Here is a 111,464-nt window from a genome sequence, read left to right as displayed (position 1 = left end):
TTCTTGTTAGCAAACGTGTCCATCTCAGCCAGAAACCTGAACAGGAAAGCAAGCCCAGCCAACCTTCATAGGTATCATTTTACTGCAGAGACATGGTGGGAGGTGCTCCAGAAGTCCACTGTGAGCTCAGAATGCAACAGGCACCCTGTGTGTAAGCACCTAATACATGGCATCACACATTTATGTAAAATCATACATATAGAGTTAAAAATTAAAGCCACATATAATATGAGAGATTAGCCAAGAAAACAGTGATGATGGAAAAAGTATGAATAATGAGACGGATGTAGGCACTCAGAATGATTAGGTTGAAGGGTTACTGGGATTTCTGTGCATGTAAACAAGTCAGATACATTTTCCCTTCTTTTTGTATCTATCTCAGCCTTTGGTTCTGCTATGACCATGATGGAGTGCTGCATCAGATCATGGCACACAAACATTCAAATTTCAAAGAGGACTTAAAGAAAAAAAAATAATTAGAAAATCCAGAAAGTTTAAAACAGGAGCATCTAAAATAACTAAAAGATGAGAAAACGGCCCTACAGAGAAGCATCAATGAAATCCAGCATATTTAGTTCATAAAGGTACTCAGTTACATCCCTTGGGATTATAAATACATTGAGGCTCTACAGATAAAGCAGTATCAAGACAAACGAGTGGAAGCTGAAGCTGAGCAAATAAGATTTGAAATCAATTCAAACTCCAGGTGTAGGAGACAAGACTGCTCAGAGTATTTCATTGGACCTACGGATCTGTCATTTAACTTTTGGATGGTAGACTGTGTGCATTAAATATCAAGGAGTTGCACTTATATCGAGAGTTGATTATGTTAATATGGCAATTTCCAAACTTGCTGAGTTTTGAAATCTGGGTTAAAAATCTGGGTTTTGATATTCACTGGGATGTTGTCAGACTATAATTTTAAGATACAGCATTTTCCTTTGTTCAGAGCAACAAGGGAAGGTGGGAATATGAGGTTTTAGATTGGAAGAGCCACTGAGATTATCAAGTTGAGAAGCTCGATTCCAGTCTTTTTCATCACAAGGAAAGTGGGAAGTTGGTTATTCCTTTATTTCACATGCAAAAATACCTAATAGGTAGAGAATAATTTTAAAAAAAACAGGGATGAGAGGAGACAAAACCATCATAGGGTTCCACTCCAGCCTCCATCTATAGCACAAACAAAACTCAAACAGGAACCTAGCTGACAACCAATAAAGCTTCATTCATGCTCCTTTTGTTCACCAGTCACAGTCCTCTCTGCTTTCTCTATTTCTTCTTTCACCCAACACAGCATTTCTGAGCTCCTCTGAAGCGTCACACAGCATGTGAGAAAGCCTCTTGCAATACCTCAGTCTTGCCGTCAGGCCCACAAGAAGAGGCAACTCAGCAGAGACCTTCCCCTGAACTGCCTGTTTCTGCAGGTGGCATGGGCGGACACCATTCCTGAGACAGAAATGTGCTGTTGTGCTTCCCACCGCAAGCTCCACATTTGCACCTCCAGCATCTGCTCGCACAAACCTGCATCGCCTTTTTCCAAAATTACATCAGTTTGTACAAGTCAGGATGCAGGAACCAGGCTTTGTACTGGCGATTTTCTGCCAGCAATAGCTGAAAGACTAAAGACACTTATTTTCCTGGGCTGGCAGAGTTCCTCTATTGATTTACCTTATCTTACTCAACTCCCTTTGACTTCTCTTAATTTGATTTCACTGATATTTAATTAAGCTACTTAAAACACTATCACTAACTGCTGAAAACTTATGTATGAGATAGTACCTGAAAGCGTATCAGATAAGGGGGATCTCAGGTGGGTATGAAATGGCTTTGACTGTCCAATGCACTGGCTAAAGATTAGCAAAATACTATGGGAACAGAAAACTGTTTCCAGAGATGTGTCTGACTGCTGTTTTACAGTCCCCTGCAGGAGCATAGAAAAGATAGTAAACTTTAATCCAGTTTCTAAATTGTATTAAAAAAAAAAGAAAACTTAATATGGGCTAAAAAAAAAAAAAAAAAAGACAACCGTTTGCATCCAGATTTAATAAAAAGACTAGAAAAAAAAAACCTGGAGGGTGATTCTGGCTTCATGGTGAAGCAAAGCTAGAAACAAGTCTAGATACAACATTGCAGAAACAGGCATGAAAATCAGGTATTATGAATATTGCAGAGGAATGTATAAATAAAATATAACCAATGAGAATCTGTAAGTAGATCAGATTCTTGTTTCCAAGCAAATGAACTTGAAAGGGACGATGTTTAATAAGTAAGGTTTCCCTAGATAATGAGAGACACTATGAAATTGCAGTAAGAGGAGAGAAAAAGGGCAGGAGCCCGGGAAGCCAAGTGCAGCCGAGCAAGGAGCAGCAATTAAAAAATGCTGCTACAGAATGCCAGAGCATTTAAATAAATCAGAAGATTGCAGGGGGTGAGGGAGGGAAATCCTGGTAATTCTCCAAAAGCGATTTAAATCCATAAAAAAAAAAAATGGCATGTGTGAAAGAAGTTTTTGACCAGTGTAATCACGAAGTTGAAGGAACCACACAATAGCATTTCACCAAGCTACAAAAAAAACAAAGACTCATGTAATTACCCACTTTCTGGAGATGAACAGATGGCAGTAGTAACAGAAATGAAACAGGCAATAGCTGAAATGAAAGCACAGAAAGTTGACACAAACTCTACCAAACCGTAGAGACTGGCACAAACCTGACAAACAAGCTTGTACGCAAACACAGGTCACAAATCAAACAGGGGCAGAGACAATACACTGAGGAGAAAGAGGGAGGCAAACGGCATGGAAAATAAACCAGCATTCAGTCAACAGCAAATGTACACGGTGCAAAGAGGATATAAGAAAACCAGTGATGTTGTGTAGAAAACTTAATGGAACAACCTTACACAGAGAATCATCATGCCAAGGGTTTCAGAAACAAACTCACCTGCCAGTGACTTCACGATTTCTCACATAAGACATTAACGAAACGCAAAAATAAGAAGGTTTGCCAGCCCCAAGTAAAAAACAGGACAGCAGCAAATGAACAGGAAATCAGAAGCTGAAGAGAGAAGATGAATGGTTTTTTTCCATGTAAAAGTCTGTACTAAATAGTGCAAATTAAAACTGTGCAATAAGATGAGACTGGGATCCTTATTATAAACAACAGTTATGAAAAGGTAAACAGACTGAAATTTCACAGAGGGTGGAAAAGTGACAGCTTCCAACTAAAAGAAAGTGCATGTATTAACCTGCTTGCACTAAACTTAAGACACACAAACAAATGTAAAATAGAATAGAAAAAGGATGGTTATGAGTCAGTCACAAGTTAGAAGCGAGACATTTGTTTATCGCTGACCCTGAAGAAGAAAAAATGCTACTGCAGATACCCGTCCTTAGCATTACAAGTGCAATAATCATTAGGATTTTAAACTATCCGATATTTTCTCAAAGACCTCCAAGTACGCTCACCACCTGAGACAACAGTTGGAGCAAGCTTCTACAGGATACTGCCTCAGCACGCTCCAACTCCAATGGTGATAGGAGCTGGAAGCCAGCTACCACATCCTGAAAAATAAAGTGGTGGATGAGAAGGCAACGGGCGTCCAGCACGAGACCAGCCAGGCGGAGCAGAAGTACCACTCCAGCAAGAGGCAGTGAGCTGCTGGATTGCGCACCAGCTTCGTTCACCACAGATGGTAAAGAAATACTTGGAAAGAACAAACTTAAAACCAACGTCTGCTTGATAAAAGTCTAGCCAGAGTGTTTAAAAGTAGGTAAAAGAAAAAAAAAACACTAGCAGAAAAGGAGCGTAGCCAGTGAGGAGAAGGCTTTTTTTTCCACTTAGTTGATTAGTGGGTTGTGGGAATTTGGGGGTGTATTTGTTTTGTTTTGAACAAAAAATACCCCGATCAAAACAGGTACTTCACTAAAGGGACTGAAAGATAGCTAGATAACTGCTGAGAGAGAGTGGCCTGGCTATGTGAAAACGCATAAACTGAACAAGAACATTCAACTCACAATCAAATGGAAAGTGCCAGCTGTGCCGCTTAATTGAGAATTTTAAAGGCAGGCATTAGAAGAAAACAGGAAAATAAAACAGAGGAATCCAAGCGCTCGTATTCGTCATTCTGTCAGGCTGATCCCACGGGGGTCTTCTCACTGCCTGCAAAGACGAGAACTGCAGAGGCAAGCTGAGCCAGCTTGAAAGCGTTACATAAAAAGTAGAGTGGATCATCGAGAACAAAAGTGTTGTCCAAAGTCAGAGCCACCACCAGAGAGGCAGCTATTTCTGAAAAGCCAGAATTGCCCAATTCAGCCAAGGACACTGGGGTAAGCGGGCATGACACCTGCAGAAGTCCAGCTAAGTGGCAAAGGGAGAATGACAACATGTAGGACTAGCAGCAGGTTTTGCTGCAAAATTCCACAGATCTACCTTCTTAGAATATGAAACAACACTCAAAATTGAGAATTTAGGGTATTGCTGGTCCCAGAAAAACCTTTACACAAGGGGTGGGGGGGTGGGGGGAGGGGGGGGGAAGAAAGAAAGGAAACCACGGCAACAGCGTTTCAGTGGAACAGTATCACAAACTGGCCGTTGTCTTGCAGTGAGTTCTGTGTATCACATCGCCACCATATCACCCTCACGCAAGGAGGAAAGCCAAATCTTCTATTAAAATCCCCCAACATGCATTTTTAAAATTGAAAGAAAAAAAAAAGTGCACTTGTGGGTTGAGAACCTCTCCCTCAGAAACATTAATGCCAAACTATTTCAACACATGCTACGAAGACAAATGTACATTACCTAAGGAGCTCGCTGGCTCCAGCATGCCTTTGGGCAGAAACAACGGTAGAACTGATCATTCAGAAGAGAGATGATTGCAAAGGTCATGACTTGCAGTGCCCAAGTCATCCAGCCCTGTTAGAAATACAAAGACTTTGTCAGCATCAATTTTTCTCACTTGGACAAGTTACTGCTGATGTGGAAGAGCTTATTTCTAATTATCCTTCAGCATAGAAAGACCGAGCGCTTCCATGAAATACCATTAGTGTGGAGAGGGCTGTGTGTCTTTCAGATTAGAGATGATTTTGTATTGACAAATAAATAACGGAGTCAGCTCACCCACCCTAACACAATGTTATTTGGTTTTAAGTTTGCCATCTCAAACAAATGTGACAGAGGAACAAGTTACGCAGTGTCCCCGTACTGGGTGCTATGATCCTACGTAAAGAAACTAGAAAAAGCTTTCGGGACTTTTTACTTGGGGAGGACAATGCATGTGCAAGAAAAAACAGGACCAGGACACTGCACTCTTGCGTCTCGTTCTTCTCTCACACAGAACAAGAGGGAACTGAAAGAGTCCATGGGATAACTGACCTGTTTGAAATGCTTTTAGCCACAAGAGATTGAGGCAATTTTGCCCTCAATTTACAATGCTCCTTTGGAAGTGTTTTCTGTCCTGGATGTGAGCGTGGGGAGGTACACGGGAAGGGAATGGGTTCCTGATTTCGGTCTGCTCTCCATCCTGCTTTTTTATGCTTAGCTGCCTATACCTCCATACCATCGTCTAAGAGTTAACTGCAACCTCCATGCCAAGTGACCAAGAGCTGGTGTAGATAATGAAGCAGAATATGACTTTCCTCTTTCAATTTCTTTGGTTTTAGCTCGTTCTGGTTAAATATTTCTTAACCTTTTGTAAAGTGGATGCACTTACAGAGCTTAAGTCAACATAAGATTGTTTAATGAGAAAATAATTCTGATCTTTTTTCCTTTCTATTCAAGCAAGCTTTCTGGTACTATATAATTTATATTTACTATCAAAATATCATCAGACAACCTTACCCTAGCCCTTGGTATTGTCCTTACTGCAAGGCAGTGTTTCAGTCAATCTTGCATAATGCATTAAAATACAGGCAGCTTGATTTTTTTCTCCCTCTCAGCTGGACCCGAAATGTGTTAAATTGATAGAAGAATGCCTGGAATGTTGTAAAGGCTCAGGCTCGACATATTGCACCTACAACCGTAGCACAGCTGAACTCCTGAACTCTATCACAGCTGCAACACCATAGAAGAATACATGAAAAAGCAGTCATACTTCCTGGAAGTTTTCAAGGTACAGATACCTTTAGGAAAATAGAGCTCAGAAGCTGGTATCCGATTTGAATCTGGGAAGCAAGAGAAATATATGTATAACTCAATAGGTCATAGGACACTACGGACTCATTTTCCACCTCTGCCTCACACCTGAACTTCACAAAACTTAAGCTTTAGCTTCTCTCCCTATAAACTGTTCAATAAGGCTAAAAGGAATTTAACATCCAGTAACTGAAATTAATCACCATTACACTGTCAGCAGTAGAATAAAAGAAAAAAAAAGATGTTATTAAAAAATGTTAGAAATATTTAGACAAAAGTCAAAGAGCCAGTTATTGAGTCTACTGGATATCAGCATATTGCTGCAGACTCCAAAGCAGCATTACAACATCCAACCCTGAGCTTAGTGATGACACTTTTAATGAGTTAATTAAATAAATGTTAAATACATGAACTCATAAATTCTTCTTTCTTACAGAACGGACACTGATTAATTAGTTGTCAATAAATGAAAGATCATCAGCTTTTATTCTATTTTATATGCCATTTTATTTCAGCTGTGATGTGTTTGCACTCCCCTGTGCTACCCACTGCATCCCCCCCAGCTGCTCTAAGCTGTTAGTAACGTTTCCAGAATGAAAACATGGAACTGTTCCTGTCTCTTCCCAAATGTCAGAACTGACAAAAATGAAACAGAGTGACATTGCCAACAGTTTTTATCTGATCCCATCATGCTTGCTGAAAATAAGCCTGCAAATAATATGCAAGGCATAACGCAGTCCTACTCCTACTGAAGTTAACCAAATTTTTCCTTCGACTGAAGTGGAAAGAGACTCTTCGTATGCCCATACACGATCCCTAACCAGAGCAGATGTCTCTGTACCTCTCATTTCTCATCTGTAACTTCAATTGGGGGGTGCAGGGGGAAGAAACAAAACAAAACAAAGAACAGGCCACGTACCCAAAAAACCCAAAATCCATACGTCACAGTTTAGTGAACGTCAGTGCTCTTTCTGGCCATGATAAGTAGTCCTCAGTTGTTTACAGGACCTTGTTAAACAGCAGAATGTATAAGTTTGTTATTTCCACGTAGCCGCATGCCTACCACATAAGTTGGGGCTGGGCATGATCCTTCCACGCAAAAACCTTGTCAGGCAGTATTTAAAGGAGCTAGGTTTTACAGAGAACTATTTCGCCAAAAAAAAATTTGATTTTTTCAAAATATTCCCCTACTTTGTATCTAGAGACTACTAAAGCAAACAGCTTTACAGTCCTTCAGGAGAACCCAGTTAGACACAGCCAAAAACCCTACAAAGAAGCAGCGATAAGTATAAACGTGATAAAGCAAAGCATTGATTTCCAGTCCAATAAACTGCTCCTTTCAACGGCATCCACCTACTTGTATTGGCTACACAAGGAGATTAAGTTCCTGTGTTTTCCTTGCCTAAAAATAGCTGATGCAGAAACTCTCTTTTCCGAGCTCCTTATCTCCAGTGTACCCATCTTACAGTAGCACTGATAAGGAATCCTTCACAAAGTAGATTGCCTTCAGTAGCTCGTAAATTAATTTCCTTTCCTAATTAACATTCAATACATTTTGCGCTAACAAAGCTTTAAGAGCTTGCTGCACTTTCATATTTCTGGCCCTGCAGTAAAAGCTTCTAAGAATCTGGTCAAGGCCTCGCTGTAAGCACAGAATCACAGTAATAGCAGTGCATATTTTGCAAGGTTATACAATTAATGACATGGTTATTGTTATAGTCAGTATCCTGACTATTGTTTATGGATAATACCGTGTCAACATTCCCTACCAACAACTCCATTAAGCAAAGCTGAGAAGGACATACAAATGCAGACTCGGAGGGAGGCATGAAAAGAGAGAGCTCCTTTCCCACACATGAAACCGCTGAAACAAGCAAGAAAAGCCACCAGCAGTAAGTCAAGTCAGCTTTCCTCCTAGCTAACATCTCACCAACACAGAAACACAGAGGCAAGTGCGTCATGAGGCCTCAGATGAATCCAGCCAGTACAGACCCATTTGATCCATCAGTGGCGTCCCATCCAAACTGGGGGGAGGAAAAGGAAAGACGGCGTATCCCCTAAATGGAGAGAAATGGGAACATTCTCTTCAGCAAATGAAAAGGAGTGACATGGACTACGACTAACAGTATAAGTTGTCTTCCATTTACCTGTTCTATCAGTATATTTCCCCAAATTTAGGGCCATTCCCCTTTGAAGATCCCATTGTCTGAATGCAGCTTCTGAGCACTCAAACTGGAAAGCGTACACCTTAGAAGTTCCTAGACAGTCCAAAGGCATGGACATTTAATTTCCCTTTGGTGACAGGTAACTAGTTCGTCAAGCGGCACCCTGAGACTACAGATGTGGCCATTGTGGCTGCCAACACCATGTGACAAAACGGTAACAGGAGAAGACAGCCCTGTGCTGACCACTGGCAAAAGACGACAAGACACAGAGGCTGGAGGCCTCAGTTCTTGCTTCGATGCAAACAATAGCATTTTATTAGACACTTTACAATAAAGATAAAATAAAAAAATCTCTGCAAAGGTCAAAGCCGTGTTCAACATGCTTGGAAAGAGAAGACAAGTGAGAGGTTCACCTTGAGTTTCCCAGATGATGGGGCAGAGCACACCCTCAGCAAGGCTGCAGATGACACAAAACTGGAAGGAGTGTCTGATACACCAGAGGGCTGTGTTGACATCTAGAGGGACCTGGACAGGCCAGAGAAACAGGATGTCAGGGACCTCGTGAATTTCAATACGGGGAAGTGCAAAGTCCTAGCACTGGGAAGGGACAACCCCATGCACCAGGACAGGCCAGGGGCTGACAGACTGGGAGGTGGCTCTGCAGAAAAGGACCTGGGAGTCCCTGTGGAGACCAAGTTGACCATGAGCCAGCAGTGTGCCCTTGTGGCAAAGGCTGACAGCCTCTTGGGCTGCATTAGGAGGCGCGTTGGTGGAGGGAGATGATTCTTCCCCTCTACTCAGCACTAGTGAGGCCACATCGGGAGTGCTGTGTCCAGTTCTGGGCTCCTCAGTACAAGAGAGGCACGGACATACTGGAGAGAGTCCAGCCAAGGGCCTTCCAGCCTCAGCCACTCTGTGATTCTGTAATTTTACCCACCACCGTTGTGATAGCAAAATGAGTAGCAGCTATCAGTATATCACAAATAACAAAAGGATTTTGATACTACTCTGCGGTGGCTCTAAGGCTGCCCATTACACTCCAATGGCATTTCTAGTTGTGGCTCACCTTACAGCAGGTGGAGATCTCAACTAGAAGTTTCACTGTAGATTTCTGTGTCTGCACGGGTGTGTACGCACATATATGCATGCATGCACATGCTTATACATGAAAACAATGCAACTGAGATATAGGAAGAGAGCACTAAACAAACAAAAACAGAAAAAAAATATTAATTATCAAGATAACACTGACAAGAGGAAAAATACTTGGTTGTTATATGTTCAAAACCAGAAAAGAAGTCCCTGTAACTTGCACTTATAACCCCGCTTTGTGCTCAGCCGGAGTTGCTAGAGGTGCACCTCGGCAAGCTCAGGGGCAGACAACGAAATCTGGACTGAGAGCTATGGCACAGGCACAGAAATACCCAAGCATTCTGCACAGTGCTAAAGCCTTAGTAAAGATGTACCTATGGGAATTTGTAACACCTAAAAAGTGACTTCACGTTGTAAAAAAGTTTGCACTGGATCAGCAGTTACCTTTTGGACTTAAGCCCTTTGTTGCAGTATGCCACCACCATACATCACTTGAGACAGAGAAAAGAGAAAAAATACCTGTTTTATAAAGCCGCGGTGGGGCTGGACTCCACCATACCCCAGGCAGGAGCTGGCCCTTGACACATCAGTGTGCTTCTTGCGTGACCCCTTTGCCTTGGCCCCGTGGGACTCGGCAAGCACCTCCCGTACTTAAGATTGAAAGCTTGCAGAAGAAAACTACTAAAATATTCACAACTCGACAGAGCCAACTTGAAACGCCCAGCACTGCAGCTGCCGTGCCAAGGCTATCAGCACTGCAGTCACTGGGAAAAAGGCGCGTTTGAGAGACAGTAGACGGTTACGATGCCTCTGATCCGGCAGATTTTTGCTACTGTGTTTCATAAAGCCTTTTCAGTAGTGTAAATTTTACTCCGTATCACTCCTTTTGGTGTTTTGTTTGTTTGTTTGTTGTTTTTTGGTTTTTTTTTTTAAATCCCATCCCCTTAATGAGCTAAATTTTTATCATGAAAGCAGGAGACTTGCTCACGCTTTAAGTTACGAGAGGTATAAAACCACAACCCAGGAGAAACTAAATTCAGCTTCAGAACTACATGGACTTGGACATTACTGAAATTAAGGTGGTAATCTGAAAAACATAAAAAAGTGCACAGCTTAATGACTGCTACACAGGGAAGACTTTTATATGGGAACATGGGGTATCTTTGGGTGCTGTTTATGCCAAGTCCACTCTTCAATAAAAAAAACCAAAACATTGCATACACATTTTGTCATCGCCACTTACAGTGAAAGTCTCACAATTTCTGCAATCGGTGCTTTTCTAACATATCCAACAGCACTTCACAGACTGAGTTTGCACTGCACAGTATTACTTAAATCTTCGCATCTCCTTGTCCACCAAAGCTTTAATCAATACTATGCCTTCAGTTACTGCTGCTCCTTCTGAAGCTCCAATGGAGCGGGGAGAAAAGGACTGGGTAAAATCCGGGTTTATTGTTTCTAGGAAAGAAGAGGTTGGACGTTGTAAAATGAGAATGAATATAGGTCAGCAGAAACAATTGCAAGCTTGCAACTCACAAAGATATTTCAGGATTCCAGCCAAAACCTCCTTTTTGATGCCATCAGCCAGAGGAGAGCGAGCCCCTGGGCTGCAATTTCCACCTCTCTCTGCTCACGTTGCTGCCCAGCCCTGATGGGACGCTCTGAAAGCTCACACACATCAAATAATATCACGTGCTTTGAAAAGTAACCATATACCTCTTTTTCCCCCCAAGCAATCAAGTTAGGCTCATGTTTTTTTATTTTTATTATACTGTTTTGCCATTTCCCTGTCCCTCTGCTGCTACCCACTTCCCTTGCCCCCCCACAGCTTAATTACTGGGAATCATTTTGATTTTATTGCTTCAAATAACAGGAATTTCAGGTCAGAACTTTCCTAGATTTACTAGAGGACATTTTAGAGATTCAAGAAGTACTTACTGCCTGTTCTTACAGGTAGGCTGAAAGATGTTGCCTGTTAAACACCTGGAAGAAAATATCAGTGTTGAGGTTATAACAAGCTGTGATTAAAACCTTCGCCTTCTCTTTGCTTTTTTTCTCATCTTGATGTTACTAGGATAATACAGTATATTTAACATACTTAACCTTCCCTATTTCGAGTGAAATCATGACACTAAAACTCATAGGTAACGATCATCAAGGACTTGGCAATAGCAGGTCAAGCGCTTTTTACAAGAACATTTGTTTACAAGACTAGCAATTGCTCAAAAAAAAAAAACCAAAACACCAAACCAAAACAAAAAAAACCCAAAACAAAACAAAAAGAGAAATATGACATGACCAGGTTGTGAAGGGCTCACAGCCCCTTCAGAAGAGGAACAGGCAGCCCAGGGGAGCATGTTCTGGCAGCAGAGCCACTTGCTTCAGAAAGAGGGTCAGAGAAAGAGAGGAACAAGTCCTGGTTGAAAGGAATTTTTTTCATAAAGTTGATCCCAGAAAAGCTGCAGGCTCTACATGGGGCCGAAACAGGTAACTGGAAGAAGAGACTTCCAGATTCTCCTCCAGGACATGATGGTAAATTTACTACTTAACTTCAGACTAATCAACTCATTACTTGTGTGTTGATAGCCACCACCTGGAAGTTGGCTAACAGTTCAGTTATTCTACCTCACAAATTTAGTGAGGTTTAATTGTTACCATTTGCAAAGCGCAGAGATAAAGGTCAGATGAAGAGGTTCACTGCCACTCAGTACACACAGATGGAGAGAAGAGATAACACATTAACTCTGTTTGCTGAAGTGGTGCAATGTAATTCAATTCTGCTACTGCAAACAAATCAAATGAAGAGTCCTGGTAAGACACACGTGCATGCACACACAATCTCCTTCAGCCCTGATGCTATTAGCTATTTGTGCAATACGGAGGTGTCATCCTGAAAACCCCGTTGGGTTCAGAGCTTTACAGATCAGTTCCATCCTTGCAGTACACACAAACGTGGGCAGCGTGTCTTGTAAACACCTTAAAATACACGCAGTGGGGAAAGCGACTGAGATTCTGCATATTTTTCTCTTCCATTGCAGTAAAGGCAGCATACAGAAGGCAGGATAAAAAAAACATCTGTACATGTGCGTACGGAAAACACAAGACAACTTTACACTTAATATATTCTTTATATTTTTTTTTTTTCCTTTTTGCTAATGTATCACCTGTTGTTCAGGCCCTGCATCACCAGATGGCACGAGAACAGTTCGCACGATGCTGTGCTGCCACCAACGACATTAGAGCAGAAGGTCCCCTGCAGAAGAAACCTACAGCACCGGGGCAGAAAACAGCCCCAGCAGCTCAGCCAGGCTGCAAAGGCAGTCAGGGCCGATGAATCACGACGACGGGAGAGAGCAGGAGCAGGTAGCTTGTATTCCCCACGCAGTTCTCACGACCTCTTCACCTCCCATACAGGGATTATCACCAGCCTCACGTAGCAGACACGGCTGCTGCGCTTCAAGCAAAGGGCACCTGGCATCCTCCCACCTCGAACCGCGCAACCTGCGAGACAGGCAGCTATTTCCTCCTCGTCAGGGTTCACTGGCTGACAAACGTACGTGACATATTCCTGCAGAATTACAGGACGGTGAAATGACAAAATGGAAAGAAAGGCTCATCTTCTACAATAATGGCACTTCAGTCGGAGGAGGCAGTGATCTATAAACGCTTTATCACCGTGAGAAATTAGTTGAGAATCCAGCCTCGGGTGTTGCGTTCTCTGTATCTTCCTGGAATAAACTTTTAAGGGATAGGAAGAAAAAGAAGAAAAAAGGCAAGAAATCTTAAAGTATTATCTTAAAGTATTTTGAGTCAATTTTCCCTGCTTACTTTCTTATTTGAGAACATTTCGTTAAAACAATGATTTTTTTATTAGGAGAGGAGAGAGAGCTGACTTGGCTTTCCCTCAGCTGTACCTTATTACTTGAGAGCAAATGCAGTCGACCTGTTTAAGTGTGCTCTTACATAAACTTGCTTTTCATTTGTTTGTTTGTTTGCTTGATTATCTGTTTTTCATGTAGGCGATATCATCTATGCAAATGAAATAATAAAAAAAAAAGAACCCACACATAGCCAGGCTGCTAACAGCTTTATTCCCTTTGCTATCTTAAAAGCTCATGCACGATCTGGAAGAATTGACCCCTAATATTAAAACTACGTTGGTCTGTAGAATTGCTTTAACACACAAAGAACTCACTTAAATCGAGATCAAGGAGGAGAGTATGATTATCTGTTCTGAACCATCGCTTAACTCAGACCAGGTGACCTCCCTGCATCATGTTTCCCCTCAAAACCCTCAGCTACAGTTGAACAAGAACACTGCTCTCCCTGTTCAAATTCCCACACCGTGAGATTACTGATCCTATGCTGATTTTATATACCATTTAACACACAATTTTAACTGGATTTTTCCAGCCAAAAGCATCTTCCTAGAAGAGCCACCCAAAGGCAATGCACTTGCACAAAGATTATGCGTTTGACAAACTGATGGTGACGTTAACCATAAAAACGTTAACCAAGAAGTTCTTTTGCCTCTTTTGTTAAGGTTGAGATGTGTAAATTCAAAAAGGCACCTTTACATGCCAAACGTCTCACCTTTGAATGGAGCTGCTGGAGACCCAGCCAAGGCAGGCACCAGAGCCTAGGGGGAACTCCACGGACCAGCCCTCAGGAGCCCACTCCAGGATCTTCACACTCCCTTGACTCTCTTGCCCAACGCTGCCTATAACAGGGGCTTTGTCATCCAGCATCTACCCTGAGGCCCAAAATTTCAGGTTTCAGGCTCTGGCTGAAATCCATACACATTGCATCAAAACAGAAAACCACTAGCATTCCAGTCACTTGAGTTACAGGAAACTCAAAAACACGGTTTAAGCAACACCTTGATTAACTTGGGTAAATTCTTCAAGGCTAACATACAGTTTCAACTTGTGTAAGTATCATATATTAGTATTAGTTCCTGCTAATCGTTATCTGAAGCTCTTGCAAATATTTCCTCAATTCTTTTTATTTAAGTGATGAGAGAGAAAAAAGGGGGAAAAAGACAGGCCATGCTAAAGAAATAGCATTCTATATGTGTTTCTGAAAGAAAAAAATAAAAAATAAAGAAAAAAAAAGGCAGATTCTTTGCTATAACAACAAAGACAGCTCACCTGAGGAGTAGCTCCATCTCCAGGAGATTCTTGTTTCTTCACACCCAGCTCCCTTCCTCCAGGCAAGGCCTTCGAGGCTCCCAGTGCTGCAGCACTAGTGCCACACGTGTCCATGCAGGTATCTGACGCTGCTACAAAAGTGGAATTGTTTTGGTGCCGTCATATACACCATAGTGCAGGAAATAATTGCTTGGAAAGCAAAAGTTTTCTAGGTAGAGTTTGTGTCGGACACCACTCTTCCATCCAAGGAAAGACTCACCCAAGCCATTAGAGGGACTCCCTGAACTCAGAGAATTCCTTTGCTGCACCCTTACTAAAAACTCTTTCATTTCAAACTCCTATTGCATGCATGCGAGTTTGTTGTCCTTTGTACTGATTCTGATCTAGTTGAAGATGTCCCTGCTTACTGCAGGGGGGTTGGACTGGATGACCTTTAAAGGCCCCTTCCAACCCAACACATTCTACGATATGCATTTTAACTGAATTCCTCCCCCTCTCCACCCCCCCCCGCCCCCCCGATAAATCACTGGTAGATGGCAACAGGACATTCTAGTTGCATAATCTAAGAGGAAGGTATTCACAAAGGCTCTGCTGAAGTTTTCTGCTACGGTCAAATTATGGAACTCAACTTCTTTAAATGCTTTTGGACTTCAAATTATTTTGGTGTCTACCTGTGTCCCCACCCCCCCACTTTTTTTTTTTTTTAAATCAAAAAAAAGTAGTGCTTATAATAGGGAAATAATACAGAAAGTGGCTCTTTGAGCTCTTTTTCATGTGTACCATAAGCTATCCCCAGGGTGTATCCAGGGATTTAGAAACTTTTATTTCTGTTCCCACTATAATTTGAATTTCTTATGTACGCTTCAGACATTTTAAACTGTTAATTTCCAAGTTTTCAGACAAATAAAAATGGCATCTGCAAGTTTACACAGCTTTCTGTGACACATTTCAGCCTTAACTTTAAGCTGTTCTAACACAACAGTTTAAAAAAAAAAACAAAACATTCTCAGTTTTAGAAGAGTGGTACACTGATTGTTCCTCACTTTTGTTTGTGAATATTAAGTATAACCAGTGATGATGCATAAACAAACTGCTACAATAAACCCAGAACCTATAAGCAGTCAAGCTTCTTGGCACAGTGGAAGCACGAATCCTCTTATAATGTCAGGAGAATGACATTTTAAACAGCATGTTCTAATCGATTTTGAAAAAAAAAATATCAAAATGCAAATTAGGACCTCTACAATGATTTTATATTGGAGAACAACTTGGGTTCGTACCTGGAAAGGCCCACTGCTTTTATAGCTATTTCCCATGGTTGTTTTTTAATTCCGAAAGACAGTTTCAGCAGGCCCTAAGGCCCTGCAGTGCATCAAGTAAAGCGCTTAATGCAAGCATTCTCATCAGTATAGTGAATGAATCACCAGTAGAATTTAAAAATAGAATTAAAAGCTACATCTTCCTTTGCCTGTGTAGCTTCAAAATGCCAACAGTTCTTGTTTCATACACAAAAGAAATACTTTTAGATTACTTTATAGTTACCTAAAGCGTTGATTATATATACACAGCACATAAAAGTACATTATCTTAGTGTAAATCAAGACTTTATGGTTTATTGCATTTGTTTACAATTCTTATGGGGGATTTTTTGGTGTAGCTTGACCTGAAACCATTAAACTTATCTACATAGTTGTTTGGTTTTTTTCCCCAAGATTTTTTTTATCACACAGTGATCAACGCTCCACATTCATTTTCTGTAGCTCTCTCAATTCCAGTTTTCCAGAGTTTGTGAGTACTGACACCACTGGAAAAGTACAAGTTCAAAAACACCTATACAAACAAACTAGACAGAATATTGCAGATAAGGCTACTTTTTTTTTACTTTTTGTTTTTATATATATATATATGTAAATTTGTTTAAACCAGGCACAGAGAACTTTGGAACACACAATACTGAAAGCCACCTATGATAATCTTTGAAGGTTAGGTGTTTGCAAATTCCACAGTCAAGCATTCGTCCCTATAGCTTTAACGATGAATACACAGACCTTTTATTTCCTCAGCACTTCAGGTGAATTGTTCCTTAAAACACAGTGGTTCTAAAACTGTACCATATTTACCGGAATAAGACTATAAGATGAGCTCATTAAGTGCCACCACATTCTCTTCACCTGCGTGCTTTACTTCACAACAGAGTTGACTGCTCGAAGGCCAGCCTCACGACAGGGAAAAAACATGCACAACCGAACTGAGGGCAGGCAACGGCAGGGCACTTCGGTACAGCATAGAGGTTCATGGCGGAGCATGACAGCAAGAAGCACTGGCCGCAACAATCAGAGAGCCCGTACTTACACACAACTTAAGGAAAACTGCATTATCAAACTGTACTTTTACGTGAAGTTCAAGCACAAGCTTTTTCCAATATTCCCAATTTGCCAGGAAGCTCTGAAGAACATAACCCCCCTCCCCTGACTTTAAAGATGTATAATTCCACACATTCAATTCCACATTAAATCACAAAATAAGCACTCGCTTTTCAGCCATCTGTGAATTTAACAAAAAACCCTCACAATTTAAGATTAGCAAATACATTTCCAATCTACAGCTTCATGTAACATTACTAATAATATGTTTTGTTAAAGAAATTCTCTCAAAACATACATACAATATCTACTGTGGGTAAAGGACACAGTGAACACACTACTTCCATTCTCCCTAACAAATACCTAGTGGTCATGTGCAGTGTTTTAATGCTGATGTTAAAAATTACATGATTGCTGTTCTTCCAGTCCTGTTTTACTTGTAACCAGGATTAGAACTTCAGAAGTGCACATACAACACGGACTGTGAAGAGTACAAATTAGTGCTTGTTCCACATAGGTGCTGCTATAGGTCCCTGCGGAGCCCTTTCAACAGTCACAAATTCATCAGGGTTGTCAAAAGCTTCATAGTGGATTAATAAATCTTGAATAGCACATTCCTCGATCTGGAAGGAAAAAAGAACGTGTGTCAGAGCTATATTTACACCAGTATCATTGTTATGAACTGTCTTTACTGAATGCATGTCTGCTACAGACCTCCTAATCGGGAAGCAGTAGTAGATGAGGCCTGCTTCAGACAACTTGAAGAAACCTCATGTTTGCAGGCCCTGCTCCTCATGGGAAACAAGCCACCCTGGTATCTGCTAGAAAGGCAACACAGCAGGGCACAAGCACTCCAGGAGGTTTGCAGTGGTGAAAAATTCCTAACACAGATCAAGGAGTTGATGAAGGGAGACACTCTGCTGCATCTCATACTTACAAACAAACAAGGACTGGTCAGGGATGAGAAGGTCAAGGGCAGCCTTGGCTGCAATGACCATGAGATAGTGGAGCTCAGCATACCGAGAGATGGAAACAAGACAAATAGCAGGATAACAACCTGGGACTTCAGAAGACTTCAGACTTCAGAGAAGACTATGATCTGTTCAGGGATCTGCTTGGAAAAAATTAATGGGATATGGCCCTGGAAAGAAGACAGGTCCAGGAGAGCTGGCTGATTTTAAGGATCACCTCCTCCAAGCTCAAGAATGGTCCATGCCGAAGAGCAAGAAGCATGGCAGGAGACCTGCATGGATGGGAAAAAAAGCTCCTGACAAAACTCAAACTAAAAGGAAGCATATAAGAGGCAGAAGCAGAGAAAGGCGACTCAGAAGGAAAACAGAGACACTGAACACACAGGAAGAGAATTAGGAAAGCCAAAGCCCATCCAGAGTCGACTCTGGCAAGGGACATGAAGAGCAACAAGAAAGGCTTCCAGAGCAGCAAAAAGACGACACGAGCTCACTGCCGAATGACAAAGGAGATGGGAAAGGCTGGGGAACTAACAGCCTTCTTCATCTTGGTCTTTAGTTGCAAAATCAGCCTTCAGCAATCCCAGGCCCCTCAGATCAGAGCTGGCGGATCTGACTGCAAGCCCACTCTCAAAAAAAAAAAAAAATCTTTGAAAGGTTGTCGCAATAAAGGTTGATCCCTGAGGACTGGAAGGAAGCAAACATCATTCCTACTTTCAAGAAGCGCAAGGAGAATCTGGGTGACTACCTACCAGTCACCCTCATCTTGATCCCTAGGAAAGTGGTACAGCTTAAGTGGACAAGCTTAAGTATGGACAATATAAATGGACAGTGAGAGAGACTGAAAACTGGCTGAACTAATGATCTCAAAGAGTTGTGATCAGTGGCTTGAAGTCTAGCTACAGGCCAGGCACTAGCACGAATACTGAGACTGAGACTAGGGCCAGTACTGCTTAACATGTTCATTAATTACCCGCACGATGGGACAGAGTGCACCCTCAGCAAAGCTGCAGACAATACGAAGTTGGAAGGAGTGGCTGATATGCCAGATGCCTGCATTGCCACTCAGACAGATGCAGACACGCTGGAGAAATGGACTAAGAGGAACCTAATGAAATTCAACAAAGAAAAATGCAAAGTCCAGCTCCTGGGAAGAATAACCCCAAGCACCAGTACACACTAGGGACCGACAAGCTGGAAAGCAGTTTAGCATAAAAGGACGTGGGGTTGTAGTGGACAAGCTGATTGAGATAGGCGATCCTTCCCCTCTACTCAGCACTACTGAGACACATTTGGAGTGCTGGGTCCACTTCTGGACTCCCCAGTACAAGAGAGACATGGACATACTGGAGACAGTCCAGTGAGGGGACACAAGAAGTGATTAAGAGCTTGGAGCATCTGATGTATGAGACGCTGCTGCTGTAGCGTGGAGAAGAGAAGGCTTAGAGAGTGTATCAAAGTGTATAAATATCTGATGTGAGACAATAAAGATGACTGAGCCATGCTCTTCTCAGTGGTAACCAGTGACAGGAGAAGAGGCAATGGGCACAGATTGAAATAAAGAAAATTGCATTTAAAGATACAACTCTTTTTTACTGTGAGAGTGGTTATACACTGGAAGTTTCCCAGGGAAGCCATGGAGAGTCTCCATCCTTGCAGATTTTCAAAAGCTGCAGGGCCATGGCTTTGAGCAACCTGCTCTAACTGACCCTGCTCTGAGCAGGGGTTTGGATTAGACAATTTCCAGAGGTTCCTTCCAACCTCAACCACTCTCTGATGCTGTGAATGCATTAATCATGGACTTAGTAGTCAATCTGACTTTAATATAGGCCTACCGTATCAAACAGCAATGTGAAGTTATTATTAAATGATATTTAATATCATTATGTAAATTATACTAAGTGTACCAATACATAATTAATCTGCTCTCTGAAACAGCTATTGGAAACTCCTTGTGTTACTTCACAGCTGCAGTAACTTAGCACTTTACCTGGATCAAAGCCAAAGGTTTTTCTCTGCTCCTAATAAGAGCAGCTTCTTGCTGGAGCTCCTCTTCTACAATAGCTGAAAACATGACAGGTGCTATCACAGGAGAGCTAGATGGTGATGCTGATAACCAAGGACTGGAAAAAAAAGAAAAAAACCAAATGACATTATGAGGCAACATCAAGAACATGGTCAGAACAACACATAGACAAAAAGCTCCAGAATCTAAGCCACTGTCAAACTTAATTATGACTCTCCAGCTGTGGAGAATCCAGAACACGGTCTTCCAGACCTGGGCTACTTCTAGAGGTGCACCTGGAGACAGGTACAATAGGAGAGTGACAGTCACAGACAGAGCATTCTCCTATGTCATATTGTGAAGTACAAATTTACAGTAGGCAATTACAAACGTGTAGGGGTTTTCCATAAGAAAGGCACTAGGATGTAATGCTGAATTTGTCTCTAAGTGTGATACTGTGACTAGAGGAGACATTAGTGCTCATTTCTGACTACCAGAACTTAATGGATTTTCAGCTTGGGTGTTAATTCTAGCACTCCCTAACATTTGAGCATTTGAATAAAGGCATTTTTTAAAAAAAAAAAAAAGTAGTGTTTTTTTTACATGTGAAATAGTCAACTGACTTCTGCACTAACAGCATTGACTATAAATGTTTGCAATTAATACGAAAAGAATATGGCTTCAAGATTTTTATAAAAAGACAACTGTCCTGTATTCAAATCAAGCGGTTCATATAAAAGAACCAGGGCTACAACAGCACTACTAAATTATTTCCTCAAGTGTAAGCCCAGAAGTTACACGCTTTCAGTACATATCCTGCAACCATCTCCCACATTCATAAGAGCATAAAACTAGAATTAACAGCATTGAAAAAAAAAATGAATCCTGAAATATCACTAGAATTCCCAACAGGAGGATATTTTATTCAGTTGCAAAATGTTAACCTCTCAAGAAAAATAAGTCACATTTAGTACATTGTATGCCTTAAGAAACAAGTATTTTTGTCAGAAAAATCCTACATCAGTAGATCAGTAGGAAGAGAGGGACCTATTCTCATTATTGAGATAAAGATATGACCTATCTTTGGCAGGTTTTGTGATTTCCGGAATGCTAAAAAACTGTTACAGCATACTATGAAATGCTAGCAGACTTTTTTGAATTATTCTGTAGCACTGTAAAAAAACCAAAGGGTGTTGGTATTTCAATAAATCAGTCTCAATTTTCTTTAAGGCTTTAGTAAGCCTCTGTAAGTGCCCACAAACTCTTGGAAAAGAGGAAAAATCTATAGAAAGCAAGGAGAATTCCAGTAACTGTTAAGTTCTCTGCCTGGAATATTTTCCCCAGAACACAATTCCAAGGACAACAAAAACCATGATTCCTACCACTAAGCAATGAGGGCAAGATGTCAAGAAATCTGAAATGCAACATCCATCATCAAAAATAGCATTTAAGTGAACCATGTCCAGCTTTTTGTCACAAAACATGATTTTGCCCACCAAACAGCCAACTACTCGAACAGAATGAACACAAATTTAACGCTCAGGGAAAAATACGTATCTGCAGCAACAGCTGCCAGGGCATAACAATGGACTTCAAAAGAGGCTTTTCACAGTGTTACTCCCTCAAAACAAAACCATCAAATACACCTTCTGCCAGGTCACATTGCTTCCGTGTTTCCACAGTTCACATCAGTCAAAATGATCATTACCCTCCATTTTCAGTAATGGTGGTCAATGTCCCGATGGAGATGGGTGACAAGTGGTGTCCCTCAGGGGTCTGTATTGGGACCACTACTTTTCTATATCTTCATCAACAACATAAACAGTGGGATCAAGTGCACCCTCAGCAAGTTTGCGGATGACACCAAGCTGTGTGGTGCTGTTGACACACCTGAGGGACAGGATGCCACCCAGAGGGACCTGGGTGGGCTTGAGAGGTGGGCCCGTGTGAACCTCATGAGGTTCAACAAGACCAACTGCAGGGTCCTGCACCTGGGTTGGGGTAACCCCCCCATATCAATACAGGCTGGGGATGAAGGGATTGAGAGCAGCCCTGCCGAGAAGGACTTGGGGGTACTGGTGGATGAAAAGCTTGACATGAGTCATCAACGTGCACTTGCAGCCCAGAAAGCCAACCATATCCTGGGCTGCATCAAAAGAAGCATGGCCAGCAGGTCGAGGGAGGCGATTCTGCCCGTCTAGGCTGCTGTGGTGAGACCCCACCTGGAGTACTGCGTCCAGCTCTGGGGTCTTCAGCACAGGAAAGACATGGACCTGTTGGAGCAAGTCCAGAGGAGGGCCACAAAAGTGATCAGAGGGATGGACCACCTCTCCTATGAGGACAGGCTGAGAGAGAGTTGGGGTTGTTCAGCCTGGAGAAGATTCCAGGGAAACCTTATTGAGGCCTTTCAGTACTTAAAGGGGGCCTACAGGAAAGACGGGGACAAACATTTTAGCAGGGCCTGGTGCAATAGGACAAAGGGTAATGGTTTTAAAGCAAAAGAGGGTAGATTTATACTAGATATAAGGAAATTTTTTTTACAATGAGGGTGGTGAAACACTGCAACAGGTTGCCCAGAGAGGTGGTAGATGCCCCATCCCTGGAAAAGTTCAAGGTCAGGCTGGACGGGGCTCTGAGAAATCTGATCTAGTTGAAGATGTCCCTGTTCGTTGCAGAGGGGTCGGACCAGATGACCTTTGAAGTCACCTCCAACCCAAACTATTCTATGATTCTATATCAGACACTGACAGGACAGACAGTGGTACACTCTATGGAGAAGAAACCAAAAAGGTGTGGAACTCTCAGAACTGGATGTTTCCGGATAACCACTATTCCAGAGCTTTGAGAGAACTGTCACATAAAGCAACAGCTCCATGGTAAAAGTGGTCAAATTTGCTGTATGATTCTCCAGACTGAGTATCTATATAGCTGCAGTGCCTTTATTTTGACCTAATTAATATGCAATGCTTTTTCCATAGGTGTTGAGAATAGTTAAAAATGGAAAAAAGATAGAAAATCAGTATCTTGTAAATATTTTTTTTCTGTTTTATCTTTGGTACAAGAAAACCCATGGCAGGTGAGAGAATCCTATTTTATTTAAGAAAGGTATCGGGTCATGCCAGGAAAGTGTGACAAACAAATATGGGAATTCTGTAAGACACTGAATCAAGTGCCACATAACCTTTTTTTCCTTTTTAAACAAGTTTCTCATACCTCTTCAACCTTGCTACTCACTTTACAGCTGGGTTAATCATTATTTTTGAGAATAAGTTCACTAAAAGAAATGTAACTAATGTAATGTTGGTAGACACAATAAGCAGCAAAGCTCAAACCACTAGAAAATATTAAGAGATGGTATTAATTTAGGAAAGGATAAGAATTAATGGTACGATTGTGGAACAAAGCCATGGTAAAGGAAATTCAGAAGTAGGAAACAAGACTGTGAAGTGAAGGCTGTAGTAGTTATAAACTGGGAGTTTTTTTCAGCTTGAAGAGAAAAAGGAGAATCCCGGGTGTACTGATCACAATAATGAATCAGAAGTGGCTAGGGGGAAAAAGAAAAAAAAGTTGTTTCCATTTGAAACAAATACTTTAGACAACCTATACCACACTGGACAAAGCTTATTTGGACAACCTTTCAGTTTTGGTCTCTCAGGTTCGAGGAAGAATAATTTCAACTGTCATAGATGCAGAGGAGAGTAACTGATTTTTCAGTCTTCCACTGATCATCTTCTGAGAGAAGATGAAAAATTCTCTCTAACCTTGCAAAGGAGAGAACTAGAGAGAATGACTGCACTTCATATAGACACTATCTGGACTGATTTCTGATATACAAGGACAGCCTCCTCCAAACACAAAACCAGATTGTTTCAATGTGCTTGAAACCCTGCAAGCATGGCAGAAGATTAGTAGGACTGAACAGGCAACTGTACATGGAATTCAAATTCAAAAAGGACACATAGAAATGGTGCAAGCAGAGACAGTCTACACCAGAGGACGATTGAAATCCTTATACTCAGTCTGAAAAATACGGACTGAGTAAATGGACAAGATGGGTGGAAAATGGGCTGGATCGAAGGGCTTCAGGGGTTGTGGGTTACCTGTACAAAGTCCAACTGGAAACCAAGTGCTACTGCTGGTACGCGGGGACTGATACTCCGATCAATCCTGTTTAGCACCTTTGGTAGAAAGGAGCGCACTCTCAGAAAGGCCACAGATGGATGGGGGGGACAGTGTAGCAGTCCATGTTCTCAATAGCAGGCTGCCATACAGAAGGCCCTCAAGAGGCTGGAGAAATGGGCAAATGAGAACTCATTAATTTCAGTGGCAAGTGGGAAGTCCTGTATTTGGAAGAGACTAGCTCCACACAGAAGTACAGGCCAGGGGTCAACTGTCTAGAAAGCAGCTCTGCAGAGAAGGATCTGCAGAGTCCTGTCTGGCAGCAAGTCAAAGATTAATCAGCACACGCCCTTGCAGCAGCAAAGGTGACCAACTGCATACTGGGCTGTATTAGAAAGACTTCTTGGAAATCTTCTTAGAGATGTACAGTGATAGAATAAGAGGCAACATACACAAGCTGCAAAATAGCAAATTCCAGTGAGATGTAAGAAAAAAAAAATCCCACTATGGGGATGATCATACACTGGAACATGTTGCACAGAAAGGTTGGGGTATCTTCATACTTGGAAGCAGTCACAACTCAACTGGACCAGGCCCTGAGCAACATGATCTAGTTTGACTTATTTTGAGCAGGAGGCTGAACTAGAGAACCTAAATTATTCTATGATTTCAACAGCAGGGGACTACTTTTCAGCTGAAGTCTAGATAAGTCAGCTTCCAGTTTTACTGCACTTAAGACAAATAATAACATAATAAAAAGCAGGAAAGAACCAGAGAAAAGGAATGAAGGAGAAGAGGAGATGAAGGCAGTTTTTCTCCTTGCTGGTTGGTTTGATCAAGAGCATGTTTGTACAACTTACTAAATGCATTTATTCTGGTGTCATCTCTCAAGTTTCTCTTTTTCCACCTGCTTTAATAATGCTCACCTTCCTGCACATGTAACACCAACCAACACCTATTCAGCCCATTTGACAGCTACACTTTTTCCCATTCACAATTCGAATTATTCACAGCACTACTATAAATTAATCCAAGTAGATTGTTATACTTAAACCTGTTTCAGTACAGATAAAAAGTTCTTTCCAGAGTAAGACTTCTAAACAAACAAACCAACCAAAAACCCCACCAGAGCTGAAATTTACTAATAGTTCCAGTGTAAGCACGCTCTAGTTACCAATTAAAAAGATAAGTTTAAATAACCTGTGTCATCTCCCTCAATTTAAATGTGGCTTTAAAATGTAGGAAGCAGTTCAGATATTTTGAAGCTGTTTGTACATACGTACATCTGTGTTTCTTGCTAGCAAGACACTCGGTCCAGATATTAAATCAAATGCAGATATTTCAACATGCTAGATTAATTCCTCAGCTGGCATCAAAATAACTGAGAGAAATGGAACAGACGGGAAACGGTAAGCTAGCATATACAGAAAAATGGAAAAAATCCTCAAAAATAGAGAACTTGGAAACCTGGAAGTCTTGAAAATTGAAGACTGATGCAGAGACATAAGTGGTTCTGCATGGAAACAAACCAGCCAAGTATCATCAGTACTGAACCAACCTGATTAAGTCAGTTGGCTGAACTTGCCATGACTCCTGCACAGCCACCAAGCTGTCCCAGCACTCAGCTCCCCACTGTTTCCTGAGGATTGGTTCATTTGAAGCCAGTTCAGGTCCAGTGCCTCCCTGATCTAATGACTGCTTTCAGAAACGGAACACAAAGCCTGGTCTCCTGCAGAACCTCTTGGGTTTTGCTGTACCAGTTGAGTCATGTACTACTTATTAGCTCATTATTAGCCCTGCCAGAACTAGGCCATTCCCACGCGAAGCCACAAAGACTTGTTTCCACTAAGACTCTTCACTGCTCCCTGGAGTAACACAGTGAAGACAACCCAGGCTGCCACAACAAAGTTAAGTCATGTCAGGCCTATGTTTTCAGCTTGGACTATGAGCTACACATGCACAGCTGCACAGCATACCTCCCAAGGCTGAGCTGTCCCTGGAAACAATGCAGCCACATCCACACAGACCAACTTTTGGGCTGATCTGCCTCTGGACTGAATCCAGTTCACATCTCCACGTTCATGACATGGTTCATCTACAGAAAATTTCTGGGTTGCATAAATTGGAAGGTGACGGTATATGGAAGACTGTTTATACAACCACCAAAAATCCCTTATCCACAGACTTAAGAAAACTGTTGTCTTACTTACTGCAGTTTATCCAAAGGAAAAAGACAAAGCAGGAACAGAAGGCATGCAAGTATCTTCAGTGTCCCATCAGTGAGTCTGACGTCAACAGATGAGGATTACTTATGCTATGCATAATTGCTACTATGCACGTGTAATTTCCTTTCCTTAAAAAGGAAGGGGTAAGGGTGTGGATAATTAATCTTCACAGAAATAGCCCTTGAATGCCACAGGCAAAAATCAGAGCCTACCATGACAGAAACTGTACAGTCCAAGAATAAAATTACCTCAAACTAGAAACTCAACTCCTAACTTCCAGATGGATGAACTAGTCACCTATGCTCTTTATACCTAATAGACAGAAATAAGCATCTTCAGACACAATTCAAAACCTGAAATAGCTCTGGAACTGCCGACTTTTCCAACTGATTATAGTCAATCTAGTCATCTATTCCCACTAGCTTAATGTATCATTTTCAGGCAGCTAACGTATTAGGCCTGGATTCATCTCAGATAATCCACTTAGAGAGCGTGCAGGCTGGTCAGATTGCACAGACTAGACAGAGCAATCCAAAAGGAAAAGAAATGACTTTATGAAGATCACAGAGCAGGTGTGACACAGTAAATAATAGCATCCAGTGAAAATTCCCTTATTGACAGCCCTTGTCATCTCCCATGTGACGAAAAGCTTTATTATTTTGCTAGCAACAAAATTAATGTTTTTCTGCAGATTTGTGCTTCATGTCCCTACATCTCCACTCACAGCAATATCTTTAGCTTTATTGCTCTGTTCCTGAAGAATACCCACCCGTCACACACATTCTCCAAATCCCTCCTACCTCTCTCCTCTAACACAATGCCCCACACAATGTTCCTATATTTCTACCTTTATTTTGTTCTTTATCTACCAATAGGATACATACTACTTCTGTCCTAGAGTAACACCAGTTCCTACACAAGCTGAGCAACCAAGAGAGAGGTCCAGCAGAACTTTCTTTTCCTTATAAAAGGGACGGTTTTTGGAGGGGGATGGAACAGGAGTTCATAAGAAAAACTGGGAGGTAATGGTTGTCAGGGCTCCCTGTGCACCAACAGGCTCTGCAAACTCTTTTCCCTCAGCTGTGTAAACTTGAGTCAGGCTGCTATAAACAGAGTTGTAAGGAGGAGCTGTGCAAATGCTCACAGGGGTTCCCCCTCTTTACTCAGAAGCTGCATTTAAGCTCAGTCCCTCAGTCAAAGGACTTTCTTGAGCTACACTGCAGCTATGCCCAAGCCCAGCCTTGCTGTTCCTGACCCTGACTTGACTTCCAGGCTTGACCTTAACCCTGCCTCATCCCAATGGACCTGTCTGCACTCACTGACTGTGTCTCACCCTGGTTTCCCTCATGGAGCCCTGTTCACCTCACTCGGGCACAGAGGGACTGTGCCCTTCCTTAGGGAGGCCACCACCTGGCCGGTCCTGCCATCACCCTTGCCTTCCCTACCACCATGGGGCAGCTGGCCTGTGCTGCTTCCAGACAGCATGTGGGAAAGTCTGCAAGATTTTCAGGCCCTCTGTCTTGTAAATGTATTTGAAATACATAGCATAGTTACTGATGATAGGGGGAAGAGATGCAGGTGGGTGGGCAACTCAGTCATACAGACCTTCAGGAATAAGGCTGAGATTTCTTTCCTCAGCTTAGACAGTTATTTTAAACCCAAGCAGAGGTTTTCTTGGAGGCAGCAAGAAGATGCGTGGCTAAAACAATTTGACCAAGGGGAAATATTGTCTAATAACTAGACATATAATTCACATGCACCTCAGAACAAGTTATTTTTGCCCTTAGAATTGTAGTCCCCCACTAATTATAGTACACAGACATAATCGATGCATCAATATTTTAGTAAGCCCTCTTAGTCCATGAAAAGTTGGACCTAAACAATTAAGTCAGTTTATAAGAAAACTCAGATCAGAAAGTGCCATAACTCTGTTGAATAAACTGATTTTATCCACTCAGTGGTTACACAGAAATACCCCTAAGCAAACTGTTTCATGCATGCTGTATCTGAATGCAAAGCAATATCTAATTTCTACAGAAGTTAGAAAATATAGATTTATCATTTTTCTACATACATACATGTACTAACGTACACACACACACACTTACATGCCCATATATATGGACACAAACACTTCGAACCTCAAACAAAATATTAGCAGTGGCATTATATTGCTTCAGTCTTTAAGGTTCCTATTCATGGGAGCATTTAATTCATAAAATCCTATTAACAGAATTCATTAGAAGAATGTTTACAGGATTTTTTTCTCTTTAATGACATTTTTATCCTTTATTATTTCACCAAAATTTAAACAGGTTATTGTGGTTCTTGTATAGTGGCTGATCAATTAGGAAAAGACTGCTCCCTCACCTTGTGGTGTTTTGGACTGATGAATCCTCAGTTCCTTTACATCCAGCTCTTTTGATACCAGTACCAGATGAATTATTCGCACCCATGCATTTTTCTTCTTCCATTACAAGATCACGGAATGACTTTGGCAAAGCAGAATGCAATGAAGATGACCTTTTAAAAAACAAAAACCCACAACACAACAACTCATTTTATACTTGCACCTTCCAGGACTTCATATTGTTCCGCAATTCATATAGCAAAGAGGGCCTTTTTCAGTTAGTAAAAATAAAAATACTATGTCACTTAGCTTTTGTATCTCACCATTATGCTGGCTCGACCCCATTCACTAGAATAAGTCACTTTGGATCAAATAAGTAAACATCAGAAAATAAATACCTATGAAAACAGAACAAGCTAGTAGTATGGAAATTTCACTAGAAGGAAAAAAACAACCCCAAACAATCCAAAACCACCCGTCCATCTATTTTCCCCCTAACCCATCCTCTTAAAAGGCAATTTTATTTTACAGACACCTTGTCTTAGACAAGCTGTACCTTTTCTAACAGTATTACTCCTTGAAAAGTATGCTCATAAATCACACAATTAGTACTTTCGTACTGTTAGTTTATCACCATGGAAGTCAAATATAGCTCATCTTCTTTCTCCAAAATATTGAATGAGTTACTCACACCTGCTGGAGGCTCTATAAATAACTTAATCCACAGTGAAGTTCATAAAACTGATATGCTTTGTTTTCTTTTACTTGCCCAAGTATAATGTGCACTGTTACTGAGCTAGAGGCTGCATGTTATCTTTCAAAAATAAACCAGTATGAATACATAGCAATTTAGCATCATAGCTATTCTGAACACTTTCTGATCCAAAAGCCTTTTTATTTACAGAATTCAAGGAAGTTACCATTAGTCTTTCCCTTACCCATCAAGACTTTGGAATTAATTCTTCATTGGTTACATTTATCTTTATTTGACAATGAGTGTCACTGCTATGCTTAGTATACGAAATATGTACTGGAAGAATAGCTCCGCTCATTATTTTCTCAAGGAAATAAGAGATGAATTATAACCACTACTGAAGTAAAACAAGCTTTCTATACCATGCTAATTGTTTATGCAGCTACCATAAGAAGGGAAGCATTTCAAGCCAAAGACTTTCAAACTACACCTATATTGCAACATAGTCAATATTGTACCTGAAATCTTACAGCAAAAGCATCTGAAAGTTATAAGTGTGATGTCTGAACCCCATGCCAGACCACTTGGGATTAAGTTTGGCACGGGGTGAGGTAGGGTAGTGTTGTTGGGGTTTTTTTGTTTGGTTTTGGGTTGGTGGTTGGGTTTTTTTTTGTTTTTTTTTTTTTTTGTTGTTGTTGTTTTTTTTTTTTTTTTTTTTTTTTTTTTTTTTTAACCACTGCATGAGCAGCACAGAAGACATAGAAAGCAGAATTGGAACCTGCAGGTGCAGGGGCTCATAGTTATTTTGCACACCCTCTATTCCTGGTACCAGCCAGCACACAAGAGTCCGGGCAAGTGTTTGACCAGAACTTCCACAAACTTACTGTATCAAGTAGGCGAACGGTTCCCTTAGGATTTTCTGTCACAGAAGTTGCTTCTGTTAGTAACAATTTCAGTAGCCTACCCATTTTCACAAAAATTCTGTACTGCAATCAGATACACTTGCAACACAGCACCAAAAACATCCCAAAACCACCCCCTCAAAAAAACCCCAAAACCAACCACCCAACCCTGAGCGATTCTCAGCTTGTGAACGTATCCAAAACAATGACCAGTGGCTTAAATGGTTCGGCTTCAACTGGTACAAATTTTCCTAACAGTAACAACTCTAAATTTCAGCTTATCCTGCCTGATACATTGCCATTTCTATCTAATTTGTAGCATTAGAAAAACTAATTTATACATCTTTTTTAAAAAGCATAATATGATTAGGTAGGTTCCTCTAGGCTGTAGCTACAAGACATCAAAGTATGAAGTTCCAAAACAACTGCTGATGTTTCAGTATAAACTGGAATACTGACAAACTGACAACCTAGACATTAAAACACACAATTGTTAGTTCTCAAGATAGACTTCAAATTTCTTTATGTCTCCACTTTTGAAAAGCCATAGGCTCTCCTGAGCTTAAAAAAAAGAAAAACAAATAAACAACACCCCCCTCCCTCAATCAAAGTAGGTCTGGAGCACTAATAAAGTTAACACCTAGCTTCTTCCACAATATACTCTCAAAGTATTACTAGTATGATTTCCTGATTTCCTCCCCCCCTTTCTAATTTCCACTTTTCTTTAAAGGAGGAAACCTAGGTTCAGTCCCCCCCAAACTATGAAACTGGAGTTTTCTTTTGGTGGAAAAGGTAAAACATTGTGTATGATAGACTCTGTCTTTTAGTCAGCCAAAAAAGAACCGGAAGGTCCCACACCCTTCTGGCAAGTGTGCTCACTGCACATCCAAGATGAATATCTTATTTCATTGGAACACAAGTTCTACAGCTTTGACTCTATTGCATGCGTGGAAAACTCAGTCTGTTGCCAAATGCACTCTAATAGTCCATTGTGAATTTACAGATATAACTTTGCAAATACAATATTAGAGCAGATGAGTAACACCATTCTATCTTGCATACAAAACAACTAGCAGGGGCAATCAAATAATTGATGCCTTCCCTAGAGTAGCTTAAAGTTTATTCAACAAATGCTCCCTTCCAGCAGCTAGGCATAATTTTAAATATCCATATACCTCCCACTGGTTCTTTGCTTGAACTCTTGAGCTACTGGCATTTTCCAGATCAGCAGCCAGAGGAACGTACAGTATCATGCGTGGTGACCACATGAGCGTTAGACTGGATTCCACCCTCCTGAAGTATATCCTGGAATTTCCACTTAAGATGGTTTGTGTAACACAGTAGAGCCCAGCTACTTTCAAAAACTGTTTAATCAGAACCTTAAGACCACAATATATTTTCTGGAGACAGTTATCTAAGTACATTCAAAAAATCAGTCCATATTTGCTTTTTAAATGCAAGGAACAGTTCATAGGCAGTTGGTAGTTTAAAATTAAATAACACCCAAGAGGTAAAGAATTATCTATCAGAGTGTAGCCTAATAGCTTGGATAGTCAAACTATTCAGATATCAGATCAAGGAAGTTATGCCCGATATTTTTATATGCCTTTTATCAGAGCTTCTCTTAATATCTTATTTTCTGTATTAAGAAGCAAAGTTATTTAACTAGAGGCATCTAGCTCACGTGCTTAAGTCAATTAGTACAAATACTTTTACAGAGTCATTTATCTTGCACTGAAAAATAGGACTTAGGGACAAAAACAACAAAAAAAAAAACAAAAACCAAACTCTTTTGAAGAACCCCAGATAATTAGATAAGCTATGCAATGTCCTCCAAAACCCGATTCAGGCTTTGTTGTACCTAAAAGTTGTCTATGAAGGGGAGATGGAAAAGACCAGGCTGGAGAAAGACAGATACCCTATACAAACATCCTTCTGCAGAGGAGTTCTCATAGCCTCCTCCCCTTGATACCCAAAGTCTGTCAGAGACAAGCATATAAAACTGCAGCTTGAAAGAGGCTAGTAAAACAAAAAAGGAAATTAACTGATGATATTTAAGACTACTGGTTGAAAATACCCATGAAATGCCTACACAGTGATCACTAACATCAGCCCAAGCCACGGCATGGAAGGTCTGGGGAAGTTCTTTTGAAGACTCCAAAGACCCACTTGTGACCGCTGATCACTGAAAGGCCCCTGACTTTGCTGGGTGTCTGCGGAAAAGGATTGACTTATGCAGGCCCTGGTCCACCTCGTTAGCAGCACCCCTGGCCAGCTGCAGCTGTCCTACCACATCAGCACGGACACCCCTTTGAGTCACCCATCGGGTAGTGCACAAGAGCAGGGCTTCCCTGGTGCTGCCATGCCAAGTCACTGATGGGGAGAAAGGCGGTGGGTTTGTAACAACGCGTAAATTAGTATGTGAATGAGCCCGTGTAATTTGTGTATGTAAGACTGTACATCACCATTGTAGATGTTAGGTTACACATTGTTTATGCATAATTATAACATTAATAGTAAAATTAAAAATCATAGATGGAATTATTTTTTTTAATGTAATAAAGGATAACATAACTCAGTATTTCCTGTGTTGGTCACCATCTGATTCAACTGTGAGTCTCTCCCAGCAAATTTTAAGCCTCAGAGCTCTAATTGCCCTGTGACTCCTGCATTAGCTAAGCCAAATAACTAATTTGCCACTTGACCTGCAGTATCAGTATCACCTGTGTAAAGCAGGTAGCGTGTTCTTTGCAGCATTTCAGAGGATCAGTGTTAAGGATTTTGAAATTCATCCACTCAGAATTCAGAAGATAAATCTTGCAAACCTTGTTTCTCCTACTGTGAAGGTCCCAATTACAGTTCAGAGGTGCAGTTCAGGCAGAGTCTGAATCCTTAAGTGCAAAGAAAACCCTATTTCCTTTTTAAGACAAAAATGTGGGCTTTTCCAAATGTTAAATCAGAGTAACTTTTGGGGGCTGTGAGAGTAAATGAGACCCTAAATTTTGGTATTAGGTGTACATGGTTGAAAACAAATTCAGAAGACAGAAATTTAAATCCTGCTTGCATAAATCAAAACAAAATAATTCAACCTTTTCTCAGGTTCACTTGAAATATTGTCTGCTGCATATTTTTAAAACCGGGTCATCTTAGGCAGTTCATTTTTGTAAATGACTACTGTAGTAACATACCTCTATAGCTTGTAAGCTGGACACTACAAATACATGGCATATAACTTTTTTTTTAAGTTACGATATACATACGATATACCCATGATATACAGATGTCTACAGAGAAGATTTCTTGCACTTATTCTCACTGACCCGTGGAGGAATCCTAGCCATCAAGGAACAGACAAGGAACTACTGGAGAGAGTCCAGCGGAGGGCTACAAAGATGATCTGTCTTATGAGGAAAGGCTGAGAGACCTGGGTCCGTTTAACCTGGAGAAGAGAAGACTGAGAGGGGATCTCATCGATGCTTATAAATATCTAAAGGGCCGGTATCAGGAGGATGGGGCCAAACCGTTTTTCAGTGGTGCCGAACAACAGGACAAGGGGCAACAGGCACAAACTGGAACACAGGAAATTCCATCTCAACATGAGGAAAGAATTCCTTACTTTGAGGGCGACAGAGCACTGGAACAGGCTGCCCAGAGAGGTTGCGGAGTCTCCTTCTCTGTAGATACTCAAAGGCCGCCAGTATGCGTTCCTCTCCAACCTGCTCTAGGTGAATCTGCTTTAGCAGGGGGGTTGGACTAGATGATCTCTAGAGGGCCCTTCCAAACCCTACGTTCTATGTTCACTGTCCAAATCACTACTTGAAGGACACATCATGCCACACTACCTTGAATTCATCAAACAACTGCAGAACAGACTGATAATGATCCTTGAATGGCCCTGTAAAATCTTGAAGCCCTTTAACCACAAGGCTGGATGTGCTGCATGGTGTCCACTAGAGAAGTAAAGTTTATTCTGGTGTCGTAACTGGAAGTAGAATTAATTATTATCTGATTTATAACGCATGATTTTGGGATGATTACAACATACTCTCTCAGTTTTTCCCATGATGAATATTTTGAACACCAGCTCTATTTTACCATTGTTATGTTCTGGGATATTACTGTTATTGCTATGGTCTTAAACTAAGATAACAGCACACCTATGTGGAATCTCAAATAAATCTAAAGGCACTTCAAACTCAAGGTGCTAATCATAATAACATCCATCTAAAAAAGAAAGATGAGGTAACAGATACATGAAATGGAGCAGAGAAGCAAGCAGTTCTAGATATTGCCTGTATCTTTTCGACGCGTAACGCCCCTCAGGAAGCAACTATGGCCAGGAAGCAGCCTACCTTTTCTTCAGCCAGCTAGTGATGTGATTGTTTTTCTCTCCATACATTCATTAAATTAGCTAACCGGCTACACATCTGCTTTGAACATACAGAAGCATAGCAGAAAGGCAAAGATTGCGGCGGATACTTAGTACTCTTACTTCTGAAAGGAGCAACCAATTAACACAAAGTATCAAAGAAAAGAGAGACAAAAGAAACAGGAGGGAGATGGCTCTAATTGTGGAACATAAACCTATCCTTTGAAAGACAGACTCCTATTTTACTTTGAAATCTATCCAGCACAAAAATAAAACAACTACAATAGCATTTAAAAGCGCTAAATTGTCTAAAAAAAGACTTCATTTAAAACAGGGTGACCATGGTGGGTATTGCAGCAAGCTTTGTTCCCACTAAGACACAAACAGGTAAGCTCTACAGAGAGGAGACTGACTCACAGAGTTCCTCTAGGGACCAGTACAGAAGCAAGCTGCAATAAAAGTCTAGACATTCTTGAACAGGAAGAGGCAGAACTGCCCAGCATGCACATAAGGTATTTACTCTGTAATAATTAAATTAATTAAATTTACATAGCTAACAACTTTTACATTTATGCCTTTATGCTTTTATCCAATAGCAACTGTAAATGTGATGAACAAAGCATGAATTGGGGCAGCACCTCATTACATTCACTGTTGTGAGCCTAGTTCATTGAACAGATGATAAACCATTTTTCTATTTCATACAGTGATATTAACTTGGAACATACATTGTGTGTAATCAGCATTAAAAGTAATTTTAAACCCATTATGCATCCTTCCAGCATAAGAATTCTAAGCGACATCTGTCACTCTCTCCATTTCCTAGCCACCTAGATAACTTTGTTATCTACAATGTCAGTCTATTTTTGCTCTACTCCAAAGTCATTCTAGCCCTTTCCCCCAGGAAGGGCTAACATTTTTCTTTATGTTTTCGACAGAGAAAAAACAGCATTCATAATGGTTTTCAATAACCTCTTCCTGACTAAGTTTCAGAGCTTGTGCTCCATGTTCTTTTTTCTATACTTCCCTTTGATACCATCTGCAAATACCACATCACACACAGGCAAGAACCAGATGGGATGCAGTCTTCTGACTCACTATAGTAAAATTTAAAGAAACTGTTAAACTGCAACCACTGCATTTCCCTGCCCCCTTTGAATTTCTAGATTACTACCAAGTGTAGATACAAATAGTTCAATGCCAGTCTTTTTAGTGAACAGAACCTAGGCCATTTTTATTTACGAAACTGCATCTAAGAGACTATTCAATGTAAAAACCCTCCAAAGAAAAAGAAGGGGTATTTGATTTATAACATACCATGCATTCCCTAGTTTTGCAACTTTTGTAGGTGGAGGTGGTGTGGTTATTAATGTAGTAGGCTCTGTGCTGCTAGTTATTGACCCATTATCCTTTGCTGCCAGGGCAATCATTTTCCTTTGCTTCTGAGAAAGCTTGATTCCATGAGATGCCATTCTGCTGTGAATTGATATTGCAAAGAGAGATGTAAGATCAGTGTCCTTTGAGATGACTCACCTTTAATCTAGCAAATTAAACTCAGAAATACTTCTTTCTTAGACCAAATTACTTTGACTAGGGTGCTAAAAGGGAAGTACAGGTGGGGGGTGGGGGGGAAGGGTTGGGTGGCTAGGGATCAAAAGGAGGCTCAATGAATATCAAGAGTGACAGAAAGAAAAGCATCATAAAACTATTCTTCACTTACACGTCTACAAATGAAAACAGGCAGAGAACGAATCAAATCGCCAAAAGAGATGGAACAGCACCAGTTGAAGACTATTTTCTAATTTTGTGGGTTTTTTAGGGACTGTCAGAAGCTTAGCTCCCTTAAACCAACAATATTAATTCATAAGAAACATATAGAACATAACATAGCCATTTTTTCTATTTGTAATAATTTGTTTTCTAAGCTATTTGGATTTTTCGGTCTTGGCTGTTTTGTTCACAACTTCTGAACCTACATAGCCAGCAACCCTTTACTAGGCTCCAGGACTACTGTCCCAGCTCTCCTTTAAAAGGATGCTACACTTCAAAGGTCATGAAAGTCATCTCCAGTTCCCTTCCATATGTCACCAGTTAAGACACGTCAGGTTTAATCCACTGCCTCCTGAAAATGTACGTTTATCTCCCTGTGTCTTTGCGATGCTTCTCCAAGAACCACGCTTGCTTCTGCCTGAGCAAAATTGTCAATATCAACACATGGGTGCTGAGGGAGGTCATAGAATGCAAGACAAGAAACAGACTTCAGGATCAACTACAGTACTTGTCCACAAGTAATTTCCAAAGTGCTAGGGACAAGAACTAATTCTTTTGGTGGGAAACAGGAAAGCTCAGCAGAGCAGGCCACTGATTTCAGATACTAGCTTACTAGCTTGCTCTTTCACGTTTCAACAGCTAAGACACCTTTTGCAGTAGTTGACCAAACATGACTACAGGAAAATACAGGGATAAATTTTCTATGCTCACAGAAAAACAATATAATGAACTGAAGTAAACAAAGCTGTTCAAAAACAAATCGGACAACTTTTTCCTGCTTGTTTTAAACTCTGAACTGCCTGAACCACTAAGTAAATTTGTAATAGCCTGGTCTATCACGCTTTTCTTTTATAGATATTGGTTTTTTACCAACCCTGAATTTGCCTTTGGCATGGTTCCACATTTCTGCATACTTTCTTCAATTTCCATGATGGTTCTGAGATCCATAGCAGGAGGGCTGGCAGGGCTAAATGAAAAATAAAAAGTTACCTTACAAGGCACTCATTTTCACTTACATTCCACAGTTCCAGCCTTCACTGAAATCCTCTAAATCATACATAAGACTGGTAACAGGATGTATAATTTATGTCTGTTTCCTCAATTATGGCAAACCTCAAATAGAATGTTTCTGACAAAACTTTTATAAATATATACATATTTAAGAGCTCACTATAAAAATACCTTCAAGACGCATTACACTATGAAATAAAAAGATGTGAACTATGATTACTTTAAAAAAAATCAGATACCTAAATCCAGGATACTGATTTAGTAGTCAACTGCTCATGCCAAGTACTACAGAGGCATCGCTCACTGCTCTTTCATGAAGGTTGAATTAGATCTTTCTTTGAAGAACAGGATTAAAATTATTCCACATGGTAAACAGAACACTCTTTGCAAAGTTTGAGCTCTGTACAAACACTAGTAATATTCTCAAACTTTAGGAATCAGTTTATTTTTCATAAATGACTTAATTTTAGACTTCCACAGAAATAAACATGAATTAAATCCAGACATTTCCAAGCTTTACATGAAACTAGAAATTAAAACCTGTGCACATAAAGACATTTGTAAACTAAGCAGTGCTACCACTAGATTCAAGGACAAGCTTTGAAATAAAACATAAGCAGCACTGCCTCTGTCTCTCCCTACATAAACCCAACTGCCATAGAGTAACTAGTGAATTAACCCCTGGGAGGTCACACCAAAGCCTGTTGTCACTGCTCCTCCACAGTAGTTCAACCAAATATGCTACAGTATTAATCCTTTAAACATTCTACACAACAGTGCTGCCTTCTTTTTCTTGACATCATATCAGCGATACTAGAAAAAGTGAAGAAAGAGTACAAGGGAAACCCATAAAGGCACAGTGACATTACAACAAAGTCCTACGGTTTTATTTGTTCCCTTTTCATGCAATCCTCTAAAAAAGGTTCAAAAAGAACTCTAAGATAGCAGATGAAGGCCAACCAGTTTGAAGGCCAAAGAGTTGGTTGTGGGATGTGTTACCCTCTCTGCCCAGACTAGGTTTGCCCAAATACATAATGAGACAAAACAGATTCCTAATGGACGCTGCTCACCAAACAATATACTTCAGAGCTGCAACTTCTAATTTCTACAGCTCTATCACCTGTAGCCACAAAGCGCAAAGCCCATTAGCCACAAACCAACAGAGCCTGGGAAAACTGTGTGAAATTATCGCTATATGATTCCCTAAACCTTTAAACTCTTCTCTATTCAACCTTTATTGACAACTGTCAGAGACAGGACACCAGGCAAGACAGAACTTCAATCTATCACAGTACTGCTCCTTTTTCATATGCAGATACTGCTACAGATAAAAATTAATAATTTTTTTATTACTGCATCAGTTAAACCTGTGGCGTTGATTTTCACAGACTGTTTAAAGGCATGCCTTAAAAATGTCAAAGTACAATGGTGGTTCTAATGGCTTCAGGCACGGTCTGATTCTACAAAAAACTGCCAAGTATTTTACAAAGTGTTAACCAAGCAGGCCTTAAAAAAAAAAATATTATCTTTTGTCCAGATAGTCCAGACTAGTAGCAGTTAAAAAAAAATAAGAAGTTATTAGCATTCACTACCAAGCGTAGAACAGTGATTCTAAGTTAGGTAGGCACCACAACTATTACTCCACCTGAAACTGGTTGCTACCCAATTGGGAGAGCTTGCAGAACTGTTTTTAGCACTGGGAATGCACTGTGGAACAGACTGCGTCAGTGCTGATGATCCCTTGTACAACTTCAACTCCTTGTTAGGCTGAGAGGGTTTCATACCCTGACTGCATGCTTTGTCCTTCATCTAAAAAAAGACAGAAAAATGCTGAATAAATATTCTTGTATTTTTTCATTTAGGAAAAAAAAAGAGTGATCCTACAAAAAACTTGAATGATGTTTAAGTGAAAAGATTTTAAAGGATACGCCAAAAATAGCAAAAACAAAGTGAATCCCATATCAGTCTGCTATTTGTACCTTTTTTTTTTCCTTCCCTCACTTCACCCCAAATCATTTAAGTCCAATTATGCATCTTGATAGTGGAAAATTCACTCAGAGATGTTAACTTCTGAAGTTTTAACACTTAACATAGGCACAATTCTCTCAAACTTATTTCTCTTTCTAGTTATGCCTCAGTTATGCTGGACCATACTTCTGTCCAACTACAGTAGTCAAAGAACAGCAGGATTTCCCTGGAGTTCTTTGGCTTCTGGTTTTGTTGTTTTGGCTTCTGAACTTCAGATTTGCTTTGCATTTTAAATGAAGTAGATGAAGACTTTACATAACTACTCTTTCAGCTTGAATTTGTCTGAACACTACAGCGTATAAAAATTCTTATTATGGTATCACATGATGAAATTACCCTTAGAAGATTTAATAAGGAATACTCATTTTTATTTGCTTTATCAGACAAACAATAACTACTTGAAGTTGTCTACTCCATTTTAAGGACAACAACTTCTCAGAAACACTCCAAAATACGAACACTGCTTTTGATGAAGTAGATAAACACAAAAAAAATGGCTAGGAATAAGGAAATCCAACCTCAGTCTTCTCTGGATGAAATCCTTTTGTGAAGTCAGGGGACTGCAAGTCTCTGGGGCTACTCACTCCTGCATAACTACCTTCAGAGTCAGATGTTAGGAGTTCTGGAAGTGATTCTACAGAGTTAGTTTTATCCAGTTTTACTGAGCCTAAGAAATAAGAAGAGAGAGTAAACTACTAAATCATAAGAGCTAGACTAAACAATGCTTAAAAAAAACCCCAAAAGTCATTCACTCGATGTGATGAATACAAAATAACCAGAAGTTTACCTAGGCCAGTACACTAGACTGTAATAAGTATAAGCAAATTTAAGACCATCTTAAATATTTTTTCAGAATAAGATTACTCCCAGTTTTCTTTCTCTGTCTCACAACATATAGTTTTAGGAAGTAACATCGACACTTTTTCATTGAAAATGAAGAATTCTACGATCTTTCCAATAAACGCTGACTAATTTTTTTTTTTTTATATATATTCCAGAAAAAAAAAACCTACAAAAAGCCCAAAACCACAGTAGCAGAAGTGTTCCACTTATTAAAACCACATGGGAAATTGTCCATTAACTTTATTTGATAAAATACATGCTTTTACAGAATCTGAACTTTGGGCACAAGCTTAATATGACACACACGCTTTCAAACAAAACTTAAGAATTCACTGTTCAAATTCAACTATGGTGTTCACTAGAAAAGAAATAATCTTTGCAAGATTCCCTTACTGAAAGACAGAAATCGCATTGCATATTAAACATTATGTTCTGGTTTTATACCTCTTTCCCACTGACCTGTAGAGGCTGGGCTCTGAATAATATCTGATAGATTGTATCCTCCAGAGCTGTCGGATCGTTTTCGTGGTTTCTTTTTTGCCTTAGTTTTTGCTCTTTTGAAAAGGGCTTCCCTATTGAAAACAAACAAACAAAAAAACTTAAGATGAATACAAGTCAAAGAAATTGAGCCTCAAAACTATCAGTGTCAATGTCAAGCGGTTATACTTCAAGCAGTAATACCTGGTCCCACCAGCTGTCACCTGCTGCTTGTTCCTGCTCTGCTTATGTACTGGCACAACTATTTAGTACACAATTTTTTGGGGGGGGGGGGGGATGGTGGTGAAAAATCCAGGAGGAAGAGAAAAATAATTCTCTCCAGTCCAGATCTAGTCTCTGGTCTACTTCATTGCACAAAGACTTCTGCTGAGACAGTGGAAGATACAGCAGCTGCACAGGCTGGCGCTGCCACCTAGGTCAGATTAAACCTGCTACACATCACAGCAGCTGACAAAAAGGAAACTACATCCAAGTCTCCACTTTTTACCCCCCCTCTTGATTTCTCCTAAATTAGTGAAGTTCAACAAACTCCACAGTTGGTCTCATTTTTCCCCAACACAAATATTGACACCAAGATAGTAGTACTTCTACAACAAAGTAAGTATATGGTTATGTTACCAGAATGTCACTTGTTCCTATCTATATTAGGAACAGTGGAATCAAATAAAAGGCATCTTTCATTTTATCAAGACTAGAACCTCAGAGTTATGTGAGTCACAGCTACAGTAACCCTATTTTCAAAAAGCTTCTTTGAGAAGCTTTCTGTGGAATAACTACACTACATACGTACTTATTCATTCCTGCATCAATACTGTAACCTCAGAACGGTTGGGGGGGTTTTGTTAGTCCTTGGACTTCCCTATCCCCTAAAGGCTACGGTCAAGTCTTTAAAAACATGAAAGGCTTGAAGTCTAATACAAAATAGTCTCCCAGTTCCCTTGAGCTATGAGTCCTTATCTGTCCTAGTTCATTTAGCATAACTTTTCTTGACAGAAGTGGTCAGAACAGCACACGCAATACGCAGGTGAGGTCTCATCTGCACACTAACATCATATTTCACTATCCATGTTGGAAGCATGTTACCAAGTCATCCCATCAAATTAACTTTTCATAGTTGTGATGTTATAGTCAATTTCTCCAGTTTAAAAAATGGTACCAAAAAAAGCAGTTGTAATTTTATTATTTGCTTATCAGAGAAAAACAGCACGACAAGACTTTACAGACTGCATTGCTCTCACCCCTATGTCTTCAGAACAAATGTTCACAGACAGAATACCAGAAGTTCACAAAACCAAACTACCTGATCTACAGTTGTTCGGATCACATTTTCTAGCACCTCTTAAACACAAGTTGCTTGTTTTGTTACGCTACAGCCAGACAGCAGCCACTTTAAACTGACAGATTAAAAACTCATACTACAAAACTTCCCATTCTGTATGACAATTCTGCTAATATTAAGAAACGTAGATCATCACAATTTTCCACACAAATCTATAGTACATTAAAGTCTGGGGTTTTTTTCTCTTTTGATTTCTCCTAGTTCAGTGAAGTTCAATGAACTCCACAGCTGGCCTCCTACACGCACAGGTACTCTCATCACATGCATAACTCCCAAATAGTACTGTGCATGCTTTTTTTGCTACCTTTACTTACATGCTATTTATAAATTGAAAAAAGTGCTCCACTGCAGTTCTGCAACATTTTAAAATACTTAAGGGAACTGAGAACAGTCTTTGAAATCTCCATTTCTCCTATTTCTTAGGAATTCAATTCTGAATCCAAACAGAGTCAGGCACCATGTAAAGGGGGATAAATGCCATATACATCTCACCTAGTTAAAAACGTTGACGAAAAATAGATACTTACTGAGAGTTTTGTTCTGTATTCATTTCTTCCCTTAAAAAGACAAAGTTCTCTCCTTCCTCAGGCTCAAAAGAACTTATATCAGGTCCATCTGGATATGGAGTAATTACTCTCCTGACCATAGCTGGAATCTGCAGTTGTAAATGCCGTTACACTAAGTTTCTCTTAAATTGTATGCTAGCAAATATATGATCTCTTGTAAAAGGACCAAAACCAACTGTCATTTGAAATACTTTTACAGATCAAGTAATTATTTAACCAGCTTATAAACTTAAATTACATCTTTAAGCAAAACAGAAGGAGAATTACTTTAAGTAACAGACTCAGAATGCATACATTTCAGCTGCCTGTAACTCATGACAAAAAAATGTTTCAAGGTTTTGCAAACATTCATCTTTTACTATTGTACGGTTGAAGACGACTGGATTATAACGTGCCTTGGTTTTCCCCTTTGCATAAAGTACAGCTTTCACATTCTTTTTCTTAGTGCTTTTAAGATCTATATGATCACCCTGAACTTTACACTGGAGAACTCCCATTTACTTTCTCCTAAGTAATAGATGCTCTTTTCCACAGGTTTTGCTTTGTTTTTTCATGCAACAACTGTTAATTACAGAACATTAATATGTTTAATTTGTATAATTACTTAATTTAAAGGCCACAATACTGTTACAGCAGTGGATAGTGAATAATGAAATATGAGCTCCAGGAGAGTCATAATAGCAGTAGCTAACCTTAGCTTTTGAGTCAGATGTTCCACATGCAGCCTGTCATCTACAGACCCTGCAGGTATGTATTTATTACCCATCCGTTCTCATTTTAAACCTAGTCAGCTTACACTCAAGTTGTACCACTTACCATTTTCCTGTAATAAACAGAAAGATCCTTTACAACTTCATCACTTAAGACATCCAGAGTCCTAAAAAAATAAATACAAATTTATTTTACCAGCTTAAAAAAAAAAATCACATTAATGAAAAATTCAAATTAACTTTTTAGATGAATATCACCTACATTATCACCTATTCATTGTGGTCACAGAGTCAGAAGGAAGAACACAAACACAAAATATAAACTAGTCAATGCCATTGTTGTAAAGCAGGATTACACCAACAACCTTTCCAGATAGCCTAACTTTTACTTGAGGCCACAGCCAACATAGACCTAGATAGTTAAGTTACCACAAACTGGTCATTACTTTACCTATTTCTGCATACATTCAAGTCTTCCTGACATGTATCTTAACACTCCAAGTCTACGTAAATTCTTCTATAAAACTCAGACACAACATTCCTTGGTATTAATTGCAAAAAATACTACCGCAACAAACTTTACTCATCAGAACTGTCTTGCCCCCTTAAGCCACTCTCCTTGCCCAAAGCTGTCATGACTAAATTCTATCTGTCTCAGATTAAAAATCTTTCTATCCAATAATGACATTTTCAGATTTTCACTAAAATGCAGATACAGTCTTAATTGTAGTAAGAATGTTGCATGTCCTTTCCAGGCTTAAGATGAAACAAACCTGAATTCAGAATAATACCTAAGATAACGTTAAAAAATTTTTACCCTCCTCTCCAAATGTTTATAAAGATGTGAAGAGGAAAATTGTTTGTATGAATGGATTCCCATAACTGTGATACAAGCAGAGCAGTTGTGTGACATAGCAATGAAGTGCTGGCATTCTGAACTAGCTCGGATGTCTAAGAAGTTCTATAGATAAAAGGAAGCATGACAAAAAGCCTAGGAGTGGACAGAGGGGACCAATAATGGAAATGAATTGGGTTTTCTTGGTTGGTTGGGTTTTTTGGGGTTTTGGGTGGGTTTAAGACTTTGCTAGAAAATAGGTTCCACCAGTGCTGATAAGGCTTGCTCTGAGAAGATGATATGTATTCTAGAAGCAACCTGAAGCCCTGTCCAAATATATCAAGAGAAGGAAGGCCAGAGCACACCTTCAACTTCTTAGAACACTAGATGAATCATTGTGGAAAGCAAAAGTAATCAATTAATTTGTTCAGCCCACACTGCAGACAATGAAAGCAAAGAGACCGGAAAGGCAGGCCCATCCTCTTTTGAAAATGCACCAGCTATAATAAACCTACTTACAATAAATTCAGTTTGCATATTAATATCATGTCTTTAAAAGAAAAAAAAGGAAAAACCAAACAATAAAAAAACATCAGTTTTATGCATCTTCAAAAACAATATAAAAAACCCAAACAAGATTAGACATAATTTCAAAGCCCACTGAATTCAAGAGTTTCTTCTGCTTAATTCAAGCTCTTCATGAGAAATTGTAACGTAAGGTTTTGTACCGTAAGGTTTTGTACCGTAGAACTGGTACAGTATGTACAGATAGTTAACTAGTTTCTCTCTCCCTATTTGGAAAAAAAGAGCCTCCCTTTAAACTTGCAACATTCAGTTGCATTTGACGATTTAACTGCTTCTATTAGTTCTTCCAACCCTTTTGCCTTTTTGGGATGTTTGAATTTAACAGCTAGTACATGAAGACGTTTGCATTCCTCCTTACCTTGCTTCAAGCAAAGCTGCCATATTGAGCCCTATGAACTGCAAGCAGGACAGTTTTAACTGTTCAGCATTATACATTGCTGAGAACTCCAACAGCTCGGCAGCATTCTTTAAAGTAACTGCAAAGAAGAAAAACAACAAACTAAACTGGATAACATGCTGCAGTATCATGCAGCAGTTTTTAACACATTGCACAGCGTGACCTTGTTATTGAAACATACCATATACTTCTCCATTCCTAGAAAAAATGCTAATGGTCAAATGGCCATAAACTACAGAAAGCTCCACATAACTTCGTAGCAGCTTGAATGCAATGGATGCTTCACAGAAACAGAAAGGCCCTATCTACAAACGTAACAGTTTCAATATATTGAAACTCGGCAGCCCAAAACAAAGGGCGAAAAGAAAGTTAAAAATAGCAAGTTTCATATACAGCATAAACAGTTCTTAAAGCTCCAAATATTCCCTTAGCAGGGAGGAATTAAAAAAAGAGGGGAGTGGAGGGGGAGAGAAAGAGAAAAATGGAAGCCAGTAAGAAATCCCAAGCAAAAAAATCATATGCTGACTTCTTGTATGAAGGTAAGCAATGACACTTAGTGTTTTCTAGAAGAGACAGACCTTCACAGTCATATAGAAGTGGCACAGTGTCAAACAAACAGAAGGACTACTAGAACCAAATACGAGGACAGAAATAGGAACACAGAATACATTTCATCATGTTTTAAAGACAAGAAGTTTGAATTCAATGAAATAAAGGTTTTATAAAAGTTTGGTTTATTTGTTGTAGTGATTTGTGGTGGGGTTCTTTTTTGCCTTTTGCCTTTTTTGTTTATTAAAGAGTGCAAGATGAAGACAACCATGCTTAAGAAATGTAAAACTATGCTAACCTAGAACATCGCCCAGACTAAAGAAGCAATTGTTAACAGCCATGCAATGAACAGCAAAAGCTAATTAGAGCAAAGGAATATAACCAAGTAATTCTGTGCTGTAATAGGCAAGAATGTTAACATCTTAAAAAAAAAAAAAGCCTTTTTTATTCTCTAACCCTTTATAATGCAAGTGGAAGAACTCACGTTTTTCTGCAATGGCTACTTCACAGATTTCTTTGAGTCTGGATATAAGAAGTTGATCTGCTACCACAAGAACATTACATATGAATTCCACATTTTGAGAATCTGGAAAACAAAGCGTCATGTAAACACTGTGGGCAAGTCAAAGCAACTCTAACACATACAGCTTTAATGAGATTTTACCAAAGGACAAATGTAATGGGTTTGCAAATTGTGACTGGATTATCACAGCGCAAGGAATAGCTTAGAAGAGCGAAAGCAGTCACTTTTTGAAGCAAGAGAAGGAGGGAAAAGGAAAATTACAGTTTGACAAACTAAAGAAAAGGTACCAAAAGGCCTGGGGTACAGCCATCACCTCAAAATCTAAAGCAAGCATCACAAAAATTTGGATTTTCTACATAAAACTTCAACACAAACATATTAAGTATTCACTTTCTATTTTAAAAATATCAAAATTGCAGGAGTTACAGTGGAGTTGAAAATATATTAATGGCACCTTTTATCGCAAGAGCTTCATCTGTATACAGGTAATCTACAATTATCTGCAGTATGTCAGAATGGATTGGCATTTCCAGAGCTGAACAACAGGAAGCCTAAAAGGCAAAAGGATTTTAAAAAAAAGAGAAAAAAACACAAACAAAAAAAGAAGCTGACTACTTGGAATAAAATACAAAATTAAGACAGCAATTATTTAGCAAATGACTCAGACTGAGGGTCACATTTTCAAACTTAAGCAATTATTTAAGCATTTGGACAAAATCTTTTCAAGTTCTTAAATTAATAATTGATTGTAGCAGAACAATTAAAATCTGCCCAAACTTCTGAATAAATATCCATGAAACAATTCAGTGTTTCATCAGTTTGAGCTCTTCTCTAACAGTCTTTCCTGATTATATTACTTTACCCACAATCGTTTAAGAGTAGAACAAGAATCCCCCATGCAAGTACTGAACTGCTTTCCTTTCAAGGCAAAAGATCTAGTGAAATCACAAGTTCCCATGCAAGAATAGAATGAAAGTAGCCACTACTGTTAATCCCTCAGAAAACAAGGTCCTCGGCAAACCCTCCATTTGAAGAACCATCTTAACCATTAAGGTAAAGCTTTTGTATAAGTAAACGTTACCCATTAAACCACCTGTTTGTCACCATTCAAGTTTATGCAACGTCATTACTTAACTTTGGTTTATTTCGGGTGGTACTGAAGCAAAGCTTTATACAAAGATTTCTTTTGCTGTAGAACATGCTACTGGTACTGACATATTCCCTGTATGAAATTTAAAAACCTCTTACAGACATTAAGATTTTTATACAACACCTAGAGCACTTGATTCACAAAATATTTACTTATGAATTTAGTATGATTTAGATTTACTTATGAAATAATAATTTATGAACTACATACAACTTATACAGAATTCACCAATACAAACAGACATTCAACACTTCAGAAAAAATAATAAATCAATCCCTTGTCTCACAGTGTTTCAGATATGTTTCTTCAGGGATGACTGAGGAAAAGGCAGCACAGTAACTTAGAGGACAGGTAAAGTTCTGTTACACAGCAGAAGAGAACTGCCAGTACTTTGCCAGTTTCTTAGATTTACATATTGCCAAAAAGCTATGAAAGTTGAGAAAACTCTTGCACGCTGCTTCAGCTCTTAAGTCTCTGAAAAATGCTTCTCCATTTACACCTCTCCTCTCTTTCAATAAGCATTCTCAATAGTATTCAGATACTTTGAGGCATTTAGTGAAATTACAATGTCCAGGAACAACCAGGGCATTGACACACAAATAGGAACCAAGACAAATAAAAGATCCACACTTTTTGAAGCAGTAGATGGTGACTAATAGGAATAGTCCCTGATATTTATTAACGGTAAAAGTCAACTAGAGATTCTACACAGTGGCTCTCCATTCTGCTGTATATTTCACTCAGTATGTATGAAAAGCTATTCCATAATGCATATTATTTAAATTATCTTTTACAGAAAGAAAATGAAAATTCATCCAAAGCAGTATCCAATAAGAACAGCTCAGCAGCTTTTATAAATTCATGAACTAGCTCAAAATAAGCCTCTAAAACAAAAGTAATAATTTAATTTCCTTTGATGTATATTATTACATTTACTACTCTCATTTAATTCACAATCTCAATAGTACAAATATAGAATAACCAAAAATGTGCGGATTTTTTTTCTTGCAAACAGGATCCAAAAAAATCCAGCCTTTCCTTTTCCCTAGGATATGCAATTCTAGGAAAAACTGAAAAGCTGTCACTTATTTGATGCAACAAAACATACTACCACACATGTTTATTAGCAAGCTTACCTCAATCCATGAGCTGCTTAACATGCTGTGAAAATAATCTGTAAAGAAAGGCATTTCAGTTCAAGATGCAATAAAGTTTCAATTAAAAACACAATATGACTTATATTTTATATGTGTGTATATATATAAAAACACACAGACATACCAAGTCTTGCACAAAGTACACACTTATGACATGGGAATTCCTTTCCATCTAAAGACTTCAGTGTCACATCGCAGAGGTATGAACTAGGAGAGATTTAATATGATCAGAACTGAGACTATTCAGAAGAGCAACAAGTTGTAAACTCTACAAGTAAATGCTTACTTCAGCAAATTAGGATTTATCCTTTAAAATAAAAACACACATAAACTTTAAAAATATCATATAAAACTAACTTAGAAGTACAGGCACAATAGTTTCAAGAGATAGAATTTTGAGAGCTCAACTTTGGACAAAAAAAATTATCTGAAGTATTTCCTTCAAAACACAGTCAATTACTGTTTCAAAACTGATATGACCGAATAAATTAATTATGTCTAATTTTAGTCAATCTTAAATATTCCATGTTAATTTAGTTATTTCTTTTACATTAGTAGCTACTATAAGCTTTGATAATGCATTTTGAGAATGAAGTAATCCAAATTCAGTGAAAACACTACTTCTGTGCAATATAGCTTTTACTATGTAAATAGACAATTCAAGCCTTTGAGTATAACTCAATCACACCAATGAAATTAAAAACCAAGTATCACTTTGATAAAAGCGTAAAGAATTTTTCTGTTGAAAGATATTCCAGAGATTTTCTTAATTAGAAAAAATATTATACATTTGCTTATTTCCAATCCATGTAGTCTTATTGTCACAGCAAGCATATTTGCAAAAGTCAAACTGCTTTTGACTGGATTACACACAACATTTCTCCTGGCATTAGTATTCTATGACTCAGTTAATCCACAGAACACGTTAAGATATGGCAAGAGAGCCAAAACCACACCATACACAATCTATCAGAGATTATTAATTCGTAGATCAGCCTATAAGCGTCTACAGAGACCTTAAAACATGAGTTACTGTGAAAGAGACAAGTGTACACCAGAAGTTAAAATACAGCTGATCAACAGTAGCCTACACTTAACAGATAAAGAGATGACCTAAGAGGAAAATGGTGGGGGTAGGGGAAGCTTGATTTTAAAAGTTTACCATTTCTTCTGATTTAACTTCGGTTTGTTCCCATTCTTCTTGTTGACAACGTTAATTTTTCCATTTTCTAACCTGACTCCATCCAACCTGCAAATCATTAACATTAGCAATAAGTAATACAATTAGTACACAGTTCAAACCATTAAGAAGAACAGTTTCACAAAGTAACAGCACTTCAGCAGGCTCATACTGTGAATATGAAAAAGTATCAAAATCATTCATCACAGAAAACCTGAAAAGCACAGTTATTACTTGAAAGTCTTCACTGCAGATGCAAAGTGTAACTGACATTCTTTCCAGATCTTAGCTACCTTATTTATTATCTTAGATGAAAGCTATACTGCTACAGTTAGGTCCATCATCACAGGGTCAAAAACCTAGGAGTTTACATATACTGCTACCAGTCAGTTATCCAAGCAAAGACTGGTTTGGAAGAGATGCGTGTTTCACCACAAGCTTCTTTAGCACCCTAATTCATCAAAGGAAGCTTATGAATGGGATGGTAAAGACACAGGACTGCTGCTGGTGGATTACAAATCAATACACTTTCAAAAGGAACGTGCTTTAACATGGAAATTTTACTTGGGAATTCAGTTTTAGCAGCAGCTTCACACCTCTGCTGATTAATTTTAGTGTTTGGAAAAACACAGTGAAGAAAACTACCCTCCTTTGAAAGGAAAAGACAAATGCAGAAAAAAACCCGAGTATTACAGTAATTTGGTCTCAATTTCGTTAGTCTCATCAAGTTAACATTAGAAATGCATCAGTTAAAAAAGAATTTAACTTTGCAGTGTGCAGTTTTACACTGATTATGTTCGTTGTCAATGGAAAAAAAAAACGGTAGACTACAGACCACAGCACAGAAATTCATCAACCCAAGACTCAGTTAGATCAGCTGTCTCTAACAAAACAAGAATTGACATTTTATTACAGTCGTTCTGGAAAGTCAGATAGTTTGCATCAGATGTCAAGTCTCAGAGAGCTCATGCCTTAAAAGACACACAGGACAGATATTTTAAATACAAATGTCCAAGAGTTTCTAGGAGACAATAAGGGCCAACAGCACATTTCATCATATAGAAGCCTATTGAAAAATGATGTTTTAAGTACATAATCATGCTACGAAAGTCTGCTTCTGACATTATGCAAAAAAGTCATACATGCTTTCTCTTAGCGAAGAGCATCAAAACAAACTGATGCTGCTTTAAAGAGATGGCATGGTGTGTGCTGTAGACTTTTATACTTACAAACAATAAAAGCAATAAAAAAAGGCAAACTTACCAACCCCAACTAGCCTTCTACTTTAATAACAACTAAAGTCAGATCAGCCTACATAAAAACACTCTGTGAAGAGCTTCCCAGAATATAAATGCGTTTCTTTTCACCTACCTGCCACTTAAATTGCTGAGTCCAAACTTCCTTGCAGCACTTTGCAACATTTTTATGAGGTTAGCTTCTTCACCAACAACTTTGCCTTTTTTAGATTTGCTCTTCTGTTTTTCATTTATAACTTGCACTTGATTATTTCTATAAATCTCAAATGCAGACTTTCCATTAACATTTTCATCAAAACTCATTTTGCTCAGGTTAGAAATTAAAGTATCTTGATATTCTTCCGATTTTCCTTTATGCAGGATTTTTGGTTTGTAACCATGAGTCAGAAGATCACAAGTATCAGTGTATATGAACTGCAGAAGATACGCAAACAGATCTGGATGAACTTTCTCTATTACATAAAGATCACATCCAACAGCATCTTCATCTTTACGGTAGACGTCTGGAGTGTCTAGCTGGTTGTCACTGGAAACAAACAGCTTCTTGAAGAATTCGGAGCGTACAGCCAAGATGTATTTGTGCACAGGGTAAGTTCTTGTGCCAATCTGAAAAGTCACATCATGGATGCTGTCCATTTCATCTGTTTCATCTAACAGTTTGCCAAAATCCTCTCCAAAACTTGATAATGACACACTTGGAATTTCATAGAGACTGGAACAAAATGAAATCCATCAAAAACCCCACTATTTACAAGCTCCATAAATTTTACGTAGCATGTTTAATGATTTGGCTTGTTTTGTTTTTTTTTTTCTTACATTGGTTAATTACTCAACATTTTTTGTCCTATTCTTTACAAAACAAACTAATAATATGGTATTTAGGCAATTAAACCACATATATAAGATCTGTCTAGCTTCAGATTATCAATTATAGTATTTTTGTCTTTATGATGTAGGCAGTAAATATGTATTATCAGAACTATCTTATCTTCAACTAATTTTTCCAACAAGAAAACACAGAAACGTTTGCTGTATTTCATATTACAATCCAAAGCAGTAAGAAAGAAAAGAAAATATTTATTTATCAGATATATTAGAAACTATAGCGAGAGTGCAAGGAACATAGTTCAGTACTCATTCATTTTATTTTAAACTTTTTTTCCAAACAAAGAAAGATCCACTTTTCACTTTTATTTGAAAACGATCATTGGTGATTACTGAAGGTGTGAATCTCTGCAGTATTTAGAGCTCAGAATGTGTTAAGAAATACATTGCAAATGTTTGCCTTAAATACTCTAGATAAAACATCAAGACTATCTATAGTAATTATGCAAACATATAAGCTGAGGTCTTTGAGTAACTTCAACACAGTTGTTTACTAGCAAGTGCTTTTCTCCAGCAGTATGGATAACCAAGTTTACTGTGACTTCTATTATGAGCCAAAAAGTGGTTTTGAAAAGCAGAATGATTTAACTGCAATAACATACACCAAAAAAAAAAAAAAAAGAAAGATTGCAGTTGTTGATATTTTAAATATACCTTGTTTTAGGATCTGACTGTAAAACAGCAAAATTGCAGCCATTAGGATCGGTGGCAATACTAACAGCTCGGTGGACAAAAGTAAGCTTCTGAAGTCGAATTCTTTCATACACGCTGTTTGCATCATGTTCACAAGACACATCACATGAAGAATTCTGAAGGCTTGATACAAGTTCTGATAAATTAAAAAAAAAATTGAGAAAAAGCAAGAAAGGTCCAGCTAATTAAAACGCAACTGATATAACAAAAAGGCAAGATTTATGACATCTGTAAATCCATTGATGGAGTCACTGAATAAGGCTAAGTTGTGCTGAAGATTTCAGCTCGCTTAGTTGAAATAGAGTAAGACATTTTAAGAATAAGACTTTACATTACATGTAAGACAGTCTTTATCCAGAACTTCTTGTGGAATTGTTTTGCGACTTCTTCGTGTAAGGGAAAACACTCCACCTAATATTCAATGCAACCTCTTGTGGAATGAAACAAGTTGTGCAAGATTTTCTTTTCCTGTCATGTCAATTACAGCAGATATAATACAATTGCCTTCAGACTTCATATTACACCTGTTTAAATTATACCCAAACTAAAAAAATACTATTGAAAAAGTGTGATATTCTCCAAATATGGACTGTTTTTCAAGAACTGGATAACTGAATACATGCGTACCATTCACCACATTCATTAAAGTCTTTCGAAAAAACGGTTCTCCATCACAGATCAGTGATGAACAAGTAAAAAAAGAAGAGCAATAAGCATAAAAAAAAAAAAAAAAAAAAAAGACGACTGCCTACAGACACATACCAGCACCAGGACAAATAGAGCAGAAAGGAGATGCGTTTGGTGCCTCTGTAATGAGGGAACTAGTATGTGACGTGTAAAATAAAAGAAAGTAGCAACAGAGTAAAACTAGTATGCAACTCTGGATTGAGCAAGAGGAAAGATTATTTTTTTTTCTGTGAAAGAATGCAAAAATGGACTGATAAGACTGAAGACAGAATCTCTGTATCAAAGGAAGTAGAACTACAACATAAAGCTATAAGTTCAAATACGCCCCAGATTGGAAATAAATCCATTTCTGTCCATAGAGTTTTAAGAGCCCTACATGAATAGAACTGACGGTTTCAATTAAAATCTTGTCCTGCAGTAGACAGGTATCTTCCTCACAGAAAAACAATCCATCAGGACCTACTCTCAGCAACATGGGCCAAGTTAATAAGGCAGAAATTGCTCTGGACCCTGTATTATGCACACATAAGGGTTTGGTAACACGATAAGGTTTCACAGACTTAGTAGTGCAAGTACATGCTCCTTCTTTTATTCAATGCCAGTCTCTTAGGTCTGGTCATCTAATATGCGACAAGAACATTACACCGGACCTTTGTGCTACTATTACTCTTCAGAAGTATTTTTGTTCCTGGCCATCTCCACCTGAAGGTTAGCTGAAGGCTGCAAAGCAAGTAAATCTTAGTATTACTGAGGAAAGAGAACAGTAGTGGTCAATGCTGCTAACTGTAAGCCACAGAGGAAAGAAAAAAGACTCACCACATTAGAGACTGAGACTGTAAAGATAAGATTAAACTTTCATATTGATTTGAAGTACTTAAAAACGATTAAGAAGTCATAGCTAACCTTTCTTTTCTGAGACTTTCTTCCCTTCTTCCAGCCACTTCCCTGTAAAGGCTTCACCATCCTGTGTGACAAACATTATTTCATTCCTATTTAAAGCAACATCGGACATGAAGACTTGCCGGCCATACACCCAACGACACTGCTTCATGGAGTTGTTAGATGACTTCCAGCAAAACACCTAAAATATCATTTTTTCAGAGAAAGGGGAAGTCTTGTTACCATACAAAAGCAGTTTTATATTACATACTGCTTTTTTAAACACAAGAACATGCCATCTCAAAGTTGCATATAAAAGGAGAAAGACATTCTCCAAAATTATATCCTAAAGTGTTATGAGCATCTATTACAAAGAACTCACAAGTAAACCGGGGAAAATCTATTATGATATCAAGATCCATTTGCCCATGAAGGGCATTTGAAAAGCTGCTCTGAATATTCAAACATCTTCATAGCAGTCATCTATAGGACAGTGTTTACTGACATTTCATCAAGGACAGCAAAAGCTGTCATCATGCCAAGAAATAAGTTTAATCTAGTTCTTAATTTACAGATTTGTCCAACTGGTTTGCTTATAAATTAGACAAAATTCAAAGCTAGCACACCAAAAATGTAAACCATTTCCTCTTAATTGTTTGACAAAAATCTCAACTTTTTCTGTACCAGCCAAGGTTTTGGAATGGAGATCACGACCAAACACAACTTCAAAACATTTAACAGAAATGTGAAGAAATGCATGCACAGGAAGACCCCAACAAGGTATACTGCAGATGTCTGAAAGAAGAGAGCACGAAGCAACAAAGTAAAGCCCAGATGGGGCATTAGCGGCGCTAAAGTCGCTCTTTCATCTTCTCCCACTGAAGGGCCTGCACAGGTCTGTTAACACCTAAATAAGGAGGGGACAAAATAATTTGAGTAACTCATTTCCTTGCCCCTGTCTTGAGCCCTACAGAATCACAGAACGGTTGAGGTTAGAAAGGACCTCTGGAGGTTATCTAGTCCAACCCCTTGCACAAGCAGGGCCACCCAGAGCCAGTTGCCCAAGATCATGACCAGACAGCTTTTGAATATCTCCAAGGATGCAGACTCCATATCTTCCATGGGTAACCTATGCCAGTGCTCAATCACCCCCACAGTGAAGAGGTGCTCGCTGATATTCAGACTAGAGCCTCCTTTGTTTCAGTTTGTGCCCACTGCCTCTGGTTCTGTCACCGAGCACCACTGAGAAGAGCCTGGCTCCATCTTCTTTACATCTTCCCTTCAAGTATGTATATACATTGATAAGATCCCCCTTGAGCTGTCTCTTTTCCAGGCTAAACAGTACTCTCAAAAAAAGAGTATGATCAAGCCAGATCAGGAAGTGCTGAGTCAGGAAACAGAAGTATTAAGACCCTATCCTTCTCCTCACTCAGTAACTTCATAATGCCTAACTGATGCAGGAAGACAACGTAGTCAGTTACTGCTAAAGCAGTGTCCTAAAGATGTTGAAGGGGCACTACCAATACTACAGATGCTAGAGGCTAAACCTCACATGAACAAATACTGAACTAGAAGTTTATAATCTCCGAGACAACAAATGACCTAATAAACAGATAAGATCATCCCAAAACATAATTCAGTTAAATGCAAGGAAAGAAAAGGAAATACCCACACTCCTCCCTATTTTGATATACAAGCTCAGTTTTTAACATTCTTTAAGAAGGCATTATTTCAGTAACAAAACCTTTTTGTAAACACCACTAGATGGCACTGAAGGTTTAGATAGCCTGGTGAGCAGATCTAGAAAAGGCTGGCAGCTTGAAGGGTCCTATAAACTGTTGCTCTATGAAAGAATGAGGGAAGGAAACAATAAATCGGCCATAGTATTCCAGTTTTAAGTCAACACAGAGTCTACACTTAACTATAAATACTAAGCCATTCACCAGGTTTAGCTGCAACTTTTCAATAATAAAGGGGACACCTCATCCACAGAACAGCTGCTTTTTCAGCAAAGGCTCTAAAACTTTCAAGTCCAAAGACAATTTCTTACACTATTTCTGGAGGGCGTAAAGGTGACCGGGTAGGTGGAGTGCAAGATGAGGTGGGGAAAGAAAAATCAAGCAAAAAAACCAACACGCCACATACACTATATAACCACTTATCTATGTAAAAGTAAAGAAGTTTACACCTTAACTGAAAAGCTATTAAATGTTCACAGATTTAAATATAAACTACAGTATATTACTTTGGTAGCCTTCCCATAGCCCTTTAAAAAAAAAAAATCACTAGCAGCTCTACAGAAACAAACTGGGTATTATCTATGCATGATTTTGTCATGTCAACTTCTTATGTTTAAAGTTTCATTAATCAGTATGCAACTTGCTATATAATTACGATTTCTAGGGACACAACTTACTCTTCCAGCTTCATCCAGTGCTAGAATGCAAATCTTCTGACCCCCATTTTCTTTAAGATGCTGGGTATCTACCTTATATTCCAAATATCCACCATTAACAAGAACTTTTTTAAGGTTCAGTTGTCTGAAAGAACACAAAAGGCTAAATTAGTATTTCTTCATTGTGTATTGATGTTGATTCTGTGACAGAGTTACCTTTTTCATTTGGAGAGGCAGTAAAAAAAATAGATGAGGTAGTGACACGAAAAAATTGCTGGAGTTTAGTTTCTCCCCATTGGTATTACTAACATAACTGCTAATAAATACTATTAGTAGACTGTAATTTTTGCTTTGCTTTTAAGTAAGTCACAACATCCACAGGTTCTTCACAGAATTCCATAAATGAAAACCAGCATATGATTTGGCTTTGATCTCCAGCATTACAAAAGTTATAGTTGTATAAATTTAATTTAGCTGTTTGTATTAAATGACCTATCCTATCTCAGTAGGCTGTTTCTCAGGTTTTTGGTGGGTTTTGTTTTTTTAACCTGATCAAAAACATGCAAGTCATCTCTTTTCAGTTTCTTAGCGCAAGCACAGAATATATGGCATTAAGTTTCTCCAAGTGCCAGCCTCTTCACTTAAAATCATGCAGAAAATTAAGTATAAAATAATCATTAAACTATAACATGTCAATAAATACTGCTAGAATTTGAAGTCTGAAGCTGAACAGCTAACTGGGAGTTAACTGCTAAAAAATGCTAATTACCTCTTCTGATCTGTTATTGCAAGCTAAGTAAAACAAAATGGGATCAAATCATTTCCTTGATTTATGAGTCATGGGCCCAGTTTCTTCAACAAGTTTTACATTCAGGTTTTAGCATATGGACCAGATGAGGTCCTAAGTTCTCCCTTGCAACATAAATTACCCTTTATAACATACCATATCCCCACAGTAATTATCAAATTCAGACCCCAAATTAATGATTCCAAATCATAACCACATAACTAAATAGAACAGAAGATCTTTAATGCTTCTAGCAAGGTGCATGTATACAAATTCAGGCTAATAGATGAACAAAAAAATACCAGTTTCAATATTTTTAAACCTATGGCACAAAATATTTCCTCTTAGTATGTTGGAGTTTTTTTTAAATATCTTTGGTATACAGCACGTGGCACCTTAGCCTCATGTAATAACAAAACCAAATAAACAAACAAAAGAGATAGCCACAGTTCATATGAAAGAACTGCAAATAAAGAAAACTCGGGGGAGCACCGTATTATCTCTACTTTATGCACAAAAACCTTTCTAATAGCTTGCAAGTGTAAGACTAGAGTGAAATCTTCACCTATTTGTGCTTCATGACAAATTAGAAATTTAATACATACTTCGAAGCCATCTTTTTGCACTGATAGTCTGCAAGCAAATAAATATCTCCTCTTTCAGTAACGCATACTGTAGCACCATCGCTTGCAGAGACCAAGGACACAGAGATATCTTTATGATGTAGAGCAGAAACTTGGCGAGGTGCAGTTATACATTTTTCTCCATTCGGATCCAGCAGATAACCTAGAAAAGACAACGTACCCCAAAAACATTATGTGCCATTCCACACATTGTTCATTTAAAGGACCTTTGCTACACTACTTTGAAGAACCTTTAAATTCTAAAAGACTGTTTATGTAGTTAGATAATTCATCTTCAAAATAATCAGACAGATAAGAGACTCACCACATACACTTGTTAGTTCACCACAAACACCAGAAAACATTCAAAATTCGATAAACAAAAAAAAAAAAGTGAAGCAAGGCATACTCTACAGGGAAAGCTATTTAACGTGGTTAGACTCTGCAGTGGTACTGCCTTTGATTCCAAAGAAGAACATTTATTTGACCATATTACAATTCAAGACACTAGAAATACTATCACACTGGCATAAGCTATAGATGATTTCAGCCATTGGAAGACACCAAACAAGCTTGTCCTAGAAATTGCTGTAAGTGCACATAAGCATGAAGGCAGGCAGCTACGTGAAACAACAGATGAAGTTGGAGATATAATGGAAGATCTCTGAAAACATATTAACAAAACCAAACAGGCCATTACCGCTCTGCTGCGTCAGGAAACCTGACACAATCTCATACATAACATAACCCTGCTGTGTGTGCACTTACGTCTGCACCACAGAGTTGATGTGTGTACAAGTATCCAGGAACAAGCAGCAGAGCTACCTCCAGAGCTGGAAGCGATCCTGTAATATGACAGCCTAGTGCTATGTCAGAACATCTTAAAGAGGCAAGTTTCTTACCACAGGTCTATCATAGTGCCCAGCTGACACAACTATACCACTAACAATCCAATTACTGCGTCCATAGGGTACTGCACTGGCCCATGTGCATACCAGAATAATCTCAACAACACAAGCAACTACAAAGAAACTTATAATATGGGTGCATACAAAAAAAAATACATTAGTAAGATACTTCTCTGATAAAGACAAGTTTTTTCACATACCTTTGCAATCTTAAATAGGAACACAAAAAAGTGTCTGAACCTGATGTCAGAACTGATGCAGATTAACTGTAAGTACCAGAGCTAGCTAACAGTTTTGTTTGCACACAGATACAGAACTGCGGAAATGCAAATCCAAACCAATATTGCAATACCTGTTCATTAAAAAAGACAAAAGCAATTAAAATATCCCATTCATAAAACAATCAAGAAGTTCACTAGTTGGTCATACGTTTTATTAGGTTCTTTCTTGACTTAGAATAATACTGAGTTAAGTGAAGATTCTGGTAATGGTGTTGGTTGAAAAAGACTCTAGATATGGGCAAGCATTTCAGTTTAAAAGTTAGGAAAAAGTTATCAGTAGCATGTTTATAGTGCGTGGTGAAAGAAGGACATAGGCAGGAGAGATGAATGCTAGTTTATAATTTATTAGGGGCCAGACTGCTGGAAGGAGACAAGCATGCCTTGGGGTTATGTGCCACACAAACAGCAACATTCTGTCTCCTAAAAGTCTTCAGTAGCAGGACCACATAAGATAAATGGAAGGCAACAGAATTATAAGGAGTTCAAATAACAAAGCTAACTCTGACTAGCTCCCATCATCTCAAAATGTTAAAGTGACTGGCAGTAATGAAAAATATTCTTCAAAAGAAGTGTGAAGGGATGATGTCATCAGACTGCTTTAGAAAAAAAAACACAGAAAAAAAAAAGAGAAAAGAGAAAGCTCTAACCAGGCTTCTGTTGCAAGAAGCAGATGACAGCTTTAGTACAAACAACATGAATAACATCTTTTAATGGCTGGGGTTTACTTTCAGAACGCTTCTACCTTACCTAGTTGGCCGCCATTCAGCCCCATGGTATACACTGCTTCCTTAGTCCATAGCACTGTATGGAATCTGCCTGCCGCCACTCCAATCACCATTCTACCTTTCAGGTTTTTTGCCTGAACCTAAGCACAAATCCAAAGTACATCTTAATATTGAGCAGCAACAGGTGAATTTCACATGTACAAACTTCTGACAACATTTAACTCCTAAAGTGATTAAGAATGAAGCATTGGTATCCATCCACATACAGTTTCATAACTAAGCATTATTTCAGAAGTTTGTCAAGTGGGGCACTATTGCGCTAGTGACAAAGCAGTAAATTTTTTGGATTACCTAATCAGAACTAGAATCAAATCTCCTTAGGCTGTCTTTATATGCAAGATGTTGAACAAGACTGCACAGGTCACGTATAAAACAGCCAAGGAAAACTCAGGTGCTGCAAAAGTATCAGCTAAAATGTTTCAGCTTCTAACGCCCTAAACACACTGCAGAACACTATACTACTAACTCCACACTTCAAATCAAGATGATAAAGATCAAAGCAAATACTGCGGATATATTACACTATTGAAGAGCATCCTATCATACCCCAAAGCACTATCCTGTTGCACTCTGGCCAATTTTCTTTCCTACTTTTTTAACACTGGTGGTGCAACATTGTTCTATTCTAGATGAAGCTTCTTTTCAATAAAAGGTAATGTAATTCTTATTTACTTAAAGTATTAGAAAAAGTTATACATTGAGCATAGAAATATAGTCAAGTTGGTGACACCCATACACTCTCTTCCCTGTTGCTATTCTTCCCAAAGCATTATTACTCCAAGAATCAACAGTGCTTCCAGCAAAGGACACAAACATAAACCCTGAGATCTATCATCCAGTGATTCAAAAGGAGTAAAGACCGTGAATCTCAAGTAATACATACCTATTACTTTTACATCATTTCAGCTACAGAATGCTTGGGGAAGAAAAGGGGTTTGGCAATTGTAATTTGTATCACACTTAGCACTACAAACTTTAGTACAGTTCAGGTGACAAACTAGGATTTTTATCAGCACGTAGTTAAGTATTTAAGATTGAGATGTACGCTAACACAGAATCAAGATCTCACCTAAACTCACATTCAACTTCGTTGTTCTGAAAAAGTTTAAAATATTAAAATAAAAAAAAACCAAACAAAAACCAACAGACAACTAAGCTTTGCCTGATGTTATTTTTACCTGTCTAGGAACAGTGCAATTAGCAGGAGGAGGAAGAATACCCAATTGATGGAAAGTATTTAAGCCAAATGTGTAAACATATCCATCTTCTGTTAAAACAACTGTATGATCCTTAGCTGCAGCTATCTGGGAGCACTGATGGCCAGCTAAGCCTTCCACAAGTCTTGGAACCTGAACAAGGGGGAAAAAAGAACAAGTTTGATATTGACCAGTGGCCATCTGTGAAACTAAAGTTACACCAACAGAAAGTCATGACAAAATACTGAACTACAGACGAAAATGCATTTGAACATATAATACACCCATTAATATAATTACCACATCCAATGCAATAAGATAAACTGCTTTCATTTGAAATGCATCCTGTGCTATCAGGGGAGATGATTTTTAAACTACCTGCTCCGAAATTAGGCTGGAAACTGTATCTTCAGAACAGAGGGACAAATATCAACTATTACTTCTTTTGTTTTTCTTTTTAAATTACCATGAGTAATAAAGACTTCTCCCTTCCTCCAAAATACAGAATAACCCTAGGAAAATTCCAGAGAATAAGGAAGCAGTTCTGTATCTTTGACTCTTCATGCATTCTAATGCAAGTTCTCCATTATTCAACTGGGTAACATCCCAATTTCGAAACAGCAATTTGCAAAAAATTCTGATGTCATGGAACTGCATTTTTTTTTAAAAAGCATTAGAAATTGAGATCCAGTCTTCACTGTAACATCCAGCAACATAATATCAAGTTCTACCAGATACTTGATAACAGAAATTTCAAAAAATTATTATGCTGCAAACTAAATGCACACTATCAGATAGCGCGCACAGGATAAGATACTGCAGTCTAAGAATTGTATTGTCATCGTATCTTAGTCTTCTCAAATTTTGTGTTTGCATATTGCAACAGTGTACTGTTCAAATGAAAGTGATAGGTAAGTTTTCACTTAATATCTGTGCAAGTCTAGTAAGAAGCAACCCTACCATCACTTGTCGTGCCACTACAGCTTCACAGTACTGCTGTTTCCTTTGTGCCAGCCTTGACACTCAGACGGTATCGCAAACCTCTTTCAGAAGCCAGCCCAGACAAAAACCATTTGCTTCCACTTATCTGGCATCAGCTAGCCTTTAAAACAACTTAGTCATAACACAGAAGTTTGGCTGCAGCACCTAGCTACCTAAAATTAAAATACATGTAAATGCACATTCTTCTACTCCCTGCCACTTCACTAGTAGTACTGGAGAGGGTTTCTTTCTGTTATTTGGTAGGGAGGAAGGGGGTTTGTTTGAAATCAACAGTAAACTGATTTTGAAAGTAGTCTCACAGAAACCTTAATTCACTTTTTAGACCTGCTGTTTGAAATAAATGTAGACTACGTGAGATAGCATAAGATAGCATACCAGGCATGTTTGTTCATCACCGTGACCCAAGCGTCCTCCTTGTCCATGCCCACATGTATACACTTGACCTTTGTGGGAAAGGAATACAGAGTGGAATTTGCAGAGTACCACCTGAAAGGAAAAGGGCAAAAAAGTGGTAGGGAGAAGGTGGTATAGGACAAATTAATTTTCTTGGTAACCTGAAAACATCTACCAGAACTACTCTGTGAAGAAGTTCAGCTTTAATAAAGATCCGTTTGTGTAAATACGAGTAAGATACTAGTATTAAAGCACAGGACTGCCAAATCAAGCCACAGGGCACACAAAATTTTTACTTTAAATTTATTATGTACTGCCTTAACCTACTTGAAGAGACCTACAGTTCACGTTTATTAACATAAGATAGCCTACAGGCTCGCAGAAGCTCAAAAGATTGAGTTTTAAGGGCAACAATACTGCCTCAGAAGTGATGAAGGAAACACATTATGACTGTGGCACTGATTGTCTGCCCTGAATGCTTGTTCACGTTGTACTTTAAACTTTCAAGCTTTCTTAAACTGAAGTCCCAAGAAGTTACTACAAACAAAACTACTGTTACAAGAAGAGCGCTAAACAGCGCATACTGCTTTCAACACAAGAAGAATTTTAATTCAACATGTATCAGATTCACTGTCACACTTCAGTTCTCTATAGGAGTTGCACAGGAGGTCAGAAACTCAACACAATTACAGAAGTATCATGCTTCTGAATTTATTTAATGATATACAAGCCATATATCCAAGGTAAATAACATCAAAAAACATTTTCTCCACCAAAATAGAGAACCATGATTTAACCGAGGGTGATCAGGGAGGGGGGAAGCAGCAAGAACATAATACAGCAAGCCTAACTCTAGTACTCCTTAGCTGCTCTGAACTGCTTGCTCAGAAATAACTGGGACGAAAGAAAAAGAGAGGGGAAACAAAACCAAACACAACAAAAAACCCACTGACCCAACTTTTTTTCTTTCAAATTTTCAAAACTTGGTAACATCTTCAATAGTTGTTCCCCCATACACACCCCTCCAATTTCACCAAGAAACGTGCCTACGTAAATACTTTCAGAATACCTGTTTGATATACACGCCATTCCGAGGAAAAAGGTCCACCAATTCAGGATGATGTTTACCCTGTTGACCACCATGACCCAAAGTAAAATTTATATTGTTTCCCCAGGTGTAGACCTCAGTGGGATCTGCAATGAAAAAAAATTCTCTCTGCAGCTTGGAAATTTACAAGTCTCATACATAATGACTTTGAAAATCAACTCCTGCTGTTTCTACTTAAAATTTGAAGGGGAAAGCTGCTTTTTACCTAAAATTGAACTTTTAAAAGTTTTATTCTTAGGAGAAGGAAGGTGCTACGACAAAATATTTAACATCAGTGTACAGATGATCAACATTACTTATACATATTTTCCAGCTGCAGAACACGCAAGCATTCCTCACCAGCAAATTTATTTGTTATGTTTTCAGAAGACTCTACTACTACCTTAGATTGTACATGCTTTGCTTCAATTTAGTAAAAAGCCTTCCCCAAAAAAAGGTTATCCTGTCATGCATGAAAACCATAAACACTTTCAGATCAGAGGTGTGACCAAAAACCACCTTTTTATATTTTTTAAATAATCGTTCAGTTACAATGATATCTGACCACCATTTTCTGATGAGTAAGAAACTGAAATTGATGTATATTTGATCATGTTGAGCTACTACTTGAAAGATTAAATAATTTTAAGATATTTTACAAGATAAAATTAAAAATAGGCCAAACTCAGGATTTGTGTCACCAAAAATACTTAAATTTACTGGAAACAAGTTGAAAAGAACACATTTTTCTGTACAACAAGACTGAACTTGGGGACATGGAGAAAAGGGGAATGAAGGGGGATAGAAAAGCATAAACCAGCATAAGAATAAATAAAAGCCACTGCAAAAACTACCCCCTCTCAAAAAGCATAAACCAGTGTAAAAATAAATGAAAGCCACTGCAAAAACTACCCCCTGTCAAAGAAAAACTTGTGTGCTCAGAGTTATTTTTACATACTCATTTCCAATTTGGAGAAATTGTATTTAGAGTGACTGTAACTAGCTTATATCAAGCTGCCTTGCCTAAAAATACTTTGAAGATTCAAGAACATATTCCCTCCCTTTTCACAAAAGACACAGAAGTGATGTGAAGTACTGTATCAAATTCAAAGATACTGAAGTCTCTCTGATAAATTGAATTGAGATAAAAGAGGGGGAAAAAAAAAAAAAAATCACAGAATAGTTGCGGTTGAAAGGCACCTCTGTTGATCATCAAGTCCAACAACTCCGTTTAAGCAAGGTCAGTCGGAGCAGGCTGCCCAGGACCATGTTCTCTCAGGTTTTGAATATCTCCAAGGTTGTAGTCTCCACAACCTCTTTTGGTTACCTATTACATCACCCACACTTTTTTTTTTTTTACTTCTAAGTCAGCCATTATTCCTTTATTATTGCTACATACGTGCATCCTATGCCTACCACCTTATACGGATTCTGCACCTGCTGTCTTATAATATTAGTGGCTCCACTACCACTAGCTTGAGGTATCTCATAACTTATACAGTCTTAATTAGAAACAGAAAATATTGTCCACAGCGGTACATACATTTATGCCCTGTTGAAACATATTTCCCTGTAAAATACAACTTAAACTACTTGATTTCCTACCGGTTTTCTTGAAGACCACATGGATTGGCCTATCCTTCATCACAAGATCCAGGGCTGATAAGCCTTCTTTATCCTGAACATACAGACTAACGCCATGCTGAAAGAGAGGGGAGGGGAGGGAAGGGGAGGGGGAGACAAACAAAATTAAACTTTGCAGCTTTAAGTATGACAAGTAAATGTTTAAGAAGATCAACAAATCTTTAATTTAAGTTTAATTTTGATAAAAGAAAACCTTAATATTCTTTCAAGTAAATTGTAAGCAGATATGAAAAAAAAAAAACAGTGCCATTCTGTTCAACTACATATACATCATGTTGACCTGTCAACTGGAATTGAGCAATAAAATGTAATCAGGGAAACACAAAAGAAATACAGTTGAAGATAAAGCACTGCCATCTAGCAAGGGCAAGTATTTACCAAAAATGCATTTACCAGCTTTGAAGAAAACATTTTCTTACACCAGCATGTTTACAGAATCAGTTTTGACAAAATGGAAAACTGAGAAGATCAAAAAACCCTACTATGGCTTTGAAAACAAGCAGGGAACAGTGGTTCAGAGTTGCTGAAAAAGGGCAAGAGGATACGAACAGCCACACAAGACGATAGCAAGGAAGCTTCAGAAGCATAAAACATGAACTGGTTATTCATTGTGTTAGAACTTTGAGAGAGGTAGATATTCTTTGTAAATACCATTTTCTCAATACAACAGAGTGCTGCTACACCAGCATCGGTTTTAAGGAAGTCAAGTGTCATCAATCAGATCACTGAAGGGAAGAACTGCAGATGTCCCCAAGCAGAACCTAATGGATAATATGGCTGTACCTATGTACTACAGCTCACGCCTAATATAAAAGAAAAACTTACAGAATTTCACACTTAAGAAGTAAACACATGAAACACAAAAATCAAGGAACCACAATCCATTCAAGCATGACCGAAGGACAGCTAGCCACATCTGCAGCAGGGATTTTAACCTGTAACTTTATTTGGAAAAACACTAGCCAGAAGAACAACACACATTCTGCAAATTGTAAAGGCAACCCTACTAGCAACAGTGCTGGTATTAATTCACTATATGACAGAAAGACCAACCTATTTCTATCATTTAATGGGTAGCTGGATATTCTTCTCTTTGGCAGCTGCACAGATCATTCACAAGCAGAACAGAAGCTTCTTGATCTGAATTTGTAATAACACATTATCTGAATTTGTAATAACAAACCGCAATTGCTGAGCAGCAAAACTTGTTGTTAGATAAAGTCTGAGAATAAGTCATGACTGCCTCCAGCCTGCAACAGAAGTCTGTCATCCATACTAGTTGAGTACCCCACGGGTTGATACTGGGGCCAGGACTGTTTAAAATCTTCACTAATGACCTGGATGACAGAATAAAGTGCACCCTCGGCAAGGCTGATGATGACACAAGTCCAGGAGGAGTGGCTGATAAGCCAGAGGGTTGTGCTGCCATTCAGAGGGATCTTGAGGCTGGAACAATGTACTGAGAGGAACCTCATGAAGTCCAACATAGTGAAGCGTAAATCCTGGCCCTAGGGAGGAACAGCCCATTGTACCAATACAGCTGGAGGCCAACTGGCTGGAAAGCAGCTTGGCAGAAAAGGACCTGGGGCTCCTGGTGGACAAACCAGTTGACCACAAGCCAGCAGTGTGTCCTCGCAGCTAAGAATGGTGAAAGCATCCAGGGCTGCATGAGGGAGTGTTGCCAGTAGGCATTACTCAGCACTGGCAAGCCACAGCTGAAGTGCAGGGTTCAGGTCTGGACTCCCCAGTACAAGACAGACATGGATGTACAGGAGCAAGTCCAGTAAAAGACCATGAAAATAATGACTGAGGCATTTTACACAGAAGACAAGGCTGAGAGAGCTGTGACGCTTAGCCTAGAGAAGGTTCAGGGTGGGTGGGGAAGGACGTCTCATCAATTTGTATAATAAATACCTGACTGGAAACAGGGGGTGGGGATCCCAGTGATATCCAGTGGCAGGAAAAGCAGCAATGGGCACAAATTGAAATATAAAAAATTCTGTTTAAACCTAAAAACCATTTTTACTGGACTAGTATTAAAACATTGGAACGGACATGTCTGAGTCTCCACCCCTGGTGACATTCAAAACCCAACTGGACAATCCTGGACAACCTGCTCTAGCTGACCTTGCTTGAGCAGGGGGGTTGGACTAGACAATCTTCAGAGATATGTTTCTAGCTGAGCTATTTCATAATTCTATTCTATAATCCCTTCCTGTTGTTGCTATAATAACTTCCTACAATGCAGTACAGCAGCGAGGCTTCAGTTAAGGAACTGGGTGACGGAGCATACTCCATGAGCTATTTCATTCTGCTTCTTAGAGGAATATCAGAAAAACCTCACTCATTTTTGCAACTGATAGAAAAGTAAAATACTTGTGGGGAAACCTGTATAGGCCTCCTGTAAGCAAACATCAAAAGATACACACAAATACACTAGAGAACTGAATACTTTTTCATACATCACATACACAGTTTCCAGTTTTCTAGAAAACAGAATCATATACAATTCTCACACAAACACCTACTTTTGTGAAGTTTAATGAAAACCTCCTCACTAAGTAAGAGTACAGCACATGAAATACATATTTAACAGTTACCAGGCCGTCAAGAATTACAGTGTGCTAGATCCACAACCATTTTGCTTAAACTGCTTGTTGAAAGCAGAGTTTAATGCTTACAAATAGCTAGTCACTGCAATTTAAAAAAGCTGAACTCAAAATGGAAAATGAGTTCCAACCATGAAAGGTTTACATTTAAGTAACCCTGAGACACAAATATTTCATTTTCTCACGTGGTTAAAGGGACCCTGAAGATCCCAACCATATGTAGCTCTTCCCTTTGTTCTACTTGGGAAAGATGGAACAGAAAAGCAATCAAAAAATATACACAATGTGCTCAATGGTAGGGAAGAAATAGCAGTCGCAAGAAAGGAATGAGGGGGACTGAGCAAAAGCCCTGGTTAAAATATGAATTAAATGGGGATTCAACTAATAAAATGTTCCGTATCTCAAAGTGCTTATCTCCCAAATGTAAGATTAATTTCCAATTAGAACTCCATTTAAGCTTTTATTTTATGTTCTCTGAAAACACTAATTGGTGTAAGTACTGAAGAGTCTATTTTTAGAGTATCTCTAGTCTGACCATTCTCCACTTTTAAGATCCTGACCCTGATACCATCCACACAAACCAGTCTTCGGGGAAGTCCACAATTAATCATGGATCCTTACTCAGTGCTGATTTCTTCATGGGGAAAGGCAGAGATCTTTTATGAACAGAGGCAACTTTCAAGTAAATCAATGCACTGTGATCTAAATGCAGTATTAGGACAACCCTCAAGAGGCTTTCATGGAGGTTAAAAGCCCACTTTTACATAATGAATACAACTCTAAAAATTGTAGACACCAAGGAAAACTACAGTTCTAAATCACTCACCTTCAGTAATGACAAAACACAATCAATGTATCCATAGAATATACTTCTGTGCAAAGCTGTCCATCCAGACTCTTTGTCTTTTGCCAAGAGATCTACTCCTTTGGTCTCAGCCAACCAGTCTAGCACACCTTTTTTGCCACAAGATGAAGCAAGATGTATAACGTTTCTACCAAAGGCATCCTTTATAGTTGCAGCATTGTAGCAGTAAGAAGAGAGAAAGGCCTTGATCTGGCCTTCACTTCCTCTGGTTACCACAGAAATAACATCCAAAGCATGCTGTAGAGATCGACACTTTGAAGTGCAGTCTGGCATGAGAGAATTCATCTTCACTTTTGAAGCTGCTCCGCTTCTTAAGGGGAATGACCCCTTAAGTATATCAAGGCACTCCAATTCAGTACACAACACAGTGCCTTAAAAAACTTGTAATTCCAAGGATGTAAGTCCAGTTTTATTGAGCTGCCATTAGAAGTTTTTGTACTGCTATATTTGGCACTTGATCCAAATAAATATTTATAAATATATATTTTTTAGAAGTCTTATTTCACCATCTTATATAACAAATATTCTTGTCCGTAGAAAATTCCAAAAGTGAACTACCTCAAGTGTGGAGAGGGGGATTCCCCCTCCACACTACCTTATTCTTCTAAAACTCCATAATTGCAAGGGAGACCTGAAAGAGAACAAACCAGAACATATTAGTCAACAACAATTCTTTTCCCCAGCATCTGTACCAATTTCAGTGCATATCAAACTAGCACTTCCAATTACAGGAGCAACATGGCAAGGGTTTACTGACCTGCTCCACGCCATCTGAGCTTATACTCAGGGATTTAGTCAGTTTAAAAAGACATGACTCCACTCCCCACCCCAACCTCCAAAGGCACCTCCTTCCTTTCTTTGACATAAACCTTTGAGGCTACACGGAGAACTGGATCAAAAAAAAAAATAATCTGAAGAGAAAAAAAGATATCTGCTTTCCCAGCCTTAGGGTCCTTAAGACCCTCATTGTTTTCTGTGTAATTATATCATTACTTTGTGATCAGAAAGGAAGGACTGAACTGAAAGACTGCTGGAGAAAAAAAAAAAAAACAAACAAACCAACCACCCACCCAAAAAATCCCCACAAATGTTGAGTAGATCTTGGCTAACAGAAGCTTTGTCAGTCACACCCAGAAGGAGGGAAGGACCACCAGAGTTTACTTTAGCCACTGAAAAAAAGGATTTTTTTCTGGTTTACTTTCTCTTCCCTGGCCTGAATGCCTACCCATCTCCCTGCTAAGCCTCTACTGCACAATCAACATGAAGGCTCCTCCCCACAATCCCCAGAGCTGCTGCCAAATGTGAGAGGAAGGATGGTAACAGAGCAAAAGAAAAAAAAAACTTGTACAAGGCCGTGAATTCAGACAGAATAAGCACTTATGAAAGGCAAAGGTCTAAAGCTCCTGAAGTAGGCAAGAGGAAACGAAGGCCTAGGTTCGAAAGGGTAAGGGAGGAAGAAGGAAAACGAGGCAAAGATACAAATTCTGGTTCATGAAAACATCATCTGGGGCATACGGCATTTCTGCTTATCTGGTCATCTAGAGTATGTCCGTCCAACTTTCTCTGGCACCCACTTTCTCAAAAGTAAAGGCGGCCTGACAGAAGCACTCATCTCACCTATTAAATGCATGCAGTCACATTTAAATGGGTTACAGTACAAGAAATGCAGACAGCAGTATAAAAATCACACACAAACCCATCTAAAACAGAAGTGAGCTATACACATCACAGATACACTGCATAATTTAATGTGAACTGCTATTCAGTCCCCAAAAACTTCACACTTCAATCTTTTCAAGCATAAGTTGCAAACTGAGTGAAGTAGTGTTCAATCACATGTTGATGTGTATGCTTGCTATGCAAACTGTAGCTTAAAATTGTTCTACCAATCAGTAAAATATTCCAAAAGAAGCTGGACAGTGGTACCATGAAAGGTGAATAAATAAGAGTAAATATGTTAACAAATCCACAGGACAAACCAGCAAACAAATAACACCTGCTATCTTTCCAGCTCAGCTGTCAGTATAATTGTAACCATGTGCACATCCCACTCCTTGCCCCTCCAGCCTGCTGATCTTAGCTTCCATTGCTTTTCAGGCACAGAACACGTAACCATGTTTTTGTCAATGTCTCTATATGCAAAGACACATAAGGAAAAAATTACTTTGTTCGGAAGAGAAAAGAGAAATCCCAGTCCTCCTCCTATTTTAAGAATTATCATCAAGATTGCCACCAAGTTGAAAGCAATCAGTCTAGAGCAAACATTAGTAATGGAATCTAAACTTTCAATAAAAAAAAAAGAATATTCTAATCCAAGTGTATTCATTTAAATATCTCATGACACAGACTTCAACAATTACTTTTCCACCTCAGGCAGAAGGGATTAAATACTTGGAATGGAAATCTACAAATCAAAGTTGTTCAGTATCTACCTTCAAACAAATTTCAAACAGCAGGCACATGAAAAACAAAAAAGTAGTTCTTATTGATTACAATTTAGTCTCCCATCCCTGCCCAAGAGTAACATTTAGAAATATTTCAGAGACCAAAACTGAACACAACCGTTTAGTTTACATTTGTCACAGCGAGCTTGAGTTCACTCTACAGGGCGTTTTACAACCAACGTACAAACTTCTGCAGTAACACAAGAAGTTTAACATAGATCTGTGTGGACTCCTCTCCTTCCTCCTTCTCCAAAGCCTCAGAGTATAAAGAAAAGCAAACCACTGTTGCAAGCCCAGGAAAAAAAGCTCTAGTTTCAAGAACACAGCCTAACTTGCTGCTCCAAGGAATCAAAGCATGACAGGTGACTGCTATCAGCAGACTCCGATTGCCAGTGCAACAAACACTCTTCTAAATAGTAATAATTTTAAAAAAAAAATATTTGTAGATCTATAGGAAAAACACCTGAAGTGTTATTATCCTCAAACCAATTTCTCACATTTCATCAGTATGCCACCAGGCAATAAAATTATGCTGTGGAAGTAGTATGAATTTTACATATGTCTTGTAATGCGTATCTTAAATATAGCTCATTTTTAAGACACTGCTGTTAGTGCTACAAAGAAAGAAAAGTAAAAATAAACAGAACCAAGAAAAAATACTCGTAGGGGAGTCATAAAATGAAGTTGACTAATCTGTTCAGTAAACTGGTATGAAATGTCACCACCACCCAAGGAAGCAGTCCTGCTGTGCCCCATGCCATACCTTCCCTTGTGCAGTACACACCTATTTAAGACACTGAATCGCATGAGAAAAGGATTCAGAAGCAAGTAAATCCTGGTTCCAAAGAAACTTATGCCATTACAAGAAAGGAACAGTGAGGCCAGAAAAAACTTCTTTAAAGCGCCTGAGCTCAAGCCTCACCAAACATGAAAATAACGTGGACAACAAAACACACATTAAAAGAGTAAAAAGTTCGCTATTATATAGAACCACAACCCTGCCTACCTCACACTAATTTCATTGTGGTGACATTTACTGCAGCTATGTGAAATTCGAGTCTGCTGACTTATTTCTTTATAAGTCATTCTAACCCAGCCCTCCTTTACTATAAACATTACAACACTAGATACTATGTTAGTACATTGATATATACACCTCCAATTTCAAGACAGAAGGCCGTAGATCAAGTTTTCACCCCTCTGCAATAAAGACTGGCACACCAGTAACACAATATTGTGTTATTAGAACATCTTAAAAGGGTTAACCATCAGATCTGATTGTTTTTAAATACAAAGTAGGTCCTTAAGTGAAACCTTAGAACTTTAAAATTGTGAATCAATTACATCATCTATGTGAAAACCTTGTGATTGCTGTCCAAATGTTTACTCCTAGTATATGGAGTCCCAGCTGAACGATCAGCACCTAAAATAATCACAAAATAGGAACCGCACCACCATTTTTTAAACTTTGAATCTAAGTGTCTAGAATACAGTGACCTTATGATTACACATCTCTGCTTTTATTTGCAGATACTTCTGTAGGCTTCTCAGCGCTAATCATATTCATGTTATAATACCAGTGTCTTCCTAATGCTGTAATTAGTGAAAGACAAACAGCTAAATAAGATTATCGTATTTTAAACATTTGTATGAAACAATAGGTATCATTTGGAATTAAAGTTCTTTTTAAAAACTGACCCTAATCAACATTTTCATGACAGGAAAATGTCGCAAAAAATGAAGGAATTGGAGCAGTATTCAGAGCATCCCAAAGATGTTTTATTTCAGTAGCAAGGGGGTTTCTAATTTTTCCCTTGGAGACACGAGCTACTTATTATACATCTTCACAGCTAGAGAAATTTAAGAGATCGCAACCAACTTGGAAGCAATTCTTAAGTAGCAAGAGAGTGTTTGTGGTATCTTGCCTCCTGGAAGCGAGTAGGTAGAGCCCTTTCACCCAGCTCTTCCCCTCAGAGAGCGCAAAGCACCACCACACAACAGCTGTCAGAGCAAGGAGGAGTGTGTCTGATGTGTCATCCGACTTTATGGAGTCAGGACTCCTACAGCTGAAAAAGAAGCTCTCCACCTACTGTGGAGAAGTCTGTTACTTTCAAGAAGTCACTACAAATAGCAAAAAAAGTGCCAAATCTTTGCCTAAAAAGTCCAAAATCATAGCTGTCACACCTCTCAAGTATGAAATTAACTAATATTCTACACATCTGTAAGACTAAGCTAACAAATAGTTTAATGACTAAGGAGGATGATGATAGATTTCATTTCCTGCAAACAGCAGAGGGCAGATCACAGAGATGAAGTCTTGAGATTCTGTTCAAGCTTCCCACTGAGGAGCTCCAGAAATCTCTCTGCATATCAAAGCTGCTTACAAGGGACTTCTGATGGGTTTGTGGTCTTCAAGTCCAAGGCTTCTGTTTACCTATTTTTGTTATCCAGGACACTTCCCAGAATAGGTAAAAATATATATAATCAATTCTATTTTGGTAACGTGAAATTTCACAAAAATTAAGCCAGAAGAAAGAGATGATACCAAGGCAGCTTTAGGATCCCCTGCTACATATCTGTCTCTTAGTCACTGTCTTTCAGAAGACAAACCCAGTGAAGGCAGAGCATATTCAGCACAAGTTTTTGTGATGCCTCGAATACTCAGTATTAGATATAGCAAGATCTGTCTAACATGGATGTGGATACCAGTACCAAGGCAGTGGCTAGTAGCTGCTGTTGTGGTCTCACATGGAACTGGAAGAGAAAACCAAGAGATTCAGATAGTTAGAATTCAGTGACACTTGAAGACGGATTGCTACTTTTGCATCTTCCATGTGCACTGCACTAAAGTAACTCAATTGTCAAATTAGTGACATGGCCTTGAAACCCAGCTTTAGGCCGCTTTCCTAAGAAAATATTTCTCAAAACCTTATTTGATCTTTAAATTGGCATAACCTCATTCCATTCGCTGTTTTCCCATTGTTTTTTATTTATTATTTTTTAAAGTGGTCCTGATTTTTTCTAAATACCAGTTGCATCTAGGATGTACTTGGTGAAAAACTACCTAGTATTTGGGTCTCCTAAAACAGAACTAAATAATTGTTTCTATTTTCCATGTAGAAGCAGCCTACAGTTTTCCTTGTTAATCCTAATACCCCTACTTTAAAAAAAGAAATAGTATAAATAGTACGGCTGTTCAGAAGGTTCAAAATTCATTTCCTCTTCCTTTCGACAGTTAGTTGCTCAATGAAGACAGATATGACTGGCAGTATCATACACTCCAGGAAGGTTAAGTCCATCCTTATAAGGGTACTACGAGTTCTTAGACTTCCAGGGTGGAGTGGAGGGGGGATTGTTTTTTAAACAAGCACACTGACATTTAATAATATTCTCCACGTTGGTCCATTCATACTTGTTTCATAACATCACAAAAGACCTGTAACCGTAACAGCATGGAAATCCTGAAAATATTTGTACCCAAAACAAACTTAACCACACAGACTACTTGATTACTAAGCTAATAACAAAAACAAAAAAAACAACTACCAAATCTAAAGTTTACAGAAGTAAAGCCATGTGAATTTCCTATCACATTACTGGTTTTCCAAGACTTTCTGTTGACTGCAGTCTTACCTAAAGGCAAACTTCACTAACCCATGTTAAAGTAGTAGTTCAGAGTCTGACAAAAGTGACTAGCAAATTGAAGCTGGGTAGCAATATAATAAACATAGGCCTGGCATTAAGCAACATATCCTCAAGGAAACATAGATGAATTCCTAGATAAATAACAGCAAACACACCCTTCAGCTATAAGCAGCACATTGTCCAAGGCTTTAAAAAACAGCTAGACTACAAACTTCTACTCAGATTACATAGCCACAGATAGTTTAAACTGTTTAGAGACTTCCTGCACATTTTTTGAAGACTGGGTTTAAATCTAGACTTTTTAACCCCTTGAACAATATTATTTGAATACACAATATATTTTATGAGGGGAAAAGTGATTGAATATATAAGGAAAAATGGGTAAATCTAAGCTATCCCAGCAGTCCAAAATTCCCACATAGGTTTGGCAGTCAGAAATTCCCACATAGAGTCTTTTAAAAAAAGTTAGCTTCTTCTCAACCATATTACAGGAGTATTACAATACAAGGAACAGAAAGCAAGGGTTCTGCTCTTCTCAATATACAAAAGATCAAGTAGAGCGCTGCCTCTAGTTCAGACACCAAGAGAAGTATGTAAGTAGAAGAAAACTTTGGAAAGAGCAACCAGGATTCAGAAGGTTTACAAAACAAAACGTTGAGTACAGGCTGAGCAAATTGGATCTATTTTATCCTTCAGCTGTGTTTTCTACAGACCACCCAGAGCCTTTGAATAAGGCAGCTGTTACATAAACAAGAAAAATCAAAACTCTAGTCCACGTTACCCGTGACAGAGGGATAAGTAGTCATTTGTTCAATTTTCTTAAGAGATTAATATTATATGTCAGGAAGCACTTTCAAATGATAAATTGAATGCTAACGACGCTCTCAAAGTGGGCTAGACAGCAAGCAATCTGTTCAAGTTTTAAATAAATGTGGCCTGCCTAGAAGTAAAGCTATGGAGGAAACCCAACCTGCTTTAAAAAACACCACATTCCACCATGCCTGCTATGTCCCCCGGGCCATGGCAGATCCAAGCCCCTTCATTCACTAGGCCAGGGCCTCTCTGACACTGCTTGGCACAGCCCCTGGCACAAGTGACCTTTAGAGGTTCTCTCCAGACTTTTCTATAACTTCTGCCTTCACAGCGGTAACAGCATAATCCTTATCAGGATGAGACATTCAGTGATCCAGCAACTCTAATCCATGTGCTCCTAATAGTGCTAACAAGCACTACCAATTAAAGGCAGACACGCCTGTCAAAAAAAAAAAACCACCAAAGTACCATTGGCAGCTAAATTCAGCTACAACACGTCAGAGCAGATCTATTAGTCAGGAATCATAGCACATAAACAGTAAACTGTGAAATACTGTGCATGGCTTACCTAGAAACAGTTAAAACTACTTAAAAAGCTTAACACTGATGAAAAAATTAAAACATACAGAAAGTGGCATAGAAAAAAGTACAGTGAGTGTAATTATAGGCATTTCCACAATACACTGGGACCTTGCTCTAGATTTTTTTTATTTAAACAGATAACCTGAAGATAAGTCAAGAGCAATGAAACACAAATGTGTTCCAGAATTTCACCACACTTAAAACTGTATCAGAAAAATACATCAAACGTTAGGAAAAGCTGACTTTTCTGGATAAACTCTGAACTTCTGGTACAGTATTATTAAAGAGTACCCACATTAGATGTTGTTGAGTGATTATTATTCTTTTGTAAACTACAAATTGTGGTCAGTTTCCACGAAGATAGACAACTACACTGACCACGTCAGCAAAATAAAGGTCTGGATTTCAGAGATCAGGTGGCTGGCCCCTAAGAAGACAGCACGGAAATATCCTTTTAAGCTAACTACGAGTTTTCAGCTCTCTGGTGCTTATGCTGCTGCTCAAAGCCAGCAACACTGTGAGCTGCTACCAAAAACCACAGACAAGTATCACCAAGAAGGCCAGAAACACGACGGCCTTCCCAGGAACCTCCAACTAAGGAAACCTGGCAGAGGCTGCTGCCAGCGTCAAGGGGGGAAAGGTCCGAAGTGTTTCAAAAAGCCATCCACAGGCGAGGGCCAGGCAGGAGACAAGGTGGCTCTTTTGACTCACACTACACAAGTCCACGTAGCCGGGAAGCAACAAGCGACAGAAGAGACTTAACAAGCGACCGAGGCACTTCTCTTCCGCCTCGAAGCCGGTTCCCTCCCATCCTACGTGGCCGACTACCCTTCACCCTCCCTGGCTCTCCCGCCTGGGGTTCTCCCCATTCCTACAGCCCCCCGCCGCCGCCGTCCCGTCCCCTCCGGCAGGGTCAGCCGTGTCACTGCCCCTCCCGCAGGCCCGGCTCCCCCTCCGGACACATCAGCAGGTCGCGGCCCGCCCCTCACCAGTCGCTAGATGAATGGACTCGGGCGGGCAGGGTGGGACGGGCGCTGGGCAGCGCAGGGGCTCATCCTCAGTGACACCGGGGCAGGGCCAGGCTGCTGAGGCTACCGCGACACCTCAGGCAGCGACGGCGGCGACAGCCTGTGCCAGCAGTTCACAGCGGGGCGCAGGAACAGCAACCACCGCACCCCCGAAGAAGCAGGCAGCCGATTGGCCGCAGAGCCGCCGCACCTCGCACGCCGATTGGCTGCGATTGCCGCCTGGGCTCCGCCTCTCACACCCCCGCGGAGGAGCCCGGATTGACTGACAGGCCGGGCCCGGTCAGGTGCCGGGAGGGAGGCGGGGCTTGCCGTGACGGGCTGTCCCGCGGGGCGCTAGGGTCAAATCAAGATGGCGGGCGGAGGTGTGAGGGGCTGGTGTGGCGAGGCATGTCGGGAGGGAGGGAGGGAAGGGGCTGAAAATAATGGGGAAAGAGGAGGTGAAGGAGAGAAAGCTGAGGTGTTTCAGTGCCTTTTCCTGTCAGCCCTCATGAGAGAAGCAGTGTGGGTGGCTGTGAAGAGAGACGATGGGTTTCTGGCAAGATCATGCCTCTCCAGGAGGACTGGAAAGCAAACAGTCACATAATGAGCCTGGCAGGTTTCTAGAAAATAGTGAAGTGAGAGAAAGCATTGAAAAGGCTGTGTTGAGGTGGTTTGTCTTAAGTCAATGAAATTTCTGACAGAGCAAGTGGCCTAATACAGACAGAATCATAGAAAGCAGCTTGGGTTTTGTGAGGCTTTTGACACAAACTCAGGCAGCAGTCTCATAAGGAAATTTGGTTTGTGCACAAGGATTTGAAAAACGCCCCTTGGAAAGTAATTACCTGTGGTTCACTGGATGTGTGTTTCAAGTAAACTACCATGAGGGCTCGATTCAATTCTACTTCTTAAGTAATGTCTTGGATGGTGTAATAAGTGGTATAGATTAATCTGGAACAGGATTAAGGTCTAGTGTTTTAGGGTGGGAAGCTAGGAACCAAGACAAGTACCTAACATAAAATACAGAGTAAAAGAGTCACACATCACTTTTTCTAAAATAAGGAAATATATTAATAACATACTACTACCAACAGCCAGAGTTTCTGCGTGTTTCTTTGAAGCCACAGTTTTGTCCCCTGTGTGGTGCAAGCATTAAAAGAATGTAAACCAGCCTAGTTATTTTTTAAACCACAAAACATTTGGAGTTGAAAAAAGTTACATGTGTTCTTCAGCAGCAGTTCAGTTTGGGGAAGATTGAGTAGAAATTGTATGTAGGTGAATCTCAAGCATTTTTACCTGTGCCATCCAACCCAGTTAATGGGGATTGTGCAATCTGCTTTTCTGTATTTCACTGTATAAATGTTTGGTTTGCCAGCAGTCATTCACCATTGTAACTAACCCTGCATGCTATGTGAAATTTATTTATGCATGATCTTGATAATGATTCTATTTTTCTAGTTTCTTTCTGCTTCAGTCATATACACATCTCAGAAGTGGCATTGCTCCAAGCATGCTGCCAGCTGGCCTAAGAACATTAATGACTGTCTGGGGAGATAAGGAGGTCCAAACACAGCTGAAGTCAGTCACAAACAATGCTTTGTTGTACAATAATGAATTGAGGTGAATAGCTGGGACAGGCATCCTTTGGAGAGGTAAACAGCACAGTGGAAAGATCAAGAGGCTTAAGGTAGAACAAGGCCCAAGACAACATGAATAGACTCTATATGAGGAAAATAGTTTCTGAGAAGCTGGACTGTCCTTCAGCTCTTTCATAAAAAATACTACTGCAAAGAATAGAAGACTACAACAAAGGACACAGAAAAGTTGGAAAATAATACTGAGTCATGAATAGGACCTGATGGAGTCTGAGTCAGCCAAAACCTTGACAGAATAACCAAAGACTTTTAGCAATGGGTTTCTATGCAAGAGTTTGATGTCCTTTGCAGGACTTTTAATATTTTCATGGAAAAAAAAGATACTAAATACTTTATTTATTGTTTATTGTTCAGGAATTCTAATTGTCCCCAGCTCATTGGTCAGTAATAGAAATTCCTGCTATCTTGTGCTGCCTCTGCAAAAGCAGCAAGCTAATGAATACCATTCACAGAATCAGAATGATGTAGTTTGATTTGCAGAGATATGTTGAGGTGATAAGGTAACATTGTAAAACAAAAATAGCTCAAACAGGTTGACTCAAGGCTCTGTTTAAATTACTGGTTTTGTTTCGGGGCTTTTTACCAGTGGAAAATGACAACATTGTTGCAGAAAAATATACTATTTTAAGCCTTTAAGAAGAAATTACAGGCAGTGGAGATGAAAAGCTATTAACAAGTCACCAAAGAGTCTTTTTTAATTGGGTAGTCCAACAGCCAGATTTGTGAGTTCCTGAAGCATGTAGTGTTTTCCTGGCAGTTAGGAATCGTTCATCTTTTTTTTTTTTTTCTCAGTCTGTGGTGAAAAGGTCTGAATTATCACAAATAAATATGTAATTATTTTATAGGAAAAAAAATGTATCTCTCACCACTGTTGTTAGCTTTTATACCAGCTTTAGACTTTTAAGTCAAAAAATCCCTCAAAGAATTGAAAGAGCAGCACTTGAAAACCAAGTATACTTACCCATCTTCAGAATTTGAGGAGGAACATCAATTTTGAGAGGCTTAATTAGTCTACAGAGTGTATTTTTTGTCTCAGTTCATTCACTGTTGAAGGGTTATAGATTGAGCATGCTCCAAATGTGTATACTCATTTAAAGTTAGGGGAGATAGATCTAGGCTATAGGGAACACACTACCCCATTAGGCAGCTTTCTGGTCACCTATGGATCCCATCCATCCATCCATCGTAGTCTGCAGAAATATTGAGGTAAAGTTCCATGCCTTGTCTGCTGCACCAGGCTTAAGCTAATGGAGGAATTAGAGGGGAAGATGTAAGTGACAGTGGGGAAAAAATGTATTCTGCACTTTCTGTTATCACTGTAACAATCTCATAACAGATTTCAGAAATTGATTCTGAATATTGAAAAAAGATGGTAATTACTTTTACCAGCCAGTAACAAAAAGCTCAGTCTATATATCAAAAATGAAAATAATTAATTTTTTCCTTTTCAGCTATACTAAGTGTCGAGTGACAGATTTCCTCCTTCACATTTCTATTAATGTGCCTTAGCTGGCCTAATTATTACCAGTATCCTCTAGAGCCTTGAGTAATAATTCTTATTGGCAGCAGTAATACTCTCTGCTGAAGAAAAAATTAATCTGCTCCAGGCTTACCTTCTGCTGATACTAACTAAGTTCCTCATGATCTTTCTCTTTTATGAACTTGAAAAAAAGATGACAAAATACTGGGAAATTTGTATTACAGAACTAATAAAGGAAAATTCAGTGTAATGAAAACTACTATTTTTTTATCAGATAGCCACACGCTCTAGCATTTTTATACTAGTAAAGTATCTCCAAATTTATTTAAAATATGTGCATCTTGCTTTAAGAAAGCCTATCTTCTAACTCAAAGAGGCAGGGTTACTCAATTCCATATACCCTCTGAGAAAAATGTGGAGAAGCCTGAGCATCAAATAATAAGGGAAGGAGGATGGTGAAGTATGCGGACTCCCTGAATTCTGCTGAATCTACTTGAGAGTTCCTCTGTGAAGGTGAAGTAGGAAATGGAGATGCAGTGAGTGCCCAGGAGCTTTCACTCAGTCGCAAACCGTGGCTTCAGCAAAGTGGGTTCTTCATCTCACAAGATTGGGAACACTTCCATGTAGCCCTGTCGTGTCAGATACTCTGACATCTCTTCTTTAACTCATAAGACTTCCAACTTGTGTAATTAGACCTTGGGAGCATTTCTGATGTCCAAGGTATATTTTCTGTTATTATAGGAGCCCAGGTACCCCAAAAGGATAGTTTGTCACCAGTGATGAGGTGTATGTGATAAGAAAGCATTGTCTCACATATGTACAGAATTGCCATATGAAAAAAAAAATTTGCAAAAACTTGTGGAAAAGGGCACAACATACATAAAACGAAATGGTAGTAAGAGATAATAATTTGTGGGAACTCTTCCAGGGACAGCTACTTGCAGTGACTGGAGTATAATCTTCAATACAATCAGAAACTGCAGTACCTGTGAAGTGGATGTTATCTGTTGTGATGTTAAATATTTTGCAGAAGAGTAATTTTAAACAAAGCGTTTTCTTATTCTGTGGGAACTTTATTGTATAAGTGCAGCAAGAAAATTCAATTTGTAGTCTATCTTTTCTGCACATCTTCCACGCTCATCTTCCAAAATAGAAGACACAAGGCTGTAGGCTACCTCAGAACGTCAGCCTCCTCTGGAAGGGAGAGGTTGGATGGAAGGACATGAGAATCAAGGATGTTCTCTTGGTCTTCCTAAGGACTTTGTAGTGCATATCTCGGACTCCGTAGCCATTGCAAATAACACTGGTGGTCTTGTGGCCATCTCACGGACAGAGAGGCAAGATCATGGTGATTAGGAGGCATGGAGGATCTGTTTATAGCTTCTGAATATGTGGGAGTGGAGAGGAACTGCCTCTCTTGCCTTCTTCTGATGATAGGAAAAAAGGGGTTGTTATTTTCAAAAACTTTTTGTAAATAGTAGGTAAACATCCAGTTTGCAGTACAGCTGTGTCGTGGTTTTGGCTGGATTGGCCAATCAGAACGACAGATGGCCCTTCCCCCACCTCTCCTCAGAGAGGAGAGGAAGAGATAAGGAGATTTACGAGTTTAGAAAAAAGAACTAAACTACTTTAATGAAAATAATAATAAATAAGGAAATAGTAAATAATAATAGAATAATAAAAATTAAAGAAAAAAGTATACAATATATACAAAACCGTATCCAGCTCCCAGGATGACGATCACATCACCAGCAGACACAGGGAAAGTCCCAGACTGGCGTCAGCGACGGACAGGAGCTGAATTCCGGAACTAGAGTCAGGAATGCTCAGATCGGTATCAAAGGCAGATGAACAGACAGGGTCCTCCTCAGACGTCAACCATTAAAGAAAGAGCGAGCCAGAGCAGCCTTGCCCCTTTGATCCCTCAGCTTTTATACTGAGTGTGATGCATATGGTCAGTTGGTCAGTTTTGGGTCACCTGTCCCATCCACTCCTCCCTGCAGGTGGGACCTCTCTACACTTCTCCGCTTCTGACCCTCTAACGGGGCAAGCAGCGAAGTTAGCTGACCTTGGTTGTTACAGCAGTAAGTCTAAGCAAGAGCTTCTGTGCATACCATTCCTTGGTATAATCAGGTCTTATCACTCTGAGAGTGAACAGTGTCTGAACAATATGCTGTTAATTTCAGACTTCAGTCAGTTAGAAGAGGCCCAGCTAAAAAGTAAAATTACAGATCAGAAAATTGGTTCTGTTTTACCTCAAACCAGGACAAGCTGATTTCTTTTTCTGGCCATTGCATGCCCAGATGCAGCTCTTTGGGCTAGGTTGGTGCTATCCCTGAACAAGACATCTGATATGCTTGTCTGGCACTCTGAGAGCTGCAGTGTCCCCAAAACTGCTGCCAGTATGGTCCTGCTGCACTAAGTCTGGGTGGCAGAGGGTGCCCACCTACTGCCAAAGTGCCGTGGGTCAGGATGCACTTCAGAGCACTGGGCACAGTGGAATGCAGCCTGTCTCTCTGAGTCTACCAGCATGCTCTCTGCAGGACTTCATGGCCCAGCTGAAGTGGCACCTGGGGACCTGGGTTGTCTTGCTCCAGCTACATGACCCAGGGATGCCGGGAGCAGCTGGAGTCACCACTCCTGTCCATCTCTGCAGTGACCCACCACTGTTGTGGGAGGTTTTGGTTCCCAAAATGAGATAGCCCTGCATTAAATAGTACGTTAGCAAAGACAGCATAGCATCCCCTTTACATCACCTCCACACAGGTCTCTCCTCTGGCCTTACCTTACTTCTTTCTAGGTCTTCTCTGGGTCTTAAAAACCTCTTTTGAGGTTTTTTAATCTTCCAAACACTGATTTCAGAGTGATTGGGAGATAAAAAACCTCAAGAGATTAAAATCCCCACAGCTACTAGACGCGCCTTTGCATTTACCTTGCAGTGCCATCTACAGTCGATAATCTCTTCTGACACTCAGGTGACACCACAGTACAGTCTGGTTAGCAGGTCGCAGGCTTAGCAGAGCAAACCTGCTGCAAAAAACATAACACCACAGTTTTCTTCACACGCGGAGGTTGTCAAGTGCAGGCTCAGGACTGAAGGTGGTTCTCTTGAACTTGTCTCAGCTCTGCCAGTGCCTTACTGAATATTGCCTCAGGCAGTGGGGACAATATTCATCCTTCCTCACCCCTAGCACGGGCCGTCTCCATGCAGAATCAGAGTAAGCTCCTCTACTAGGACTGCTGGAAACAGGAACTTAATTTACCTGCTTTAAATTGTCCCTTGTATGAGCGTGACTCTGACCATTGAGTCCCCTGCGAAATAGGGGGATTATGATTTTGGCTATCAAAAGTATGTTGAAAACTATGAATGAAAGTCTGTATAAGAAATGGTAAATATTTCAGTACTTAAAATTTGAGATTCAGTTTTGGTTTACTGTGTGATGAAACTACAAATGAATGTGCAGGCAAAACTGTAAAAGGCATGAGTAGAGTCTCTATTTCTACAATTTTTGAAACAAAGATAAGCCAAATTGTAGGAGGGGGAAAAAAAAACCCTTAGAAACTAAAAAAGTTAATTTTTTTCTTTCAAGTAATTCCAACTTTCCCAGCTATCATTGAGGCCCACTTTAAAAAGATCATGCATATGTACATTGTATTCCAGACAGAATATATCAGGAAATGTATAGAATATTTTTTTTTAATAAAAGCTGTAGGAATTTTTGATTAATAGTTTTCAACATTAATTCTAGCAACTTTGATACATCCATATGAGTGTCTACTAAAGATTCTAATAGCAAAAGCCAAGCAGCAGCATATCTATGAACTGCCATTCTAATGGGCATAAGTACGATTTTTCTATGACCTGTCACCATAGAACCATGATCATAGCCTTTAAGGATACTGAAAACTTATGAGCATTTTTCCATTATAAAAAATTGCATCTTCATATGCTATTCAAAGTTTACTGAAAGTAAAATCAGGTGTAGTGACAGATTAGCAGTCAAGTCATGATGGAAATAATCATTTATATGATTTGTTCTGGTTTTACAAAGAGGATTTATAATACTTGATGGATTTCATACACTCTGCTGATTTGTAAGTTTTGATAAAGTAAATAAAAATAAAGTTTGATGTCATTGTTTCTGATTAATTATTTACATTCTTTTGCTTCCAGGTAGAAAACCTATCTCTCTCCTACTAGCGCTGGTTGCTGCAGTATGAACAGCCAGTATCAGACTGCAGATACAAAGGGATGTTTTATTGGAACTGTAGGCCAAAAAAATCATGAGTGCCTGTGAGACAGCATGGATTGAACAACAGTAATACAAAAACCACTTGACTCTCTTCTGCTTTCTTTCTCAAATGGACAGTAAATTTAATGACCTAGTTCTAGGGCCCGAGATTAAGACCTCCAAAAAAGGGAGCCCAAGGAATGCAATTTCAGCATCTCTCACTGCACTCATAGCTGTATCTTATTTTCATAAAAGTTTGCTCTGAAGAATCAAGCCAGCTCCTATATTTACATTCATTCTAAACTCTTCAGTTGCTCCTGGGCAACCATGTGTGCTGCCTGTACGTATGCTTCTCTTGCCTCTTCTGACTGAGAGGGTACATCTCATGCTGCCAGATGACAAATCAAGATGATGATCCACATCTTCATGACTGGTAGGCTGGATTTTTGCAATATAGCAAACACACCAGAGCACAGTAGCACAAACATAAGCAAAGTGAAGGTATTTGGAAAACAGGAAAAAAAAAAAAAAGGTGATTTTTTTCCCCTGTCTTTTTTAAAAATATTCCAGTGTTTGAATAGTTCCTATATAGTTCCTGTTAGCTCTGCTAACTGAGACAACACTTCTCCGCTCACTATACCAGTTCCCCACAAAGCACAAATTCATAGTCCTTATGCTCATGTAGTTTGACTTTCTGTGTCAAGCTAGCTTCAAGAACACTTGGAAGACACCAATCTTCCTTTATTGCCTTCACTACACAGGCAATATTTTTAGGTGTGCAAAGGGCAAATCTTTCTTAGCAACTGAACTAAAAGCATGGACCTCTTCCCCAGAGCAACATGGATGGCCTCATCGTCTCCTGTGCAAACTGCTAGAAGTACTCTCTCGTCTGTTCTGGCTGGAATAAGTCTTCCAGTCGCCTGCAGGGAGGCTTCCCAAAAAAGTACAAATCTGTGGATCAGTCATTAGTGTATAAAAGAAGGTGATGGCTAACTGTCCAGCTCAGCTCAGCTGCTGCTGCTCTTTCAAAAGCTTCGTACGTATTTTGCCGCTAGATGACACTGTCGAGACACATTTGTTCTCCTTTCATCCTGCTTCTCCAAAGGTATTCAGGAAAACCGAGTTTAAAAAAAAAAAAAGCAATATATATTTATTAGTAGCATTTGGGAAAGCCTCATTCTTAATACATGAGGGGAAAATACAATTGAAAAAGCTAAAATTTCTAGCAAATATGGTATAGTCTCCTGAAGTAGAATCAGGGAAAAATCTTTTCAGACTACTGCAAGTAAATGAGTTCATTTTGTATTTAGCTGTTTTAAATAGTTATGGTACCATTTAGAGACAGAGTGAATTTCTTTTACCTAATCACAAGCCTATTCAAATATTATAGAATGAAAATTAGGGAGAGAGGGTGGTGTGTGAGACTTCAATTCAGCCAGGAAAAACACTAGATTTTCCCAAGTTTTGCTGAAGTCCTGTTATCTGGGAACATATGCTTTCCTCACTCAGCTGAGAAACGTCTATTTCTAACATGAAAGACACCTAATAACCAACAGCCAGGAGAAAAAGAAAGGAACCCATAAGATGGACAATTCTTTGCCCTTTTTTTCCCAATAGGGAATACCTAAATACCTAAAGGTATTTTGTGGAGTAGGAGGACTCCATCCAGATATCTGATTGGGACTAGAGCAAATTTGCAATCCTATTTCTAGACCTTGAAAATTGAAATCGTCCTTCAGTCATGTGCAGTTCTCCTTCTGACGCAGAGCATGTCCACACGCTCTTGCATTTGTTTGGTCTGGTGGTTATCTGAACAGCTATCTTAGTGCTAAATATTGCTCAGCTACTGCCAAGGTACCTGCAGGCAGTGGGAGCGTTTCCAGGCTCGGGCAGGCTCGCAGAACAGGGAGACTGACCTGAAGTGCTGACTGAGGAACAGTCACAGTCTGATGTAATTTCGATGTTGTTTTGAGCAAACATGCGACTGTTTTAATTTGGCACCATTTGGACGAGAGATAAAAGGGCTTGTGCTCAGAATCTGTAAGTGGCAATTCAGTTAATGTTCAGTACTTCAAAAAATGAAATGAAACCTGTATCATTTGAAATTCAAAAAGATGTTAAAAATGCAGAGGCATTCATTCATTCTTCATTTTTAAAAGTCTTTTTTTACCATGCATACATCTTCCTTAGGTGTTGCTGCTTGAGAGTTTGGTCAGCAGTAAATTGCTTCCAGAATAAGTGGCTGCTACTTCTTGAAAAGCAGTCTTATCAGCTTGGTGCTTTTTAAAATTGTTTTTAAACAGAGTAAACCTGTGAGGGCAAATTACGTGCAGGTTTGGGCTACATTTTACCAAGCCGGTAAGTATTTGTTCAGGTCAGTGAAGACATTGTAGACCCACATCACTAGATCTACGCTACATCCTGAAGTGATGTGGATTTCAAAAAAAACCCCTCTTTTTGACCCAAATCAGACCAGATCTTGTTTTGAGCAGAGCCTCACAAACTTGCCTGAGCACAACTGAGCAAACTGCAGCACAGACATGGGAATGAATGTCTAGGACAGAGGATGCGATAGAGAGGCAGGAATTTCGCGGGCCAGCTTTGCTAACAAAGAAAACATTGCATTCTACACCATAGTCTATTACACAGCTCACAGCACCCTTCCAACACCTTTCTTATCAGCAATAACGCTGGAATATTAGTGTAATACTGCCCAGACCACAAGTTTTAGCAGAGGTATGTAACATTTTCCAGATAAGTGGTAAAATACTTTAAAATCACTATGACAGCCAGGAACCTCCAAGCCGGCTCACCGTACTAATTCTATTTCAGCCACTTCACATAATGACAGTGAAAATATAATAGGGAACACGAAGAGTACAGGCTCCTTCTCCTGCAAAATAGTACAGAAAAAGACTAAGTAAGAAAAATTCACAGATTAAAATGTTTTTTTTAAAAAAAAGACCGGGGGCAACTCTCATCTGTAAGAGTGCTGGGTATCAGTTCACCCACCGATGACGTAGTTAAGAAAACCCCAGGGGATCCCTGGCTGCAAGACCCTGCCCGCCCCAGGGGGATCCCCTGCCACCCTGACCCCCTGCCCCACTGTGCCCTGACATTTGCTTCATCTCAAGGAAGAGGTCAGGAAGAGTAGGAAAAGCTATTTTGCCACTTTTTGTTCCCCACTAATGGTTGTTTCTCTCTGAACATACCCATTTGTTTGCCAGTTACTCTTCCTTGCTCTCTCAGCTCTATTTTTATAGCAAATAGTAGGAAGAAACAAATAAAGGTAATTTTTCATGCCAAAGCTCATTAAGCAAATTTGGTTCAGCTCCCAAAAAGCGAGGAAAGGAAAAAAGTAACTTGGGAGCCTGTTTTTCCCCGTACTTCAGTAGCATCCTTAATGAGCTGACCTGTGAGAAATTATTTTTGTCTACATTTTAGTTACCTCAGTAAAGAGTGTGCAGCAATGTCTCACCTCAGCATTGTCTTATGGCTTGGCTCAGCTATACAGCAGCACAACAAAACCTTTATTGTGTTCTTACCAGTGCAGGCACATTTTATACTAAGTGGCATTATGCTATCCTTAAACCACGGCTGGGGCAAAAGATACTCAGAGGTGGTATTCTGAGATTAGAGACCCATTAAGGAATTTTCAAGTGACTGCTGTTGCACAGCTGCGAAAGGGATGAGACATGATACACAATTTTTGTAATAAACAAGTCCAAATAGATGGGGTTTAATGATATCATGTAGTCAATGTGATGATTCAGTGGTTACTCTGTAGGACACTGCTGTTACAAGCCCTCCTCAGGGTCCTTTTTCTTTCTGCAGGCTGCTTTTATATGACTTAAAGCTTTGTGCTCAGCCTTTTTCAGCATGAGCAGATTACAGCCAGCTTTTCCTCACCTCCTTCCAACAAAGAGCTCTGTTATTACCAGTACAGGCAATATCCTTGCACAGACGCATTTCCCCTGTCCTCACACATAGCCAAACACCAAAGCTGGCACAGCTTTATGCAAAGAACAGGCTGGAGGGGAAGAAAATAACAGAAAACTTCTTTTATAAGGGCAGCTTCTGAAAAATAAGAAGCTTAATCTGTCTGCTCCAGTCTCTTAAGGAGTATCTCCCTTTAATATCTAGTAAATCTCTGATCTGGGACTCAGCTGCTCCTGGCGTAAAAATGGCATATGCCACTGAACCTTCAGATGCCTCAGCACCTACAGATATTTTAAACTCATAAGCACTCACAAAAAGTCGTGTCCAGATGGTATAAGACCTAAACATAGTTTCTCTCTCTCCGTGGGACTTGATTTTCTCCTATCTTGCTCTTTATATTGCTTGTACTGCTTGTACCTTCTAATTTATATCTCTGTAAAGCATTGCCATTTTGGTAAGGTGACACTATACACACACCTGTAAGTGGTTGCGTAGGATATAAAGTAGGGGAAGATTAGGTCTGCGGTTCCAATCTGTCCTGCAGAAGGAAAAAACAATCTAGGGAGAAAAGGATAATAGGAATTACCAGCTGCCTAGGACAGCAGAAGATAAACAAAACTATTATTCTCCCATCAGTCAAGGAAGCAAAAAAAGAAAATCTGCAGTGAACTCAGACACTTCATCTAGGTTTGCTTTTCTTATATCCCAAAATGTAGGTACGTAATGAGAGAAAGTCCATAAAAATGTCTTCAGGAGTTTTTCTGAAAGCATATGAACCAATGTCATCCCGTTACCTCCAACGGAGAGGTCAGTCACTCTAACAAATGGCAGTGATTCATTCTATAGCACGCTTACGTGGCACTTATCAGTATTTACCGATGGACAGCAAGCAGAGCAATGCCTGTAACAATATCACTGAAACGCTAGGCAGCTGCCTCACGCACCTGAAAAACTGGTAGGGAGGTAATTTCTTCTCTCAATGCAAGAGAGAATTCTCCCGGTGCATCCTTTATGCTTCAAGAGGAGTACTGAAAAGAATAATGTTTCTGTATAAAGAAGCCAGGCTATCAACAGCTGCCTGTGCCGCTTGCAGGAGGGGAGAGGAAAGCGTTCCTTTGCAGTCCTTTGCCTCCCAGGGGACATGACAGCCTCCCTGTAAGACTACAGCTGCTGGGAAAAGTTCAGGTCTGTGACTCTGTAATATGCCTAATTGGTCTTTTTTACTAATATGTGTACTAAAGTCATGCAGCAGTAGGTATTTACAGTGTTTGTGCATAGTTCAGACATACATATATACAGCTTATAATTGTTTACACCAATGCTAGTCAGACTAAGCAAACGGGGCTGACTCAAAGTACTTCAGCTATGACCCATTCACAAGCCATTTTACCTCGCAATACTTTTTAGATCTATCCCCCGTGCCCTTTTATTAACATTTTAATTCTCTAAAATAAGATAGACACATAAATCCCAGTACTCCTTATGAAGGATTCAGATAAAAAGGAAAGAAGGAAAAAAACATTTGCACAAGGTTATACCTATCAGCTTGCTCAAAATTAGTTTTGAAGCTATCCTGTGAGAAATGCTGATAATAACAAAAACTGATTCAGCTGAGCTCATAAATCTGTTGATTACTGTGAAACATTAATACTTAATACATCTGTTACACTGTCTAGAGGCTGTTCTTTATGGTGAGTTATAGAAAACCATTGGATATCTCCAGGATGCTCTACACATCATCACAGAAGCTTTTTGACAGCTGAAGAGCTACTTTGTCCATAGGGGCAGTATCAGAGAGCATGAAAGTTGTAGACGAATTTAGGATACCAAAGTACAAAAAAGGAACAACATCACTAATAAAATGGGGTGACCATAGCAATGCAATCTGGTGAATAGCTTTAACCAGGCTCCCAGAAAAGTCCAGACATGGAAAGGAGAAACTAGCAAGGGACAGGAATGGGTTAAAAGAGCTCAGCACTAACTCTGCTTGAATGAAAATCAGTGCCTTCCAGAGAAACAAAGTAGGAGAGGTTTCTTTTTAAAAAACAACAGTACCTGTAGTCCTTTCTTATTCATTACCTGTTTTCCTAAAGTAAAAATTTTCTCCTGGGGTGAGAAATAAGCACTGCGTTATCCCAAGGATCTAGATTTCTGTTACTCTTACACTGAATAACAGGCAAGTAGAAGTATTTTAGTTAGTACAAATGCTAGTACAGGGCTGATTTTCTTTCTGTCTCTGTATAGACGGCGCCCAGTTTGGAGTGCAGCTCACCTCATGGGACTCGGCTAGGAACGGAAATGTAACATATGGAGCTGTTTGTAAAATCAGCATTGAAATTTAGTCAAGCAGCTTCTGTAGTTTTAAATCCATTCTGACCCAGCAGAGTTATTCCCTTTCTATAATTAAGTCTGTCGTAACTGTAATGGGAGCCATATCTGAGGTTGGAGAAATGCTACTTTAGCGAAAAAGAACATGATAAAAACTGCCTCATCAAAAGTGGAAAATATTCAAAGATATTAACTTTTCAAAAAGATACAGTAAACAAGTCATTTAAGCTGTCAAAATAATCCTTTTCTTTATCTTCACATTATTGTGTTTATACAAAGACTATCTTGCAAGCAAAATAATACATTCTATAATTTGCATGTAACATTGCACCTGAAATAATTTCCTCCCATTGCAACAAAAGCAGGTTTTTTACTTCTGCTCCACAAAATGCATCTCTCGGATTCTCAGGCTGCCAGGTATTTTATATGACATGCTTACAGTGAAAAAGAAAAAAATTATACTCCATTCCTATAAAAATAGTGGGTCTCAGCATATTAATGCAGTCAAAGCAATCTGGTACGCAAAGGAAATGAAAACAGCTATAGCAGGTCGATAAGGAACAAACAGTATAGGAAAAAAGCCAACGTAAGTGATGAATTTTGAATAAAATGGAAAGTTCTGGTTGACTTAAAACTTAGAGTGTGGTCAGTCACCTCACTGCCAAAGCTATCTGGCAGTGCGCGGAACAGTCCAACGTCACTTACAGATAGGAAAAAACAACATTTCCATGTTACACATCAGGACCAGTTTCAGGTAAGCAAATGCCATTGCCAGTGAGGAAATGGTTAGTATAAAAAAAAAAAAAGGAACCTGTGTAGTGGCTGGTGTTACAGCTTAACATATCCACGTGCAAAGGTGTTCTGCTGTGGATCCCCCCTCTTCCACGCAGGATGGAGGTATTTACGCAGTCCCATGCGCATTTACACAGAGGCGGCATAGATCCATGAGAAAGTAGTTTTGTACTAATCCAAAAATATAAACGAGCCTGATTGTATAAATATAAGACAGGTTAGTTTTCCAAAACCAGAAATGTTTTATTACTGCGGGTAAACAAGCCAACCACTGAGATACGGAAAGTCAATTGTAGGCTTAACAAACTAAAAATACTCCTCTCAAAATTCACCTGACATCTGTGCTTAAAAAAAGTTTCAGCCTTTAGCAAACATAATTTAAACAAAGAAAAGATGATTTGTTCAAATCTACCCCCAAGCTTTGAGGTAAGGTTATTTTTTTAATTAATTGAATGAAAAACTAGTCCTCCTCTCCATCCAACTAAAGACCTCTGCTATACACAATTAACACGTGCCTAAACATATTTAGCTCGCTTTTATTCTGAAGATCAACATTTGACCTTTTCACACACTTGGTATTGCTTTCTACAAATTATCTTTATTTTTAGATTAAATAATCACAGCACTTTTTTCTCCAAGATGAAGCTGCCATTAAAAAGTAATTATGGGATGCATCTCCCCATTCATGTTTCACTATTAATGACATTGCCCGAACAATGACTAAACCTTCTTTAAGACTACAATTGGCAAGGTAACACATGAGATTTAGTAAGTGTAATTCAATTTATATCTTTTTTTTTTTTTACCTTATAGACTGAATAGTAAAATTTACGCAACAACAAGAAATGCTAATTCCATTTTTTCCCTATTCCCAAGGGAGATATTTCATATTACACATAGAACCTTCATTTTTAAGTAATGCTATTCTACTCATTAAGAGTCTACAAACAGTATAAATTTACCTTGTAGAGGCACTGACTGAGTGTTGGGGATGACAGTATCTCTGTAACCAAGAAACAGAAGTCCTAAAAAGTGCCCTGACTTGAGAATTTAGTTACTCACAATGAATAAATTAAACACCTGGAACCACAACAAGGTTAGCATTTGCTAAAGTGGGGTTTGTTTTTTTCTGAATGAAGGAATTCATCTTCACAGAGAATCAGAATCTGAATTCACATGCTGATGGATTATTCATTAGCCTATTATCAATTAACATGAAGGAAACAAACAAAGGCATTAACTGAGGAAGAAATATTGAGAAGAGTTAACAAGCTTTTGAGAAAGCTGAAAAAGACCTGAGATGACAAAATGGTTGTTCTAGCTTTCGTGTTCCGTATCTCTACCAGTGTAAATGGCAACTATAAAACCTGAGAATTACTTCATCCTATTGGAAAACTATTTAATTCTGAGCCTGCAATGTAAGTAATTATGTAATCAGATTAAAACATTTCTACTGAGCTTCTGCTCCCATTGAAAACATCTGCAGACTGTCACATTACCTGTGGCTTTCATGACTTTACAGCATTGTCTGTCTGGTGCACATCTTGGTTAAAATGCCAGTCCTAGCCTTTTTTGAGAGCTTTTCAATGTATGTTTTCCTTCTTTACTTATACAGGCTCATTTTCTACACCGGTTAATACTTTGTACAAATAATCACACACCATCCAGAGCAAATATCTAAGTAATGATCCATCAGTGGGCACATACAGCTGGGTTCCATTTGGGCTTTTCAAAGAGATTTAGGAGACACCGAATGAAGTGCTGAGAGTTGAGGCAAAGCACAAGCTTCAGTGATCCATGGGGTTTGGGGGAACCGTTACTGTCTACCAAGTCACTAAAATCTTTGGCTCGTGAAACTGTGGCCAGTAGTCCTGGCAATCATCCTGTGCTCCTGGAAGCTGGTAACATGCTGTCACTGAAAAGGAGTGTGATTTTAAAAGCATCCTTGAAAATGCCAAACCCTTTGTTCAGCCTGAAAGATGAAAGTAATTAAAGGCACCTCTATGTGGGCATAAAAGACAAGTCAAGCTGTGATCTGAGAAATGTTCATGGGACAGACGGCACATACACAAGCTAAGGAGTCAGTTATAGCCATGCAAGTCTCTATATGTGAAGGAGCAGAAGAAAAAAAGAGCAGAACGTCCTAGCAGGAAGCTGAGAGGCACTCAGAAGCTTTCAGGGGATGCAAGGGATGGATGCCACGTTATGGCTGTCAAATTGTCCAAGGAGCTACGTGCTTCTCAGGCAGTCTGTGAAACCTCAGTTAATCAGCAGGGCTGACAAAGGGTTGCAAGCTATATTTGATCTCTGTCACAAATTCACTAAAACAGAAAAGACTTGTCCAGAAAGGTCCACGATGACATGGTCAGCATTTTTTCTCTTTGCTGTAATGAAGAAAGATTTTCAGCTCGATGAGTGATTCCTCCATTGATTCCAAAAGACCCAAGTGTGACTCTGTGTTTGCTTCTGAAGCCCTTTATTAACTTTAGATAGGAGAAAGGGATTTTTTGAATGATGCTAAGTATCTGTAAAATCACAGAAATGTATGCATGAAGGAGAGTTTTGAAAAGACATGTCCCATGAGGGTGATGGATGTGCTCAGGAAATATCAGTGATGATTGTATCTTAAGTATTTTCCAAAGCATACATCTTGTATGCGTGCTCAAAGATCAGCTAAAAATCAGCCTGTCATTTATTTTCCAAAACCATTTTCTCCATCAACTTTCAATCATGTTTGCCCTCAAAAAGTAAGGGGTGGGGAGAGGGGACAGAGCATCTAAGAATGTCCATTAATATTAATGTGTGCATTGTTGTCCCAAGTGCCAATACCCTCTGTACAGATTACATACCAAATAACAGGCATGCTTTTTGGTATGTTTGCTAGAATACGGGTACAATTTTCAAAAACGTCAGAAAGACTTAGAAACCAGTAAACATGGGCTTCTTAGTATCAGTAACTTCTGAGGACAAAACTTAGAAGAGCCTTTATCTTTACTGCAGATTGCACTGTAAGGCTAGAGATACCTGAATTATTTCAGAGCAGGTTAACTGAAATACTCGTAGCTCTAGCTCTAGCCGCAGCTACAAAGAACAGCATCTGGCAGTGTGTGCGTTCTGTAGTTAGTTTTCCATTGGGTGGCTCCACTGGGTTTGAGGTACGTTAACGTATTATTTCCTGAAGGAACAGCAGAAGAATACAGGCTTTTGAAACAGTTCTAGCCAGTGCTAGAGCTCCTAGCAGCATTAAATGAAATCTTGTCCGAGGACAGTCTTTTTTCTCTTGTATTTTTCCAGCTATTGAATTTGCCTTTGTTCTCTTGCGACTCTGAACTGTGACTTGGCAACGTGAGATTGGCAAGTGAAGGCATTTTTCAAACTGATACAAGATGCTGGACAAAATGCCAGCTGACTGGAGATTCAGCTGTCATGCCATATATAAAAGCTACTTCTACTTTATGTAAAAGCAATAGATGATTATCTTTGTAATACTTTTGGGTTTCAGTTGAAAACACAGTGAAGAACAAATGAATGCATCCTGCCTTTTTTTTTTTTTTTTTTTAATATCTCATCTGGTTCTGTTTCCTGGCTTGCAGCAGTGCTGTAACGGTATGAGTTTGCAGTTTGTCTAAGCATGCCGGAAAGAACAAGCTGACTGGAAGGAATAAACAAAATACTGCAAAGTGCAAAAAAAGTGAGCAAGCTACTTTTCTGTCACTGTAGAATGGTAAAATTTTAAAAAAAGTTTTACTTGTAGCCTCAAAAATGTCAAGGTATTATGCAGCACCTATTCATTGGAATAGCAATATATAAATGTAACAAGCCATGTCCCTGTATTTTTGCAAGTAGTAAAAACTGGCTTTTTCACATGAGAATTGCTATTAAGTACGGAAACTGTTTTCCATTCAAGAAAGCACTCACTGCCAGTATCATTTAGCGCAGCTTAAATGCACCCAAGACCTCCAGGCCCAATGTGATCAGTCCCCAGTTATGGTAATAACGATCATCAGCCAATTTATATTAGAAGCAATAAAACATATCCAGCACTGAAAACTTCAGTGAGATATTTTTTTTCCCCAGCATGACCTAAAGATGATTTAACCATCTTAACAACTGCTTTCTGGCCATTTTCCCTGGCACCACATTAATTTTAAAATGTCATGTTTATTTACTTGGTATCGGCATCCTGAACTTCAGAATATTTTAACCTGGTTGTAAAAGAAGGGACTTTTGCAAGCCTGGATCTAATTTCATGTCATAAAACTCTTCAAGCAGGAAAGCCTCAGCGAGAACACCTTTGTTACGTTGTCTTGCATCACCCCCTTTGGAGGCTCAGTCAGGCTGGCGGTTGTGACACTGCCACCCATTCCCCACTCTGCTGTGTTTCAAGCAATACATCTGGGGTTTTTTGTTTCAACATTGCATAACAAAAACATTTTAATGCTGTCTTTCGAAAAAGTCTGTAACTTATAGAAACAGTTTTCTTCCACTTAGGGGAACCCCTATATCTGTGCGCTCAAGGTTATAAATACCTTTTACCTTTTTGAGTTATGAATAGTAGGGAAAAGGACATAGGATCCGAGAGCCTTAGTTTGTGCTGTGGGCTGTGACTGTTCTGTCCTAAATGTGAGTCAGAGCAGTCTCAGATAGCTTCTGTTCTCCTCGATCCCAGTGAAATAAATTGCAGGTATGCACGGTTCACCCTGAAACCAGCACAACCCTTCCATGGGCTCCATGTCCATACTGCATTTCTGTGGAGGTCATCTGTACCCAGGGAAGGGAAAGAGCTTCAGAAAGCCATTTTAACCCCTTCAAGGCATTTTTGCTCTGTGAATATGTCACAAGGAGGCCCTAATAAAACAAAGAAACAAGGCAACAACTTTATCTGCGGACTTTGCAGGACCTATATTGTGCAAGTGTGTTTCTAAGAGTTTTAAGCATGCACTGTGACGCTGAAATACATTACAAATATATCAAAAATCTAAAATTAACATGTTTTGTATGTTAATTTAATTTTAAGAGTAGGTAGCTTTGAATTCCTTAATAAATATTTTCAATATTTGTAAATAAATATATTCAGAGGACCAGAGAATTTCATAACTACGATTGGTCAAAAGTTTCTCCCAGAACAATATTCAAATACTTTTCCTTGTCACATGTTAGTTATATCGTATGAAAAGATAGATCAAAAAGATATTAAAAAAACCAAATGTTTTCTGTTTCTCTTTATGTTCAGAAATAACAAATTTAAGTATTTTAGAATTTTGCTCCCTTCATTCTCATGCCTCTCCCTCTATTTTGCCACAGAGTGTAACTGATTTGATTAGGTCCGCTGCTTCACTTCCATCTTTTCCATTCTTCTGGCCTCCTACGATAGAAATCTTTCAGAGCTAGAAAATGGAAAGAGATGCTGTAAACTTTTGACTGTTTTACTTTTTTAAAAAATCATTCCAAATACTAAGGATGCGAATTTTGCTTTGAAATTTCAGGTTAAAAGAGAAGAGTATTTTAACAGAGGGAGAATCTTTTGATGGGAAAATCTTGCAAGTGAAAAAATACAGCTAACAGTGCTCATGTTCATGGTACTGAAATTTTTTGAGCTCATGCTTGAGAAGTCCCTCAGCCACAAATCACTGGAGGTTGGAAAAAAATATTGTGGAGTTCATGTTTGTATGGAATTTAATGTCATTCTTCCATAAAGAGAAAGACACCATAAGAGACAAAATGCTGGATGAGGCGGACTTCTGCTCCTATGCCATAACAAGACTTTGGCTCTTTTTCTGGCACTGAAGTTCTTTACCATTTATATTCGGGAATAAAAAACGTAATGGGGAAGACCTCAAACCATTTATGGCATCAAACAAATAATTTGTTTTTTATATATAATATACAATAACAGATTTTATGATGTAAAATGCATGTAATACTCATAAAAGATACTAAAATAGTTCAGTAAGCCCAGTAGCATTAACTTTCAATGGCTACCTGGTGATGACACTTACCATGCTTCATTATTGCATGAAATCCTTAAAACTAGTATATTTTTAAGCGTGCAAACTTGAACAGAGAAAGCTGAGGTGTTTTGATCCTGATGTTAATTTTATTAGAAAGAGATTGCCAGAACAGGCTCTTCTTCTACATATTATTGCAGAAGAACTTGTGATTCTTGGCCACGATGTCACAGCAAAAGAGAAAGAAAAAATTCGGGACATGCGTTCCTATCAAAACATGCAATCACTCACAAAGCTGCAAGAAGCAGTCAGGAAAAGTCAAAGATTTGCCTTTCATACATACAGATTTACATATACCCACCTGCCACTGTGGTCTTTGACTCTTTCCAAGCATGGCAGAAATATAAGTATGTATTAGAGTCGTGTCTTCACTTGTTTATTCAACAGATTACAGCACAGGGAACCACCTACTATGAATTCTGAAGTACTTTCTTTAACTAGGTACGGTAAGCTACCACTAATGCAGTATACTAAGGAGACAGTTCTATAGTGGAGGCAAGCTTTTTTTTTTTATACCAAGCATGCATTTTTCTTTGTATTTTATCCCATTATCTCTACCCACCTTGAATTAGTATAACTAGCTCCCCTCTTCACTGTTTTACAGTCTGCTTTGAAACAGAGGTATCTTCTGTAGCCTTTTGCTTGGGCAAGCCTTTGCCCAAACTTTTTAAAGTTAATTTTGTCTTTCCACATAAGTCAGCGTACATCTAGCGTACATCTAGCCTCCTAATTACTTTTACTGCTCTTTTCTTTCTTTCTTTCTTTCTTGTTTCTTTCTTGTCATTTTTTCTAGCCGTAGGATGCCAGAATGGAATGCAGTATTTCAGGTGTAGTCACTGGTGCTAATGGAGAGGGAAAGTATCATCTTCCTCCTTTGCTGACAGAATGTTCCACGCCCACAAAATAATCACTGTCCTCCTTGTTCCTCCCACCCACTTCCAGGTCCTAAATACGCATTCTTTTCAAAACACCTGGGATGTAGTAACCCAGAAAGATGCAAAGACTTGAGATAAAGCAGGAGAAGGCTGGCAAGGCAAAGCAAAAGAGGAAGAGTTCTGTAGAGGAGGACAATATAAACCTACATAGGTGATGGTGGTCAAAAGCAGGTAACAAAGGGTCAGTGATCATGGAGGAAAAGAAGCAGGGAACTGATTCACCAGGCTTTTTATTCTTGTGTATTCAGTCATACCTGTAACTAAGTGGAGGCAAATCCTACCCAGGCAGCGAGGTGGCATTTTACATCTGCTTTGTCAGATCGTAAACAACAGCACAACGTGTAAGACAGTGGAGAATCAAACCCCATATGTTCACAAATCTGCTGAGCCTTTTATATGCTGCCTTTTTTTTTTTTTTTTAAATGGGGAATTCATCAAATTCAACTCTTCCCTATGAAGACTTTCAGTTTCAACAGATGAACTTGTTTTCATGAAAAAGGCTTCACACGGAAATACCCCCAACTTGCAGTCCTCCGCAGGCAGAGTTCCGGCAGCCCTGCCTGCTGAAGCCAGCCGCTCTTACCCGCCGGGGAAGCAGGGCAAACCGGGAAACACCCTTAGCACCACGAGCAGCTGCGAAACCTCGGCACAGCACAGCCTGCCGAGTGAGGAATGAGTGGGACTGTCGTCTGAAGTGTGAGGAACACATTGGCCCAGATTCCCTGCAGATCTGGGTTTCTGCTCCTCAGAGCCGGGAGGGAATGCAACGTGTTTCAGCTCTCCCTTCCTTCCCTCACTGCGGCTAGGCGACTGCCCTAACCTATGCCATCTTTTGAAAGATACCTAAATACCAGTAGCAGACGTGAGCTGGAACCCAGCACCTCAATCCAACCAGGTGCCTTCCTCACACACTGCAACTAAGACAAGATTGCAAGTTGGCCCAAGAACCAGGACTTTGAGTTCAGCATCTGCTGGGAGTGACTGTGTGCAGCAAGGCAGGTCACCGTGGCAGAGAGGAACATACTCTCTGCCGACTTCCCAGCGTTGCCGTCAGACCTCCAGATTGCTGCTCCTTGAAAGGATGTCCCAAGTGGACATGAGAAATATACAAGCTTGCTAGCTGAAGCCTGCTCACATAAAGCACCCTGCAGTGAGAATTGGAGGAATAAGGAGTAATCAGAAGGCAGGTCCCTTTAATCCTTCAAAAAGGACTAAAATCAGGGGGCTTATTTTCCCAGAAGGAAGAGTTTTAGTGGCTGTTGCAATCTAAGTAGAATTTACATGAAACTTACTCTACGTCATAGCACTAAACCTCAAATTGTTAAAATCAAAATAATGAAAAAAAAATATTTTTAAATCCATATAGCAATCTATCAAGGGTAGCTTGAAAGTAAAAGACGTGCATTGTTCCTGAGCAAGAAAAGAATAAAAGCAGGATTGAAAGTTTAACCCGACCCGTTTAAGCATGTCAAATTCTCAGTTGTATTCTGATGAACTTCTAAGCGGTTGTTCAATTTGGCTCCTGTTGCAGACACTCTACATGTCAGAGCATGCGGAGCTGGAGTACGGACAGAGGGATGCGCACACAGCGGCAGCACCTGGAGCACAGCAGGTCCTCTTCCCAAGTCACTTTTCCTAGCGTATTCTTGGCCCCAGCTCTGGTAGCTAGCTTCGCTGGAGGAAGTCACCATTGTTTCCTTCTCATCTGAGTAACAGGTTTTAACAAAAAAACACTACCAGGAAACTGGGGGAACAGGTAAAGAGTCTGTCTTCACAGTTTCACCAGTTTTCAGTGTTGCTCATATTTGGGTGGGGGCGCTTTGTCTCCTGCCGTCCCTTTAGTCTCCACATAAATGCAGGAGTCCCCAGAATTTGCAACAGTGCATTATTACAGATACCCAGTTAACATATTTTTAAAGACACCCCCCAAAAAAAAAGTTAGTTAACATCTTTTTCTGTTAGTACTGCAAAAGTTTAATGTTTCCATGGTATTAAAAATCAACATTCTTTCTATTAGACTGACTTTTGATATTCCAACATAAAAATGGATAGCATACTGGAAAATGCAAACGTGGTCTTGTCTTGTATAGCGATTAATGGCTGCATGATTTCTGCATAGATACATAGATAGTAATAGGATTTATCCTGCGTTCATCATATAGACAGTGAAAACCAGAACAGACCAGCAGATCATTTAGACAGGGCGTTTTTGTGTCTGGAACAAGGTGCTAAATTAAAAAGAAATAAATTACTTGAAGATTGTCTTCTGCATTGCTTCAACTTATACAAAAATTTTAAAAATATCACAGAAGCTTACGTGCACCTAGAAAGAAAACCGGAACAGGAGTGTTTATGGGTGTGAGCATGTAAATGCTGAATAAAACATTCAAACAAAAATTCAAGGCAGCATTTTGTTGCCTAAGTATTTTTATGGCACCATTTTAAGAATTCTGATGGTGTTTCTTCAAATGAAACCAAGTCCTGAGGGAAACAGAAGGTGTCCTTTGGAGGACCTGCTGGATCTCTCCATGTGAGGAAGCAGATGGAACTTGCAGCTTGTTCTTCCACTTTTGTGGGAAGATATTTTTGGTAGAAGAAAAGAATTCTGGTCTCTGCGTTATTGCTCACTTGGTGTATAATCTTTAGCACATCATAAATACCCTTCCAAGGCCACTTCCTGTGAAGTGCTGAGTATCTTCATGTAATATTGAGACAACACAGAAACATCTCACAGAAGAAACACAAATCTCCCAGTCAGTTAATAAATAAATTAATTAATTAAAAGATGTTAGCTACTTCATGAAGTCCTGCTCCACACTCTTCCAACTCCTTGGACATCATCTGGAGTCAGGCCACTCAAAATCTCATAAAAGGCATCCAGCATTACTTAGTAACTGGCCAAAGCTCTTCGTGAAGATTATTTAGGATGGGATTCATCTCAATTAACTTAATTAACAGCCTTAAATGTCAGTGTCTAGAAAAATCTTCCAGCTTTTCCTAGGGACAGTGGAGATAAGCATCTACAAATGCCACTTTATTCCTTGCTAAGGTGAGAGCCATAAAAGGGGTATAGCAACTCTAACAATGCCAAGCAGAATAGTTACCGCAGGTTGTCCCCATGACTCTCTGCATTCCTTTAGGGAGGTGTCACATTTTCACTTTGGGGGAGATGAAATACTGGGGTACTGGTTTTCAAAAGCAAGCAGTTCTCATCACTGTCATGTGAAGCGAAGTTTAATCTTCTGGAGGAGGATGGTCAGAGGTTTCCTTCAGGATTCCAGAAGACCAGCAGGTCACCCAGCCGCAGCCTGGAGCAGCAGAACCACCAAAAGACTGAAGCATCGCCTCAACCCCCCACCTGAACATGAGCTTCTTAGTCAAGCCATAGGAGTATCATCCACAGGAACAGTTTCCTTATGGGAAGTTATCTTCCAGTTTGAGTCCTTTAGCCAAGACCATACCTTTTTAAGTACTAGATTTTCACTCATTCAAAATTTTTGCATAAAATTTATGCAAAAAACTATGCGATGAGATTTTATGGGCTGTGCAATGCAAATTCACAAATCAATCATCATAATAGCCAAAACTGACCTGAAAATACATCAGGGTTTTTTTCTTCTTTTTCCAAGTACAGATTGCAAACATGTCCAGGAAATCTACTCAGTAAAACTATATTCACCAGAAATTACTGTTTCCTTTTTGGAGAAAAGTTGTTTTACTTAAATACGAAGAAAAGAGAGCAGATGTACAAGTGGTTTTCTCCCTCTTGCAAGTTTAAGAAGGCTTTGCAGGTGCAATTTGCTACTGGAATAACAGGAAATAATAGGAAAATATTTGTTATTTATTATTTGCATTACTATAGCACATACAAGCACCTGTCAGGGAGCACTCCACAAACACATAACAAAAACATGCTCCCTGCCCAAAGAGCGAACCTGGTGTCCAGGGCAAGAAGCACAGATCCATCTAGACAGTCGTGGAGAGCCAGGAGCCACTAGGACAACTTTGGTCAGCCCCGTGAGCAGATCAGTGTAATTGTCCTTAATTGTATTTTCCATTAAAATTGACATCATATCTAAACATTTTCTAAAAAACAGTTATGGGTACGCTCAATAAATATTTTTCTATAATTTATCTCAGATGTTGTTGTTAGTATTTTCAGTTACTTGTTTTTAAAAGCTGTCTCCTTTTGGAAACTATCTGTTACTGGTCACTGAATTTCACTGTTGTCTAGGAGGCCAACTTTTTAAAAAACTTTTCCAAAAACTTTTTCAAAGATTTCTAATAGATTAGGATGTCTTTCTCTTACAAAATGTGTGATATCTTTACCTATCTACTTTTCTAAACATCATACTGAGGCATTTGGATCTGGAACTCATATACCCTTTAACAAACTAAAAAACTCCTGCAGTGCAGTGTCACTGTTTCTCAAACTCAACATCAAAGCAATAAGTTCCCAAACTTCTGGAACAGCTTGCGAGTCCAAGATCTCACTTGTATCACTATTACTTCAGCCACTCTGTACGTCCTTTTCTCCGTAATCTTCACCTAAAGAGCATCCTGGTCTATCAGCTGTGCAGCCCCTGCTGCCACCCTGACCCCAGACAGTTTGTGTTCTGTGCCATAATACCGCTGGCTGTCCAGAGAAGGGAACGCAATCCTATGGGTATCAGTATTTTAGCTCATTATTCCTCAGATACTGGGAGAAATTTTCTCAAGACTTTCATAACGGATTCATGTCTTCATTCCCCCTATGGCTTTTGACAGCTGTGAGATTTGTGCTGACTTTACCCAAAAAAACAAGCATACTAACCTGAAAGTACTAAGGGCCATGCACAGAACTGCTGTGCATTTGCAGAAATCTGAAAGGAGACAAAAATGGAAGAAGGTTCCAGAAGGTGGGAACCTTCTAGTTGATCAGGAAAGCAGAAGGAACATCACGCTGACATATGGAGAGAAGGAAATCTTGTGTAAGCAGTCATCAGAAGGGTAAGGAAAGCCCAAAGGAGTCACAGATCCAAAGCGCTCAGATTCACATTGCTGAAACTGTGGTTATTTGAGCACATTGGTATGTCCTCTGTGTTAATTAGATGTTATGTTGTGGATGCCTCATCCCTGGAAGTGTTCAAGGCCAGGCTGGATGGGGCTTTGAGCAGCCTGGTCTAGTGGGAGGTGTCCCTGCCCCCATAGCAGGGGGTTGGAACTAGATGATCTTTAAGGTCCCTTCCAACCCAAACCATTCTATGATTCCATGATTTAACTGTCTCATCACTTCATAGGGACCAGTGGCCCAATGCAGCTCCGGTGATGGCTCCCACCAATCACGTTTTCCTCAAATATCCCCCCTGTGGAGTAACTCAAGCGAGTTGTCCTTCTGCAGAACAGCATTTGTACCACACAAATTGTCTAGCCGTGCCCAGGCAGTTCTGGAACAGCCATAGCAACCAAAACCGGTAAGTATTTTACACGTGTATAGGTACTTAGACCATAATGAAGTTTAATTCTCACACTTGAACTGTCAATTTGCAAGTTTTCTTCCACTTTTTTTAATGATTATCATCATTTATTTCACAAATTTTAAAGATTCCAGCGGGGCTTGTGGAGCTTGTTCAGGTTGTTCTGTTGCTGCTGTTGCCCCCCCTTCTCGCCCCCCCACCCCCACCCCGCCGCCTCCCGAAACCGTTACCCTGAACAGAGCGGACGGGGCAGCTGCCGGCGCCCCCCCACCCCCCGTCTCGACGCTCCGACCCGCACCCAGGCCCAGGGCGGGATCCGGGCGCCCCTCGCCCTGGAAATCCCTCGGGATTTCCCATTCCTGCTGGCCCGACCGCGGCGATGGAGAAAACTATGGAAAACGGGGGCCAGCAGCCGGGCCCCGGCCGCCGCGTCGGGGCGAGGCACACGTAGGGCGCTGCCGAGGCGGGGAGCTGGGGACGGGGCTCTGGCAGCGCTCGCTGCCGGAGGTTCTCCCATGGCGGGGCGGCCGGGAGCCGCTCCATGCCGTGCCGAGCCGAGCCAGCCGCCCCCTCAGCCGCGCCGAAGGGAGCTCCACATGGCGCGGCTCCGCTGGGCGGCAAGGTGAGCCTCCGCCAGCACCACCCGGGCCGGGGGGTGGCGAGGGGAGCGTGGGAAAACGCAGCGGACCCTCCCGGCGGGCTCGCTCGGCCCGGCGGCGGCGGCGCAGGGTGGCGGGGGCGGCGAGCGGGCGGGAGCCGGGTGGGGCGCGGGCGGCGGCGGGGCCGCCCCTCGGGGCAGGCGCGGCCGGCGGCTCTTCCCCCCCCTGGCCGGGGCGGCGGTTGGTTTCTCCTGTCAGCGGAGGCAGGGCCAGGCGAAGCGAGGGTGGGCGCGGAGTTGGCGGCGGGGTCGCGGGCAGGCGGTGGCTTCGGCTGCGGCTCCTCCTCGTTCCGGCGGAGTTTGCTCAGGACGCGGGGCGGGAGGTGAGGGACGGGGACGGAGACCGGGAACGGACGGGGCTCGGCTCCGCTTGGCGGTGGGTTTTGCGGGCGGGAGTTTGCACCGGTCGTGGCGCGGAGCGGGGCGGAGGGAAAGGGAGAGCCCCGGGGCGGCGGGCTGAGGGTGGCGGGTTAGACAGACCCTTCCCTCCTTTCCGTGCTCCGCCGCTCGGGCGGGAAGGCGGCGGCGTGAGCTGGAAACGAGGGAAAAACTTAATGCTCGTCGGGTTCCCCCGGGCCGCCCACGTGTGGGAAGCGGGGGGCGAGGCGCGGTGCCGGGGGCAGGCGGGCGAGCGGAGCCGCGCCGCCCCTCCGCTGCCCCTCTCCCTTTTCCTCCCCTACCGCAGGTCCCGCTGCGGGCAGCGGAGCGGAGCCAGCCCCGGAGGGAGCGGAAGCGCCTGCCCCGGCAGAAGGGGCTGCCCAGCAGCCGGCAGCGTCCCGGAGGGAGCCGCCGTCCCCCGCCTCGCCCCGCCGCCCGGAGCCGAAGGCGCCCGGAGGAGAAAGTTTCGTGCCGGGCCGGGCGCGATGCCGGGTCGCGGCGCGCCCTGCCTGGGGCTGCTGCTGCTGCGCGTCCTGCTGCTGGGCTGCGGTTGGGCGCAGCAGCCGCCCGACAGCTGCCAGACCTTCTGCGACTGCTTGGAGGCGGCCAAGACGGTGAAGTGCGTGGACGGGAACCTGACGGCGGTGCCCCCCGACCTGCCGCCCTACGTCCGCACCCTCTTCATCACCGGCAACCGCCTGGCCCGCCTGCCGGCCGGCGCCTTCCCCGCCCAGCGCCTGCCCGACCTCAGCGCCCTCAACCTCAGCGGCAACCACCTGCGGGCCGTGGAGGCCGGCGCTCTGGCCGCCCTGCCCGCCCTGCGGCAGCTGGACCTCAGCGGCAACCCCCTGGTCTCCCTCAGCCCGCTGGCCTTCGGGGAAGGCAGCAGCCCGCTGGAGGAACTGGCCCTGCGCGGGGCCCTGCGCAACCATGGCGTCCTCCTCAGCCTGGCCGCCGTGCTGCAGTCCGGTGCCCTGCGCAACCTCAGCCGTCTGGAGCTGGCCGACAACGGGCTGCTGCTGCTGCCCGCCGGCATGTTCACCGCCCTGCCCGCCCTGCAGCAGCTGGACCTCAGCAACAACTCCCTGGTGGGCCTGCGAAACGTCTCCTTCCAAGGGCTGGGCCAGCTGCAGAGCCTGGACCTCAGCGACAACTCACTGGGCGTGCTGAGGAACGGCACCCTGGCCCAGTTCCGCAGCCTGCCCGCCCTCCGGCACATCGGCCTGGGCCGCAACGCCTGGGTCTGCGACTGCGCCATCGAGGACCTGGTGGCCTGGCTCAAGGAGAGCGACCAGGTGGAGGGCAAAGAAGCCCTGACCTGCGCCTACCCCGACAAGATGCTGGGCAAAGCCCTGCTGAAGATCAACAGCTCGGACCTGAACTGCTCCGTGCCTGTAGACCTGCCTTCCCAGCTACAGACTTCGTACGTCTTCCTAGGGATAGTCTTGGCTCTCATCGGGGCCATTTTCCTCCTGGTTTTGTACTTGAACCGAAAAGGAATCAAAAAGTGGATGCACAACATCAGAGATGCCTGTAGGGATCACATGGAGGGCTACCACTACAGATACGAGATCAATGCAGACCCCAGGTTAACAAACCTCAGCTCCAACTCGGACGTCTGACGAAGTGCCGCAGACACAGGGCAGCGCACACAGTAGCTATGCATGAAAAGTAGACTTAATGCTTTACTCTCGTGCTTGCATCCCTCTCCCCGGAGAAATCTCAGATGTGCTTGTAACAAGAGGGGGATCTGCCTCCCCCTGACGTCAAGTTTGATTTTGTTTTGAGATACTGGGCAGCTGCGCATGGCGTTGGGCTGTATGTAGGAAACAAGCTGCTACTTCTTTTCTCCTTACCTGTCTGTACTTGTAGGAATTATTTTTTTTCAAGATCTCAAAAGAAAAAAAGGATTCTCTCTGGTGCTCCAAAGCCACCAGAGTTTATAAAAAAAAAAAAAAAAAAAATTACCGATTCAGACACCATTCAACAAAAGCTGCCTCAACTTTTTTGGGAAAAAAATGTTATGTTCCTCTGTGCCAATTTTGATCTTGTATATCTTGAATTGTGATGACAAGGATTCCATTTCACAGACTACCTTGAGATTTAGAAAAACAAAGAAACTCGTTTTAACAACTCCTCTGTTACAAAGAAGGAAATCGAATAGTGAGCATGCACAAATACTTTATAGTTTTACATGTTAGGAAACTTATGATCTCAGTAAGTCTCTTACTATTTTGTAAAGTTATTTTTTTGATTGCAGTTTACGTGAAAAGAGAGAGTTTTTTATACAAACTGCATCTAAACTCCATCTGAACTGTTATATTCAATAAACAGTCTTACAAGAACTGTGGTCTTGAAGTTTGCTGTTCAATGAGAAATGTACGGACATCTAAGAATGTGGATAGCTTTACAGTCTCTGAAGTAATAGCACTGCAGTAGTAATCTGAATCAAGTTTTACACAAATGTGTAGCTTAGAGACAGAAATGTTCGACAATTTTGTGAAATATGCTATCAGAATTACACCGATCTCAACGATGAGAGCAGTTTCACTTGGCACAACCCCCTGGTCTGCTCTCAAAACAACTGCAAAACGTCAAGACAGATGCTAGGGTCCACCTTGCTGGGAAGGTACAAGCCGATAGAATTTACATAAGGTCTTCTGTACCAAATTTAAAAATAAATAAATCATTCAAATTAAGTTGTGGAGTTTGTAAACTGAACTAAATTAGATGCAGCTCAGTCGTGTAGTCAGTGAGCTTCAGGCTTGTAAATCAATGCAGCACTTACTAAATTAAGTACTTAACTGTTTCATTTTAAGCTCTCGGTACTCGTGAAGCTCTGTAGTGACCTACATCAAGTAACTTGTTGGAACTTTACATTTATCTTAAAGCTTATAACAGGTGCATTTCAGTATTGTATGTTACTCATGCTTATTACTTGCTTGGGAATGCATATTCTTGTAAATAGATAAAGCATGCGAAGAAAAACTTCAAAAATGCATAATTTAATATGCAACTCTGATGGCATATGAAAAGATTAGCAAGAACCTTCCAATGGCCACCAATAATTAATGCACTTTTTCTAATCCATTTATAGAGTCTTAATGAAAAAAAAAATACACCAACTGTAAAAGCCTGATGTGAATTGGTACCTATCAGTACATCTATGGAGCTTTTTCTATGGTCACTGTTACTTGAAGTTCTTGAGCATCTCTAAAATGTTATGAATTACTGGCTAATTCCCTTTGCTTTCAAAAGTGACAGTTTTCTCATAGATATACGTCTTTGGTAAGAGCTTATAAATATAAAATATTCCTTAAAGTATCAGAAGAAATATAATCTATTTTGGGCGCCGGTATTATTCAAATGCATTTTTCTGTCTTTGCAACTTCAGGCAAAGCAAGTAGCACAAGTCGGTTCAGACTAATTTTCTATTGCTTTAAATTTGCGTTATTTAATAGCAGTGATTTTTTTAATGTAGTTTTGTACATTTGCCCTCACAATAATATGAAGTTCAAGTAATGTTTTGATAAATCGGTGTATTTTACAATTAATATAAATTAAGTGGTAGACTACTTCTGCTGCTGTAACTAAATGTGTGAGCAATATCTGGTTAACAGCATATGAATTAAGTTCGTGGATTTTTAAAAAGCAAACTGCTGGCCTGAATGTTAGCTGCCCATATTTTAAGAATAGTGTAAAATCCCCCATGTCAATAGCTATTACCGTGCAACTATGCAAACTCTTCATACTTGGTATACATGAGACAGTTTATGTAAAAAGCTAGAATTTACAATAGCTATGCAGTGTGCTTTATTGTATTGGTCATTTCAGAGATTATCAACTTAACACTTATTTGTAGAGTGCCAAGAGGAGTAGGGTGTCGTCCTTGCTTAAGATGGTCCTGTGGTATAATAGCTAAAATATGTACAAACCAAGCCATTTCTTGGGCAATTTCTTGGGGTTTGTTAACAGATACTTCAAAGCAACTACAGTAAAAGCAATTATCCGTAATGTGTTAATGTAACAGCCATGCATTTATAGAACTGTGTAAGGACGGCAACGACTTGAATCGCAGTCTCTCACCAATGGACTGAGTATTTGTATAGTGAGCAAGTGTAACTGTTGTATTACACCTATTATTCTAAAGATTATTATTATTTTTGTATCATAGAAAATCATTGTAATAGAATTTTATTAGAGACCTGGTGACGGCTACTTTAAAGTAATTTTTGCCATTTGCTTATGTGTGTATTTATTAGGATGTAACAGTTAGCATGTGTCAGTATTGTGTTGGATAATGTTCTCCTGCCGTGTTTGACCAACAGGGAATGCCTTGCTGTTTTGTACAATGCATTTGATCTTAAATCCCCCTTCATAAACAGTGCTTGAAATCTGCTTTCCTTTCCTATTGCAAAACAGTTACAGTGGTACTCAGAAGGCATTTAAAAAGTAGCTCCCAAAGTGCTTCAGAACTTGGTTAAAAAGTATACATTTAAAATACCATTAGTTTAAGGGTTCTTGCTGAAGCACATTTTATAATCTTGCTCTGCTTTGACACCTGAAATTTCAATTGGTTACCATTTCTAGAGCAGTTTAATTAGTAAGGCTGTTTTATTCATTCATTCTTCAATAAAACACGTGCAGTACTAAATGCCTCTAAAATGTGTTTTGTATACATAAACCCCCAAAGTTCTGCATGACACGGTCGTCACTGATGTTTCATAGAAAACATCCAGACTAAAGTAGCAGGCAAATCTTCAGGGAAGGCTGCGCAGCTAAGAAGCAGAAAGGATGGTTTGTCCAGGGTTCAACTGCTTTCTTAAAACTAGTTTTAGTTGGAATAAGCTTAAAATTTTCTTAGAAGAATTGCACGAGGAATTGACATAGTTTTAATATATTTTCCTAAAGTCCTTTTCACAAATGCTGTTGCCAGATAAGAAACAGAAATTTCCCCAAATCTTTCTTTATCCAGCGTAGCTTTATATTAGATCATCTGACTTTTTTTTTTTTTTATTATTCTCAGCAAGCCATAATATTACCAATAATTTTGACATCCAAAAAGTGATTTGAAGTTCTGCTCAACTGCTTTAAATCTTTTCATTCAGGGTAATTTACCTTTTAAGCACCGGTGACAGTCCCCGGTGACATGCCAGCTAGCAAAGCAGTCTGTTCAGACCTGTACTCGGTTGTTGACTGAGATGTCACTGAAGACAGGCATGGCAAAATATTCACAATACGACTGCGCTAGGATCCCAACTCTCATTAGTCTACCGGCATTTTCCCTGTGGTATACTCTTGCTCTTTATGCATCTGCATAATTTCTTCTTCACCTCATTTTCTCAAGAAATCCGTTAAAAGGAGTATCATGAATCTGCACAGGTAGAGAAATCTGCCTGACTGCACCTATATTTTGAGGTTCAGCTTCTTCATTTCCCTTTAAGCCGAAAAAGAGCCTTTGTCTAAGTGGACAGAATGAAAATTTGATATGCACTTTTTCTCTCTCTTTAGCAGCTGAATGTTCAAGACGAACCATTCATTCTCAGCATATGATGAAGGGAAATAGCATTTGGTAAGAAAAACGTTTCTGTTTCAAGCTTCCAAATGACATTGCTATTCTATGAGAGAGGGTTGAAGGGAGAAGTCTCTAAAGGAAACGGAGAGATCCCTTTTCTAATGGGTCAGCACTGGAAATCACAACACTAGCAATAGGAACAATTGCTGATTGACTCTGTCGGTTACGTTCTGGTCATGTTTTATGGATACAGCTCTAATTTCTTTCTGTTGCTATAAATAGAAACGTTTTGCTAACAAGTGGAGTCACGTCCTATAATTTTTGTAATGCAGGTGTTTCCACTGTAAGATTTTTGTGGGGTATAATAGAAGATTGAATTTAACTCAGTGCCTGCTGATTTAATTATGACTGGATCTGGCCCATAACTTGATGCTTCTTTTTTTGGAACCGTGCTGCTTACTAGTTGCAAATACCTCGGCTTGAAATCAAACAATGAAAGCCCACCAAGGAGGAGAGAAAGCAGTCTGTTTGGGGAGTGTAACATTTATTAGATATCTCACTCATGCTTAAAGAAAAGCATGTGGGAGCAGAGCATGCTTTGCTGTTACAGAAATAAGTGTACTCTGCTAACTTCCTGAGCCAATCCAGCAGTAGTAGAAAAGTACATGGTGCTTTGTACCAATACAGTAAACCTAACAGCACTCCTCTCCCACCTTGAAAAAAAAAAACAGCACCAAAACGCCAAGCTTTTAGAAGAATACAGGTTTGCAGTATAAGTGTGTCCTTAAGAAGGGCTTTTTCTTTCTCAATGGTGTTACAGTTCACATGTTGTCACATCCTTGGAAAACCTTGCTATGCCAGAAGTCATCTGTCGCGTAGGCAAAGCTTGAAATCAGGCCTTGCCTTCCCAATGTCAGCCTAAATAGAAAACCGGGAGCTATTAAGAAAATC

The 111,464-nt window shown here is 39.9% G+C and overlaps 2 protein-coding genes across 5 annotated transcripts; one reads left to right on the top strand and one right to left on the bottom strand.

Annotated features, from left to right (window-relative positions):
* Positions 1–16,400: 16,400 nt before the first annotated feature.
* Positions 16,401–77,312, bottom strand: IBTK (inhibitor of Bruton tyrosine kinase). 2 transcript variants are annotated; one of them, XM_074581302.1, is made up of 28 exons: positions 77,123–77,312; positions 68,611–69,280; positions 65,137–65,233; positions 63,514–63,638; positions 62,427–62,537; positions 61,032–61,202; positions 59,816–59,933; positions 57,862–58,042; positions 56,491–56,614; positions 54,099–54,276; positions 52,470–52,644; positions 51,046–51,642; positions 49,657–49,743; positions 48,619–48,701; positions 48,474–48,511; positions 46,642–46,738; positions 46,149–46,250; positions 45,077–45,194; positions 43,405–43,465; positions 42,550–42,677; positions 40,645–40,757; positions 39,861–40,009; positions 38,960–39,123; positions 37,178–37,270; positions 35,851–36,009; positions 28,589–28,741; positions 19,860–19,992; positions 16,401–17,524 (listed from the first exon to the last, which is right to left on the bottom strand). In XM_074581302.1, exons 2-28 carry the CDS (start codon positions 68,932–68,934, stop codon positions 17,399–17,401), a joined length of 4,005 nt encoding a protein of 1,334 aa, XP_074437403.1. In that variant the 5' UTR covers positions 68,935–69,280; positions 77,123–77,312; the 3' UTR covers positions 16,401–17,398. The 2 variants fall into 2 exon arrangements, with proteins under 2 accessions (XP_074437403.1, XP_074437405.1); XM_074581304.1 differs by lacking the exon at positions 77,123–77,312 and having other exon boundaries at positions 35,851–36,006; positions 68,611–69,088.
* Positions 77,313–104,558: 27,246 nt separating this feature from the next.
* Positions 104,559–110,158, top strand: TPBG (trophoblast glycoprotein). Of its 3 annotated transcripts, none has more exons than XM_074581301.1 (2): positions 104,559–104,584; positions 105,306–110,158. In XM_074581301.1, the coding sequence occupies exons 1-2, from the start codon at positions 104,559–104,561 to the stop codon at positions 106,618–106,620; spliced, it is 1,341 nt and encodes a 446-aa protein (XP_074437402.1). In that variant the 3' UTR covers positions 106,621–110,158. The 3 variants fall into 3 exon arrangements, with proteins under 3 accessions (XP_074437402.1, XP_074437401.1, XP_074437400.1); XM_074581300.1 differs by lacking the exon at positions 104,559–104,584 and adding an exon at positions 104,825–104,943; XM_074581299.1 differs by lacking the exon at positions 104,559–104,584 and adding an exon at positions 104,952–104,996.
* Positions 110,159–111,464: the final 1,306 nt, after the last annotated feature.

Source organism: Larus michahellis, chromosome 3 (assembly GCF_964199755.1).
Source record: "Larus michahellis chromosome 3, bLarMic1.1, whole genome shotgun sequence".
NCBI classification, from domain to species: Eukaryota; Metazoa; Chordata; class Aves; order Charadriiformes; family Laridae; genus Larus; species Larus michahellis.
The sequence above is the reverse complement of the archived record's forward strand: the minus strand, read 5'-3'. Positions and strand labels throughout refer to the sequence as shown.

Bases quoted from the DNA above. Each gene is read 5' to 3' on its own strand.
- IBTK (XM_074581302.1), bottom strand. From the start codon at position 68,934: ATGAATTCTCTCATGCCAGACTGCACTTCAAAGTGTCGATCTCTACAG. The intron at 62,538-63,513 runs GTATTCTGAAAG...TTTTCCTTTCAG, and splicing joins ATGGCGTGTATATCAAACAG to GTGGTACTCTGCAAATTCCA. The intron at 61,203-62,426 runs GTATGCTATCTT...CCCCTTGTTCAG, and splicing joins GTGATGAACAAACATGCCTG to GTTCCAAGACTTGTGGAAGG.
- TPBG (XM_074581301.1), top strand. From the start codon at position 104,559: ATGGCGCGGCTCCGCTGGGCGGCAAG. The intron at 104,585-105,305 runs GTGAGCCTCCGC...CCCCTACCGCAG, and splicing joins CGGCTCCGCTGGGCGGCAAG to GTCCCGCTGCGGGCAGCGGA.